Here is a 144,179-nt window from a genome sequence, read left to right as displayed (position 1 = left end):
GAGAAATTGAGAACGAAAGTTCGTTATATAAAGGAAGGGGAGAGGGCCCAGGGTTTGAGGGAGTGGGGGTCTGCAATGTTGCTGAAATTTCGAAGATAACTAATTTATCCGAACTATTAAATTAATTTAAAATGATTTTAAAGTATTATCCAAATCGTGTATCCGATATTCAATATTTTTATACATAAACACAATTGATAGAATATTGTTGATATGATAAATTTTGAGATATTGAATTTATAATTAGTGTAAAATCCTTAAGGTAAATACATAGTTTTTAATCCCCCAATCCAATTCCAATATCAATAAGTATATATATATATATATATATATATATATATATATATATATATATATATATATATTTGTTAAATAAAAGTTGGTTTTAAATATCTACTATAAATAAAAGTGCATTTGCATGTCTTAAAATTAAAACGCATTTCAAAATATAAAAGTATTTAAGATATTGTTAGGTAGTGTTTGTGAAGGAAAAAATTGAGAAACACTTTCTCTCCCAAATACTACATAACAATATCTGAAATACTTTGATATTTTAAAATATGTTTTAAATTTAAGACAAAATTGCGAAATTTTGTAAAGTAAAAACTGAGAAACTCTTTCTAAAATTTCTCTCAAACACTACTATAATCTCATAGAAAATAATTTAACTAGATGGTCGAGTATATATATTATAATTTAAAAAATATATTTCTAAAAGTTAAAATTATTTAGAGTAAAACTGGTCGAATCTCTATTATAATATTATATTATATTACTTCAACGACTAATATAAACTGATTAATTAAAACTTCACAAAATAGATAATACCAAACGTTAATTTTGTAATATATATCTTTTATTCGATTCGATTGATGAAAAAACAAAATTTATATATTAAAACTATTACTTTTGATTTTAAATATAAGTCAAATTAATCCATCTCACAACATAAATTCAATGAAACTGTAGTATAACTACTCATGAACTTGACTTGGAAGAGTCGTAGAAACGTGAAAAAACTAGATGGAATTATGCGACATTTGTGTACTTCAGAAAAATAAATGGACGACACAAGTTGGTGCCATTGGACACAGCTAAGTTCAAGCGAGCCCATTAATGGACAAAAACAATACATTTCAGAAAATAACATTTTTTTTAAAACGTTTACAAAGAAATATACATATATGTTTTTATATTTCAATTTCAAAAGAAAAGTTGTTGAAAGAATACATTGCAATTTAATTATAATTATGCAAATCCGATGATATGATTTCAAGTTTTAATTTTACGAGATAGATTTCAAACCAAAATCGATTTATAAAAAAATATTATTTGAAATAGATTTCAAACCAAAATCGATTTATGAAATATTTTTTATGTCAAAAAAATTATTTTTCATTTTGATATATATGAAGTTGATCCGTCTAAGAATAGACATACACTCTTGTTAATAATGTCACTTCCAACCTGCTGCCGTATACATTAATTTGATGTGACTTTGGTCATTTGTTTGTTTGTTTTTTTGGTTTAATGGAATTTAACTTAAATATTTGATCATTTTAAACTTACAGATTTACTTTAAATATCGACTCTTTTGATAAAATGAAGTAATAAACTATCTAAAAATATTTTCAGAAAATGATAACGAAGAGAAAGGAAATCAAGTAAGCACGACCTAAAAAATTTACTATAATTAAACTTAATAGTTCTTCATTTTAATAGAGCGAATTGTACTGTCTATATAAACTTAATTTTTTTGGAAGTTTATTCCAATACTTAAAATTTTAAAGCAAATATAGCTTTTTTTTTTAAAAAAAAATGAAAGAAAGAGGACCGAGGTGATTAATTTCAGAAGCCAAGAGATTTTAAAAATGAAATGCTATTTTAATGTGTTATACATATATATATATAATATATATATATAATATAATAACTACTTGTATAATTATTTTATTCTATTAAAATCTTTATCAAACAAAAATAAAATAATAAATTACTTTCTAAAATTTACTTTCTAAATACTTTATTAGTTTGTATGGAAACATACACTTGTCTATATCTTATTATACCTTCAGATATATGAAATATGAAAATTCTACATAATCACTATCTTAATGTTGTAACATTACTTAATTAATATGCGAACAGTTGCGGCGCAATTATAAAGTGCATACGACAGGCATCTCACCAAATAATTATATAATTAAGAACTTCGTGATTTCATTTTATTTTATAAAAGGGATATTATTCAAAGATGAACACTTATTTAATTATATATGTGTCCCATCTTTAAACTTATATTATTATTTAATACAGGCGAAGTTCGGTTTGTATATTTTACGAAGAAACAGACATTGTTGGTGAAAGTGACAGACATGTGGGGGTATGTTCGCAAAATTCTGTAGCTCATTTATTGATATGTTTATCCTCAACTTTCGATTTATTATTTTAATTAATTATTTGTCTGTCCTTAGTTCGTATTAATTGCCAATAGGATAGGTTTATGTCATGCTTTTTGAGTTCACCCAACTCATACCATGTCTAATTTATGGGTTTCGTTAGCAACTATCCCACAATCTTTCCCTGTCTTGTGATAATGATTATTTAAATCACCCCAGCTTTGTTTGATGATCAAACTACAAATTCAAAAACGAAGAAAGATGTGTGTATTGGGTAAACTCTCAAGCTTACGATTGTAACATCAAAATCACGACGCTCAACTACGTACGTACGTACTCCGTACTCCAACTTTATCGACGATCAACTAACGGTTGTAGTTTGATCGATCTATCACGCCAAGAGGGTATTGTTAATTCGTAGCAATGGGAGGATAGGGGAGTGGGTATGCCCCCGTGGGGCTTGAAAACAAGCATGAATTTTTGCTTGTTGGTTTGTTTTTAATTAATGGAAGAATTTTAAAAATATAGATAGCAATTAAATATAATTATATTAACTAGGAAAACGACATTAATGATACTCATCGGTATTTTTGGAGGCTTGTTGAGAGTTGTCGAGTAACATATAAATTTAAATTATCATAATATATATTAATATTGAGAATCAAATTGATTTACATACATTCATAATTACATAATATATTGTAAAAATATTTTTCACGTATGAAATATTAAAGGGTTAAAAGGAATTAAATTAATTTCATTCCTTCAGTACCTTAATACCAGGTTAAATATCATACACACGAGGGAAAAATTGCAAATTTGATCATATATATTTGTCACTTTGCGATTTTGGTACTCTATATTTTCACATTTCAGTTTTAGTCCGCTATTTTTATTTTTTTTGGAATTTTTAGTCCTTTTTTCGACATGGCGCTGATGTGGCACCAATTCAGTGCTGATGTGGAGCTGACGTGTACAGTACCACGTAAGCATTTTCGAATAAAAAGGACCAAAATTGCCAAAAATCAGAACATGCAGGACTAAAACTGAAATGTGAAAATATAGAGGACCAAAATCGCAAAGTGACAAACATATCGGACTAAATTTGCAATTTTTCCTACACACGAGTACTGTATATATCTTACAATTGTGACTGAAAATTCTTTAGAAATAAAATTTTAATCAATATATTATATATATGATACTTGTTATTCTAAAATTAACAACAAATATTAATCTCCTCGAGCTTGCATTGTAATAGAAAATTTTCAAATCCATGCAATGAAATACATGTGATATTTAAAAATCTTTGGTCCAGGCGCAACCTAAAGTAAATTTTTTTTAATTTATTTTTTTTACATCATGTCCTAAAAGTATTTGAAAAGATAAGAATAATATAGGATGAAAGTGACAATGATAGGTGCAGTTAACGAATAGTGTGAGGAAGGAAATTAAATAGACAAGACAAAGAAAGCACAGCAAAGCAACAAGAAGTTGGCGTCAACGTACGCCGTCTAGTACATACAAAACAAGTTTTTATATACAATATAAGGAGAACTCGAACAAATAATAATAAATGTAATTCTATATATATAGTAGGTATATATATATATAAATTACATTAAATACTAAATCCAAAGTGAATATACAATATTTGTTTTATTTCGAAGAAATGTAATTTTTGTTGTAAATTTAAATTAAAATGTTGAAAAAAACAAAAAATTACATATATATGACTAATTTAAAATATGATGTAGTATTGTGGGTTAAAATATATTAAGTATAAATATAATATTTTTTAGGGATGATGAAATTCTTAATGAAAAATAATAATTATGCTGGGAGCTATACAATGTACGTACATATGAAGGTTCGAGCGAGAAAATGTGTTTTCAGGAAGAATTGTAAGAAACAAAGGGCATTGCATTTTTGTTATATGGATAAGAATCACATATTATATATGCGTGCTGCATGATTAAAAAATAGTATATATATCTCAGGATATATCTAAAGAAAAATTTATTTCTCATGCGTTTATAATTTATTGGGCCATATAATAATGCAGGCAGAATTTTAGAACACGGCAAGTAGCTAGCATCTATACGGGGATAATGGCCTAAATCCTAATATTCGATCTAATAAGTAATATACCATGAACATGATTGAACAATGTGAAAAATAAGGCGTTTCGCATATTACATTATTTGGATCAATACACAACACTACCCTAGTAGCTAAGGTAATTAGTGGATACATTATGCATGTATATATAATTTTGTTTTCATCTTTATTTATCACACTTACTACATACTCATCTCTCACGAATCTCATGCATAACATCAAACGATATATATCTAAGTGTGAATAAATTGAACAAATGAGATGAAAACTACTCACAAAATGACATCGTAAATATTGATAATAATGATCACGTAGGGGATTATATCAATATTATATATGCATTAACATAAATTAAATTGTTGAATAAAGAAATTAGACGGTAATAATTAGCTATAGAAGCACTGTTGCTGTGAACTGGCGCCCGAATTTGTGAAATTAAAGTGGGTGCATGCATTAATTAAAAACGTAGCACACCAGCAAGAAAGTGATTTCTTGTTGGGTTTGATAAAGTATTTAGCAGAAATCGCACGTCTCCATTTGTTCAATGTACGTACCCCATACATGTAGCTAGAACTAGCTGTGTCCGATATTAATGTAACAAATACCAATTTTTGGAGGCATGCATGCATGGCATGTTTGGCCGAGTTGCACAACCATAAATAAATAAATAAATATATATATAATTAACTTAATTAATTGTCAAGAAAATTCCCAAATTTATAATCACTTATTTGTTTTCGAAACTAAAAACTCTTTTAAACCGCATGCACAAGATTAATGTTGATTTTTGTCGCCGAGTTTTAGCTAATTTAGCTCTTAGTACTTGATTAATTTTGGTATCATTCATTCATTCGAGCTAATATAATTAATTATCAAAGAAATTAAACAACAAAACAATACTTAAAACATAAATATGGTCAACCATAATTGAAAATGAAATGTAGATGGGAGTCCTTCAAGCAAAACCATGTGACCAAAACATGGACAATACATGTTCCAAAATTTGACCATCCGCAACAATTTTAATGCAACAAGGTATTATATATACACACACACACACTAGAGGCCCATACCATCCCATGTGGACGTATTCTTTTGTTATCGTGTATGTGATACTATATCTTTTATTTATTTGTTTGTTTAATTTTAAATCATGTTTGTCACGTATCTATTTATATATATTTAGGTAGTGTTTGGAAGAACTTTTAAGAAACACTTTTCAACTTTTTTTTTTTAATCAAAATTTTGAAAAATTTATTAAATTTTATTAAGGAGAAGCCGAGAAGTGCTTCCTACAAGCTCTCCCAAACACTAACTTAGTATGCTAAGCTAGTTTATTTATTTTAGGTCAAATTAATTACTAGCTTAACTAAAGATGTTGTGTGTGTGTGTGTGTATATATATATATATATATTGTAGGATAAGATTTGAATTGGGATTTCATATATTTAACATGTTGTTACTTTCAACCATAATTATTATACTCGCGAGATGCATGTCTCATATATGTTATTCCCATGTTGGAAAATTAAACTTGTCCCAACATATTTGATGTGATTATTGATTTTGATCCGATATGGTTGGGTATTAAATTAAGAACTAAAAAAATGACTAAATCGTTTTAAAACATGGATATATATCTAAAATCTTCCTCTGGTTGGGGGAATATCTAATAGAAATCATTATTTTCCCCAATTGTACTAGGTATTGTATCCAAATGTTATACTATTAATGAACGAAGCACCGGCCACTTGGAAAAGATTACGGAGCAAGGAGAGGGAAAACAAAAGTAAAATTTAATGCATTAAACGGGTAATTGATTAGATAAAATAAAAAAATTATGAAGATTAAAACATATAATGTCGTCATTTGTGTCCGCCAGAACTCAAAAATCGATGCATTTAAATTTATATAGATAGAATCAATTTTTTCATGTTGTGAAAATTAAAATTCAAAAGAAATAAAAAGGTGCAAGTTCAATATTGTCAAAGATTAATCTTTGACAATATTGAATTAATCAGCCACGTTCTTAGGGAAATGTCTAAAAACGTGATAATGATATATTGTTCAAAATCATTTCCACAAATACCGGTCACCTTGTTCCAATCCCTAAATAATACCATTTAATCATACATATCATGTTGATGTCATTGTTATTTTTCAAAATCCAAATAAGATTTCAATAAACAATAAGAGAATTTTGGCACATTTTTTGTTTGTGTTAAATGCTTGTGAAAACTTTAATTTGGATGTTTTTTTAAAGAGAAATATCATCGATTATAAATCAAGAGTTTACATCACGTGATACAATACCCAAAAGCCAAAAGGAAGAACACCCGCAATCAATTCCAGATAGTGAACCTTTACTCTTCCCGTGGGTAGTTATGTTTGCGATAATTTTTTTTGGAGAAAGAATGATTGATTAATTATCTTAATGCATCGATCAAACTACACAAATCTCAATATCAAGTTGCAAATATATTGCAACATCCCAAAAACTAACTGAAAGTCAAATACATGAATATGTGACACACTTCGAACTGGAGTTGGATTTGATGGAGGAGAATTTAGAAAAGAGTAAGTTGTATCCAATTTAAATAATTATGAAACGAACGGGATATATAAAGTTTTCGGAAATAACTAAATTATTGTCATGTAATATATATAACAATAATTTAAATTCCCGTGAGTTGATTAGAAATTAGAATTAAGATTTAAATTGCATGGCCTCCTTTCCTCAATCTTCCATCTTTAAAATATTAAGGTTTTTTGTTTTTTCTTCCTGTATTGAATGGACCAATGGTGATATTCCAGATTGGCTTCGTAATTATGTAATCCTTGACCTTGTGAATTAATATATTTGGTTCTGTTCTTTTTTTTTTTAAAAAAAAAGAAATAAAGAAACAAAAAAACCCACTTATTCGTAGTAATTGACAACCATATCCGTATCAATGTGGTACAATCAACACTGTAGGCATTTTGTTTATTCAACTATATAGCTTATTTCATAAACATTAATGAGATATCAAACTTTCAATTCATACTTAATAAAATATTACATTATTCGCATGCCTTTCAGTACAATAAAATTAATCGTGAAACTATGGATTATTGAAGAAAATGCATAACATGAATATATATTATAAATGAACAAGCATTCCTTTGAAACCATGTTGTAAGAGTTTTGACAGTATGTACTGCAAAAATGCCATAAATAAATTTCAAAGTAACTGTTGTTTTGTAGTGTTGTCAACAATTCAAGAAACACATGCAGCAAAATAATTAGACTTTAAAATAAATGACAGATATTTATGCACGAGTAATAAATACTTGTGCGGTGCCTCATGACAAAATGATCATTAGAAAAATAAATCAGTTTACACAAAAAAACAACTAATGATTGAATATGAAAACCTACTTTTCTCAACAAGTTGAAAAAATAAATAACTTCCAAAAACTAGTAAGAACTAGAATATAAAATCCAATAAGAAGTTCTAAACACATGTGCCGAAAAACAAAACCAAAGAACTACTTTCAGAACAACACTTCACATTGCTTCATCAAAAGTCTCACTGATATTATTACGATCCAAAGAAACAATATTCAAATCAAAATAATCATCATAAGAGTTTTGATCGTTATAATCAGTATTGCCTTCATCAGTACCAACTTCATGCACATTATCAAAAACATCCAAAAAACCAACAACATGTTCTATTTCAACTTTAAGCACTGACCTCGTTTTGAGACAACCAAAATACAGATATCCTCAGGTTGGAAGACTCTTATGTTTTCTCAGTTCTATATAGTTCACGATTTAAATTTTCAAGAATAAAATACCATCATCTACTAGAATAGCAGCAAACTTTGAATTGGGCCCTGGATTCCATTTATATATGTTATCTTCACTCGCTTTCCATCAAAATGAACAACAATAACAGTAGGCATTACCTACAAAATTTACAAAAATAATGAGAATAAGACTATTTTAATTACAAAAAATAACAAGAACTCTCCATGGTCTTATCAAGGTCTACCCATGGTCTACCAAGAGAGTTTATGGTCGACCAAGAAATTTTTCGGTCTAACCATGTTCCCAAGAACTCTTTGGATCGACCAAAAAATTCTCCTGGGCTACAGATCGCCAATAAAATCAAACCCAACTTATTCCAACACATCATATTTTAATCCACACTCGCTAAATGAAAAAAAAAATGACTTAAATCGTATTAATGCTTACATTCAACAACAATAGAAAAACTTATTTGCGCTTGTACTGAGATAAGTTTCTTCAAATACAGATGAATGAGCAATAGATGATGTTTGAAATAGATTCGGTCTGCTTCACAACTCAAGGATAGAAATGGATCTAATATCGAAGCAGCCAGTTGAAGAGAAAAATAAAGAAGATGACATGATTTTCTTGCGTGAAAATATGGAAAATTGCGGGGAAGAAACAAATAAAACTGATAGGATTGTTAATTAGTTTAACTAATTAACTTATTACATTTAATTTTAATTTAAGTGAGTCAACTCCCATTTTTTTTTTAAAAAAAGGAGTCAATATCCCTTTTTTTTAAATACTCCCCAAACTAATCCTACTTTTTAAACCAACCCTCCAATTTACGGGTTACTGTATTTGTTTTGAGTTGACCCGTCTCACGGACTTGACCCATAAGGCGGTCTCACAGGAGTGTAACTCTTGTAATAAAAATTATTTACCAAGGCCAAAAGCTCTTTTACCAACGCGGGTGTTATAATTTGCATGTTTAATTCGTCGCTTAATCAGGTATCTTACACATCAATTCATCATTAATTTTCGATTAATTGAGTGGTTACTTGCTACCACACTTTGAAATTGCTAAAGTAGACATCACATCAGAAATATACGATTCATTAAATAGTTGATGTTTAAATAAAAAATATGTACAAAATTATATCCTAAATTTTTTTACTGCGTTATTGCGTATTTGCTCATATCTTTAGATACGATTAATCAAATTAAGGCGAAAGAGAAATTAGCATTGTAACACCACCAAAATACATATATATCCATATAATTGATAATAAAGTATTAGATGGCAAATTACAACAAATATTTTGAAATATTAAAGGCATAAGTCAAATAGAAACTACTAGGATTAATAACATGTTTTTTAAGATCACTCTTAAGCAACCATCACTTCCACCACTTCTCACTTCTCTGATTTCATCAATCAAAGATGCTAAGTTTCTCTCCATATCATTAAGTTTTGCTTGATCTCTCGTATCTCGTGCATTTATCAACTCTTCATGAATACTGATGAGCTTTCTCTCAATATCCTCAAGAGGTACTCTTCTGCCACTCAATCTCATAAAAATTAACTTTTTTGTGCTAAAAATTATACACAAAATATATAGCACCACTTTATTTATCACAGTTTTTGTCTCGTATATGAATCTCATGCAAACACCGGCGAAAAGTTCTCCCATTCCATCGTCTTCAGCCGCCGAAACAGACAATTGGCCCAAAAATATTCCGACGTAAGTGATCCCCAAGATCCATGGGCTCCACTTTTCCTCAAAATAAGGAGGCATAACCATAACCAAAAAATAAAATACCCCCATCAACAACACCATCAACCCCACCACCACGTACTGTCTCAGGCCTTGAGAGGATTTGACATCTAGAGACCCGAAGAACGCATGCCAAAAAAAAGGCCACAAATGCGCTAAAGTAATCCCAAAAACATACCGTGGGTTCTCTCCAAATGATTCTGTGTGAAGAGAGAGGAGAGATGCAATCAAACAACGAATATCACATCCTATGATAGTAAATGATCTATTTTGTTATATTTAAAAACAAAAAAAAAGTTAAATTCTAAGCATACAATATTACAAATGAGATTCTAAATTTGAAATAAATAGCACCTTCGCAGACAGTGTCATGGCGCGGATCAAAGTGAGTTACTTTCCTGCTAAAAAAAAGTTATACTAAATCGTCATTCAATTAATTACATATCTAATTATAGTTCGTTTATGCGCAATAATGGATGAAATGCGAACAATTAAAGACAATCTCACTTGACATTAATTGATACTAAATGCTTTCTCAACATAACAGCACATGAAAAATCATGACCCATCTATACAGAGAATTTTTTTTTCAAAATAACCCCTCAACCCCTTAACAGAGAGGGCTGGAGATGACAATGGGGCAGGGCGGGGACAGGCTTGTCGTCCCCATCTCTGTCCCCGAATTAAAAAATCACACAGTCACACTCATCACACACCTTTATCTCATGTTTCATCTTTCATGAATATTGGTGAACCAACGCTCAATATACTCAAGATGTTGAAACCTTTTTCCACTCGATCGGGTAAGAATTAATTTTTTTAGCAAAGAAACGTGTGAAAAAACTATAACACCAATCTATTTGTCGCAGCCTCTGTCTCGGAGATTTATCCCATGCAAACACTGCTAAAGAGTTCTCCTATTCCAACGACTTCAGCCGCTGAAACCGATAATTGACCCAAAAATACTCCAACTAAAGTAACCCCTTAAATGGACTCAAAAATTCCACAAATTTAGGGGCATGACCACAACTAACCAAGAAAATGCCCTCATCAACCCCAACACCAAGTAATATCTTAAGCCTGGAGAGAATAAGAAATATTTTTGGGTTGATGATTCTACCAATGAGACTAATATCCTTCCCCGCGAGGACTGAAAGGTCAACATCCACGTAGCACAATGTCCTGTAGTGACATGAGATCCACCTCAGGCCAAACAACTCAAGTTATTTTGAAAATAATACCTCCTACCATGATCTTGTATAATATTCACCACTATAAAAAGGAAAATTGAGTTACATTTAAAATCTAATTAATTATTGCACGAGATAACTAAAATATTAATGACAAAGATGGGGCATGTTATCTGACATATTTGCCAAATCAAGAACTGAAGTGAGTAAAATATAATATCAATAAATCAATCAAAATTATTTTTGTGTTTATATAAATATACATCATATTATATATATATATATGTAATATTTAAACAAAAGTGAAAATGCAAAAATTCTGTAATTGAACACACCGTATTCAAAAGGTACATGTTTTGAACTCGCCATTTATTTACGAACTCATATACTACATTTTCTTCACATTTTCTCCTTGTCTAATATTTGAAATCTACTATTCATATCCCAATTATCATGTGAATCATAACATGACCATATATACAGACTATTAACCAATGTGACAATAAATAAATATAGACTGCACGTCATTTCCACAAGTCAACGAGAAACTGGGATTTTTTTTTCAATCATCTATATATGACATTGTAGACTCAAATGTAATAACCAGACAATATTTTTTACTAGTTAACTTCTAACTTAAATTGACAAAAAAAAATCAAGGTAATACATGGATTTTTTATATTTGGGTCGAGTTTGAGTTGAATTTTTTATATTTTGGTTGAGTTTTATTAATAGAGTTGAGTTCTGGGTAGAGTTTTATATTTGGGTTGAGTTTTGGGTGGAGTTCAAGTGAAATTTACTATATGTGCATCTTATTTGGGTGGAGTTCTTGGTATAATTTTATATTTTTGTTGAGTTGAGTTTTTATATTTGGGTCGATTTTGAGTTGAGTTTTTTTATATTTTGGTCGAGTTTTACAGATTTAGTTGAGTTTTGGATGGAGTTCAAGTGAAATTTAATATTTGTGGAGTTTTATGGATACATTATTTCAACATTGATATTAAATTCCATATTAATATTTCAGTTGTTGTTCAAAAATAAAATAAAGTAGCATATACTCCAAAATAAAATAAGGTAGCATATATTAAAAAGACAAAATGAAAATTAAAAATCTGAAATATCAATTCTTCATATTTTGAAGAATTTGTAATCGAATTTTCATGATGTAGTCTTGTTGAATTTCATCCAATCCACTAATATATTCATAAATTTTGAGAGGGAAGAAGAAGCACGAAAAAAAGGGAAATGAAGAAATGAGACGGAGAAGTTCTTGCAATCACAACTGCCTCATTACTTGCAATCACAATTGTCTCGCTATCAATATCCACATTTGCAACCACAACTGCCTCACTATTTGCAACCACATCTGCCTCATCAAAAGTCTCACTGATATTATTACGATCCAAAGAAACAATATTCAAATCAATATAATCATCATAAGAGCTTTCATCATTATAATCAGTATTGTCTTTATCAGTACCAACTTCATGCACATTATCAGAAACATCCAAAAAAACCAAGAACATGTTCTATTTCAACTTTAAGAAATGGCCTCGTTTTGGGACAACCAAAATACAGATATGCTTTCAAATCTTGGTCATTCTCTATATAAATCGGTTGAATGTTGCACGTCAACTCTAGAAGGTAACTCAACCTCAGGTTGACAGACTCTTCTATTTTTCCAGTTTTATATAGTTCACGATTTAAATTTTCAAGAATAAAATATCATCATCTACAAGAATAGCAGCAAACTTTGAATTGGGCCCTGAATTCCATTTATATATATTATCTTCACTTGCTTCCCATCGAAATGAACAACATAACTGTAGGCATAACCTACAAAATTCACAAAAATAATGAGAATAAGACTATTTTAATTACCAAAAATAACATGAACTCCCCATGGTCTATCATAGTCTACCAAGAGAGTTTATTGTCGACCAATAAAGTTCTGGCTCTAACCATGGTCCCAATAACTATTTGGGTCGACCAAAAAATTTTCCTGGGCAACAAATCACCAATAAAATCAAACCCAACTTATTCCAACACATCATTTTTTAATCCACACTTGCTAAATGAAAAAAAACAAAATATGACTTAAATCGTATTAATGCTTACATTCAACAACAATAGAGAAAACTTACTTGCGCTTGTACTGAGATAAGTTTCTTCAAATACAGATGAATGAGCAATAGACGATGTTTGAAATAGATTAGGTCTGCTTCACAGCTCAAGGATATAAATGGATCTAATATCGGAGCAGCCAGGTGAAGAGAAAAATGAAGAAGATGACAAGATTTACTTGCGGCAAAATAGGGCAAATTTCGGGGAAGAATTAAATAAAACTGATAGGATTGTTAATTAGTTTAACTAATTAACTTATTACATTTAATTTTAATTTAAGCGAGTCAACTCTTTTTTTTTTAAATGTGTCAATATCCCTTTTTTTAAAATACTCCCCAAACTAATCCTACTTTTTTAACCAACCCTCCAATTTACGGGTTACTGTATTTGTTTTGGATTGACCCGTGTCACAGGAGTGTTACTCTTGTAATAAAAATTATTTACCAAGGCCAAAATCGCTTTTACCAACGCGGGTGTTATAATTCGCATGTTTAATTCGTCGCTTAATCGAGTATCTTACACATCAATTCATCATTAATTATCGATTAATTGAGTGGTTACTTGTTACCGCACTTTGAAATTGCTAAAGTAGACATCACATCAGAAATATACGATTCATTAAATAGTTGATGTTTGAATAAAAAATATGTACAAAATTATATCCTAACTTTTTTTACTGTGCTATTGTGTATTTGCTTGTGTATTTGCTCATATCTTCAGATACGATTAATCTAATTTAGGCGAAAGAGAAATTAGCATTATTACACCACCAAAATACATATATATCCATATAATTAATAATAGAGTATTAGATGGCAAATTACAACAAATATTTTAAAATATTAAAGACATAAGTCAAATAGAAACTACTGGGATTAACAACATGTTTTTTAAGACCATTCTTAAGCAACTATCACTTCCTACCACTTCTCACTTCTCTGATTTCATGAATCACAGATGCTAAGTTTCTATACACATCATTAAGTTTTTTTTGATCTCTCGTATCTCGTGCATTTACCAACTCTTCATGAATACTGATGAGCTTGCTCTCAATATCCTCAAGAGGTACTCTTCAGCCACTCAATCTCATAAGAATTAAATTTTTATTGCTAAGAAGTATACACAAAATATATAGCACCACTTCATTTGTCACAGTTTTTGTCTCGTATATGGATCCCATGCAAACACCGGCGAAAAGTTCTCCCATTCCATCGTCTTCAGCTGCCGAAACAGACAATTGGCCCAAAAATATTTCGACGTAGTGATCCCCAAGATCCATGGGCTTCACTTTTCCTCAAAATGAGGAGGCATGACCACAACCAAAAAATAAAATACCCCCATCAACAACACCATCAACCCCACCACCACGTACTGTCTCAGCCCTTGAGAGGATTTGACATCTAGAGACCCGAAGAACGCATGCCAAAAAAAGGCTACAAATGCGCTAAATTAATCCCCAAAACATAACGTGGGTTCTCTCCAAATGATTCTGTGTGCAGAGAAAGGAGGGATGCAATCAAACAACAAACATCACATCTTATGATAGCAAATGATTTATTCTTTTACATTTAAAAACAAAAAAAGGTTAAATTATAAGCATACGATATTACAAATGAGATTCTAAATTTGAAATAAATAGCACATTCACAGATAGTGTCATGGCGCAGATCAAAGGGAGTTACTTTCCTTCTAAAAAAAAGTTATACTAAATCGTCATTCAATTAATTACTTATCTAATTATAGTTCGTCTATACGCAATAATGGATGAAATGCGAACAATTAAAGACAATCTCACTTACATTAATTGATACTAAATGCTTTCTCAACATAACAGCACATGAAAAATCATGACCCATATATACAAAGCAATTTTTTTTTTCAAAATATGAACCACATAATGAAAGATATAATATGTTCCAAGGTAGGGGATAATTAATGAGACCATGGAGCTTCCCAAGTAACAGGGACTCGCCACCACCCTCGCACGCACACATTCAAAACAATCATAAACAAAAGCCAAATAAACAAAACCAAAAACCATACCAGTCTCTCAACCATTAGTACAGCCAGTTTGTCTATCACCGTCTAAAGACCCGGAGAACGCATGCCAAAAAAAGGCCACAAATGCGCTAAAGAAATCCCAAAAACATACTGCGGGTTCTCTCCAAATGATTCTGTGTGCATAGAGAGGAGGGATGCAATCAAACAACAAACAACACATCCTATGATAACAAATGATCTATTCTGTTATATTTAAAAAAAAAAGTTAAATTCTATGCATACAATATTACAAATGAGATTCTAAATTTGAAATAAATAGCACCTTCGCAGATAGTGTCATGGCGCTGATCAGAGTAAGTTACTTTTCTGCTAAAAAAATTTATACTAAATCTTCATTCAATTAATTACGTATCTAATTATAGTTCATCTATACACAATAATGGATGAAATACGAACAATTAAAGACAATATCACTTGACATTAATTGATACTAAATGCTTTCTAAACATAAGAGCACATGAAAAATCATGAACCATCTATACAGAGCAATTTTTTTTTTTTTCAAAATATGAACCACATAATGAAAGATATAATATGTTTCAAGGTAGGGGATAATTTATGAGACGGTGGAGCTTCCCAAATAACAGGGACTCACCGCCACCCTCGCACGCACACTTTCAAAACAAGCATAAACAAAAGCCAAATAAACAAAACCAAAACCCATACCATCTATCAACCATTAGTACAACCAGTTTGCCGATCACCGTCACAGCTAAAGAACTCACTTCCTACCACTTATCACTTCTCTTATTTCATCAATCATAGATGCTAAGTTTCTATACACATCATTAAGTTTTGTTTGATCTCCCGTATCTCGTGTATTTACCAACTCTTCATGAATACTGATGAGCTTGCTCTCAATATCCTCAAGAGGTACTCTTCTGCCACTCAATCTCATAAGAATTAAACTTATTGTGCTAAGAAGTATACATAAAATATATAGCACCACTTCATTTGTCATATTTTTTGTCTCGTATATGGATCCCATGCAAACACCGGCGAAAAATTCTCTCATTCCATCGTCTTCAGCCGCCGAAACAGAGAATTGGCCCAAAAATATTTCGACATAAGTGATCCCCAAGATCCATGGGCTCCACTTTTCCTCAAAATGAGGAGGCATGACCACAACCAAAAAATAAAATACCCCCATCAACCCCACCATCAACCCCACCACCACATATTGTCTCAGCCCTTGAGAGGATTTGACATCTAGAGACCCGAAGAACGCATGCCAAAAAAAAGGCTATAAATGTGCTAAAGTAATCCCCAAAACATATCGTGGGTTCTCTCCAAATGATTCTATGTGCAGAGAGAGGAGGGATGCAATCAAACAAAAAACATCACATCTTATGATAGCGAATGATTTATTCTTTTAAATTTAAAAACAAAAAAAAAGTTAAATTCTAAGCATACAATATTACAAATGAGATTTTAAATTTGAAATAAATAGCACCTTCATAGATAGTGTCATGGCGCGGATCAAAGTGAGTTACTTTCTTGCTAAAAAAAGAGTTATACTAAATCGTCATTCAATTAATTACGTATTTAATTATAGTTCGTCTATACGCAATAATGGATGAAATGCGAACAATTAAAGACAATCTGACTTGACATTAATTGATACTAAATGATTTTTCAACATAATAGCACATGAGAAATCATGACTCATCTATACAGAGCAATTTTTTTTTTGAAATATGAACAATATAATGAAAGTTATAATATGTTCCAAGGTAGGGGATAATTAATGAGACGGTAGAGCTTCCCAAGTAACAGGGACTCGCCGCCACCCTCGCACTCACACATTCAAAACAATCATAAACAAAATCCAAATAAACAAAACCAAAACCCATACCATTTTCTCAACCATTAGGACAGACAGTTTTCCGATCACCGTCTAGAGACCCGGAGAGCGCATGCCAAAAAAAGGTAAATGCGCTAAAGTAATCCCAAAAACATACTGCTAGTTCTCTCCAAATGATTCTGTATGCATAGAGAGGAGAGATGCAATCAAACAACAAACAACACATCTTATGATAGCAAATGATCTATTCTGTTATATTTTAAAAAATAATTTAAATTCTATGCATACAATATTACAAATGAGATTCTAAATTTGAAATAAATAGCACTTTCGCAAATAGTGTCATGGCGCGGATCAGAGTGAGTTACTTTCCTGCTAAAAAAATTTATACTAAATCGTCATTCAATTAATTAGTATCTAATTATAGTTCATCTATACACAATAATGGATGAAATGTGAACAATTAAAGACAATATCATTTGACATTAATTGATACTAAATGCTTTCTCAACATAAAAGCACATGAAAAATCATGACCCATCTATACAGAGCAATTTTTTTTTTTTTCAAAATATGAACCACATAATGAAAGATATAATATGTTCCAAGGTAGGGGATAATTAATGAGACGGTGGAGCTTCCCAAATAACAGGGACTCGCTGCCACCCTCGCACGCACACATTCAAAACAAGCATAACCAAAAGCCAAATAAACAAAACCAAAACCCATACCATCATTCAACCATTAGTACAACTAGTTTGCCGATCACCGTCACAGCTAAAGAATTCACTTTCTACCACTTCTCACTTCTCTGATTTCATCAATCACAGATGCTAAGTTTCTATACACATCATTAAGTTTTGTTTGATCTCCCGTATCTCGTGCATTTACCAACTCTTCATGAATACTGATGAGCTTGCTCTCAATATCCTCAAGAGGTACTCTTCTGCCACTCAATCTCATAAGAATTAAATTTTTTGTGCTAAGAAGTATACACAAAATATATAGCACCACTTCATTTGTCACAGTTTTTGTCTCGTATATGGTACCCATGCAAACACCGGCGAAAAGTTCTCCCATTCCATCGTCTTCAGCCGCTGAAACAGACAATAGGCCCAAAATATTTCGACGTAAGTGATCCCCAAGATTCATGGGTTCCACTTTTCCTCAAAATGAGGAGGCATGACCACAACCAAAAAATAAATACCCTCATAAACAACACCATCAATCCCACCACCACATATTGTCTCAGCCCTTGAGAGGATTTGACATCTAGAGACCCGAAAAACGCATGCAAAAAAAAAGGCTACAAATGCGCTAAAGTAATCCCAAAAACATACCGTGGGTTCTCTCCAAATGATTCTGTGTGCAGAGAGAGGAGGGATGCAATCAAATAACAAACATCACATCTTATGATAGCAAATGATTTATTCTTTTATATTAAAAACAAAAAAAGGTTAAATTCTAAGCATACAATATTACAAATGAGATTTTAAATTTGAAATAAATAGCACCTTCACAGATAGTGTCATGGCGCGGATCAAAGTGAGTTACTTTCCTTCTAAAAAAAAGTTATACTAAATCGTCATTCAATTAATTACGTATCTAATTATAGTTTGTCTATACGCAATAATGGATGAAATGCGAACAATTAAAGACAATCTCACTTGACATTAATTGATACTAAATGCTTTTTCAACATAACAGCACATGAAAAATAATGACCCATATATACAGAGCAATATTTTTTCAAAATATGAACCACATAATGAAAGATATAATATGTTCCAAGGTAGGGGATAGTTAATGAGAAGGTAGAGCTTCCCAAGTAACAGGGACTCGCCGCCACACTCGCACGCACACATTCAAAACAATCATAAACAAAAGCCAAATAAACAAAACCAAATCCCATACCATTCTCTCAACCATTAGTACAACCAGTTTTCCGATCACTGTCTAGAGACCCGGAGAACGCATGCCAAAAAAAGGCTACAAATGCGCTAAAGTAATCCCAAAAATATACTGCGGGTTCTCTCCAAATGATTCTCTGTGCATAGAGAGGAGGGATGCAATCAAACAACAAACAACACATCCTATGATAGCAAATGATCTATTTTGTTATCTAATTATAGTTCGTCTATACACAATAATGGATGAAATGCGAACAATTAAAGACAATCTCACTTGACATTAACTGATACTAAGACATTGTTTGGTTTTATGTATTATTAATCTATGTATAATTTATCCCAATTAATTTTGCCTTATTTTCGTCATATTATTTATCTATATATTAATTAATAATTTACATCAATTAAATCAAATAAATTATAATCTATCCATCAAATCAAATAATGTATTAACTATTTTTTCTTATTTATTTTTAATTTACATTATATTACTTATCTAATGATTACTTATCCTATCACTCAAAGCAAACGGTGCCTAAATTTTTTCTCAACATAAGAGCACATGAAACAAAGTTAAATTCTAAAAATATGATATTATAAATGAGACTGTAAATCTGAAATGCATAGCATCTTAACAGAGAGGGCTAGAGATGGCAATGGGGCGGGGCGGGGACAGGTTTGTCGTCCCCATATCCGTCCCCGAATTAAAAACTCACACAGTCACACTCATCACACATCTTTATCTCATGTTTCATCCTTCATGAATATTGGTGAACCAACGCTCAAAATACTCAAGATGTTGAAACCTTTTGTCACTCGATCGGGTAAGAACTAATTTTTTTTTATCAAAGAAATGTGTGCAAAAAATATAACACCAATACATTTGTCGCAGCCTTTGTCTCGGAGATTTATCCCATGTAAACACCGCTAAAGAGTTCTCCTATTCCAACGTCTTCAGCCGCTGAAACAGATAATTGACCCAAAAAATACTCCAACGAAAGTAACCACTTAGATCAATGCACTCAAAAATTTCACAAAATTAGATTAATAATTATATATTCCGTACAATACAAAATGATAAGAAATAAATTATTAATCATAAAATAATATAATAATAATAATTTTATTAAGGAATCTACCGAATAATAGAAAATTGTAATTAATAAGCTAGTTGTATTATTTGTCAATATTGTTAATAATAAGAAATAAGGGTGTTTAACGTATTTATATTGTAAGGAGCTGAGTTAAATAATTTTTTGGTATGATAATCGCCAATTAGTATTATTATTAATTTGAAAACTTATTGAAAAGAACAAAAAATGATTTCAACAAAGTTAGTTGTTGAAATACGCGGTAATTACACGTTTTACAAAATGAGAATGACATTTATTTTATTTTTATAAAAAATAAAAAGCTTACACACTAATTCATGGGAGACTTGGGGAAAAATACCTACATACAAACACAACTTGTGATTCAGTACCCATGTAAGACTTTTTTGTTCTGCACTCCCTCTTGCAAATAAACTCTTTTTCCTCACTCTTTATTTCATCTTTTCACTAATTTATTATTTTTATTTTATTTTAAATCATTAATAATACAAGTTCTTTTTTATTTATTTTAGTTTCCATTTGTGATTCTCTCTTTCCTTCCTTCGTTTTCACGCTTGAAAGAAATCTTCACCACATAAATCCCTAATCCCTAAATAATCCACCAGCGACTTGGCCTGTAGTGACCCGCGCCGTGATCACCTACTAATCAGAACTTAATCATGCATTTAACTTAATTAAATATAATCAGAAAAAATAACAGCGGAAAATCTTAAAGATAAACAATTCCAAGATAAATAAATCTTGATACAACCAAATCGAATATATACCGAATAAAATCTTAATCTATAAATCCTCTGATGACCCTTGCTACCAAGCCCTGGTCACCGATCAACTACTGATCTTGCTCCTGGTCCACCTGCAAAACCTGCCCATCGAAGGGACGTGAGCGCTAACGCCCAGTACGTAAAGTATTGAATATACAGGTCTATATGATGCATGCAACATGAACTATGAATGATCTGGGTAACTGGGATCATATCTGGAAAATCATGCTCAGTTCATAGGCGCCTCCAGTATGCGCACGCTGCTCCAAAGATCCAGTGGGTGCCACACATACTGAACCTGATCTTGGACTATCACCGTCCTGGGTAAAAACCGTACACGCTGCCCCGTCGGTCCAGTGGGTGTCACACGGTACCCGATCGTATAATAACAACAACCCTAGGACTGAGCGACCCTAGAACAACTGGTTATCTCAAAAGGATAACATGCTCAACATGGTATGCAAATGCCGCATACAAATCATGAACAGTAAATCATGCATATTATGACAGATAATAATGCAACACATAATTATGCAACACATAAACATGTATATTCAGCTGGCTATCTCAGTCTGTACTTACGTACCTTAGTTCTACTAGGCAAGCTATACCAGCTCTAAAGTCCAAGGCTATAATCCGCACTACAATGCAAAAATACTCATGCATTATAAAAATATTCTAACAGCCTTAACTGCGATATAGCATACTCCCTATTTACTATAAGGAGTCAAAGTTATACCTGCGTCCGTCGCCAGCCCGCTGATGACGATTGCCCCAGAACTTGGGCACCACTCCGCAGCAACCCTAGAGCGCCTCGCCAACCTCCGGACCAAGCCTAGGAAGGATGGAATCACTCCTAAACTCCTAAAACTAGGCTAAAACCGAGAGAGAAAGATAGGAATTGGTGTGAAATTGTGGCCCTCGGAACCCATATTTATAGGCCACGATCGGAAGCTCCGATCGTAGGATCGAAAGCTCCGATCTCCACCTACAGCTACGTGTTCAATCCTCGAAGACACTTGGCACTGGACAGGGATCGGAAGCTCCGAACAGGGATCGGAAGCTTCGAATTGGTTCGGAAGCTCCGATCATACCGCTTCTTCCAAACTATTTTCGGGTGCTTCCGAACTGGTTTTGGACCCCCGGGACCTACCCTACCATTTTCGGACGTTCCGGATCTGATTTTCCACTTATTTTAAACAAATAAGGACTCCTTAAACATGTTTTAACACTTTTAAAATTATATGTCATTTTCTAACATGTTTAAAATCACCTAATCTTGTAAAATGAAACCGGGCTACTACATTCTCCCCCTACTTAAGATATTTCGTCCTCGAACAATCTTAAGTAATGAATGCAGTAAAATACTGAATAAACATCTTAAGTACCGATATGGACTTGAATAAGAACAACAAGTTCTTTATTCTCTCATTATCAATCATCACTGTGTCCTGATGAAAAATTGTAATCACTTGACAACTCAAAATCATATCTCTCATCTCATGGAAAAACCACCCAAATAAGTCTTACAATCACTTAATAAAAAACCCAAATCACCATGCTGATCATATCCTCGATCACTATTTAAAACTCTGCTAAGGCCAGACTATACTGATCGAATCTCCTGGTTCTCCCCCAGTACCACCTGCGAAAACTTTCCATCCAGAATGTACTCTTGTCAAAGAATCCTTTCCAAGACCATTCTGTCAACGGAAACTAAAATTTGTATCTCTGATAAAGTCAGACGATAACTTTCAATTATCTTGGCACTAATCCAGTACCAATATAAAATTCATAAGAATATTCCTTTTGGTAATTATACCCCTTGCTATAACTGTGCAAAATATCAAGACCCAGGTAGCCTCCCCCAATAGCCTATCTGGAATAAACCTCCCAGAAAACACCGGCGTAGTTCGCGCTTCCTATCCCGTCTTTGAACAATCCAGCACAGTCCTCAGCACCTGGTATAATGCATCACTAAAAGTATGATGAAAATCCATCATCAATAAACAATTACTCAAACACTGAGTATCTGAGGAAACAAGTCAACTCTGGCACTATGTCAAATCACTGACTTTTTGAATCAAAAGAAAAATCCTAGAACTGATCATCTGAAAACTAGCACAACTCTAATCCTTGGTTATGCAAATATCAACTAATTCAACACAGTTGAATATTGATCAGAAAATACTTGGAATTTAAATTTAGAAAATTCCCAAATCATAAATCCACATGATTGTCAGAATACAACTTATTAACATTATGTTATCACAAAACAGAATTATCAAACGGAATACTCAAATACATCATCCGTCAAAATCATTCTGAGTGTCATCATTCTTTTCTGACTGTGTCTGAGATCCCTGCAAAGCATAAATCTAACCCTGCATCCGAGACTGTTGACCATCTCCATGATGCCTACTCTGGGTCCTCTGCTGCACTGATGCCTCAGACTGTCTACTCACCTGAGATCCCATCCTAGATGCTTGTCCACTCTGTCCGCTACGCTTGGGACAATCTCTCTTGAAGTGATCAACACTTCCACAGATGAAACAAGCTCTAGCAGCGGCTCTACAATTCTCAGTGGGATGATCTCTCCCACAATGATCACACTGCAACTTTTTCTTGCCCGACTGACGAGTCTCACCAGATCCTGTAGATGAAGAAGATCCGGATTTCTTAAACGACTGAGTACGGGGACCCAAAGAACTCGTGGGTCTTGACGAGATGAATGACCTATTGCGTCGAATGCTGTCCTCTGCCTGGTGACATCGACTCACTAAACCCTCGTAAGTCATGTCATCTCCCACAGCAACTCGGTCATGAATCTCCGGATTAAGGCCTTGGAGGAACAGATTATACTTCGCCTCTGAACTATTGGAAATCTGGGGGCAATAAGGCAACAACTCAAAGAACTTCAACTGATACTTCTCAATCGACATTGATCCCTGCCGCAAACCCAGCAACTTACTTGTCTTCATCTATCGGAGAGCAGGAGGAAAATACAACTTATGAAAAGCCGTGCGGAACTCATCCCAGGTACCAACTTCTCGGGCTACAATAAAAGGCGCAGAAGTATAATCCCACCACTTCCGAGCTCGTCCTTCGACCAGGAAATCAAGAGTCTCCATCCGCTGCTCCCTAGTGCATCGGAACTCCCGGAAACAAACTTCCATACGTCGTAGCCAGTTTCCCGCATCCTCTGGTGACTCTCCTCCGACTAAAGGCTTCGGACCCATCTGCATAAACCTATGCATGCTGAAACGCCTGCGATCATCATGGCGATGGTGATGACGGCCCCGACGATGCTCTCGATCGTCCTAATCACCCCAGCGTCCACCTATGCTGCCTTGACTACTCTCGTCACCATGACCGCCATCTACACGATGATTAAAGGTTAAACCCAATTCCAACAATCTAGTTCCCAAGATTACTATGCATGCTCTGATACCATAAATGTAGTGACCCGCGCTGTGATCACCTACTAATCAGAACTTAAGCATGCATTTAACTTAATTAAACATAATCAAAGAAAATAACAGCAGAAAATCTTAAAGATAAACAATTCCAAGATAAATAAATCTTGATACAACCAAATCGAATATATACCGAATAAAATCTTAATCTATAAATCCTCTGATGACCCTTGCTACCAAGCCCTGGTCACCGATCAACTACTGATCTCGCTCCTGGTCCACTTGCAAAACCTGCCCCGTCGAATGGGGTGTCCGAGATAAAAGCAGGGACGTGAGCGCTAACGCCCAGTACGTAAAGTATTGAATATACAGGTCTATATGATGCATGCAACATGAACTATGAATGATCTGGGTAACTGGGATCATAACTGGAAAATCATGCTCAGTTCATAGGCGCCTCCAGTATGCGCACGCTGCTCCGAAGATCTAGTGGGTGCCATACATACTGAACCCGATCTTGGACTATCACCGTCCTGGGTAAAAACCGTACACGCTGCCCCGTCGGTCCAGTGGGTATCACACGGTACCCGATCGTATAATAACAACAACCCTAGGACTGAGCGACCCTAGAACAACTGATTATCTCAAAAGGATAACAGGCTCAACATAGTATGCAAATGCAGCATACAAATCATGAACAATAAATCATGCATATTATGACAGATAATAATGCAACACATAATTATGCAACACATAAACATGTATATTCAGCTGGTTATCTCAGTCTGTACTTACGTACCTTAGTTCTACTAGGCAAGCTATACCAGCTCTAAAGTCCAAGCCTATAATCCGCACTACAATGCAAAAATACTCATGCATTATAACAATATTCTAAAAGCCTTAACTGCGCTATAGCATACTCCCTATTTATTATAAGGAGTCAAAGATATACCTGCGTCCGTCGCCAGCCCGCTGATGACGATTGCCCCAAAACTTGGGCACCACTCCGCAACAACCCTGGAGCGCCTCGCCAACCTCCGGACCAAGCCTAGGAAGGATGGAATCACTCCTAAACTCCTAAAACTAAGCTGAAATTGAGAGAGAAAGATAGGAATTGGTGTGAAATTGTGGCCCTCGGAACCCATATTTACACGATCGGAAGCTCCGATCTCCACCTGCATCTACATGTTCAATCCTCGAAGATACTTGGCACTGGACAGGGATCGGAAGCTCCGAATGGGGATCGGAAGCTCCGATCGTACCGCTTCTTCCGAACTATTTCCGGGTGCTTCCGAACTGGTTTTGGACCCCCGGGACCTACCCTACCATTTTCGAACGTTTCGGATCTGATTTTCCACTTATTTTAACCAAATAAGGACTCCTTAAACATGTTTTGACACTTTTAAAATTATATGTCATTTTTTAACATGTTTAAAATCACCTAATCTTGTAAAATGGAACCGGGCTACTACATGGCCCATCACCGATCGACTTGGCCAATGATTGGAAAATTCGGCTCTATTTGACTGCTTTTTCGTCGCTACAACCTCAGGATCGCTTCGTCCCATATCTCCTCCTCCATCCACTTCTCTGCGATCCCTGATGCCACTGTCGCCGCCGTCCTAGTCACTCGCCATTAATACGGGCATATGCACCCTTCTCCACGTTATATTATTCGTTCTTATTAAATTTTTCAGAATTTCCTCCTGTTCGAAATTTTCATTCTCGAAGGGGCCTTCCGCTGATCCGAGAAGCTTCAACCGGTTTGCTCTCTTTCTTAATTTGTATGTAGTTATGTGCTTTTGTGCTTATTAATTTGAAAATTAGGATTTTGGATTGAATTTGGTGTAAAAAATGGGATCTTTATGTTTGTATTTGAGCGCTTAGGCTGCGTTTTTTTTATTATTTTAAATCTTTATTGGTTTATTGCAATGTTTCAATAACTCATTGGCTCCGTGATATCTATATGAATTTATGTTTAAGCAGCGTGAATTTTGATTGAGAAATTTCTTCCTTTGTGTAAATTATTGTGTGGTATCTAAATAATTTGAAATATTTTATTTATATTAAGTCATGTCCATTTAAAGGTTCTTGTTATAATTTTTTTTCTCGTAAAGTATTGTATTAGGATGATTTTAACATGTAATTAATTTGCGTGAATGTTATTTTACTTTTTGTTATTTTCCATCTCTTCCCGTTCGTTAACGTTTTTCCCCTGTTTTATTTTTTTCCCATTAATCAACTTGAAGTTTGGAAAACGTGATCTATAGAGACGTCTGCACCCACCAAAAAAACCATGGACAACAAAAGAGATTCGGGAGCAATCTGTTACTAGGTAAAAAAACACACAAATCTTACCTTTATTTTTCTTCATGATGTCGATTTTGTTTTCCTTTTTCCCTTCTTTTGACAGTTATTATTGTTGTAATTTTTAATGGGTTCTTGTTATTTTTGTTTGAAATCGACAACAATGGCATGTGTTTTATGGTTACTACTATATTGATAGTTGTGTTGCTCATTGGGGCGGTGATTTGCATTTTAGTTGATTGGTATTTGACGAATGTGACTGTGTTTTTTGAATCAAATTGTGGTTTTGTGCCAGTGAAGATGAACACTTATTTAATGAAGGGGATGAAAGAAGTTTGAATTTCCATGAAACAGTGTATTATATGTACTCGGACGAAATCTAAAATTTTACTGAAATTAGAATCAAAATCATATAAATAAAATATTTTTCAAATTTTTGTTTGTTTTTTGCGTTTGTTCGTTCAGTTTGTTTCAAATTCTATTTGACATATGTTGGTTTCTTCTATTTATGTCGGTTTTTTTCTCAAATATTTCCTGTTTTTAATGAAATTCTGATCATTTATTTTTGACACTTACTGATTTTTGATTGAATTATGCTGATTTTGAAGCAGTGCATGATAATCCGATGAAATCTATTAAATTATGATGTTTTTCGTAATGACTTATTGCACACTGTTTTATTTTTTTATTTAGAAATGGTTCGAAAACGAGTAGGATATGAGGTGAAAGCTAGTACCCGAAGGCCGTATGAGGCACCAAGTCATTGATCTGCTTCATTATCTCGGAAAGGATTAAGGGAAATGAGAATGGAGTGAACAATTTTGTTGATGTATTTTGTACTGTACTTTGATCGTATGGATAACCATGTTGATGAATTTGGTATTGTATTTTGGTAGAATAGATGTTTAATTTCTATTTATAACTATGTTAATGAAGGTGGTACTGTATTTTGGTGAAATGGATGTTTAATTTCACTTTATAATTATGTTGATGAAGTTGGATGTTTAATTTTGGTAGAATGATTTTTTAATTCTCATACCACAATTAGAAGTATTGTTAAACTTTATTTTCAAGCAAATATAATACGTATAGTTATAAATAGTACCGCGTCTCTGAACAAGCACCAAAACTACAATATAAAACATGTATGGAAGATGTACCAAATTTAACAAATTCTCATACCACAATTAGATATTATTATACTTTATTTTCAAGCAAAAGTACTACGTATCGTTACAAATGATACTATGTTTTTTATCACGCACCAACACCACAACGTAAAACATGTATGAAAGATGTACCAAATTTAACAAATTCTCATACCACAATTAGACGTTATTATACTTCATTTTCAAGCAAAAGTACTACGCATTGTTACAAATGGTACTGCGTTTCTGATCACGCACCAACATCACAATGTAAAACATGTATGGAAGATGTACCAAATATAATAAATTTTCATAGCACAATTAGACATTATTATACTTCATTTTCAAGAAAAAGTAATATGTATAATTACAAATGGTACTGCGTTTTTTATCATGCACCAATACCACAATGTAAAACATATATGGATGGTACGTGCCAATACAAATGGTACTGCATTTTTGACTATGCAACAACATCAAAATGTAAAATATGTATGGAAGATGTACCAAATATAACAAAATCTCATACCATAATTTAACATACTTTATTTGCTAGCTAAAGTACTAACTATAGATATAAATGGTACTGCATTTCTGACCACGCATCAATACCACGATGTAAAACATGTATGGAAGATGTACCAAATTTAAAAAATTCTCATACCAAAATTAGACGTAATTATACTTGATTTTCAAGCAAAGGTACTAAGTATCAATACAAATGGTACTGTGTTTCATACTTGATTTTCAAGCAAAGGTACTAAGTATCAATACAAATGGTACTGTATTTCTGACCACACACCAACACCACAATGTAAAATATGTATGAAAAATGTACCAAATTTAACACATTCTCATACCATAATTAGACGTTATTATACTTTATTTGTTAGCTAAAGTAATACGTATAGATATAAATGGTACTGCGTTGCTGACCACTTCATTTTCAAGCTAAAGTATTTTGATTTATACTACAAAATTAGACATTTGATTTGTAAACATGTGTTAATCATCATTGATGATACAAAATTAGGACATTGGATGCATAGATAGAGTTGATTTAACCATATATGTTGCAAACATATACAATGGATACATATACATGTGTTTGTTAATCACAATAAATGCTACTAAATTATACATTAGAATGCATAAACATGTTATAATCATGATTGATACTAAAAATTTAGACATTTTATGAGTGAAAATGTTTTAATCACCATTAATGTTACAAAATTAGGACATTGGATGCATAGATAAAGTTGTTTCAACCATAGATGTTACAAACATAAACAATGGATACATATACATGTGTTTTGATAATCACCATATGTGCTACCAAAATTAGACATTAGGATTCATAAACATGTGTCAATCATCATTGAATCGTGCACTTGATGCATAAACATGTGTTAATTACTAGTCATTGTTCTATCTTCTTGTAATGTATATACGCAGTACGAATGAAGATGTACCAAATTTAACAAATTATCATACCACAGTTACATGTTATTATACTTAATTTTCAAACACAAGTACTACGTATTGTTACAAATGGTACTGTATTTCTGAGCCACGCATCAACACCACAATGTAAAATATTTATGGAAGATGTACCAAAATTAACAAAACCTCATACCACAAATAGAGATTATTATACTTCAATTTTAAACAAACGTACTATGTATCGATACAAATGGTACTGCGTTTCTGACCACGCACCAACACCACAATGTAAAACATGTATGGAAGATGTACCAAATTTAACAAATTCTCATACCACAATTATATGTTATTATACTTTATTTGCTAGCTAAAGTACTACGTACCACTTCATTTTCAAGCTAAAGTATTTTGATTTATACTGCAAAATTAGACATTTGATGTGTAAACATGTGTTAATCACCATTGATATAAAATCCGCATGAATATGTGGTGCTATTTTTTGTCTTATTATGTAGTACTTATGTCTTTATTTGTGGTACACTCTAGCCAAATTTTGGTATCAACAATAAGCAATGTGTGATATTTTGAACACATGTATGATTTAGTGATCTTTGTTCTTGTGTGATATTAGTAGTATAAAACGTCTTACAAATTAGTACTTAAGTCTTGCTATGTGGTACACAATAGCTTAATTATTGTATCAATAATACCCAATATGAGGCACCATGAACATTTGTATGATTTAGTGGTTTTTATTCTTGTAAGGTATTATCGGTACAAAAGATCTTATTATGTAGTACTTATGTCTTTATTTGTGGTATATACTAGCTTAATTGTTGTATCAATAATACCTAATATGTGGAACCATAAACATATGTATTGGTAAGTGGTCTTTGTTCTTGGATGATATTAGCAGTACAAATGGTTTGAGATTAGTTCTATTAACTACTATATCTTTTGTTATTAGTCTCATTTAGCTTATTCATGGCTTGAGTTTTGTCGTGCTTTCGTTACCATGACATTGTAATAGAACTTAAGTAGTTTTTTTTAGCTTAATTAGCATTACTTTTGCTTCACCCAATACTCATATCAAAACAATGTTATACCACATGTGGCTAAACCAAACAATACGAAGCTGTGATGAATAATACTAGTACTACAATTACATGCACCCAGTACTAATATCATGATTAAAATAATGCCACTTCTAGAATAATATTAGTACTACATGTGGTCTAACCGAAAAATTAAACACCAAAGCCATCAAGATAGAACCAAATAACACCATCACAAGAAATTATATCAGTATATTTTGTGCAAATGATTATATAGAATGTATCAACACGTTTATCTATAAGTATAAATTTACAAAATAACAACAAATAATTAACAACTGAAATGAACATAACACTATTTGACGTTGCACTCCTAATCATTGGTTATTTCTTTTGTCGAGTTTTGATTCAAGTTTCTTCATCACAGTTTTTAAATAGATAAAAAAACATCGTGATTTCGCATTCTTGCTTCTCTACTTGTAAGACTCGTCCGCATCCATATACTTTTTTGTCTAACCATTTCTGTATTCAAAACACACAAAACAATATCACCATAACCAATATAAATAGAACAAATAATTTTTAAAGTTCATTCAACACATACCATTAAACTGAATAACATAACAAACTGAATATATACAAAACATAAGGCACAAAACAAAAATTTAATTTGATTCTATATCCTATTTTGACATATAAATTAGACTTCAATTGTTGAATTATTTCTATTATACAGAAACACCTAACATAAATAATAAATATAAAAACAATTAAGATAATAAGAGAGTACTAACCTTGAATCCTACCACAAACACCAATATTTTAAATTTATTCATCCCCCATGCAGAAGTAAATAAGACTAATATTTTTCTCAAACTATTTTTGAAAAAAAAAAATGAACAAACGATCAAATTTAAGAATATAATATCGACCAACATTAATATTAAAAAATAAAGACTAAAATTAATAGAGCCAAACCAAATATCACGAAAATCCAATTACCAAATAAAATCAAAAGAAACAAGAACAAACTTATAAAGATAAAAAAATTATAAAAAATGTATGAAATTGCACACAATTTAAACTAAGTGCAATTGAATCACATCATGTAGTAAATTAGCGAATAAAACATTGAACAAAAATTAGTCGCAACAACCAATCAAACTATGAATCAAATTGAACACATCCTTTCAAAAATTGAACAATGACTATCGATTAGTTGAAGAAAAATCTGAAAAAAAAAAGGTGCAACAAATAAAAGAGTTGCGAAACGAAGACAAATATTTTTTTGGAAGTATGATTTCTTTGATGGAGCAAACAATAACAGTTAAATAGAGGAGAAAACAAGGGTAAAAGAACATAGTTGAATGTATAGTAGAGAAAAGGCAAAATTTTATGTGTTCTTTGATTTTTCAAATGGGCTTTCATCATATGAGAGAAGAGAAGTATAGAAAAAGATGAGGAAGGAAGATATATACAGAATCAATGTTTTATAGATCATAAAATAGTTATGAAATAATAATTAGATGAAGCATTTGTGTAGTTGTTCAAATAAGTTTCGGTTTATAAAAAAGATCATATCAAGGTGATTTCAGGATTTCCCTGTAAGCTCCTTGCTTGTGCCAAAAGAGATGAATTTTTCCTACTTACTTTACTAACCAATAAAGCTCGAAACAAGTCAAATTTTGCTAAGACTAAAACTTCGCACACTGAGATTCACAAAAAATTACAAGTGCCGATATTCCACACATGCTCACTCATACGTTCAGCAACATAAATCGATTACTCATCATAAGCAATCACTCAAAGTTCAAACAATAAAATTCAACTCAATCACAGCCCGTCATCTATCTTCCAATACACAAGGATTAGAAAAATCTAACATAATCCAAGATCAATCCCAACAAACAACCACACATCCTAATTATGAAATTTAATCTTGATAAAATCAGTAAAAAAAAAAAATTCATATCCAGCAAATAAAACAATTGATCGAATCATAATAAAAATTAACGAAAAAATTGATTTCCCAGAGAAAAGTATCCACATCCAAGAACTGCAAAAACAGTCATCCGAGCAAATATGAAGGAAGAGAAGGAAAGGTTTAGAGAAATCGAATAAAAATCAAAGGAAATTACTGTTTTTCCAAAGTCATTGGCTTCGTGGCTTGCTCCAGTTCTTCGTCCCTCATCGCTTTCTTTTCGAAAATTCATCCATGGGTTTTCTCAGCCGGCGGATCTAAGTGATTGCAGATTTACATCGCTCATGAGAAGGAAGGATGGTTTTGAAACGGCTTGGTCTCGCTTCCGATGAATAATTGGAAAGGAATTTAATGAGAAAAAATATAAATTAAAGGGGAAAATGAATAAAGAGTGAAGTAGGGAGTTGAAAAAAATATATTTTTAGTGGATCAGGGAGTGCATGATAAATTTTTCTGACCTAGGGACTGATCACAAAGGTAATGTTTCAATTGGGGATTTATGACCAATTAACCGCTAATTCATACTAAGAACCGATAATTTTATTAAAGTCTTACTATTAATAATATAAAATAAATAAAGAACAAATAAAATAAATCCGCATGTAACTACAAATACAAGTAATTACAATTTACAGGTATTTATAAAATATTTTTTTTGGAAAATGTTCTAAAGGATGTAATTGGACTTCAACATAATTAAAGGCTAATTTTAAAAATTAACTCATCTTAAGGACAAATTTCATTATAGGTATTTATAAAAGGTTTTTTTAAATATTTTCTCTTTAAAAAAATTTATATTCGAGCCACTAAAAGTACCCGATGGTTATTCATACAAACTCCATAGATTAGAAGTCATGTAGTTTAACAAAATTTATATTTGAGCCACCAAAAGAAACTGATCGAATCCAATTAAATTAATTCGATATAATCAACTCTTGATTAATCAAAATATTTTATTAATCTTATTCTACTCCATTTAAAAAACAAAATCATCTTCTCAATTTAATTAAAATTACTGAAAATAAAATCAACAATCGTTAATGAGATTCTCTTCATTTATGTTGTTTGGGGTGCATCAAATCTTCCACTACAAAAAGAGTAAATTAATGATCTTTATTCATACTTAGGACTTACAATATCCCAAATACAACATTTTCAGTGGTATGACAACCACAATTCATATGGGACAAAAATAAAACCGAAAAAAGTAGCATTCAATGCATCAAATTCAAAAGTCTCCACTCCAAAGACCAAGAAATTGATACAATTGCCTTCGACTTTATTAAAGGGAAAAAAAAAAAAACTTCATTTGATTACACCCCATGTATACTCTTCATGATAATGATCAAGATCACTCCACAGCCAATGGAACAGCTTCAGCCTGATCAACACAAAAACAAGGTAATGTATCCATCAGCATTCGAGGCAAAATGTTTTCTTTATCTTTGCGTAGATTATCTAACTTACCAGCTTGCGATATTTGAGTGCATAGAACATTTCAAGGTATCGTCTGATTTCCAGGCGATCCAGCTTCGAAACATACTTCCAGAACCCATAAACACCAGCCAGAGTCAGTAACCTTTCCGAATATATCTGCCAAGTATACCTGCAGAACACCACGAGTTTAGTTTTTGATACATGGGATCGATCAGAAAGTGTACATACAACTTTGTAAAAATGTTCAAGATTTGACAGATTCTTACTTCTCCTGGATACGTTTCAGGCCGGCATTGGATATGGTCTCCCAGTGAGAATGATCTTTCTTACACTTTTCGAAGAAATCGACTAGTAGTCCAGAAACTTGTTCACCCTTGTAAGGATCGATGTGGAAGCCAGACTTTGCATGGATGATTATCTCAGCCGGCCCTCCGTACAATGTCGCGAATGTGGGCAGCCCGCAAGTCATGGCCTCCACGACAGTCAGACCGAAGGCCTCGTAGAACGCTGGTTGCACGAAAACGCCCTTCATGTCGGCTATGTAGCGATAGAGTTCGCCGTTCCTGACACGGTTCATTTGAGAAGAAATCCATCTGAATTGGCCATTCAGCTTGTATGTTTCTATCAGGCTGTACATCTTTTTCATCTCAGCTTGTTCTTCCAAATCTTTGGACTCCTTTCGCCTGTCGCCACCGACGACAACAAGGTTAGCCAATTGCCTGAGTTTCGGACTCTTGGCATAGAGTTCCACAAGCCCTGTCAGATTCTTGACCCTGTCAAGCCTAGCCATTGTGAATATGATGGGCTTGTTCTTGTCTTTCAGCACACATCTGTCAAATAGTCACCATAAAAAATGAGCATTTATGAAACAACACGAACATGGACGGATCCAGGATTTCAGTTTTAAAGACTGTAAAATGGAAAAACTCACAAATGCTCTTCATTCTCAACGTTGCTATAAAGAAGGTCCTCGATTTCAGGATGAAGGGCGGTTAGTCTCTTTTCCTTTTCGGTATACGAAAAGTAGAGGTTCGTATCTGCTCCAGGAGAGACTATGTTGAATTTGGGGTCGAATACATCGATCCCATGGACGACTCGGTACAATCCAGGCATAGTGAATGCCATATGGCTCTCATACTGTCCCACAGTGTCCTTGCTGGAAACACAGAAATTGAGAGTACATTTTAGGCTTGTGTTTTGACAGATGTATTTGACCAATTGCAGAGTATACACAAACCTTCCAGCTATTTCTTGAAATGTGCTAGTGATTATGAAGTCTGTGTGATTCATTGCATACAAATCAGCTGTAAATTGGCACGAAAAGTGATACTTCTCATCAAAGTTTTTCAGGTAAATGTCAGAATCAGGATACTTGGTTTTCTCAAGTGCGTGAGCAATGGTACACTGTCCACAAAAGAGTTAAAAAAACAATAACAGGAATCAGTCTCCTGAGAGTGAAGAAAACTAATTTAAACCATCATGTTTATGCATAGTCTATGGTATGCACCTGTGTCACTCCCAACTTGTGGGCAAGCAAAGAGGCTGCAAGGTTGCCCTCGCTATAATTTCCGATAATCAAGTCCGGCTTGGCCTGTAACTCTGCTGTGATTTCTTTGGCAACATCCTAGAATAATGGACACAGAAAAGTTTAGTACTTGGGAAAGAACTTTCAAGAGTGTAATAGAAATAAAGAAATGGTGTCATCTGACCTCAGTGAATGTTTCCATGTATGGCCAAACCTCAAACCGGGAGATCCATTTTCGGACTATACCCTTTTCAGTTCTAAATGGTACACGGAGTATATGTGAGTGCTCGGCCCCGAAAACTTTCTCAAGTCGCTGACCGCAAGTGGTTCCAACTGCATCCGGCAGCAACCGAGTCACCTAACAGTGTTACAAGATCAAGCATGAGTTTCAAATTCCATGTTATACAAGAAATAGATACAGAGACGAGAGACTAAGTAACTAACTATGAGAATTCGCGGGGTGATATCGAGTCCTTGTTCCTTTATACGTTTGATCATCTCCCTCTCCAAAGCAGGAACTTGATCCAAAATGTAGACCACCTGAAAAACAATGAACAGAATTCACAGGACTAAACACGAATTGTGATGAAAATCGGGATGCTACCTGTCCTCCGGTATCAGGGTATCCCAAGACGTTTTCTTGTGCAAAGTAACCGTGAGGAGAAAGAATTACGACATTGAAAACCATGGGAATCCTGCCAAGGAATTTCTCCAGGGTGCACGAGTCCGGAGCCTCGAGAAGGTCTAAAAGCATAGAGATCATCTCTGATACTCGTTCTGCGTTATCACCCCATCCCCTCTCCAATCCAATCTCCTGGAATTTGTGCTCGAAATTCGAGTATGATGTCTCAGAAGTTAGTGTAGACAGGTACTCCTCTGCCTTCCTCAGAACAGCTTGCAGAGAATTAAGGTTCTTGATTCTGTCATTAAGCATCATTGTCTGTACAAGAAAGTTTAATCATCAAATCCAAAATAAAGCATGGTTCCAGTTTTTTAAGCATCACCATTTGTGATTTCGACGACTGAATATCGGAATATGGTATCATAATTCATATTCACCTTGCCCTTGTAGTGATGCATTCGGAGGAAATCGAGAAGAGGGGACATGCTCTCCTTGTCATGGAACATTTTTGCAGAGAGGTGTCTATTGAGGAATTCAACTCCATTTCCAATGGATTTGGTGAGAGTTGGCTTAGGAAAAGATGCAGTAAATGGCTCAAAGTCCAACTCAAGAACAAAGTTACCATTTGATCTGCACCACACAAGACCAGTATCGCTCAAAAATCGAATAAAAGTGATCAAAAGTACAGAAAACAAGTTCATTTCTTGGACTCGAAAACCTACGTTCCATTCACTAGCTCTTCCTTAAAGTGCAGGTATTCTGATACAGTTAGTTCCTCGACCACAAGTGCATTCACATTGACTCGTACGTACTCCCAAACACCAGGCCTTAGCCGAATAGCGAGCGCAACCCATGGAGGCAACACAATCGCCTCCTAGCGGAGCAAACAAGCGACGCGTTTTTAAAATGAGAATCAGTACTTGATTAGGGGGAAAAAAATGTCAGTGGATGGCTCAAATTTTACTACCTGCGTGCACTTGAGAACTTCTTTGAAGGCATGATCCTGCAGCTTCGCCTTATCAGTTTCCCATATTGCTTCGAACTCAGCTAAGAGTTGGTGAGGTTTCAATATCCCCTTCCCATGTCCTTCAACCCTGCAGCAAACGAAGATCACTGACTTATATATATCTTTTAAACCGTACAGCAACCTCGGTGGGAAACATTTTTATCATTGAAAATACCTAGACAGAAACAGCAAGATCTCGTTGCGATGAGCCGCAAGAGTGGCGTCCAAACGCTCACGGAGGCTGTGAACTCGGGTCAGAACACGTTCCGCCATCGAAGATGATTGATGAGTAGGCAAATTCTTGGATATCTTTTCAACTGTAGAATGATAAAAAATATATATATATATTCAGAAATTTATGTTTGTGTATGCCTGAAAGTGTATATATAGCTAGTTATATAAAATTGACCAGCATTTAATATTAAAAGAGCCACAGTATTAACTCAAATCTAGAATGCCTTGAAATTTCAAAATATAACGCATATGGTTAACTTGAGCAAGCATCTCACGTAAGCCAATGCGTGGAGAAGCAAGAACCATTACATGACAAAATCATGTCACAAAGAAAACATTCAATATTTTTACCTTAAAATGAACAAAAAAACTTGGCAACAAGAGCCAATATTCAAAGCTCAGAAAGCAAGAAAACAACGCAAATTAAGAAAATAGAGACCGAGCAAAATGAACGACTTGCTGCTTATGATGATGGAGAATGCAAGACAATCTCTCCCCCTTAAATACACAAAAAAAAAAAAAAAAAAAAACCCATATTCCGAAAACCGCTTTTTCAAGAAAACCAGACACAGAAATGGATATACTCATTGGTGGTTTTGGAGAAATATTGGTGGTAAAAGGTAATGTAGACAGTGGACCTCCTTGGATCAATTTCTTCAAAGATAAAAAAGAAAAAAAAAATTCTTCCTCACCTTCCACCAGTTGTTATTTTTTCTTCAAATTGTTTCCGAAAGTCAAAATGAATTTTGATAATGAAATTCGTTTTTCTTGTTTAAAGTTAAGTTCATGTAATAATAAATACTCCTATGTTGTTTATAAAGTTAACAAAATGAGGATGATTTAATATTTATCCAATCCGTCAATATTCTATAAATATGGTTTTATCCACTTTGCACTTTTTCTATCATCCTTCGAAGTATGCGCATCATAATATCATGTGGCACAAAGTATCTAAATATGTTATCGCCTTACTATATCTAATGCATATCGAAAAATATTGGTAATTGGTTTCATGTAATTTTGTTTTTCTTTGTTTTTTTTATGTAATAAATGTTGAACAATAGCATAATATATTTAAAGTAATGTTTGAAAATACTTTTAAAAAATGATTACAAAGATTTCTTTACGAAATTGTTAGTATTTAATGGTCATTTATTAAACAAAGAGAAATGTTTTAGAAATTTAATGGGTCGGTGTCGTGATAATAGTTAATTTGTAATATTCATTGAATTTGATTATATTGTCGTAGATTTTCTTGTCTTTTGACTTTTGCATAATTTTTGTGAAATACTTTTATACACTTTCTTAAGGTCATACATGGTGCTTAGTTATAAGGGTTTCCATTTTGCCAACCGTTCGTGAATTTATAAATATTATTCTCTGACCAAATTTTAATTAAAAACGCATAATATTATTCTATAAATATGTTTTATCCACTTTGCGCTTTTTCTATCATCCTTTGAAGCATTCGCATAATCATCATGTGACACAATTAATATATAAATATTATTAAGTATCTAAGACTGCGTTTACTTATGTTGATAGGATTGTGAAGATATAATTTATTAGGTGATTATTAAACTAATTAGATATGATATAGAGTGTTATGGATAAATAATAATTTGTTTACTATGATTGATTACGATTGTGATTAGAATTGTGATTAAACAAAAATTCACAATTTTACCCTTTAAATATAATAGAAATGATTAAAAATAAGGGTATATTGGGAGTTTTCTAACTTTTTTTCCATTTATACAAGCCATAGATTATTTATCCTTAATGAAATTGAGGATTAAAAATCATGCTCAAATTTAATTATTAACGGGCCCTTGAGTTTAAGATTTTTTGTAAATTTTTAAGTAAACATGGGATGAATTAGTATTAATAGTCTTATCACATGATAATCACCCCAAGTAAACGCAGCCTAAATATATTATCGCGTTAGTACGGGTTATCCAATGCATAAAAAAAATATTGACAATGAGTTTTACGTTTTTTTTTTTGTATTTTATAAATGCTTAACAATAGCATAATACATTTAAAGAATGTTTGAAAATACTTTTTTTCTTTTTTAAAAAATGATTACAAGCTTTTCTTTAAAAAATTGTTAGTATTTAATGTTCATTTATTAAACAAATTAAGAGAAATGTTTTGGAAATTTAATGGGTCGGCGTCGTGATAATAGTAAATTTGTATTCATTGAATTGATTGTCGTAGATTTTCTTGTCTTTTCACTTTTGGCATAGTTTTTGTGAAATACTTTTATACACTTTCTTGAGGTAATACATGATGCTTAGGTATAAGGGTTTCCATTTTGCCAACCGTTTGTAAATTATAAATATTATTCTCGGAACAAATTTTAATTAAAAAGTCATAATTAATGTTTGAAAATTTACAAAAAATAGTGACCTGACCTCAATCCTCGAGACATCTCCATAAATTTTAATCTACGGAAATTTGTGATTTATTTTATATTTGAAAGATTATATTTTTAATCTTACTTATCATCACTAATTTCTAATAAAAAAATTTTCTTGACAGGCCTAACATTTTTTCATTTTATCGCCCACCACGAATGAAAGATCAATTTGAGAAAGAACATAATGTTATGCAAAAATTTCTGTAAAAGAATATAATTGGAAAGGGAAAAAACATGTGCAATTTTTATTATTATTATTATTATTTATTCATTTATTGTACTCTAAGGCATTATTTGATTTGATGTATTATTAATCTATGTATAACTTATCCCAATCAATTTCGCCTTATTTTCGTCAAATTATTTATCTATTTATTAATTAATAATTTTACATTAATTAAATCAAATAAATTATAATCTATCATCAAATCAAATAATGTATTAACTATTTTTTCTTATTTATTTTTAATTTACATTATATTACTTATCTATGAATTAATTATCTTATCACTCAAACCAAACGATGCCTAAGAATATTTAAGAGACTTCGAAGGTTTTTACATTATCTCACTAGCTAAGGGTTTAATTAATCAAATTAAAAATTAATAAATAAATATCTTTAACTCATATTGAAATCAAATATACGGTGGAATTTGAATATACCATATCAAAGGAGTACATTCGTTTATAGACGGCGGAATATATATATATATATAATTTTTTTATTTTCATTTTTTCTAAAACAAACTCGTCGTATTCCCTCTCACCTATCTCACATACATCACCAATAAAAAATTACTGCTCTTATTTTGCATGGGATGGAATTTAATTCAGAAATTAAATTTAGAGACATTATTATAATTATGCGAGAAAATTCTTCTCAAATTTAGAAAGAAACAATATTCACTGCTCTCTGAAATTGTACGAGATATTTTTTTCAAAAAAAAAAAGATGTAAAATTTTGTAATATATATATATATATATATAATAAATGAGTTGACTTATACATGGTCATGAAGTGGGCATATAGTGTTGAGCACCATAAAAGAACTATATATATATATATACATTCATTTCCCTGAACGCAAATAAAAATTCTAGTTTCCTAGATGAGATAGTTACGTGCGAGATCGATTGAACGGAATATTCTAAAGCAAGTTTTACATGGCATCAATTGTTTTATAATATTGTATATATTTTGAGCGCAATTCATGGAATTAAAGTCAGTTTATTTCTTTTCTTTTTCTTTTATAGAATAATAAATAATATAATAATTAATTGGGGAGAATTGGACAAATTTTAGCATCCTGCAATTTGAGGAAAGCATAAAATTAATTTTCCGCGATTCACAAAAAGTAAATACAAAGTGAGGAAAAAAACAAGAAATAAAAGAATAAATGGTGAGAAGCATAAGTAAATAAAATAAAAGAATAAAAAGCTCAGAATAAACGATAAGAATAAGAAGAATTGAATTATTGGTTGGCAGCGAATGTTGTGCCGAAGAGACTATTAACGAACAGAAGCTCCAAATTCCTAAATTTTATCTAATTTCTTTCTTACTTCGAATTAATAAGATTTGAATTCATAGTAAATTATCGTTTATTTCACATTTTTTCCATCTAATGTTTTGATTCTAATTTCACAAATGATTAAAATTGTTTTTCCATACATATGAATTTATAATCTATATATTATAGATCTTAAATCTTCTAATCTCAAGAACCAAAAAAATATAATATACTACGATCGTTTAACAATGATTTAATTGGTATGCCATAAAAGATAACATTATATATATATATATATATATATGATGTTTTTGTTATATATCATATCAAACGACAAAAGTTAGATCGACTATATTTATATGTATAAAATTTGTTATAAAGATGATCCGTTTAAATTTCTTGTTATATATTAGAGTAAAACTTATTATAATGGTCACGGATTGATTATTAGTAAAATTTTTAAATACATATATTTTAAATTTCAAAGTACCACGTCATTATCATTATTGAACAAAAAATTTGAGTGTCCACAAAAGATTAATGAATCCCAAAGCATGAGATTATAGGTATTTGATAGAACACAAAAACATAGTTTAATTAATTGGTCAATTTTATGATACAAATATTTTACTTAACTTGATTCTTAAAACAATAGTATTATTTATTTTATAAGTACAACTTTTTATAGTAGATATGAGTCATATCGACTCTTCTAATGTATATAATTACGCGATCTTCACACGAGACTTATTCTTTTTGGAAAAAAAAAAAAAAAAAAAGGGAACAGTTATATTATAAAATTAGGTTATCCGTGGATATTGAAAAGGTAAGGAAAAGAAATGAAGGCAAAAAAAAAACCCCAATTCTCTGCGTAACGTTGACGTTTCGCCTAAAGTTATTTGGACAAGCTACTATTTTGAACAGTAGAATGAACGAATATTCAGATTTCTTTCTCCCCAAATATTCTAAGCATTTCTTTTCTTTTTTACAAAAATAATAATGAATCAAAATTATAATAAGAGTGAATTGTCATAAAATTCCTAATATCCTTACTAATTTTATTATAACTCCTTAGGCAAAAGATTTTTTACTATAACTCCCTAGGACCACCAAACTTGAATATTTTAATATTTAATTCTTGTGCTGGATTTATGCTAATTTATGCTTGAAATCTATAGGTTCTATGCTTAACTTGTAAATGTTTTATGCTTGAATCTGGAGATTTTGTGCTCATTTGCAGTATAAAGAATTATACGCAAAAATGGTATCAAAGCCTTAGGTTAATTATTCAGACATAATATTATTCGTTAATTCATGATTTTCTTTGTTGAGGAGAAGATTTTACAAAAAGATGACTTCAAACGAAGGTTTGAATCAAGAGGATTTTATTCATACGAAATCTTATAAACAAGTTAATCTATTCACAATAGATTACTTACAACAGGTTGCGACTAATGCTCTCAATTTTGAAGAGATAAAGAAAAATGATTTCTAACTCTAAATTTTTAAAGATTACCCCAGATTCCTCTAAACTCTCCGGAGATCTAAGAGAAATTCAAAAGACGGTACAATATTACAGCAATCAGCTGTATGAAATACCTCGTCAGATTGAAGAAATCCTTAAGAAACAAGAAGAAATTCTTGTAACCCTAAAGGATCTTCAAACTAAAATCACAAATCTAGAACAAACTTCTGGTTCTAGAAAAGGAAACACAGGAGGAAGGTTACCACTCTCATTTGGTACCGAACCTTTGTTACATCAGAAAGGTAAAACCAAAATGGTTCAAAAACCTTTAACTGATGATGAAATGATGATTAATCTTATAAAAGCAGTATCAGAGAAAAACACTATCTGATAACTACTTTAGAAAGATTAAATCTCGAGAATCTACAAGACCTTGCGGATTTTTTTGCGAATTTCAAAGTAGTAGATCTAAAAATAAATTCCCCTGAGGGTGAACAACCCATAGGGAATCCCCCAAGATATGTGGTTAAAACAAAAGAACCACATAGTGAGTTTCATGTTGGAAAAAATTCACATCCAGCAGGAACCAGATCAAGAAGGAGTAAGATACCACTATATCAAACTCCTTTTGGAAAAACTTTTTTAGACCCGATACATCCTTATGGGGTTATGTTAAACCTTGATGTTCTGGACTTCAAAAACAGAGAAGAACTCATAGATGATTGGACATCAGCTATGAGAATAGCAGCAGGAACATTAGATCTCAATAAAGAAGGATTCATTAAACTTCTAGAAATGAGTCTAATGGGATCTGTCAAGATCGCTTGGGAGATGACTATGCCAGAAACTAAGGAATCAATCTTAGCTGAAGAATCCCTCAGCGAGATTGGAGGAAGAATGACCACCCTATTTAAAGCACAATTCATAGGGGTAGACTATTTCAATAATCAAGATACAGAGAAAAAGAGAAGATATACTCAAGCTCTGTATAGCCTCGAATTACATGATATCTGTTTAGTTGATGAATACATTATGTTATTCACGAAATACAGATGGAATTCGGGAGTCGAGAAAAATATAGCTATTCAGCTATTTTTCGCAAAAATGTCAAGTCCCTGGAGAGAAATGTTGATTAAAGAATACGTTCCAGGTAATCTTGACACTTTGGCAAGACGCGCCTCCTTTCTGAAAGGAAAATTGGCAGAATGGTGCCATATGACAGCATTACAGAAGAACTACAAGAAAATAAGGGGTATAGATAAACGTACACCTTTATGTTGTAGAGAAAATGATCTTCCAACGATCATTGGAAACAGATCACAGAGATTTAAAAGGAAGAAATTCAGAAATAATCCTTATAATAAAAGAATGAAAAGTTCTTGGAAACCAAAAAAATTTTGGTCCAAACAAAAGGCCAGATCTTATAGATCAGATAGAAGAAGTGGACCTACAAGAACATCCCCAGCAACAAGCTCATCACAAAGCAGGGGAAGAACACCATCAAGAAGAACTTTTAGAAGAACTCATACAAGAGCAAGTGAAAGTTTTAAGGATTGCAACTGCTGGACATGTGGAGTAAGGGGACATATATCTACAAATTGTCCAGAAAACGAGAAAAAAGAAGTTAAACTCTTTGAAGCAACATCATATATGGATGATGCGGTCTTCTTTCAAGATCTAGTCCAAGTATATCAATTTGAGGATATCCCCTCAGATGAAAGCATATACAAAGAAGAGATATTGTTTAGTCAAGAAAATTCTGAAGATGAATCAGAATCAGAATCAGAATCAGAATAAAGAGGAAGTGTTTCGGCATGAAACACATGAAAGCTTGGCTGGATTCTTTAGCCAAACCACGATATCTCATAATATGGTCCAAAGGATTATGAGAGAAAATCCAACGTTACAAAAGTACCAAGGATTTTCGGCTGGACAAGTAGAAAGAGTCTTAGGCAACCTAGGGCTTAGACAAAGAAGACATAATTTGACTTACAAAGTATCCAGAAGGGAAATGGCAATCCCTATGGAGTTAACAAGTAATCAAATAGAGATGCAGTTAATTCTTTTTGAAGAAATAAGAGAGGAATTGCAAAAGTTGAAAGGTGAGGTAACAAGGACGATGTCTTGGATTCATATTGGAGCAATCCAAATAATGATTAAGGCAACTTTTAAAGAAGGAATAGATTCATCCATTGATATCGTAGTATGCGATAAAAGAATGGGGAATATTCAAGATGCTGTCCTAGGTACTATCTCAGGAAATCTTTGCGCAGGAAAAATTGTAGGAGTTATTTATCCAAGAATAGCCTACAATTTAGCTGACAAGGACTTTAGTCGAGCCTTGACGTTGCACCAAAACTTCAAGTAAAAAAGACTAATGAAGGAAGGTAATAGGCCATATTCTATTACGTATCAAATTTCATATGCTCTTTATAATACCCACCATTCTGAATTATTTATTAGAAATGAGTTCATTGAAATTCCAGAGATCTTTGGGAAAGTTTCTCAAGCAATATACCCGGAAAGAATTGAGTTTCCTTTAATTCAGGAAACAGACATTCAAATTCAAGACATACCGGTTCTATACAGAGACCTTAAAATAGAACCCCGAAGGTTATCTTTCCAAGGAGACCGAATGACAAGCAAGAGATGAGACAAATCTCCTATTCAAGAAATTCCACCAGAAGAAAAAGAGTTTTCTATAATAGGAAAACTTAGATCTCCATAAGGATGGAAAGAAGTGAAAATAGTATTCGAAATTACAAGTCATCGGAACCAGTTCCCTTGTAACTCGATTTACTATTTGGAACAATAGGAAAAAGGAACTTACCAAGGAGTGATAAATATTGGAGAATTAGAAGTTCAAATATGGGGAATTCCAGGAAAAGAAGTGGATCAGCTCATTCTTGGTCTAGAGTTCCTGGAGGATCATAAACCATGGAAATGCATTGAAAAAGGAATAGAGTTCATGGCAAAAGAAAAAAATTGGAGGATTCAATAAGAATTCTACAAGATGGAAAACCAAGAGAATCGGATAAGGGACAATCCGTTAATCAAATTCGAGAACTCTGTTCACAAACAGAGAAAGAAGCAACTTTTGAGATTAGTAAATCATGAACATGATTTACTAGAACGCATTGAAGAAGTAGAAAAGAGTTACAATACTCTACCTACTGAGGCATTAGAAGTATTAAGGCTAAATAGTCTTAATCAGATTACTGAATTACAATACAGTTTACTAAAAATGGCATGACCATTTAGTAATCCCTTTAAGTAAAATGACAACAAGTCCTTTCTCCATCTACATTCCAATTGGGATGTTATACGAACAATATAAGGCTGAATACTTTGCAGCTTATATTGACTCGGGAGCAGGAATTTGTACAGTAAAAAGAGGAGTCTTTCCTGAAGATTGTGAAGAGGACTTGCCAAAAATTGCTGGACGAGATTTCTCTCTCAGAATTTTAATTCTTTGCAAAGGAATAAAACAAGCAGAAATCCTTGTGGGAGGAGCAGGTCAAACACCTTGATACAAGGTAAAGACACTACCAATCTATTTCCATGATACAGGAGCTGATATCCTGCTAGGAAATAACTTCTTACAAATGTTTAAGAAGTACACACAAGACAATGAGTCAAGAAGACTTATGTTCACTACAATTTGTGACCATAAAATTATCATTCAAAGACTCAAGGTTGCTTTTTATCGACAATTGCCGATAATATTTCGCAGCCAGCGTGGTGATAAAGGACAACTTTTTCACCCAAAAATGAAAGATCCAAGAAGGTTTGGAGAAACCATGTTGAAGATAACAACAGAACAAGAACTTCGAACAGAGGATATGAAGCTTCTCAAGGTAACTCTAAATCACAGAGATATAGAGTTAGAAAATAAGGTATCCCTTTAAGATGTCAAAAAGAGGCTCAAAGAAAGTTATAATGAGCATCCTTTGGCATGGTAGGATAGAAATCAACTCAAAGCCAGCCTTACTCTAAAGGAAGGCAAAGAGTATGAATTCGTCAGATATAAGTCTATCCCGATGAACATAACAGATCAAAGGGATATGAGAATGATTATCAAGGAACATTTGGAACTTGGTCTAATCAAAGAAGGAGTTTTATCATATAGCAGCCCAGGTTTTCTGGTCAGAAATCATGGTGAAATAATAAGAGGAAAACCCAGGTTAGTTATTAACTACCAAGGTATTAATAAAATCCTGGAGTTTGATGGGTACTTCATACCGAGTAGAGAACACCTAATTAGCTGTGTACGAAATGCTAGAGTGTTCTCAAAATTTGATTATAAGTCTGGATTTTACCAGATTCGAATGGAGGAAGGCAGTAAGAAATTCACAGCCTTCTCTACTCCACAAGGGCACTATATTTGGGAAGTTATGCCTATGGGATTGGCTAATGCATCCCAAATATTTCAAAGAAAGATGGATAATCTTTTCAAAGATTATTTCAATTTCATGTTTGTTTACATTGATGATATTCTTATAGCATCAAAAAACATCGACGAACATGTTAAACACTTAGAGATTTTCTCTAAAATTTGTAAACAAGAATGACTGGTTTTATCTGAAAAGAAAGCAGTCATAGCAACAAGGAAAATTGAATTCCTTGGTATTGAGATTGATGAAACTGGAATAATTCTACAACCCCATATTGTGGAAAAGTTAAGGAATTTTTCAAAAAAACTCAAAGATGTAAAACAACTCCAGAGTTTTCTAGGAGTAGTTAATTTTGCAGGGATGTTCATTAACAACCTAGCAATGTACAGAAAGGTGTTCAGTCCTTTGTTAAAAAAGGATGCTAGGTTTATATGGACCGATGACCATACTAAAGGGGTAAACCAATTAAAGGAGATATGTAAGAATCTCCCAAAAATGTCTATACCCGTAGATGAAGATGATCTGGTATTATTTACGGATGCCAGCGACGATTGGTGGGCAGCGGTCCTTACCAAGATCACTTCGGATGGAGAAATACCATGCAGATACTGTAGCGGTCTTTTTTCAGAATCAGAGGCCATCAGATGGCATATCAACGAGAAGAAGTTTTATGCAGTAAAAAGGGCTTTCGAAAAATGGCCATTATTTTTACTTGCTAAAAAATTCATACTGGAGGTTGATAACACCCAGGTAAAAGCTTTCCTGAGAAATAAGATTGAATCTAAACCTGAGAAAGTTAGGTTATTAAGATGGCAAGCATTATGTCAAAATTATATTTTTGATATTTTTATTATTAAATCTCATGAAAATATTCTTGCAGATTTCTTAATAAGAGATGGAAGGCAGTGAAGTAGATTTCATCATGAAAATGCAGAGGCATCTCAGGGAACACCTTGGGTTGCTTCAAACCGAGTTCAACCAGTTAGCCATTAATGGTGAAATGGCCGGAAGGTTACAACAAGCTGATCGGATCAAAGTATCTAATCGAATTACAGGATGTATGCAAGCTCAAACACAACTATGAGCTGCTATTCAAGGGCCAATTATGAAGGCTATAGAGAAACCATTGATTTCTCATAAACAAGATATGCTAAAACTATTGGTTTTACAAAAATAAGAAATACAACCACAGGTTGTGAAACAAGATGTTGAGGAAACAAAAACTCAAGAAACAAATGCTAATCTATCATCAGCCTTTGATGATCTAGATAAAGCAACAATTGATGAGGATTCCTCATCAAGTCAACCCTCCGCCTCTGGGGTAAAAGAGAAAGAGATCAATCTTAGGCCCAACACTGACAAGGGCAAATCTAAGATCGATACTAACCCAGCTATTATTTCTCCATTTCAGGTTTATCAACATAGGTGGGAGAAATTAAGTACAAGAAGTGAAATTAACCCTAACACTTGTAGGGTTGATGTTGCAGGAATATATCCAAGGGTTTGGCTAAAAAACAATGCCAATCCTCTGGTATGAATTTGGGGCTTTGGCCTCAGTTTATACAACATCACCAAGCTTCCCGGAGATATCACAGTTACCAAAATAGATTCAGGAAGCAGTTCAAGAAACATGGGCAAATAACGATCATTTGTCCAGAGGAGATGTGCTTGAATTATATTTCTTTAGTGCAGCTCCAGAACCAACAGGGAAAGGATCACACGAGCCCTTTCATTTCATCAAGCTAAGGAGACCTGACATGAATAATCAAAGATTCATCAAGGACCCTCTATCTGAAGAAATACCATTAGTGTCCACCTTTGGAGAAAATGAAATTTCAACCAGAAGGGCATGTGGTATCTGGGTTTGTCTCACCGAGATGGACAAGGTCAAGTTTTTGTTCAAATTTTATCAGAATTCTATGAACGGATCATTCCTGTTAAACACAATGACAGAAAAAACTACGGCTTTTGCGAAAGAACTCTTCGAAAAGAAGAGAAACTTTTTGTGGAACAACAAGCTGCCGGGGAAGTAAAGAGACTCGGCGAAAATTTTGTAACATGGCTAATATCGGAAGATGGTCAGAGAACATCTGCCCAGAGTGTCCAAACCAGAAGGAGCCAGAATTCGGAAAAAACTTCAGACCCCGAACGGATCGAAAGGAATTTTCCGAGACAAGCAAAGGTGGACAGGGACCACCAAAGATGCGTTTTCTCAGGGGACCACTGCAAAAGCAGAAGATGCCCCGACAACAATAAAGAAGGCATGTGAGGAGGATAGAGCCAAAAGAAAAAGGACGACATGTGACTCCTCCACCAAACGATGCCATAAATGATGGCATAACAAGACAAAGTGGATAACGGGTGACTCATCCACTAGCTAAATATGCCATTAATAATGGCATAGAAGGACAAGACTAATGAGCTGTAAGATTCCCTGAAATTTTTCGGTGAAACGAGTGGAATCTCAGCTATAAATACAAGCGTTCAAGGAAGCTGAAGATATCGATCATTCCCTTCAGTTTTCTTACAAATAAATTGTTGTAATATTTCTCTCTCTATTGTATTAAGTTTTCTTTTATGTATTTCAAGAACAAGGCTACTATGAGTAGCTAAACAAGTTTTCTTCTCCTCTTCAAAGGAGTTGATTTATGTAATAATATTATGTCTGAATAATTTTCTAAAGTCTCATGTTCTTTCATGCTCATATTTTATAATTAAATTCATATACCATACGTCTTAAGGTAGAAAATGAATTAAAGCTGTGATGGGTGTCGTTGAAGGAGCTTGTGCAGAAACCATCTGTTGCGACTGCGTGGTTGGAGTGTGAGGAGAACTTCGTAAAACTCGGCAGGTATGACCCGACGACACTTTGGTCAAAGAGGTTTTTGAATTTAATTCATCTTACGAAAGCATGTTGGACCCTAATTCGGAGTATATCGGCTGAAAACTTTGCGTAACTGATAATCTTGCATGGCCGAAACTGGTTCGATAGATTAACAATGCCACGTACAAAGGATTAGTTGCTAAATAATATTTAATTCAAAAATGGGGATCACTAGGGAGTTGAAATAAAGAAAATTGTGGTTAGGGAGTTAAGATAAAGTTTGAAGGGTTGGTAGGGATTTTTAAATCATTTACCCTTATAATAATTCTTAGAATTTATTATGACAAAAGGCAGGGTTTCTAAATTAATTTCAAACTTTTTGGAAAAGCGTATTTTTTTTTCGCCTTTTGGAACAAGGAAAGAGAGAACATATATGTTTTGCTCATAAACTAAAGTAATTTGGTCCAAAATATTAAACATAATAATTTTCTTCCCGTTTTTTATGATCTATTTGATTAGTGAAAACTTATAGAATTTTTTATTCAATCTAATATCCAATTTCGATTAAAATGATAATTGTTACTTTTAGAATTATTTTTGACTTGGCATCTGCAGCAACCATGATCTATGATCGAATTTGATTGGAATCAGAAAATAGCACCAAATCATATAACTTTGGAATTGTGATATTATTGGTGGATAACTCAGTTATAATATATAGGTTAATGAGATCCTATCATATGGGTATTACCTAAATCATGTATTCGATGGTCAATATTTTTACACATAAGTATAATTAATGGGATATTTGTTGATGTGGCAAATCATGGGGCATTGGATTTATAATTCAGGTAAAACCCTTAAGGTAGGTTGAACTTTACCTAATATATGATACAAGCAAGTCACTTACCAAACTACACAGATTTAAATTATTGGGTTAGGCTGGCACACCATATATAGCTATGTTTAGTTAATTGCCACATCAAATCAATATTATAATATGTACTGAGGTGACAAATTTCAACCTACTTTATGGGTATTACCTCATGGAACAGGTGTATGTATTTTATTTGTTCAAATCATGTAGGTCTCGTATAATTCAGTGAGACCCACATAATTTGAAACAACCAGTGATTGTCACCTACCCCATGGGGGATAGTTGGATGCTACCCATGGGGCACTACCCCATGGGTAGCTGTCAGGCCTTGATTGGCCCAAGGCATGTGGGCCCCACACAAATTATATGGGGTCCATATCATTTGGGTCAATCAAGATCTGACACGCTGCACACATGACATCAAATTTTCCCATTATGAGATTAAAAAAAAACAGTTATTGAATTTTTATTTTAAAAAAAATTTGTATTTCAGTTATTTTGTAAATTAAGGTGGCCTCTAGTTAATTTGGACTTTTTTCGTTTCAAGTACTCGTTTTTAAAATGAAAGTTTAAAAAATCATACGTAAATTAATTAAGAATTTATTGAAGTTTCAGTTTACCCTATCAAGAAATTGATGTATTTCTATTATTCTATGAACGACAGTTATTGATGAAGATTTATGTCACTCGTACATCTTAACGTTCGAACAAAAAAATTAAGAAGTAATTGGGTATGTACAAGCCTATATATCCGAACTTTTTTTTTTTTTTTTTTGTGACGTGGGAGGCCGCAGCCGTTACCCTTAGGTGCACTCTGGATAAACCCCCGGACTAACGCAATAGCCTGCAAACTACGCTAGTCAGGTAAACCACACTGGACAAACCCTGTGTGACAGGCTAGCCCAAGAAAATGTTGGCAAGGGGAATCGAACTCCTGACCTCTGGCCAATAGTTCACCTGCTCCACCAAACTTTTGTTTTGGTACGTAGATGAGTAGAACTAAGAGTTGTGTTTTCTATTTTAAAATTCAGCTAATACTGAAGTTGGGATACTTGGTTCTCTCGGCTACTTTTGAGCTGATTAGGATAATAAATATGAAAACATGGCAAATTAATTATATATATGGATATGTCACGTAACATGTCAAACGATTATTTTAAGAGCATCATCCTACTTTTATTTTATAAAAATGTATGTACCTCTTTAATATATTGACGAATTTTTCTTGGATTGGTCAACCTCTTTGGAACCTTACATGGTTTAGTTAATACCTGCGGCGTACAAGTGGAACTTAGATTCTTTCATTATAATGTCTAGTAAGATTAAGGTTTTTTTTTTTATATTATATTTAGACATCAATAATCAATCGATTAATTTGGACCCATCTCATATTATTTTTATATAAAATGTTTGACTAACGCTGTTTTCGAAATCATATGGCTTAATGTGAGTTGAAATATAAACTAAACCATGGATAGCAATTGGGATAGCAATATATAAAATTTCACCAAGTTTTCTTGTATATTTCAAAATTTTGTTAAAAAAAAACTGAAAAGTGCATATCAAACAATACCTTATTTAAGCATGTTAGATGGATGAAAAAAAAAATCATTTTATAAATAATAAGTACAGCAAAATTAACCAACATTTATAACAGAGTTGCATTTTCATGCTTCAATTATATAATATGATTTTTTTCCTTCCAAAATATTTTTAATATTTGAAATTTATATGTTTGGCATAAATAAATATTAAACTTTCCACGGATTCAATTCTTCTATCAATTATTTAATTGAAATGCCTGGAATCCTCTGGCATCGATTGGGCTTTCAATAGAGACACGTTAATTTGGCCCAAATAGTGATGAAGGTCCATGCCACCACACGCACAACTTTATGGACCGAATTCGCGTCATCAAACTTTACTCATAAAAAATTAATTATTAAATTTAAAATTTATTAACGAGCGTTTGTTGTATAATTAATTGATAAAAAATCTTATGAGATAATCTCAAGAATCATATTTTTGAGGCGGGTCTCTTATATTGGTTATCCATTAAAAAGTATTACATTTTATGCCAAAAATATTATTTATTATTATAAATATGAGTATGGTTAACCCGTATCACGGATAAACAATGGAAACACTATAAATCAAAGTGAATCCAATAATCTTACCATATAATTGACTGTTTCAAAAAATAAAAAATAAAAAACCATATCATTGACGGAAATTAATATTTTTTATATTATGACTTCACATTTCTCTTTTTGCAAAGCAGCTTTCTCTTGCACCTGAAGCACAACAGCCAAGGTTCCTTGATGTCCTTTTATTATGTAAGAATTTAAAAACATGATAGTTTGAGGTTTCTTATGAAGAAAGTACGTGATTCGTTAAATTAGAGAATAGATGGAGTTGCTTTGCTTCCAGTAAGGACATGAGATAAATTATGGCCCCTTATTGTGTCACTTTATTAAAATGTCACTTACAAATTCATGTTCAAACAAGATTAAATATTCATTTAATGCTTTGCTTAATTTGATTACATTTTGAACTGAGAAATGTAAGAAAATATGACATATAATTAAAACGAGATATATACGATGACGGAAGCGGTGACGACCGATGCCGCCATACTTGAACACTGTGCACATGGCGTCTCATATTCAGAAAAGTGAGACACGCAACGCACACTTAGTTTGAATCTCGTGCTCCCGAACTCATTGATGGTATGAGAATTTGCCTATAAATACCGAGGCTCTTGAGGTCCCTAAATACACAACTCATAACAACACAAATACACCATCTGCGAGAGAGTTGGAGTGTTTAGAAGGCTTCAACTGGAGAGAAAAGCAGCACACTTACAAATTATTCGATGGCTGGAGGTAACGCTCGATCTTGCTTCCGCATATTATTTATCATGTTCATATATTGTATAAACATGATAATTGAGAAAACTCTAACAAGAAATAGTTACTCAAGAAAATTATAATATTAGAGGCATGCATGCATGCAATTAATTAATTTATTTATTCAGTGAAAAGAAGAAGAGGAAATTAATTAAGATGTAAACCAGAATTTTCATGCGTTTTGATTAATAATTAAAAATAAATGTAAACCAGAATTTTCATGCGTTTTGATTAATAAATAAAAATTATATAAAGTTTCGTACATGAGATTAGTTCCGTGCGAGATCGATCGAACCGAATATTCTAAAGCAAGTTTTACATGACATGGTATTTTATGTATTATGATGAGCGCAATTCATGACATTAAAATCAGTTTATTTCTTTTCTTTTTCTTTTATAGAATAATATAATAATTAATTGGGGAGAATTGGAAAATTTTTAGCATCCTGCAGTTTGAGGAAAGCATAAAATTAGTTTTCCGCTATTCACAAAAGTAAATACAAAGTGAGGAAAAAAACAAGAAATAAAAGAATAAATGGTGAGAAGCATAAAAGTAAATAAAATAAAAGAATAAAAAGATCAGAATAAACGATAAGAAGAATTGAGTTATTGGTTGGCAGCGAATGTGGTGCCGAAGAGACCATTAAACAACAGAAGCTCCAAATTCCTAAATTTTATCTTTCTTTCTTACTTCGAAGTATTAAGATTTGAATTCATAGTAATGTTTTAAATTATTGTGTTTTCCATGCACATGAATTAATTTGCAGTAATCTATATATTATATATGTATCTTTCATCTTCTCATCTAATTATAAACCAAACAATATTATTTATACGTTACAAATATTTATACAGCAACGGTTTATGGTACATACGTACGTATGTCATGAAAGATAACATTATTATCTGTTTTTTTTGTTATATATCAACCAAAGTTAGATCGACTACTTATGTATACAACTAAAAACAAAGTATTTGATTGTCCACGGAAGAAATGAAACCCCAAACCCAAAGCATGAGTATATAGGTATTTGATAAAACACAAAAACTACAATTTTATGTGTCAATTTTGTGACATAAATTTTATATTCAACTTGACTCATGAAACAGTAGTATTATTTATGTTACAAGTATTACTTTTCATGTTAGCTAGATATGAGTTATGTGAAGTCATCTATTAATGTATAAAATTAGGGCTGAGATATCGAATCAAAATATCGATTTTTTGGGATATTGTATCGAATTTTTTTCGATATATAAATATTTTTTTGGTATATTGAATTTTTTTCGATATCTATACGGTATGAGTATGGATTTTTTTTATACAAAAAATTCAGAATTTCGATATTGGTATCGGTATTAATTTTTTTCATACCAATATTTTTTATACGGTATACAAAAAATCTACCCCTATATATAACTGTGAGATCGACTTATACGAGACTATTTATATAGAAAAAAAAACGAGCTAGATTAGAAATTAGGCTATTCGTGGATATTGAAAAGGTAAAAGAGAAAGGGAAGAAAAAAAGAAAAAAAAATCCCCAATTCTCTGCGTAAGGTTGACGTTTGGTACTTTCGCTTAAATTTCGACATTTCCCCCCAAATATTCTGAGCATTTCTTTATTTCTTCTCGTATTTCTTTTTTTTTTTTACAAAAATAATAATAAATAATATAATATAATAATCTTTACAATTTATTATGACAAAAGACAGGGTTTCTAAATTTCAAAATTTTTGGGAAAACGTATTTTATCATGTAGAAACCAGAATATCCACTGGAGATGTCATTTTTCCAAAGAAAGAGACGTGGGTGTGTCTTTTCTTTCTTTCTTTTAAAAAAACCTATTAATTCTCTTACCCTTTTTATGATCTATTTGATTAGTGAAAACTTGTAGAATTTTTTATTCAATCTAATATCCAATTTTCGATTAAAAAATAACTGTTACCTTTAGAATTAATTTTGACTTGGCATCTGCAGCAACCATGATCTATGATCGAATTTGATAGGAATTAGGAAACAGCGCCAAATCAGATAACTTTAAAAATTGTGAGATTAATATTGGTGGGTAACTCAGTTATAATATATGATACAAGCAAGTCATTTACCAAACTACACATATTTTAAATTTTAATTTTTGGGTTAGGCTAGCACGCCATATATGTTTAGTTAATTGTCACATGACTCACATCACATCAATTTATAATATGTACTCTCACATCTTTACTAACTCAATAATTAATAATTAATTTCCAAGTTACCATCATAAATTGCGCGTTACGAAGGTGCTGAATGGTCAATTATTACAAGTTTAAATTCAATTTGTCATTATGAGATCAAAAAAACCAGTGATGATTCGAGGTCTGCTGCGTTCCTGGCACGGGTGGCCACTGAAATTATTGTGATACGATTATTTGGACTTCATTTGGTATCCCTTATTATACTCCTTTTTTAATGAAAGTTTAAAAAATCATACGTAAATTAATTTAGAATTCATTGGAGTTTCAGTTTAACTCTATCAAGAAATTGATGTATTTCTATGAAACGACAGTTATTGATAAAAATTTATGTCACTCGAACATCTTACTGTTCGGACAAAAAAAATTTTCTTGGACTGGTCAACCTTTTTGGAACCTTACATGGTTTATAATACCGGCGGCGTACAAGTGGCACTTAGATTCTTTCATCATAATGTCTAAGTAAGATTAAGGTTTAAAAAAAATATTTAGACATCAAAAATCAATCGATTTGGACCCATCTCATATTATTTTTTTATAAAATGTTTGCCTAAAGCTGTTTTCGAAAACATATAGTTTAATGTGAGTTGAAATATAAACTAAACCATGGATATATATAGTTCTAATGCTTTGACAAGGGACACTGTTTTTGCTCATGTTGTTTCAAGTTTATTTCATTAATATTGTTCTTTAATGTTGAAGTATGCTTCTATCATATTAAATGGAAATAGAGAAGAGATCGGATCGAATAGTACAGATCAAATGAGCTCGGTGTTCAGATGAGTTCATGGCCCAGATCGTATACTGGAATCAGATCGATGTGATGGTTAGATGAGTCTTCGGATGAGTTCATGCAGATAGATTGCTCGAGTATTGTGACTTGGTTAGAAGTCAGATGAAGTTTTCGTAAAGCTGGAAGCTTGCAGGCAGATCGATGCAGATCGAAATACGAGGGCAGATCAAACTGATGAATGAAGGTTTATCGGGCTGGACCAGGTTGACTTTATATTTGGGTCGTAAGTTACTGTTGACCTAAAGCCCAAGATGAAAGTCGGTCTAATTTTCTATATAAGCAGATGGAAGCTGGCCACAACGAGAATAACAGAAAATCAAAATTCTTCAGAATATATTGTGAGATAAGAAAAAAGAGATTTCGGAGGAGAAAACTAAGCATAGATTGTAGCGGAAAAATTCAAGGCTTTAAACTTGAATTGTGTCTGTATCTAGCTTGATAGTTTGTGTGAGTCCATCTCTGTAATAAGCTCTGTTCTTGAGCTTGGTTGTTTCTGTTGGTGATTAATAAAAGTGTGTGTGTTGCTCTCCCGTAGACGTAGGCAAATTCATTGTCGAACCACGTAAATACTTGCGTCGTTTAGTCTCTTTCGCGTGAGTTGGTTGATTGATCTGTGTGCGTTGGTTTTATCTGCTTTCTGGGATTATTGTTCTTATCTGTGTGTTTCGTTTGCCTTGTGAATTCTCGATAACCAAATTTCGGATTGATTCCTAACATTTAATTTATTTGTTTTCATGGTTTTTTTTTAATTAATGTAGTTGGAATTCCGACCAATATTTCTCGTTGGATCTCACGTTAAAATAAAACCACCCGTGTGTTGAAATAAAAGGAAAACATAATTTGTGATAATTATATAAATTATTATCATTTTGTTTTATCAACGGTAATATATATGTAAAGTTTTACTATGCTGCCTATCTATTATGACCACCAATGATGTGTATATCAAAAGAAATATCGGCATGTTTCAAAAAATTTATAGGTTGCTGCTCAATAATCTAACCTTCCAATAACCACGTCAATATATTTTTCACTCACAACAATCAAAATTATAGTTGATGTATAAAAATTTAATCATGTTAGAACGCGAGTGCATGTGTAGTTCAACACAAATATATGATCAGTAAATGTTGCCCCTAAATCAACCATACTTTAAACCAAGAAATTTAATTATATGAGGATCTCAAGTAGACATGCCAAAACGAACCGGAACACTTGCACTCTTGAGCCAGCTCTCACCCTGTAAAAATGGACCAACAGTGAACTTCATGGCATCTTCCTTCTTGATCACTTTGTAGCCTGGCCATTTAACTCTCCCTGATGTATCCGAACCCGCGCCCTTGTTGTTAAACTCCGCGTAGTAAAGGGTCTTGAGCGCGAAATCTCCGCTCCACTCCATCCATCCCTCGGGATGAATCAAATCTCCAATCTCCGATTCCATAACAATAGTCCTCGAGTATTCTTTCCAGGGCCTGCCAAGATAGCTCTTGAATTTGGCCTTCTCGGGCTCCAGCTTGTCGTCGGCCAAGATACGACAGTTTTGGAGCACAATCCCTGTTGTTTGCCTCTTGTCAAGCCTGCCTTGGGCTGTGACAATGTTCTGCTGGTTTTCCATCGGTTTTCTGACGTAGATCATGCAGTTTTGGAAAACAGAGGCGGCGTCCCCGAATATGAAATCGACGGTCCCCGTGATGTAGCAGCTTCTGTAAAACTGTCTGTGTGTTTGAGCATATAAGGTGTCCTGGAATCCTTCCATTCGGCAGTTGATGAACATGGAACGATCAGCTTGGACTCTTAAAGCCACTGCTTGGTGCTTTTCGGGGCCTGCGGTGTTCCGGAATCCAATGGATTGTGCCATGAATCCTTCCCCTAGAGCAGCTGTAAATGAATGAAGAAAATTGACACAACACTGGATTTATACTATTGTGAAATGAATCTTGCTGATTAAAGTACCAAAAGTAGCAGTCTGAAAAGTTGGTACTCCATCTACAAAGTTCTTGTTTCCAGTGATTATGCTCTTTTGAGATCCTTCGCCATACATTGTGACATTTACCATTTCCTTGGTGAGGACCACGTTTTCTTGGTAGATACCTTCTTTAACATAAATCACATAACTGCATTTTCAAGCAAATTGGAAAGTATTTACAACATGTAAGGCATGTGAATGTAGCAAAGACGAAGAATATCTAATACACGAAAGCGCACCGTCCTGTATATTTCTTAGGAATGGCATTCAGTGCTGCAGAAATGGTAGTAAAGTTTCCACTGCCATCTTTTGCCACCGTCAGGTTTGGAGTGATTTTCGTAGTGTCGGCTTTCAACATTCTTCGATGATCCGGATTGATCCAGGATGGGAATCCATCATCATCCACAGCTAATAAATTTCGTTTCACATCATGAGGACCTTGGAACATGGAAGAAATAGAGGACGATTGAGACACAATAGCAAGAGCATTGCTTCCAAGTTCCTTTGATGTCTTCAAAAACTTCTGAAACTTGGCCTTTTCGTCTCCTTCAGGAAATCCATCGATGCACGTCTGCTGGTACGATAGAACGGCACTCAACCAGTTGTTAATGTCAGGCGTCCTAGATGATAACTTGGTCACATCCTTCCCTTCAATGCTTGATATCGAGCTATTCAGCTCCTCCTTTGCATCATTTAGGAGCACTAAACAATCATCAAATGCCGCCTTTTTGAGAGGGTCGTTGAATTTGAGACTCGAGGCTTGTTTTATAACTTTATCAATCTCCTCCGAGGCAACAGCAAACGAGGCTTTTAGGATATCTTTAGGCTGGATAGTGGCATTGTTCTTGACTGCTTTCAAAAGGCTATTTTCGCACGTTTGCTTGTAATCCGTCCCTTCGCAGGCTGATTTCACGGCCTTCTCAGCCGTGGTGACTTGTTTTGGAGGAGAAGGGGTTCCGTGACTTTGGTTCGAACTTGAATCTTGATTTTTCTCGTACATGACAGCGCACACAGCAGCAGCAACCAAGAGAAGAACACCGACGCTTGAAGAAAGCGCAATGGTGATTCTCCTCCTAATCTTTTGCTGTCTTTCTTGTTTCTTACGTTGCGAAATCAGATCAAAATCTTGGAATGCCATTTTTCAGGTATAGAAAATTCTCTGCCTTGGCTACATACAACTCAAGAAGCCAAGGCAGGATTTTGTTGTTATTAATGCGTTTAATAGTTATTGTTTTAAAATTTTTCCCGATGTTTTTGTTGGCATTTTTTTTGTGTGATATGAATGAAACGCCATTGAAGTGTGATGCTCGAGCAAATGAGATCTGGATTGGAGAGATTTCAGGAGATTTCAATAAAAATTGTTCCTGTTCTGTTTTTGGTTAACACAATGGATGATGGATAAATCTCTCTCTCTAAATACGCTTTGTCTTTTGTTTGGGTATGATTATGAGCCCCTAACTTAGTGCATATAGATATAGTGCTTTCTATTTTTGCTCAACTTTTACGTGCAAGAATATCAGAATATATAGATAAATGGATACAAATATCAAGTTCAATAAATCACAGCACATCTCGACTGTAGAGTTCAAGCCGGTTCGAACCGGAGTGGGTTGAAGCCTAAGAAAAACGAGTTGTCGAGCTCAAATTTCTTCAAAAGTCTGGCTCGATCTCGAAAATGTGTATTTGATTTAGTTGGTATCTATACTATATTATAATACTTGAGACATCTATTGTATCATGATACATAAACATATTTAAAAAAAATCAAGATAGTAACTAGTATACATGCCAAATAGACAACAAATAGTACTTTATAAATCAATTTGTCTTCAACTATTAACTTAATACATTTATGATATGATGTCCCCAACACACCCAAAATTTGTAAAATCAGACCCCTAGACCGGATGTATACCTCACCCCGGTCGAAGGCAGCCATGTATTTCCCAGTAGAAATTGAGAAACCGTGAAATTACTCGGCTGACTCGAGTCGTTAAAAACATGGTAACCGGGCCATTTAACCCGAGCCCCTAGACCGGACCCCGGTCCATAGTTCATATACTCACCATAATACAAACTATTCAGAGCAAAATCCCCATTCCATTCAAGCCATCCCTCCGGCCTAATGGCCTCGCTAATATATGATTGCATGATAACCGTCCGCGAATACAATTTCCACGGTCGGCCTAGGTAAGTCAATGTCGAGTTTAGAGAGTTTAGGACATCTCCTTCGGCCGAAATATTGCAAAATTGGATCGAAAATCCAGTGTTCTCGACCGGTTCTTTCCGGCCCTGGGCCGTGATGGTGTTCTTTTGATTCGGGAGGCCTTTTCTGGCTCGGATCATAGAGTTCTGGATGACGATCGTCGCGTCCCCGAAGATGAAATCGACGGTTCCGGTGATCTGACACTCTCGATAGAACTGACGTTGAGTGTGTGCGTACAATGTGTCTTGGTAACCCCTAATACCGCAGCGGTACAACACCGAGAGGTCGGAATCGGACCGGAAGGCCACCGCTTGGTGCTTCTCCGGCCCGGCGGTGTTCTGGAATGTTATGTCCCGTGCTATAAATCCCTGTCCTTTCACAGCTGCATTAATCACATGCACCAATTATTAAACATGAAATCAGAAAATTGTTGCCAAAATTTATTAAAACAATTGAATGCTTCTTTGGTTTCAATCTTGATGCATGATAGATTCAACGGCACACATAAAAGTCGGAGGGAAATTTTGAAAAAATGGTGCTCTCTTAACTCCACGTGTATTTAATTTCCTCAAAAAGTTTGAAATATCATAAAGATATTTTAAAATCATGATTTATTTATTTATTTATTATGAACATCGTTCTAAAATTATTTAATAATATATTTATTTAATAAAAGTATGGCCTCGTGGGTCCATGATATATAATATTGTTTTCTTTTTTTGAGGACACGTAATATTGTTTTCTGAATTATGAAAAATACTACTTAATATCCGGTCTCTGAAATCAGACATGATCAAATTTATACATTAAATTCACAAATTATAACCAACATGCCACGGGAAATGTCACATCCCATAGATGTCAATGCTACCGATCTTTTTTCTAGATATATTAATAATTTGTTATAAAGCCCGGTACGTACGTTATTAAATGTTACGTGTAGCTACGTACACAATTTCAAACTCCTACCAATAAAATTTAAAATCCCACCTCGCATTTAATGGAGGAAAGAATTAGAGATCATGTCAAGAAAATCGACCCCATGAGTCAGACCTTTTAAAAATTATTTTTTTTAAAAAAAAAGGGTTAAGAGTCCATGCAACATTTACAAACATATTATTAGTGTATACTATTAAAAATTATAAAATCTAATTAAAGAATATTGTTACATTCTTACCGAATGTAGCGGAGTGATATGTTGTCCATCCATCGACAAAGTTGTGGTTACCGGTAATAACAGTAACGTCGATGCCATCTCCGATGATCATTACGTTCCATTTCTTCTTACTGATCTCCACATACTCATTATAAACACCTTTCTTGATGTATATCACGTATCTCTTTGCACTATATTCAGGTGCTGCCGCAACAGCATCCTTGATGGTCTTGAAATTCCCCGTCCCATCGGCCGCGACCACCGCGTCCGCCCCGGAACCACTGGCTGTTTGGAGGAGTTTACGGTCACGGGTTTTGACCCACGATGGGAATTCATCAATGGCTCTAAGTTTCCTTCCTCCGCCGCCACCCTTACCACCACCAGTTCCACCGCCGCCAGCACTTTTGCCACCTCCTTTGATGCCACCAACTTTAGGTGGAGAATTGGGTACTGTTGGTTTCACCATTGAGAGGATGTCATAGACTAGTGACGTAACTTGGTCTAGGCTTCCAGCGACTAGATTTTTTACAATTCCATTAGTGCCATCAAACCCTTCTCGGCAAGTTTCTTGATTTGCCATGGCTCCACTCAACCATGTTTTCATGTCAGCTCCCAAGTTCCCAGTGGCGTTACTCTTGCCTGCAGGGTTTTTAATACACTTATAAATTATAATTATAGAATATTACTTTTCTACTGAAAGTAAATATATATTTGTAAACGGTAAACTCTCGCATTTGTACATATTCTAGAACCCCAAAGGGTTGTCTCATTATGATACTCGAAAACCCGAGTCCGATAAGCCTACCTAGCCTATAGGCTAGAACCGGGTGCGCTGCTCTACCGGGAAACCTTTCCCCAGCTAATAAATTAATTTTCTTGCTTTATAATGGCTAGCTTCCTATAATATTTTACTTATGTGTTCGAAATTAATACCTTTAATTAATATGTTTAGATATTTTTCTCCTTACATTTTGATGTTGTTTTTTTTTTTTTTCTAAAAAAAAAAAATTAATTGACCATATGATCATTTATTTATTGAAGAAAAAAGACATTAAGCATTCGATTTTAATTTCTGAAGTGGACTCCTGCATCCGGCTCGGCAGTTGGCACATATATATCGCACGTAACATCAGTATTATAACTCCATTGTGTTATTTCAATTTTCGTCCTTTAAGATTCAAGCAAGCTCCTACATGTTTTCCAGTACTATTTCAGTACTTTATGAGCTTTATATATAGAATTTATAAAGAATAGGGGCCAGTTGTAAAAAAAAAAAAAATAATAATTAATAAGAAGAAGAAAGAGAGTTAAAGACGGTTACTATTTGGGTTTTCAGAAGCGGAGAGGGTCCAGCTCAGCTGATCCAAAGAAAAGTCCATCAAATCCTGGCAATCGGCGACGGCATTGGACAGCCGGAAGTCACCGAATATGCCGGCGACGTCCGACAGAATGGAGGTCACCTGCCGGATCAAGTCGATGGCGAACGTCACCGAACTCGCGATCTCCGACGCCGGAACGTAAAACAGCTCCGACCCCACGTGATCATCCGGCCTCCCGAAACCAGCTAAAGTACATAGAGTCACCAAGAACAAAATCTTGGAGAAAGCCACAGTTGTCATTTGCATATATATATTGTAACTTTGCAGTGGCAAGTTAATAATACGGAATGTGTGCTATGAATTTAAGCATGCAGATATGAAATTGAAGGGAGGAAATTAGTAGCTAGCTAGATTGAAGGATCAAACAAATTAACGTGAGTGGAAGTGAAGAAGGAGTGTGGCATTAAATAAGGGTGGATCATGATTCATGGGGTTCGATTTAGAATCGCCATTTGTTTATGATAATATTATATATGGCTTCTAGTGTGTAAGGTGGGGGGCTAGTGGTTGGGAGCATTAAAGGACGGGCCGGGTTTAATTTTCTTTGGACTCGGTCGTCTATTGCACTCTTTTTCTTTTATTTTGTTTTTGCTAGACGAGTTGAGAAGAAGATTTATTTCATAAAATTAATTTATATTAAAGTTTGACGAAGAATTGGATGAAATTTTGTTTTTTCCCGAATATATACTTTATAGCATAGAGATTCTATATATACAACATATAAAATGTACCATCATCCTGTATGTCTTGTCGAATATTTGGATGGCTTAATTCTTAGCATATATGCTTCCGTCGAAACCATCAAATAAAAAGTTAAAAACATGTTGATATATATATATATATATTGAGCACATACAAACATGATAATATAGATTGGATTTTAATTATTTATTTATTGTTTTATTTTTTTTATTTATTAGTTGAAGATAAATAATTTAGCTTCAAGATGTCATTTTTAATGATGTGGTGATATGTATGTTGAAGCCATGTTTTGGGGGGGTGTATGGAGTGGGGCAGTGTCGGTGGCCAAGTGCGACACAGTTTGTTTTTGGACGGACTATTCTGATTTCTGTGTGTTACAACTTACGACTAAAGGATTCTTTTACTTTTTTGCAAAATAGATCATATCGCAATCGCCTTTTTCTTTTTCTTATTTTTTTTTAAAAAAAAGTGTAACTTGCCATTCACAAATGGAATATCAATTTGAAAAAATATATATATAGTTGCTTTTTTTTAAAAAAAAATTAGTTGATAGAGTAAAAAAAAAAAATGATAGTTCCCAATTCGTGAAAATTTGGGGTCATCAGATCATATATGAGCATGCAGCTAGCATTTCAGTAAATCCTTAACCGATCTCTGGTGTTGGTTGTTATCTACATCATGAAAAAATATAAGGGAGTGACGTCGAAAACGATGTCGAAAAAATCGCTCTGATGCCCAAAATTAACAGTTAATTTGATAAAAAGTCTCAAATATAAAAGCATTTGACGCGTAATAGAAAACGTATCTTGCGGGTAAGAGCTAGCTAGGACTTGAACTATTTGGAGAGTTTTGCAAACTTAGCCTTTATACCTGATCAGTTAACTGGATGGATATTAATAGATAATTTAACCCAAATAATTTATTTGTGTCATAACGTATCCATTATTATCGTTATTTTTTTTAAAAAAAAAAATAAAGAGCAATGTGACGGTGATATTAAAACAGCCCCCACAAAAAAATATTAGAAAAGGACAACAGTACTGTTAAATTTTCAAAATACCAAACGATAAATATTTTTTTATTTAAACAATCTGTTCTGATATATTTTTTAGATCTCCATACAGAAATTTTATTAAAAAAACATAATATTTCGCTTCTAGGACCTGAATCAAGCCAAGATAGCTCGAATTATGGCTTTAGAATTGCTGACTTTTTTCTTTCTCCTTTTTGCAGTGAAGAATATATAATTTGTTGCGAAACAGAACTATTTATAGCATTTCTTTTTGTTTTACTTTAGATCTGTTAACCCAAAGATAGATTCCATTTTATATGCTCGCCACATGATTTAGATTGCATTTTTTTTATAAAAAAATGTGTAAGACTAATGAATGAATGAATAATTTGATTAGCAAACTTATCATCATGAATAAGGATAATAAATTTATAAAATTCACAACCAAAGGAAATCCTTGTGAAATTTGTTAATTTTGTTTGTATTTTACACTGGGATCCAAGTTTCAATATTTTTTTAATGAAAATGCGTAGAACGAATGGGAAAATAATATTATTATCGATCGAGATTGGCAAAGTAAATCGAAAAATGCGGAAAATGAATGCTCAAATATTTTTACCAAGAATAATAATGAAGTGTCTTCCAAACTTAATTCACCACAGATAAATTCTGTAAGCTTTTTTGTTTTATATTTTGGTGGCGAATTTGAAATCAAGATATATACGATTCAAATCCTTCGTATATATATGTATTTTTTTTTAATTTTTTGAATTTAAAATAATTTTATTACCATTTATATATGATTTTAGTCATATCAAGAATTTTAAACTAAAACAAAATTATGGTTATTTGAAATTCTATGTTATAAACCCTCACTTGATCAAATTAATGTATATTATTTGCTCCAATCGCAATCTAATTAAATAAAATCATTTTTCTAAACAAATTAAAACAAAAGGATCGGACTAATGAAATTAAGACTCAAATTTTGAGAAGATACATATATATTAAAGCATAATAATTTGTTGTTTGGTTCGAATAATGGAATTAAAGCAATAAATGCCGTGTTATTGCGTAAGTCTCAGCTATTAATTAAGTTAAACTAATTAAAAGAAATAGAGTGGATAAAGAATCACATGCATGCAACGCGGAAACGTGAAAAAGGTCTCTTTTACGAAGTGAACATTAAAGGCTACGAGGGCCCAAAAAACGCGTTTTGCATCTTTTTGCCTAAGGCAAAATAGACGTAGTAGTCGTGTATATGCACACGCTTTCAAATTTTGAATTATATAACCAACCTATAAAATTAATAAATTGAAAAAAAATCTAAAATTATTTTTAATTGTGATAACACTTAATATATATTTTTATAAGCATATTTTTTTTAAAAAAAAACTCACTTGATTGGACATAAATAATTTTTGTATAAAATTACGAATATAATAGCACACGTATACAAATAAATTATTATAATTAAAATGTATAAATTTTTTAGATGTATTAATATTTACCTTTGACTAGATATATATACCCACACATGCAACCCCACACACAATCATGTGGTGCACAAATAATGAAACATAAGTTTGATATTAATGATTGTTACTAAACAAACTAGCTTGATAGCTCACAAACACACACAAAAATTAAATTAAATTATTGAAATGGGTGGAAAGATATGGTGTGGGGAGATGGTAAGCGAGTCAATGCCAAATTCGGGGAATGCATTAAATATTTTTGCTTACGCACAATTTGTTTAATTAATTGCACATGCGTCTTGATCCCACATAATATATCCTTTTCAGAAACAATTTCAATTTCAATTTCAATCGTTCCCCAAATTGTTTTTTGGGACGTTCTTTGCGTTCAAAATTGAAGTGGAATAATAAAGTGACTGTGAATTATTATACTGTTGATGCTGTTTTTAAATTGATGTGTATAAAATTGGCTTTCAATGTGGACCATATGGTCTTTTAAGATACGAAGAAAATTTGTAATTTTAGCATGTAAATTTGCGATTTTTAACTAGGCATGCATTTATGTGGTAAACTCTAGATCATAGTTTGCTATTTGTTAATTGAATATTTAGTATATTTTTTCAAAGTGACATTGATATGTTTTCTAATTTCTTGATCTTTTTTTAAAAAAAGAAAAATATGAAGTGAAATAATAAAGTGACGGTGAGTAAGGTTGATATTTTTGTTGTTTTTTTTAGACTTGTATATATATATTTATAATTATAATTTATTCACGATCTATTGTATACTTGATCACGCTTATATATATGGTATGGTAATTTAATTATATGTCTCAAATGCCTGCAGGCTGCAACATGTTTACGTTCATCTTATTATTTTCACACAAATGGATGAATTTGAACTCACCAAAAGAATATTGGGCCACGAAAAGCCCGTAAAATACAAATATAGGGTCGATCTCGAAGCATTGGATCATTCCTGCGCTGCTGTGCTATATCAACAAATGATTCTTATTGAGACGCACAAAATCGAGTCTGAGTTTGTTGGTCGATTATCCGACTATTCAAACAGTGATTTCGACTACCTGGATTTCGGGTACCCAACAATTTAAATATTTTTTCGCGTAGCCTATATGCGTAGCTCTTTTCATCTGATGAAATTATGTTTGATCAATATCAGAAAACGTGTGTTAATAATTAAAGTACTAGATTAATACACAATTAGTTGTCGCCTCTCGTGTATGTGGCCGAATTTTATTTATTATTAATTTATTTTATAAATTAGTTATAATCCATGCCAATATATAATTTAAGGGGAGAGATTAATTTGTTTGTTTCAAAACATTGTAGTTCTTATATATACAAAAAAAATGAGAATTTATTAATTTGAATTAAGAAGCTGTTGTATGATATGTTACCATAGATATAATGATTTTTTCTTTAAAAATAAAAGGCACGGAATTTATATTATTGTATAAGACCCCATAATCTTATTGTGCGTAAAATTTTAAAAATTGTCACAAATATTATAATTCAATGTTGATTTTTTTTAAAATTTTTTATTATTGGTTGGAAACTTGATCTCATCGTTTCCAACTTTCCCACGTTATGTCCCCGTCTGAATTTTCTCATATGTGGATTGTTATCACTTCGAAACCGAAACCGTTCGAAAAATAATAATTTTGATATAAAAAATGATAATTTCAATCAAATAACAAATTTATATATATATATATATATATTCATAATATAACTAAAAAAAATGATATTTTGGCTAAAAAATGATTTTTTGGACATAAAAACAATACATTTTACTCAGAATAACATATGTTATCTAACATTTCTCATAACTCAACTAAAAATCTGTACACATTCCCAGCGAAGAATATTAATTTTGATGTAAAAACAATATTTTTAATAGATCTAGTTTGATTGAAGACCGCACAAATTAGACATCGAGACAATCTTTCACAAATTTTTGTGTGTTGATTTTTTTTTTGGGTAAAAAATCTAGAAATTATAATATAATTTAAAAACAAATTTTTATAATAATTCTTCTAGTTTGGGAGGACAAGTCTGTTGTTAAAAAAAAAACAAAAAAACATAACACGATATCACATCAAATTCAATTTTATGCATTTACTGGGTAAAATATGAGATAATTAGGATTAGTGTTTTTGGATTATAAGAGAGAGCATTTTGTTGGAAAAATAAGCTTCGACAGTTAATTTTGTTTAAACGTAGTTGGTTGATCCACATTCCAATAACTTTTTAAAGTCCCTTCTTGAACCTTTTTCTTTAATATAATAGAAAGAGATATATTCATTTGGATTAAGAAGTTAGAAGATAATATATATATATATATATATATATATATATATATTTATTTTTAAAAAATATGTTTTTATTATTTTATATGTGTTTGGATATATTTGCATAGATATGTCATATGTGCTTTTAAAAACATTTATTTATATACTAAAAAAAACATTTATTTAAAAAAAGAATATTTTTGTCCATCCAATAAAATAAATGAGATGATTATTTTATGATGTTAATTTGTATATTATTACATGATCAATATGGATGGATAAAGATAAGATCAAATGTTTACATATGAATATTGATAAGAACTAGTTTGAAAATATAGATAAAGATAAGATTGAAGACTAAAGGAGAAATTATATTATTAGAGTGAGAAATGTGAGATTACTTATATTCATTATCATTATTTTTTGGTATAAAAAGTAAATAATGAGTATTATTGTAATTTTTTTATATGTTTCACCGAATTAATCAAGAATATTTTTTTTACAATGTACATTATATATTTATATTAAGATAGATGATTAAATTTTTTTAAAAAAATATTAAGTAGATTTTGATTTCATAGATCTGATGTTTTAAAATATTTTATATATTATATACATCCTTAGTACTTGAGCTAAATATGAGAAATTAGAAATACCAAATTTATTATATTGTGGCAATTCTCATACCAAATGTTGCGATTTAAACTAACAATAATCCGCGACTGTAAAGATTCCGTAACGGACACCCCCACTTCATTCAATATCTGAAAATGTGTCCATTTTGTTACCATAAACTTGATTAAAATCCCAATTACTGCGAATTCATACTTTTGGAAAGACGCCCCTCTTATTGTTTCGATCAATAAATCTTCTTGGCACATACACTCAAGAATCTTGAGGCAATCCAAATCTGAAAAGGGGTTTTACTTTTCAAGAAAGGCGACAAAAACAATAGGTTTGTTTTACTCTTTTGGTTCTCGATCATGTTCTTTTTATTTTTGTTTTTGTTTTGGGATTTTGATAGCAATCTTGGGAACAGATCAAACCGACCAACCAGCCAAATGTGGATTCTTGGGCCCCATTTGGTTTTTTCTGTTTGATATATAGAAATTAATTTTGGTTTCTGAAGGTAAGGTTAATAGTTTTCGACATGATTTGATTGTTATTGTTTTTTGAGTTTATGCATGCACGACTAAAAAGCTTCTGCATTTTTTTGTTTTATTTTTTCCTACTCTTTTGTTCGAGTGTATTCCCAGGTGTGAGCTTTCCCATTAAGAATGAACTGTAAATAATTTGAATTTTTATGTGAGTTGGACACTGTTTTCTGTTTGTTTTATCCAATTATCTTTTCCCAATTCGCAAGGTGAATGGCATGATACCAATCAGTGGATGAAGGCAAAACATAAAGTTCTGATTTTTTTCATTGTCACGAGGTCCTGCTCAAGTCTCAACCTGAGGCTCATGCAATTCTGGAACCCTTGTTTAAAATTCAAATATTTTGGGTTATGCTTTGGGTTGGATGACAGATTGACAGTACAATTTTCCTAATATGATGTTGTGCCTTCGATTACAGCTATTGCTGTATCTTTTTCATCTTTGGGTTTTGCTTTGTGTTGGATGACAGTACAATTTTTCTTATATTATGTTGCCCATTTGATCACATTTATTGATGCTTCCTTTTTCATCTTTGCCACTTGCCAGGCCCATCTCTCCATTCTCCCTCCTCTGCCTCTATCTCTGGGAGTTCCAAGTAAGGAACACCAAGCTCGAGCTTGTAGATAACCTCTAGTGAATTAAGTAAATAATGAATTGGTATACCTTTTTTTGGCAGAGTCTATAATACACCATGCTTGGTAACGGAATTGTTGGAATTCTTTCTGAGTCCACAAACAAGTGGGAGCGAAGGGTTCCCCTCACCCCGTCTCACTGTGCATGGCTGCTGCATGGTGGCAGTGGCAAAACTGGCGTATCCCGAATTGTTGTGCAGCCCTCTACAAAACGAATTCATCATGACGCACTCTATGAAGACGTTGGTTGTGAGGTATCGGAGGACTTGTCGGAATGTGGTCTGATCTTGGGTATCAAACAACCAAAGGTAGTTTAGCTTTTTATGTTATGTTTCTTCTTCAACCATAATGTTGAACCTGTTAAGTTATGGTAATTAGTTTTGGTGCAGTTGGAGATGATTCTTCCTGATAGGGCCTATGCATTTTTCTCCCATACTCACAAAGCCCAAAGAGAGAATATGCCTCTGCTCGATAAGGTGCAGGGCCCGCATGCAGTACATTGACACTTGTCTTGTTCAACTCTGCTATTATTGACTTTCTGATGTATAGGTTTTAGCAGGAAGGGCTACGTTATTTGATTATGAACTTATTGTTGGAGATCATGGTAAGAGGCTACTAGCATTTGGAAGATTTGCTGGAAGAGCTGGAATGATTGATTTCTTGTCTGGCCTTGGACAACGTACGGACTTTGATGCTTTCTGAAAGGAATATTTGGAGTTATAGATTCTTTTGAGCTGATATTTTTCTTTCTGAATTATTTCTGCAGTATTTAAATTATTGTCTAATTTTAGAATGTGAGTTCATAGGAATGAGAAATATCAACTTCTGCGTACTCCCTGCTCATTCATTTTTGTTATCAAGAATCTTAAAACTACTTTCACAATAACTAGCTGAATGGAATTAGTTACTGTTTTGCTTCCTGAAAGCAGCACATGGCTTCAACGACCTAAAATAAGCAAGTCAAAGAGCTGATTTTGGTCATTCTTTCTTTTGCCAAATCACAACTTGGATCTATTAAACTCCTTACAAACGAGTCTAGAATTTGTATTCCTTCATTCATCTCAGTCCTTCAGATTTCATCCTGAATTTAGTTTTATGACATTTTTGTGTGTAGAATATGTGATTCAATTCCGTTTCATCGTATGTTGAAATGTGTTTTTCTCCAGGGTTTCTAAGTCTTGGATATTCAACGCCTTTTCTATCATTGGGTGCATCTTACATGTATTCTTCACTAGCGATGGCAAAGGCTGCTGTAATATCTGTTGGTGAAGAGATAGCTACAATGGGACTTCCATCAGGAATCTGTCCCTTAGTCTTTGTTTTCACTGGTGCGGGGAATGGTATGTGTTGAGAATTCTTATCAATCCATGAACTTGCTGTGACTTATGAATGTAAATTGCGCATTCAAGATCCAAAGCATATCGATCAAATTAGGATGCTAGTGATGACACAAAATAAATTAAAGTAAGATGAGATTTACGTGGTTCGGTCCAAAAATGACCTACGTCCATGGGAGTCACTATTATTGACCACTTTCGAGGTGCTAAGAAATGGGTTTACACACAAATTCACTCTGTTTTCATTCTTATGAATTATAATGAAAACTCTCTTGAATTCTCCTTTGTTACTCTTTCACTATCTCACCCAGTCTTGATCACTGATCTCTTTCTTTCTCTATGTCAGAATTTGTCTCATCACTTGCCTTCTCAACTTCATTCTTTTATATTGATTGAAACGGAGTAACTTGCCAACCACTTAAGTTGTTGCAAACCAAGTGATGTACCATTGATAATCAGTTACCAAGTAACCAACTCAACCGCAGGTTCTTGGTTACTCTTGTTGTGCTACAAAGTGATCTGGTTTGGATAAAGTGACACATATCTACAATATGGCATGCCAATGTATTGTTGGTGCTTCACTTTATCCTATTTTTTTTTTGTTGTGAAAATCCTGTTATCCAGATTTCGATTTTCATTGATACGATAACTTCTAACATCTCTACATAGCTAAATATGAGTCAACTCCTATCATACTTTCTTTAAACAACGTCCTTTTCTTTGAGCACATGTTAAACTGGAATCTTTCTCGAGCATATGTGTCTCTTTCTTTAGTTCGCACTCTTCATCGAAAATTTTTTTCAAACTTATTCGACTCTACTAGGTAACTTGATTGCAAATATTTGTGCCATGGGCTTTCACTTTTTTTTTTCTTTTACATAAGCTAATGTGGGGAACACAGGCTAATCAGGGGAGAAGGGGAAATTGCGTAATAATGTAAATTAAGGGATCATGAGTAGAATTAGCCTAGAAATAGGCCTATCAATTCTGTATAAATTAGACGGCTTAGTGTTGTGTAAAAAAAAAGAGAAGACAAACACATAATATTTTTCAGAAATACGTACTCATTTCGTGCGATGGCTCAATGATTTCTCTTAGGTTTTTTCCTGTGCATTCAACGCTAATTATATTTTTTACAGTCTCACATGGTGCACGAGAAATTTTTCAGCTTCTTCCCCACGCTTTTGTGGATCCAACCAGGCTACCTGAATTATTTGAGATGGTAATTTCTTTGAATGTTCACTTCAGACAGCTTGGTTTGATTATGTAAATGTTTTTTCAGTTGTTGATATGAAGAGTTCTCATCTTAATAGCTCACTACTTCTCACCGCTTCTCTTCAGTGCACGAATTCAACTTTTCAGGAAAAGAACTTTATTTTTATTAAACTAAACTGTTTTGTCCTAGGGTTGGAAGTCTTAATATAATCTTTTTATGTCAAAGCATCTAGTCTGTTTTATATAACATTTTCAAGGCCACCCAGAGGGGACAAAAATGGTTTTTGTGACTGAAAATAAAATCTTTCTGCCAGATATTCTTTCTTACTTTTCTTACTTTTACTGCTAGGAACTCTGCTAAATTTGACTTCTTTAGGCTGATCTCTTCAGGTGTTTATCAGCGATGAACTTACACAATGTTTGGAAATTTTGTGGAACAAATTGTTTTGTACCACTATTTCATGCTTAAATGAGTGGTCTGTTTTTTGTTTAATTTTATTTTTGGTTTCATAAGGTGCCATGCAGAGAGATCTAAATTCTAGTCAAACTGTGAATGATTTACCTTAACCATAGTATTTTGTTGTCCTCATTGTCTTCATGGTTTATTCTTAAACTTTCATGACTTCTTTCTTATGTTGATATTTAATGCATTCCTTACAATTTGACTACAAATCTCTCTCTCTCTCTCTCTCTCTATATATATATATATATATATATATATATATATATAAAGTTCTTGCTCTTTAGTTTGGATGTATTGCCAAGTATTCTTGTACTTAATGAAAGTTTATTGATCTCTCTCTCTCTCTCTCAGCTTTAAAGTTCTTGCTCTTTAGTTTGGATGTATTGCCAAGTATTCTTGTACTTAATGAAAGTTTATTGATGATGTTAGGACAGAGCTCTCATACTCAAGTATAATGAACTTCAGTCCGAGTCTTTCGATTGTGTTGTAACCAATGCATCTTCATGTGGTTAGGCCAAAGACGTTAAGGAAGCGGGGCGGACCTCAAAGAGAGTCTGTCAAGTATATGGTTGTGTTGTAACCTGTCAAGACATGGTGGAACCCAAAGATCCTTCGAAATTATTTGATAAGGTGAAGGATTAATCTTAACATTCTTTTGTCATGTTTTGTATTTGTAGGAAGATATTTTTGTCTGAGCGGGTATGGCACGGTGTTACATGCATGTGGATAATTTGAATTTTCAATTGCGAAGAAATCTGATGTAATGCTTTTATGTCTTCTGGGTTTTCTGTTGTAACAAATTAACCCATTTAAGTTTTCCAAATAATCTCTTTCCATTCCTCATTCTGATCATGGGTGAACCAAATATATTTACATATTACCTTTGTTGTTTATCATCAGGCTGACTACTATGCACATCCGGAAAATTATAGACCTATTTTTCATGAAAAGATAGCCCCATTTGCTTCAGTAATAGGTCAGTGTCATTTATTTCAGAGTGGTAGTGTTTCTCCACATTAATGTTATATTTTTGCTTCTAGGTACTGTGGCAGCTTGAGAAACTTTATGTTACTAAAGATTTCCTGATAAATAACTTTTGCTTCATGTTTCTCTCTGGCCCCCAAATATTTTTAAACTTCTTGAGCACCTTATCTTTGAATTTTCATAGAACAACAATTTATGGTTTCAAAGACTGGAGAGTTCTGTGACAGTTGGAATTTGCATGTTTATTATATCTTATCGAGAAACAAACCGGAGCAAGCCTTCTTATATTGTTCTGTAGGACATATAGTATTGAGTTTTATTCAAGTGCTGACCCCTTTGTGTATTTATGAAAGCTGTCTTGCTTGCTTTTTTAGGTCTCACTAGTTAAACAATCTCAGAAACATGCTATGGATTTGATCTTATAATTTGAAATTTCCAAAATGTGCGGCCTATTTACCTTAGAAACATACTACATATAACCTTTTGTTTAGTTTTGCCTCCTTTTACGACTCCTTATGTTGAATTCATCGGCCATTACCACCAAAATTGGCAGTTCCTGATCGGACCGTCATTGGCAACGTGTGACTCTAATTACCTTGCATTTAATTATACACTTTTGGGCTATTGCATCCAGTAGTAATTTTGTATACATCAAACCACGTAAATCAATTATGCAATTTGTTGTGAATGAGTTTTATGAACCGATTCATAGACTTCTTCATTACCAGTTCTGCCTTATCGCTTTGCTGCAAAATTTACCTTACCAATACCATCTCACCAAAACTGATTTATTCAATGTTGATTATTTGTTACCTTAAATCTGGTCTGGTGCTTAGCTTTGTCCTGCATCATGGTCACACCTAAAATCATGGTCTTAAGGCAATCATCTCTTTTAATCTTGCTATAATTTCTTGACGACTTGAACCTCTCCTCGTCTTATTCAAACTGACCACCAGTCTTTAAATGCATTCCTCTTTGAAAATTCTTTTAATGCAGTTTCCAGAGTAGTTTTTGTGAAATTTTAATCTAACTTCAATAATGTTTGATGCGTAATTGAGCTATTTTCTTTGCTCTGGCAGTAAATTGTATGTATTGGGAAAAAAGATACCCTCGATTGTTGACTACTGCGCAGCTGCAAGGTCTGACGAGGAATGGTTGTTCACTTGTTGGGATAGCAGATATAAGTTGTGATATTGGAGGTTCCATTGAATTTGTCAACCAAACTACATTCATCGACTCACCTTTCTTTAGGTACTGTGTTATCCATATAAATATCAGAACTGAATTGCTTAATCTTTTACGAATCGGTGACATAAATCAGCCACATTAAATGGTTTCCTTCTTGCGTGATATTCAGGGAACTAACCCACATTTCTGATATATGATGAATTTTTTCCCGTGTCACTATCACAAGATGCAAGGATGAAATTTCTCTTAGTTCTTTCAGCTATCTTTTTATAATTGGTAAAAAATGTGTTTTAGATATGATCCCGTCAATAACTCTTACCATCATGGCATGGAGGGTAGTGGTGTGATCTGCTCAGCTGTGGACATTCTTCCAACTGAGTTTGCAAGAGAGGTAAGTGATATATGATCTTTTTTATTTGTAAATGTCGCGTTAGTATTCATATTTTATGGAATGAACATGATGTATATAACATTGGTTTCTAATCATTTTCACTTTTTTTTATTACAATAAAGGCTTCCCAACACTTTGGCGATATTTTATCTGAATTTGTTGGGGTCCTAGCTTCTTCAAAGTATCTTGAAAAGTTGCCCATGCACTTAAGGAGAGCTTGTATAGTCCATGGTGGATCACTTACTTCTCTATTTGAATACATTCCTAGAATGCGTAACTCTAATATTGAGTAAGTTATACATACCATCTTTCCTGAATTTGCTTATTTTACCTCAATCCCCAGTCTCTGCTTGAATTTTTAATGAATGTTATAAGCTTGAAAGAAATATTAAGAGCATAGCAATTTTTTTTCTAAAAAATATCTGGTCTTTTCTTGAGTTTGCTGTCATGTTAAGAGCATATTGAGTATGAAAGTCCAGTCAATATCAGTCATGTCTCCAGTTCATCTTGTGTCTTACTTAATGGCTATTTTTTCCAATGAAACAATTAGCTATTTTGTTGGTCCGATAATTAATGATTTTTCATGTTTTTTGGTTTGACGATTAATTACGTTTTTGGTTAGAAACCTAATACTTGATTGAAATCACATTATTCAGGATGGTAATCCATCATTGTCTCTATCTTTCAGCTTATTTGGTTTCTTTTTTCCTGTGATAGGGATCCATCAAGAAATCTACCAAATATCCAGTCTGAACGGATGAAGCATACTACGTTGGTATTTTTCTTTATCTCTGCATTGCCTGAATTTACCTGTAAAGACAGATCATTCTTTAAGTTGTGATTTAATTTTAATTAACATCAATGTTGCTCATGCCATTCTGTAGATTTCTTTGAGTGGCCATTTGTTCGATCAGTTCCTAATTAACGAAGCTTTGGATATAATTGAAGCAGCAGGTGTTTCTTTCAAATTGGTGAAATTTGATGTAGGTCAGAGCACAGAGGCTATGTCTTACTCAGAACTTGAAGTAAGTAATGCCGAGTAAATCATATTTCTGGTGATAATGGAAGTTTTTGTGTGAATTGCTCACACAAAGTATTCTGTATAACTGCACTATTCGTTCCATTTATATCAATCGTTCACTCTTTGAAGATTTTAAATGAAATTGTAGTGCTAAGAAGTGATGGAAGTAAAATATCCAATACCCTGGAAGTAACAAACCAATGACAAATCCCTAAACTAACAGTAGAAATGATTAAAGACAGTTGCCTAAGCTCTTGGATTTTTCCGTCCTACAGCCTTTGCCTTTTCCAGTATCATTTTATTACGACAACGCAGAAATTTTCAAATTATCAGGTCACTAACAAGTATCCATAAGGGAATAAAATGTGATTAGCATATAGTTTCTTCTTCCGTAGCATCAGATTGTTTTCAGGTCAAAGGTCATATGAGTTTTATCTGTTCATAAAATGTATGTATGCCTTTTTATCCAAATGCAGTTGTTTAGTTTGCTTATTGTTTATAATTATTTACTTTTCTTAACAGATTGGAGCAGATGATAAAGCACTTCTAGATAAAGTCATTGATTCTTTGGCTTCACTTGCTAATCCAAGTGAGAGACATGTTGACAGCATAAACAATGTTTTGACCCTTAAGGTTGGGAAATTTAAAGAGATGAATTTAGAGAGCGGCAATGATATAAAAAATAAAGCCGTCCTGATATTAGGTGCTGGTCGAGTTTGTCGACCAGCTGCAGAATTTCTAACGTCAATTGGTAGCAGTTCATCAAACAAGTGGTTAAAATCATGTATCGCAGATGATTTTCAAGAGAATACGTGTGTTAAAGTTATTGTGGCTTCTCTTTTCCTCAAAGATGCACAAGAGGTTAGCCAGACGTTCAAGCTTTTCAATTGTGTCCTTGTGTTGTGCCTCTACTTAAAAATGATTATGGATAATTTAAACAAAACTAGCTTATTATATGGATTTCAGATAGCTGAGGGAATTCCAAATGCAACAGCAGTTCAGCTCGATGCCTTGAATCATGAGAGTCTCTGTAATTACATTTCTGTGGTAAATCTTCTGCACCATTTGCTATTTTTTCCCCTTGAAGATAGTCCAGACACTGAGGATACAGATGATGAAGTTACGATGCTTCTTAGCAACTGCTAACCGTGGACTTTAAGATGCTATTATCTTGATACACCTATTTTTTCCTTTCTTATTGATTTTTGAAACTCATAATTGGTTTGTAAAAACATCATGATTTTGTTTAGCGTACTTGAGTGCCAGTTTGGGTTTTAATTAGAATATAAATGATGTACAAGCTTCATGGTTATATGCAGGTTGATGTCGTCATCAGTTTACTGCCTCCCAGTTTTCACAGCAACGTAGCTAGTGCATGTCTTCAGGTACAGATGCTACTTTCATCGACATAATTAGAAAGCTATATACCGCTATACATGAGACAAACCTGGCACTATAATTGGGGGTCAAGATTAGTTTGCGTATTTATGGCTAGTTTAGGCAATTGAATTATGTTCTTCAGAAGTTGTTACTGAAGTTTCTATTTTCCAAGCAACCCTGATAATCTGTATCAGAGATTTACAAACAATTTCTTATACATACTTGGGCTGTGCAATATCAATAGTCTAAATCATCAAAAACATGGACATTGGAGTAGTTGAAGGATTAACACAAAAGAAATAGGGAAATCAGTATTTGATTTGCAGGTACAACAAAGTCAAATAATCTCCCCAAAATGGGACAAAAAGTCGGAGAAAATTTCATACAAAAAATACGGTGTTACAACTACTAGACCTCATGCAGCGTACTATTTCCTCAGTGAAATTAATGAAAACCATGAATTACGATGTTCATATATCTTATGAATTATGATACGATGGTCTTTGGATTTTTGGGATTTTACACGATCAATTTATTTGCCTAGAAAGACAAAATTGCATGTGATGCGTGTACATGAATCTCTGCAGATTCAGCAAAAATGCCCAGTAAAAGAGAGCTCTAATGAAAAATACTTTTTTGGATCCAACTTCCAGTGCCTCACTTTTTTACTTCTTATTCCACATCTACCTTGCACATTTTTAAAACGTGTAATAATACAATTTCATCCCTCCCTTTTCAGCTAGGAAACATCTTGTCACTGCTAGCATGTTGATGATATCATGTTCAAATCTCCAGTGTCTAATTTTGCAATTTGGTATTCCATCTACCTAGCTCATTTTGTCACGTGAAACGTCGTACCTCCTTTTTCAGCTCAGGAAACATCTTGTCACTGCTAGCTATGTTGATGACTCCATGTCCAAGCTTGATGAAATGGCCAAAAGTTCTGGTGTTACTTTTCTATGCGAGATGGGCTTGGACCCTGGAATTGGTAATTTTTTTGACAGCGGACAGTTGTAATGAGCTGTAAATTAATTGTTTTCTTATTCCCACAAATCACATTGCTTCATCGTACAGACCACATGATGGCAATGAAGATGATCAATGAAGCCCACGTACGAGGGGGAAAGATCAAGTCTTTCATTTCTTACTGTGGTGGCCTTCCATCTCCAGATGCTGCTAATAACCCAATAGGTTACAAATTTAGGTATACTTTTACATCTGAACTGTTTGGAAACACTACATGGCAAGAAATAGGTTGTTACCCTGTGCAATCGACCTAAAATCTGCAATACCTGAATGAAATGTGTCAATTTACTTCCAACCACCAAGACTTTTTGGGCAGCGGATGAATATAATTAAAGCCTATTTTCGACTTGTGCTATTTTCAGTTGGAGTCCAGCAGGAGCAGTCCGAGCTGGACGCAATCCAGCCACGTACAAACATCATGGAGAAATAAAGCATGTTGACGGTGAGTTTACAGAAGCATGATACTAGAGCCCTGTCGCTACTTATCGACAAAAGAATCAAGTTATGTTGATCATCTAAAATTAGTTAGCTGTTTAATATAATTATTTGCATTATACATTCCTACATGATTATGGTGTTAAATATCTTTGAACTTTCATTTTTGAATTTTGGTTAGTTTCAACCATTCAATTTACAAGTTTCTTATTTGGTGGATCTCTCTCCTTTACTTTTATAATGTTCGTAAAAATGAGTTCTTCCATTCACTGCAGTATTACACGTTCCAAAATAATTTTTCTTGTTTTACAGAATTTGTTATCTAAATCTTCCCCCAACCAGTTATTGGCTTGTTTATGATGTCAGTCCATACTATATGCAGGGAACAACCTCTACGATTCAGCTTCAAAGCTCAGATTACCAGATTTTCCAGCATTTGCTTTGGAATGCCTTCCAAATAGGAACTCCTTGGTTTATGGAGACCTTTATGGGATAGGAAATGAAGCATTAACTATCTTCCGTGGAACCCTCCGATATGAAGGCATGATGGTGTTGTGTTATTCATATTGTTCAGTTTCACGTCTTTGGTGGTTAACTTAACAGCATATCTTGACATCATTTTCAGTAACGGATTTAAAAAAAATCAAGCATGTGATTTAAATTGCCACTCAATAACCAAAATTGAGAAGTGGAAAACTTACTAGCCATTCCCCCTGCCTTCCTAATTTGAGTTGAGAATCGAGATTGTGGATTTATGCCTTGGTGCAGGTTTTGGAGAAATAATGGGGACACTAGCAAGAATTGGCTTATTTTCTACTGAAGGAACCCCCATATTAGAAAACGAGATTAGACCCACTTACAGAAGCTTTATGCTGGACCTTCTAAATATTCTGGCTGAAACACAAATAGGCGAGAAAGAGATTGAAGAGAGGATCATGGCTCTTGGTCTTTGCAAACAAAGAGATACAGCATTGAAGACGGCTAAAACTATCGTGTAAGTCCTGGTCCCATTATCCCATATATGTCATCAGAGAGGTCTTGCACTATTTACAGATATATGTGATGCTGGCTCTAAAATAGGCTTTCTGCTATTTTTGGGTTTTCTTTACACCTTAGAACGTCTCTATATGTGAATGAAATTTGTTTTAACTTAGATTTCTGGGATTCCTCGCGGTGGCTGAAATACCGATTTTCTGCAAATGTGCATTCAACGTCACCTGCCATCGCATGGAAGAAAGGTTGGCATATTCAGGCACAGAACAGGTAATCTGAAGAACGTGGATTCACTGAATAGATTTGTAAGCTTATAGCTGAAAATTATATTATACAATGATTACTGTTTGCTTCCAGGATATGGTACTGTTGCACCATGAAGTAGAGGTAGATTTCCCAAATGGTCTGCCTTCTGAAAACCACAGAGCGACTCTATTGGAATTTGGAAGAACTAGTGAGGAGAAGGAGAAGTCATACACAGCAATGGCTTTAACTGTGGGAATCCCAGCGGCCATTGGAGCTCTGGTATTTACTCGTTTAACTTTTTCTGATCCGTGTATGAAACCACAAGTTATTTCAATCAAATCATTAAAAAAATTGTGATTTTTGTGTGCAGCTCATACTCGCGAAAAAGATAGAATCAAAAGGTGTTTTGAGACCAATCGATCCTGAAATTTATTTGCCAGGTATGCATGTTTTCTGCTGTCCTTGTGTATTTCTCGAATTCTTGAAAGTCAAGTATTTGGTTTATTTATCATCATCAATATATTATCGCAGCCCTGGATATCTTAGAGGCTTATGGTTTCAAGTTGGTGGAGAAGATTAACTAATCAGAGAGTGGATTGATTAACTAATCAGAGAGTTGCATGTACAATGTACATCCTCTAAATCTTTAAGATATGTTTGTACAAACGATTTTATATTTCATCAGGTTTGCATGGGACCTTGAATCGTACTTTCAAAATTTGCAGTAGCTTCTTATAAAGAAATCTCTGAAAATTTTGAACCAAACCGATATGACCAGAATATCTCATTTAGTAAAAAGATTAAGGCAATTTTCATATTTAATTTGTAGTCAGCTGCATGATAATACCGATATTATAAGGGCCCGTTTGAAGTTGGTGATAAAGATAAATAATATAGAAATAAGTAATATATTGTAATAAAAAATAAATAAAAAATGATAGTTATTATAAAATTTGATATAATTGACGGATAAAAGTTTGATTGATTTGATTGATTATATTTTATATAAAAATAGTAAATTACTATTTTATACTTTTAATAATTAATAATAAAATATGAATTATATTATTTAAAAAGAATAATATAATAATTTAAATTCAATAATTTCATTGATGTAAGATAAATAATTAATGATTTGATTGATGTGTGATAAATAATTGAAAGATAAATTAATAATATGAAGAAAAAAAAAACGTGAGACTGGATAAGATAATTTATGTTTAGATTACTAATATTGAACTTCACTAGTTAAAATTACCTGTCGGAAATCTATTTCCAATTCCATCACGCTTAAGCTTAAAAGTTTCAATGCTTACCAAATCACTATACCCCCACATATAACTACATAAATGACCTCGCAACGGAGAGAGATCAATCGCCAATGACACTAAATTTCATCAGGTTTCTCTTACTACTCGTGGAATGATGATACATCAAAATATAACTTGTTTTTTCTCTTCTTTTTTTCCCCTTAGAAATTTGATGGACTGGCAACAAGAATCTATGTAATGCTTACTATGTAATCCATAATCCCAGTTTTGGGGTGAATGTCTTTAAGAAACAATAGATGAGGCCAACTGATTTTCTACTTCTTCCCAGTTGTGTACCTTGGTGACAAGAGGATGCTGGCATATATTCTCCATCTTGCACCAAGGATATGAATTCTCGTAATCAAAAAGAAGAACCTTGATCCCAACTTCGGCGCACTCAATGGCATACCTTGGATTATCATCAATCAAAACTTTTGCTCCCAACGATCTATGACAAAAAGATATAATAGTCTCAGGCGGCTGATAAATATCCCGATACACATACCCCGAGGGATCAGGTTAGATCATGTGATTTGCAGTAGTTAGAAAGCTATACCTGCAAATATCTGATTTGGGTCTGGATTGCCCATCCAAAGCAAAGTGATTGCCGAAATGAATCTCCTGAAAGAGATCCGGATAGTGTTTCTCAATCCATTCAATTGTGTGTTCTTTAATTGCATTCTGTCGGGACCTATGAAGAATTACAAATAAACCAATAATTATCTAGGCTAACAAAGAAATGGAAGTTAACTTAAGGACTGCAGAGGATACATACGTAACTATGGACAAGTTGCAAGATTCGGACAAGTTTTGAAGAGCTTTTCGAGCACCTGGGATTGGATGTATCCCTTTCTTGAAATAAGCGGTCTTAAAGAACTCGTGAACACGGATATCAGCTGCCACAAATAATGACAACGTTTGCTCAGTTACTTATCCATGAAATCTTAGCACACTGGTACATGTTTTAGACTCAGAATTTATCAGAAGTAGCACATTATGTTTATCATTACAATTCAAATATAGAAGTCAATAGTGACAAAACAAGATAGATGATAGACAAAATAGTGAACATAATTACGACCAAGAAATTTTCCAAGGCCAATAAGATATAAAAATAATAACCCCATAAACCAAGTTAACTAAGCAAAAGACAAAAATTGTGCCTGGAAAATAATGACGATGCGATTAGTAGATCCTTTAATGTGGAAACAAACTAAGACAGAGATGAACATAACTTGCTCTCACTTAAAGGGAAACATCACGCAAAACACAGACTGATCGGCTATTTTTTAAAATATAATCAATCAGCACAAAAAAACTATCAACTCATACTAAAGAAAAAGTACATGACTAAGAATATATACGGTTCTATATACCTTCATCACGTGAGCAGTTCCATATCTGTGAAACAATTTAGAAATTGAATCAGAAAATGCTTCTCTGCAATCTAGTAATTGTATAAACGGAATAGGCATATGATCAAGTTATCCAACAAAAAGTAAGTAATCACAACACCTCAACGCATGAATATATACAAATGCACCGGTAAGAAGAGTTCTACATCAGCTCACGTAGATGGTGCTTAACCCGAGAAAGAGTGAAGTTCCATAATACGCAATCTAAGGTCCTAAAAACCAATTGCACTCTGGAAAAATCCAGGAAAAATAAACCACCATTTGAAAAATGAAATCACTGTGGTACATAAAACAAGTAAAATGTAACTTGGATCACATTAATATTGCCATTCTTGCAGCCAGAACATTACAAACCAACACAAACATTTTAGAGCAGGACGTCACATGGCAATTAAAAATCTTGATATAGATCCACATTAGCAATCCTTTTACCCCAAAACAAACATTTGCAATTCTGAGAACATAGATATACAAGGACATTTGCCAGAAATTATACAATTCCTCATACTACAACTATTTCATCCACTATTTCTGGATCCTCACAACTCCATAATCTATTAATTAGATGCATTTAGATAATACATTATTGTTGAGCTCTCTCAGTTCATTTAAGAAATTTTACTCGTCAAATTCACATAAAGATATGCATAATTATGGTGCTCAGGTTTCAGGGGAATAATTATAAAACTACGCATTGTATGAATACACATATAAATTTAGTGCATGGTAATCATTATGTAGCAAACACAAATCCAACAACATTTAAATCTCTAGTGTTTATCAGTGAAATTTATGTAGGTGGCTTGTGAATGATGGAGTGCACAGGGCGCAGGCCTCCATGTACAGTGATTTTAAGATATGCAAAGAGATTCATAAAAAGCTTATATGTCTATCATAGCCAAAATAATTTCCTTTTCACAAGTCACATATGATATACCAGAATGACAATATGATATCAATACTTTATCAAGGTAAACCATCGATAAACAAGATTATAAACTTCTGTTTGAGAAGATATTAAGAAAGTCATGCTAGAAAGTTAATAAAACAAGATTATTTAAAAAGATAAAACAATTACCTTGAAAAACTCATAGACGTGGTATTCTGATATTGAGTGACTATGAGAGTATCGATCAGCAATAAACTGATTGAGGGCTGATACAAAGTTCCCAAGCACTGAAACCACAAACCCACAGTTGAAGAAATCGATCATAAGCAGGTGATCATACTGAGTAAAAATGGAATACCCATGAACGTTAATAACTGAAATTGCTGAAAAATATCGACTACGTTTCTGCAAATCATGTCGAAAATGGAAAATAAGGGCCCTGATAACTTCCAGTCGGCAGAACAAATTTGGGTTCTGTAAATCATGATATTCATCTAATAGGGAATACTTTGCAGTTGATCAATGACAAAGTAAAATATTCCATAGCGAAAGGTTGTTTATGCAACAGTAGTATAAGATGTGATTCTTTCACGGGAAGTTCTAGCTAAAACGTTAATTATCTTGCACCATGGCAAATTCAAAAACCGAAGCAAACAGAAAGTGAAAATTCAATACATAATGGTGATTCCCTCTATGCGAGTCCTTGAGCAATCTATCAGACATGTCCAAAAGGCCAACACAATCAATATAATTTCCTGAAAATCAAGAAAATTCGCACCTTCGTCAACATCAACAGCTACCATGATTTTCCCGGGCAAATGCTTCTCTGAGAAACCAATTAAGCTTCCGCTGCTTCCCATATGCCGAACACGCACATCATTGAACACACTAGAACTCGAACCCTTTTCCTGATCCTCAACCCTAACAACTTCCTCAGAAACGCACAATAAATGGGGAAACGCCATGGCTTTTTGCAGTCCATAACTATTACCATTACCACTATTATTCCACAAAATCTTACTAAAATTTCCCGAGCAGCATCCCTTTAGCCTGAAACAGTTAAGAAACCTCCCTTCACTTATATCAGAGGCTGACGAAACAGAAGAATTGGAGGAGAGCATCCTCAGAGATAACATCTGGAAATCCCTCTGATTAACCAAATAATTAGCGGGGGTCGCCATGAAACAACTCCTCGAATGACGGAATAGATTCAATAAACCAAATCTGGATGAAAATAGCGTCAAAGGACGCCTCTTTATCATACCGGTTCTCGGTACATATAGTGAAACATTAACCCATATTTTCTTTCCTTCTTGTTCTAGCGGGATTATTTTTCAAAAGGAAACAAATTAGCGCTAAAAAAAGAACAGTGGCAGACGGCAGCTCGGCAATGATCTTCTGGGTTTTTGTGGTAATGTCTCTAGAAAACGCATAAATTTGGGTCGCTTAAATAATCATCATACAGGAATCAGTGGATCATACCCCTCGACTTTCTCGAGAAAAGCACAATGATTTTGGAATAAACTGGAATGATTCAGCATCCATGAATAATGATTATTCATCAATCATAAATATCTAGAAAAATAAATGACATAAACATTGGGAATTTTGTCCACCTAGTTTGCCGTAGATTCCCTTTTTATATATATATTTGGAAGGCTTAATTTTGTGGTAATATGCATGGGAAAGCGTGCAGGAAACCCTAATTGTCTGATGCCCAATATTTTTCTCGTTTTCTAACTGCAATTGTCAATTCAAATAAAAACGTGATTAACGAGGTTTATAAAGCGTTGTTGCGGATCGATACGTTTTTGTCCTAATTTAATTTTTTTTCTTCTATTTAAATTAAATTAAAAAATATAAATAAGAGATTATTTAAGATCATACATTTTTTAAAAAAACCATATAATAATAACAATAAAGAAAACAAGACACAAATGTGAATAGTAGCTCGCACTACCTTACTAGCTGTTTTTGTTTACGAAAATACTTTTGTTCATATTTCATTAAGAAATCTACATGATTAACATTTTTTAGTTACCTCATAGTATTTTCAGTTCCTTTATTAATGTTTTCCCCCTCTCGCTATATCAACGTCTACCTTTAATTTCTATGTAGGTAAACAAATTATTTGAAAGATCATGCCAATAAATTACATAAGTAATTGACCATGCTCACATAATTACCAAAAAAATTTTATTTACAGATTTTATGATTTAATAAAGAAAAGGATGGTGAATTGGAGAGGAGCCTACTATTTCATGTCTAATTCTTGTCAAGTTTCTCGAGTGGTGCGGTTATTGTAGGAACAGAAATACACACTTTTTATTGAATCTGGGGAATGTTTTTTTTTTTTTTTTTTGGAAAGTAATACAGATGATTGGAGTTCTTGACATATCAAGAGAAGTCAATCCTCAAACCAAGTTATTTCGTCTTTATATGCAATACCACAAAAAAATTGGATCATGGCTCAGATTTGTTCGAGGAAGGATACCCGAAGTTTTACAACGTATTGTAGAAACGGGGTTACTCACAAGTCATAAAGACATGTTATGGACCAGATTGGATGGCTTCTTCCATCTTCTTTTTCATCTTGTACTGTAGCATTGCAGGGGCGCAGTCTAGTGGTGTTTCGCCTGCATACAGATAACATGGCATCTAAAAACATATGTAATACTACTCTCCCTTCAGTACAAAACACTCTAGGAAAAATTGCCCATGAAACTAGAAGGCGGGACTTTACCTCCTATCTCACTGGGTCCAGTTAATCAGTTTTACAATCATGATGTGTAGTTTATTTAAACTTTAAACTTTAAAGAAGCAAGTCTATAGACTGAAATTGAGCTTGTAATTTCAATTGACAACATACTGCCTGGACATTGTCTGACCATTGTTTCTCGAATGTCTCTTCTTTCGGAAAGATATCATAATGGTCGTTTCAAAATAGATCTATTTAGAGATGGAGAAGGCACTGGAATCATTTACCTTGTGAATTTTTGCAGTCCAAACTTGCTCCATGGTCCATAAGGGCAAAAGCTATCTCAGTTTGATTGAAAACTGCCGCCTGCATGATTGCATTAAATAAAGAGATACCGTTATTCATGCACATATACTTTTCTGAGCAGACAAAGCCGAAAGGAGAGTTCAACAGGAGGGTACCAGATGTAATAAAGATGAGCCTTGCTTGTCATTATAATTTGCGTCCACCCCCTATTAATATGATGTATAAGGAATGGCACTTTCACAGCCAAGAAGTTTAAATCATAAATCGACAATCAAAAAGAAGAGAAAATAGGTGCCTGTCTCAAAAGGTCCTTTGCAGCGGCTGTGTCGCCATTTTTTATTGCTTCTCGTAGGCCCTAAGCAACAAGAAGTAAATTATTAAGGATTTCTGCAGTAATTATCGTACTAAAATTTAGTGCTGCCTTCAATTACTTCAATTCCAAAAACAAAGGCACATTTTTTTATACCTCTCCTGTAACTTCATAATCAACTGTTGATAGATCTGTTTGGCAGTCGACAACTTGACCAGGGTTGAAAAATGTACTGCAAGATTTTTCATCTGAATGCTTTTAATATCTGAGGAACATAATTATAATAATTGCAAAAAAACTAAAGACAATTGATCCTAAATAATAATAGAGATGCACGGGATAATATATAATGCAAGAAGAACACAAAATAGATGCCAATAATTAGTTCCAGTCGCCTACCTATGCCTACTGTTCGACGTTGAACCTTTACTCTTAGGTGCTGACTCTGCTTTTTTCACCTTTTGGTTTGACTGAACTGGTGTAATGGAGGTAGTTTTCAATGGCTGTGATAAAATGATTTCAAAATGATTATGAGGTTCGCAAAAGGACAGATTTGTAGATACAGTGAAACTCTTGCCTGTATTGTCACATGATCTGTAGGAGGAGCCGGAGCTTCACAAATGCATAAAGGCATTCCACACTTGCAATCTAGAATGTCAGGAGTAGGAAGTTTTTCCATGTTTGCTTCAGGTTCGGCATCTGCAACTGCACCGATATCTAATCTCGAAATAGAATCAGTTATAACATTAACCCCACTTTGAGAAGCTGGTACACCATCTTTCTTCAATCTAGTAAATAATTTGCAACAATGAAGGTTAGAAATCCAAAAATATACACCTTCATGCTAGGAACAACAGATATGAACCGAATAGTTTAAAGTACAGATGAGATCCATCTGTGCTATTGACAAAATAAGAAGGAAGAGGTATCATGGAGAAAGCAGGATAATTTGACCTGTCTCCAAATTTTGAGATTAAAAAAGAGCACTCATTGAACACGAGAAGCAGTTATATATTCAAAGATATTCAGTGAATATAACATGACATAGAATGATTTTCATGTACACTTATCCCGAAACAAGATTAATGGTAAAGAAATTTAGTCTGGCTCCACCAAGTCAAATATAATATCAGGATGTTCAAGTACATTTCTTTCACTGCAGTGCCCAGAAAAATTCAAAAATTCTATAGCCCTCAAGTGAGTCAAATTTTAACAGAGGAATGTTACCCAGCGAAAAGAGAAAAATGTCGGGGGGCTAGAAAGAACTTATGTATGATTTAGACAGTCAAATCTACATTTTGTCTTCAAAAATCATATCCATGACCATGAGCAAGTGAAATTACCTGGAGTTATCATTATAACAAACAGCACATACACGGACACTTGAGTGAATACCAAACTGTGGCAAGGCCTGAAAAATAAAAGAGGAAAAGAAAATTTGAAGATGCAGATGACCTCTACTTTCCTGCATGCATACGTGTTTCTCTGTGTGGGTTGGTTGGGGGGGGGGGGGGGGGGAGACCAAACCATTTGATCTGATGAATGTTCGGCACATAAAGTCCGGCCACAACATCGGCAGTGATGCTACAAACATGAAATGAAGGATGTGAGACGAGTAGAAGATATATCTATATATATATATAAAGAGTAATATAATGAAATTATATGGCAACTCAGCAGGTTTTTAAATGGCAGTTTTCAGAACTGATTACCAAGCACTACCTGATCAATCACACAAAAAAGTTTATATTTTTCTTCCATCAAATCGGCGTGTATGAATAAGAATAACGATATTTATCTGATGCCACACCCAACTCTTAAAAGATGTGTGCAGGAATGAAAACCTTGGTGTGCTCGGTCAGTACTCAGTCGGGGGAGGGTGGAGGTAAACTCCGCCTCAAGGCTTTTAAATATTGCTCATATGACCTTGGAAACGTAAGTGAATAAAATTTTCTCTAGTCCCACAACCCTCCACTCCAGGCTCCACCCCTCTCATACTCCATGATGCCACACAGCAAGTAACAGTTTCTCATTTTCTCAGGAACTAGAATCCACCCTTGAGAAAATAAAAAAGGTGCTAAAGCAAAGCAAACTGGTAGGGAAAAAAACATGGAAACACTGAAAGCTAAAACCACATGCATTAACCATGACTGAAATTTCCGCTTTAATTCCCAAATTCAATCACGGGATTCCCATCAACCATTTCGCACAATCTAACATAAACAGATTTACATTTCCGCGACCAAGATGATATTATCTTCCACAACTTCATTTGATTGGATTCATCAGTTCATTAGCGTAGCATGATCCGATCAAATCAACAACGTTGCAGAGAAATCAATTCAATACACACCAAGCTAAAATCATCTGGAAAAATGGATGAAAACATTAAATCAGAAAAGTCAAACGCGCAAGAGCTAGAATAGCTACCCGACGGCGGAAGGCCGTGAAACTACATTTGCAGACGTCACAACGAGAGGCTTCCTGAAACGGTGGTGGCTCCATCGACGGTGCACCACTGTGCGACACTTCCAATCGGATAAAAAACTGTCCACTTCAATAATTTTCTTCGGATAATGATTCAGACTTTTGGTTTGGGCCTTCGGAAGATGGAGCCACTTGGATCCAATCTCAACCGTCCATACGACGGCCCAAAACTATTTTACTCTCAATCTTCGTTGCTTCCTTAAATGCAATCAGTCCATCACCTCCTCATTGTCCTCAAGGACCTATTTTTTATTTTTACTTTTTTTACAACTCCAATGTTTTTTTAGAAAAAAAAAAAGTTATATATACCATTATGATTACAAATTAGGTTATAAAATGTCTTTTAAATTACAAATTATCCCTACATTTTATTTGAAAACATTTTTTTAAAATTACATTTAGGATAATTTTATAATTTTAAATGTAAATTGTACATCTAGCATGATTTTTTTTACCCCTCCAATGTGTTGTACGTTATCAATCGAAATTTATGATACGATAGATGAACAACATATCAACTAATTGTATTGACTATGATTCGTTAAAATGAGTTACAACTCATTAAATAAATCAATATATTAATGAACTCCGCATATTAGTTAACTGAAGTCAAAACTAATAACCATAGTTAAAAAATTATCGTGCCTAATGAATGAAAAATTACTCCTAAATATTTCAAATAAGAAGTTTACAATTACATAAATTTGTTTTTAAAAAAATGCTATGGAAAAAAAATCGAGGGTGATATTGGAATATACAAAGCCTGTCAAATGCCAATAGACTCACACAACCGCACAGAAGAAATTTCCATGAAATATATTGAAAAACGGCCTCAGCCTCAACGACCATCGTTTTCAGACAACCCGTACGAAGACTTCTCACACATATTATGTTGACTGCAAAATCTATCTCTAACAATTTCTTTCTTGGTTTCACCTAATTCATTTTTCTTTCGAATATTCATAAAATAATTGTAATAATAGGAATCAAGAATCCCTCCATATATACTGTGCTAAACATTTCCTGTTTTGGCAGGCTGCAGTTTCAGTGGATCACCATATGATCGATATATCGATATTTCACAGTTCATAGATGGGGAAGACGCGTCCTTGTGAGAGCCGGAGTTTTCTTGGTATGATCAAGGTAACGGTTTCTTGATATTTAACTGTCCCGAATTCGATTATTTGACGAGTGGATTGAATAAATGAACCGTAAGTGGAATCAAATCATACCAATAAATCCTGTGCGCCAGGGATAATCGATGACATCCCACGATTAAGAATTCTTAATTTTCCAAATAATAAGGATCAAGAAAGAATTTTTATTTTTAACATGGATGATTTGATGATGGGATAGAATCATAGAACATAGATGAGAATTGAGAATCATCCTTTTTTATGGTGAGGTGTAGGTGTGTGCTTGTTGGGATGGATCATCAGGGGATACTGGAAGAGGGAAGAGTAAATTCAAGTCTGATACATGTACTAATAAAGTTTATCATGGTTTCCACTTGGTGGAAGGACAATCCGGGCACGACATGGAGGACTACCATGTCGCTGAGTACCGGAAGAAGAAGGGCCACGTTCTTGGTTTGTTTGCAATCTTCGATGGTCATCTTGGTGATCGTGTCCCGAGTTATTTAAAGACTAATCTATTCGACAACATACTTAATGAGGTAAAGAGATTCTGTAATGGTATATTGGTATGTGATGTGTTTGATATGGATTTCTTATGTATATATCAGTATATGTGACGTTTTTGCATACTGGTATAACCGAAAGCTAGTGCTGTAACTGGGGAAAACTTCGTAAAGCTCGTGCTTTGTTTCTGTCATAATTCAATTTTCTTGAATGGTCTGATTAAATACAATGTGTGCAGCCTATATTTTGGGAGGATCCTGAGACTGCCATAAAAAAGGCTTATCATTCAACCGATAAAGATATCCTAGAGAACTCAGTGCAACTTGGACCTGGTGGCTCGACAGCAGTAACCGCTATTGTTATTGATGGAAAGGATTTATGGGTGGCAAACATCGGTGATTCCAGGGCCGTCATGTGCAAGTGTGGCACTGCCGAACAACTCACTGTGGACCACGAGCCACATAACGAGAGGACGAGGATTAGGAAACAGGGTGGTTTTGTGACGAATTTTCCTGGTAATATAAAGTGTTTTTTTTCCCCCTGGCAACTAAGTCTACAAGGACTTGGATGATTTGATCCATGTTATATCAAAATTAAGATTCCCATTCCAGGAGATGTGCCTCGTGTCAATGGCCAACTTGCTGTGGCGCGTGCTTTTGGAGATGGAAACCTTAAAGCACATTTGAGTTCAGAGCCTGATGTGCGCCGTGTAAGCATCGATCCTATTATAGAGTTTGTCGTACTGGCAAGTGATGGCTTGTGGAAGGTCAGTTTTCATTCATTCTAATTGAAAATACTGGTCCCCAAGAAAAAATCCTAACCGGGACATAACAATGAGCTAAAAGTGTTCCTTCGCGCAGGTGATGAACAACCAAGAGGCGGTTGACATGGTAAGAGCTATCAAAGATCCTCAAGCAGCAGCCAAGCGTTTGACTACAGAGGCTTTAGTGAGAAACAGTAAAGATGACATATCATGCGTTGTGATACGCTTTGCCTGAGGCCTGCCCATCTAAGTGGCAAGTATTGTAGATTCTTAGACCAAATTAAGCCAGTTTTATTTTTTATGGAAAGTTGATGATACACAGTATATCAAAGCCTTGTCAATGTATTGAATATGGATAAACTCGTGCTTGTATAGTTCTTGCGGAGCTAGAGAAGTGAGATGGTTACCAACTGCAGACATGCTTGTTTTATGTAAAATATTTGTTGCGTTATCGTCGAAAATGTGAGAATGTGAAGAAATGATATTCTTTGTTTCTGGGGAAAAAATCGACAAAATGGAAGTGAGCTAAAAAAGCAGCTCTGGGTAATTAAATAGATACTGCATGGTTGCATCTGATAAGGCCTTGGAGAAACAGAGGTCTTTGAGTACATAAAGAGCATTCCATCATGTTTATTTCATTTGAATAGTTCAATATGATTCTTTTTGTAATTCCTGTTTGTACATGACATCATACAGTATGTGATTGTGCTTCGTTGTCAAGAATTAATGATACAGATTTTGACATCCAAGTTCTTGCCTGAAATTTATGGCAGCTTGCATGAGAATATTTGGGTCCAAAAACAGCAAATGCAAATTGTTGAGGTGTAAACTTGAGTTGGATTTTTTGAGAGAGGTAACAATTAATTAACACATGATGCTTAACACGTGATTGAATTACAAGACTGCTAAATGGTAATACATTGATTTGGGAAAGTAGTGATGATAATGAGCTCAAAAAATTACACGGGGAAAGAAACTGAGACTGTACTAATAATTTTTGAAGCAGCGGGGATTTAGCAAAATAAAGGTAGAAACTTTCAGTTGAAGACTTGTTTGTGAATCTTTCTCCATGGATCTCTTTGGCTGTACGTGCATATTACATAGTAGAGATCAATAGTATGGAATGGGAGGGGGTGGTGGAGATGCGTAGGAGACTCCTTTAATTGGAGGTAATGGTGGAGAGGGAGGTGGCGGTGATGAAAATACATAGGTTGGTGGTGAGGGAGGAGTGGAAGTTGGAGGGTGGTGCCATTCTTGTTTCGGTGGCGGTGGTGATTGTTCGTTGTGGTGTGTCGGTGGTGGTGCTGAGTGTTGGTGTTGTGGTGGCGGGGTGGGAACATGGTGAGTTGGGGGTGGTGCTTTAGGTTGATGAGAGGGAACTCTTGGAGGTGGTGACGCATGGTGTGCTGGCGGCGGCGGTGGTTGTGAAGGTTTATGTTGTTCGTGAGTTGGCGGCGGTGGCGGTGGAAGGTGAGTTCCTGGAGAGTTCTCAGGCGGAGGCGGAGATGGCCTTTGCTCTAGCGGCGACGGCGGTGGTCGTGACGGCCCATGTTCGTGGGTTGGCGGCGGTGGCTGCAGGAGCGGTGGAAGGTGAGTTCCTGGAGAGTTTCCAGGGGGAGGCGGAGATGGCCTTTGCTCTAGGGGCGACGGCGGTGGTCTTGACGGCACGTGTTCATGACTTGGTGGTGGTGGCGGCTGCAGGAGTGGTGGAAGGTGAGTTCCGGGAGACTTTCCAGGGGGAGGCGGGGAGTGGAGATGAGCGTTTGCCGGAGGCGGAGGGGGTGCAGGCTCATTAGACGATGTAGGCGGCGGCGGCGGCGCTCCCCGCTGCCCGGCACCAGGAACAGGAGCCACTCTTCCACCACCACCACCTCCACACTGCGACTTGCTACAATCATATGGCTTAGCTGCTTCCGAAGAACACTCTTTGCTCGATCTCTGATCACTCTTAGCCGGAATACAATTCTCCCGCCCACCAAACTTGCTACACTGAGGCGCCTCCTTTGTGAAGTAATTAAACGAATATGTAAAGTTCTGCAGCCGCGGAAGCCTGCACACACCGGCGGGCACCTCCCCCGTCAAGCGGTTATGCGCCACATTCAGCTGCTCCAACGCCTTCATCCCGCCAATCTCCGGTGGCAACGGCCCCTGCAACCCATTAAAGCTTACATCAAACACCGTCAGCTCCTCCAGTAACCCAATCTCCGGTGGCAAACACCCTGTCAGATTATCATTCAACAAAACCAATTCATTTAAAGTTCTTCCCATCTTCCCAATGCTACTGGGAATGCATCCACCGTGATTGTTGTTAGCCAAAACCAGAACCGAAACAGGCGAGTTCCCCACATTCTCTGGGATGGCATACCGAAATCTATTGTCATTAAGGAAAATGGCATCCAAATCTCTCTCGAAAAGCTGGGGTGGAACCATTCCTTCGAACTCATTGAACCTCAAGTCCAAGAATTTCAATTCAGGCAATGAGAGGACTACCTCTGGGAACACCCCGGCAAACCGGTTGTTGCTGAGGTCGAGCTCAAAAAGAAGCTTCAGTTTCTTGAAACTTTGAGGAAGCACGCCACAGAACCGGTTAGAATTGAGGTGGAGCAGGGCTAGATCGGTTAACAGTCCTAGTTCATCCGGGAGATATCCGGCAATGTCGGCATGGTTGAGGTCGATTCCCGCCACCACTTGGTCGAAGGAGTTGAATGGAGAGGCGGTGCAGTAGACTCCTGTGTAGGAGCAAACGTTGGGGCCATTCCAGTTTGCTGTGAAGTTGAATGGATCAGAGAAAATGGCACGTTTCCATGCTTGCAATGCGATGTAGGCTTGGTGAAGGCTCGGGTTCTCGAAATGTTGGGACGAAGCATTTCGGGCGACGGAGGTGAGGAGGGACAGAATTAGGAGTAAGATTGTGGAGTGGCGCTGCCGCAAGAGCGGCGGCATTGGTCTAGATTTGGTGGTGGGAGTCATGTAGTGTTGAGTTGGGGGTAATAGCTAATGTACGAAAATGGTAAGTAGAGTGCATTTAGTAGAGGAAGAAATTGATAGGGAGCAGAGGGCAGTGGTGCAATCTGCCAAAATAATGTTTTATGTCCCCTCTTTATTGGATCCAATGATTTGTTCAATCCTATCTTATTTTTATTTTCTTGACAATTTGTATAATAAATAGAACATAAAATGCAAGTCTTTATACAAAAATAAATAAGTAAATGATACAGTTCCCTGGTATAAACTTCCCACAAAATTGCTTCAACTAAGATTTACTATAATCTTCCCACAAAAGTGTTCATTTACAGTGGTTGAAGAATGGGACCTGATAGTCTGTAGTAATTAATTGTTTTTCAGACAGAGATCTGAACACGGGAAAACAGATCCCACGTTTGAGCTGTTCATGTATTCTAAATTTCTTTAAATTTTGATTCAGTCTGATCGCTTTACATAATATAGTATTATATGAATATGTATGTTCTTCCAATTATTTTAACTTAATTTGTTATAATGCGTGCAATTTAACTCTGGCAACATCGCCAACATACATGAGAAAATAATCAAACAAATTTTTATTTTTTTAATCTAATTATATACCAGCAGTAAAGTTTACGATACATCACCTCCAACTATCATTTTCAATGCTTAAATTAGACAACTTTTTATTTTACAGTCATTACTCATTCAATCAATTTTCTTTTCGACAAAAAGACAAAATCTCATGAAACCGCTACTACATCAGTGATTTAATTAAAAAGGCTTCGTATTAATTGTATTACAAAACTATTTGAAGTAAACATTTAAAACATCCAATTAAATTATCATAATCGCAAACGCTAACATCATGGAAACCTAGTCACCTCAAAAGTATAAATTCAAACACAATTTTAAAAGCATACATGTTGTATTAGCTTCAGTCGCTATGTGCCTACCACACAGCCAAACTCTTTACAAATTGTCCAAAAGTTCACAATCTTTTGTAAGGATTTAATTTTCGAATTTAACATAGCTGAAAACCAAGACTTCGCAGCCTATATAGTCTACAGTACATGTACGAATATGTCATCACATGAATTTCAATAACTTTCTATTCTAGTCCATCCAAGTTCTACCTTTTGATCACATAAAGCAATTTTCATTGTGGAGCTAGAATTATAAATCTTTCAATCTAACAAAAAAAGAAATATAAATGTCCAAATGTGTGTAGCAAGAGCATATTCTAGTATGGCATACTTCGTAAAAATAAGAAAAAGTTCAGTCAGTATACACAGTAATTTGATGTATACAAGAGTAGGTGCATGGGTACCTCCATATGATTGATGGAGATGATGCAACTAAGAGTAGCTTGTAGCGGCTTTACACAACATTTCTCCAAGTTTCCAATTCAATCTGGTATAAGTATGCTGCATGTGAATCAAATTTATGGTTTGGAAGTTCACCTACGGAAATCTGACTTCATAGAAACTGTGAATCCAGTCAATACAAATCTTCATGAAACTATGGTGCAGGCGTCACTAAGGTGATTCAACACATTTAGTCCGATTTGCCACTTTTAGTAGATACAACTGCTAGGAGGCTCATCTTCTGGGATCTGAAAGATAAAATGCAGTCACATATTAGGTCCATAGCGACAATGGTGTTTATGGGTGAAGATGCAATAGAATGACCTAGCACTATGCTTGATTTCAACCAAATTTTTTGAGTGAAAATCATGCGCTCACAAAGTGCTCGCATTGTGGTCATAGTCATTGTACACGGTATTATTTACAAAACACCAGCAAAGGATTCAGAGCACGCATATTTATTAATCCCACTTGCCATTCATCTCTCTCATATTTAGGTAGAAATGATTGAGAAGTGTCCTCAAAACAAACATAAACTAAGATATTCCGTACGAAAGCATCATCTATCCGTATATATGACACGAGAATTAAAATAAATTGTGCAAAAATGATAGCTGAAATTGTTGGCATCCCTCTCTCTCCGTGAATGAGATGTTGCCTGGTGCACCAAAACATGTGGCCCGTTTCAAATATTTTTTGTTGATGTCTAAACTCAACCAATATACAATGCATAATCCGAGTACGCACCTCTCCAGCTTTCCATTTCCATTCGGCCTTATTCCATATGCTACGATCAACATCAGTATTTTCCTCTTGAAGATTCTCACTGCAGAAAAGTCAACAGGTTTTTTAGTTGTAAAGAATATCATCCTTGAAAACCAAGTAGTGAATGCACGAGATTTCTCTTGCTTGAAAGCATACAATTAATACTGATGACAGAACTTACTGGACACTGATGTTGGACTGCCCAATAGCATTTGACGAGATATTGGATATATTGGAGACGGATTTCATACTGCTATCAGGCACATTTGCCATCTGTGATGATTTTGAGGAAGTTGAAAATGGATTCCAGTTAGGATTCATTACACTGTTGTTGGGGGTAGCTGAGCCGAAGGGGAAGGAACTTTCCACAGCTTGATGAGGAAATTGGTTACCAAAGGCTCCTAACACCAAATAAACAAAATGGTCTCAACCAATGCACTGGTTTATCAGGATAAAACTGCTCCAAATTGTACCTGAAGTGTTCAAAGGCATAGTGCTAGCCTGAAACATGCTAAATGGCTGACTGGTGTTCGAAGGCATAGTGCTAGCCTGAAACATGCTAAATGGCTGACTGGTGTTCTGCAGGGGACTTACTTGGCCAAAGGCATAACTAGGCGTACCAGCAAACCTAAAAAATATCATGATAATAACAAAGAATTTGGAAGCAAGTCAAAAGGCCCACAATCGATTGACACTGGCAAAGTATAAAGGATAATAACAAACTGACAGGAGGCCTCATTCCGGACCGTGTATTTGGCGATGCATTCAATTGACTAAAACTTGATACTGAACCAGAAACATTCCTGCTATTATTAAGAGCATCTGAACTAGTTCCAGCAAAATTTATTTGTGCGCTTGGAGTAGCATCTGCTGATGGCATGTAAGGTTTATGTACTAGGTTTTGAAATTCAACTAACTTGGAGTTCACTAAACTCTTCTCTCTGTCAATCTGTCTCATAATAAGAGTGAACAATAGTTAGAAAGGAAGCCAAGAAACATAATTCTCACCACGCAGAAATAAAGCTGTCAACAACAATGAAAAGCTGATTTTGGAGTTTCTTTACAACACTTGTAAAACCTAACTTCATAAACATTTTAAAATATTCATTCAGAAATATTCTCAGGTGCAGCAACTTTGTTATCCTCCTACTCAGCTCTGCTATTCTATCAACATTCCTCAAACTCAGAGAAGTCCAGACTCTTCTTCTCAGATCACTTGAAATCCAAACCAGACCAGTATATTTGATGGAAAAGAAAAGATAGCATTATAATTTTTTTTGTTTGCGAATAAAATGCAACAAAAATAGAAGCTGAATATTTTAATATGGACAAATTTCACTTTACTTAGCTATTGTCTGATTTCTGATTTTGTTTCGGTCACTTTTGAGAACTTTGTGATTACGTTAGCCTCTAATTATAGTTTTCAAACTTGTAGAGAATAATTATCCTTCAGCGATTAAATGACAACTCAACAAGCGGGTATTGTCTTACAATGGATTGTAAGCTCAAGCCCCGCTTAGCATCATCATATGCTAATCCACGCAACTCTTCGCAGCTGATGTCACCCACAATGTCGCAAGGTCCACTACAAAAATAAGAATCATTTAGTCGCAAACAGTTTTCAAAAGCTATTTATCATGACACTAGCTAACGTATATCACGCAGAAAGAAGTAAATCACAACATACTCTTTGATGTGACCATAACAGGTAAGCTTCCATTGTGGCATCTCATTTTCAAAATCTTCCACAATCACACGTTTGCAGGATTCAGGATCATCGCACCTTTGAATACATCAAACAAATGATTCACTAATTATGCATGAGTTACACATCCATGAAACAGTGAACAAATAGAACTTTGAAAACGTAAATATATAGGAGAATTGCTCACTTATGATTTGCTGCATGAGGCTGACCGTTGGATTGCCGTGACGCAGTAGCACCACTTACATTTCCAGAGGAGTCCCGGATCCACTTATTTTCAAAAGGCTGGTGCCACAGAAACAATGAATCGATTGTAAATACATGCCAGTGGCCAAAGGACAACAATCTAGGTCTTTTAAAATATAAAATCGACTGATGAGCTAGGTCCATATATTCAATCACAGTTACACGACGCCATCACAATTCTGAAAGAACAGCAGTAAGAAGCTGCAATGTGAAGGTAATAACCTTGAATTGATTTGGTTTGGATCCAAAATCATTTCTCCCTCTAGTATGACTATCGTCCTGTTTGCTGAAATTAAAGGGATTTGATGTCTGCTGTTGAACTCCAAACCCAAAGGGATTGGTCTTTGATTGCTGGGTAGCATGAAGAAACTTACAGCGGTTTCCATACTGACAACTGCAAGGAACAATAGATAGCGCAGTCAACAGTCGTAGCAACTACCAATCATTACTTCAAAAACGACAGGCCTAATTAGTCGCCATAATTTCTCCACAGCACATTATTATTGCGGCATTCAACTTCTCACTGTTTGATGGAAGTTCGCAAATGAAACAAGTCATGATCCAACCTAAATTTCTAGCTATCTCGGAAGAAACAATCAAATCCCTCCATCAAATAAATAACAAAGGTAAAATCAATTCATAAACACGAGGATTGCCGCAAAGGTACTAAAAATTTATAAATCACAAACCGAAAGGCTTCCAGTTGTTTTCCGAACCTAAATTAACACCTCGTTACATTTTTATTTTTTTAAAAAAAATCGAATTTATGATAGAACACTATAATCATGCTGAATTGTGTTTCTTCTGGCTTTGCAGCAAAATTGCGAGCGAAAAATACCTAATTCATAGGAAAAAACCGAAATGCTTACCTTCCACGCTGAAAATTCCTACAGAGTTCTTGTCTCGGAGGCATGAGTGTGATTAGAGGGCAAAGAGTTCAAGGAGAAAATATATATAATCAGGGAAGTAAAAACCGACATAGACCGGTGATTGAAATAGCCTTTTTTTTTTAATATATATATATAAATATTAGTACATATGTTTTGTATTTCATCATTTATTTTAGCAATTATAATATTATTTTTTTTCAAAAATTCACTATCTTTAAGTATTTAAATTTCATGATTACATGTGTTGTGAAAATTTTACCTTTTATATTCTTTCTAATTTAAGATTTTGAAATGCCGTAAGATATAAGATGTTTTGCATGAATAGATTTATTGGTGTATGGATCAAAAGTAATTTAATTACTCAATTTTTATATCTTATTAACTTTACTGAATAGCGCAATGAAATCAAATATTTATATATATGTATTATATTACACACGCAACGTTTGTGTCTTGCGGCTAGTATTATATTATATAAGATACCCTTTGATATTTTAAAAATCCTAAAGTACTCTTAATTTAATTTCTTTTTTCTTTTTTAATCGGGGAGGAGATTGTTACAATTGTGGTTGAACTCAAAACCATGTCTCATATTTGGGCATTGGTGTCAAATGAGCTACGTGTCATTGGTTATTTATTTATTTTTTCAATATCTAATTAACTACAAGTTTAAGTAAAATTAGAATTACTAACATGTGGAAAAGTAAGTAATTACATTTAAAATATTAACTTGCCGTATTAAATTCATTTCGTGTTTGCTTTTAAATTTTTTTCACCAATCCCAATTATTCAAGCATTAATAATGAAAAAATAAAGAAAGTACTATGTATTAATCAATTTTGCAAAATCAAATATTTAAATTATATGAGTCTTTTTTTTATGACGTGCGAACCCATAGCTGCTATCTTTCGGTACGCACTAGGTAAACCTTCGAACTAACACAATAACAAGCAAATTATGTTAGTCAGGTAAACCACACTAAACAAGTGTCTGTGTGACAGGCTAATCCAAGAAGGTATTGGTAGGGAGAATTGAACTCCTGACCAAGAATTCACTTACTTCATCAACTTAAACATCCCTTAGAGGCTAAATTATATGAGTCTTGAAAAACCGCCAAGTAAATATTTTAAAATCAAAATATTCTGGTGCAGAAATTAAAATAATCTATATAAAACAAATTAACCACGTATATGTTGGTATATTTGTTGAAAAAACTTGATATGACAGAAGAAAACATGAAAAGAATTCAACAGTTGAGGCTCGTGTTGAACACGATTTCCTTAAGAAGATTTTGCCCCGCTCTTGGTGCTTACGGTGTCTGGCAATCTTCTCCCAAGATACAACAACTTCTACTTGTGAATATAACACTATATATCACAAGTTCTTACAACCTGAAATGATATAAACTCTCTTTTGTAAAAAGAACAAAATATGTGAAGAATGTATTTGAAAAGATGAGAATCTGATTATCTATATAAAAATGATGTTTGATTCTCATATTTATATTGTTTATATGTAAAGACAAAATTTTTCACTCATGTGATATGTCTTTTGGTAAAAATAACTGACTAAAGTCACCAAAAAAAAGTCAAAAATATCAGAAAATTCGAAAAAATTAAAGGATGCAACTTTTCGTGTGGCCAGAAGCACCGGTGCAAGGGCGCAACATATTGCGCTCTTGCACCACTCTAGGTTTCTTGGAAAATTCCAAGGCAGAAGCACTAGTTGCGCCCCTGCGCCACCCCTGCTTGCCTGGGCACACGCCCAGGAAGCATGACCAGTGCAGGGGCGCAATTTTCTGCGCCCCTGCACCTCAATCAATTTTTTATTTTTATTTTTTTTAGCTTCTCAATCATTTTTCCTTTTTCGAACTTCGCATTGCTTAATTTCAATTCATTAAGCACAATCAAATTTTCCAACAATCCCCCACATGAATGAAATTAATGCATGAATGCACATGATGTCAAAATAGAGGCTACACGAAAATTCAATGCGTCAGGAGAGGTAGTTTATGGCTTTGAACCTTTCGTAGTAGAATACTATCGGATTTACTAGGCCACGAAGTGAACATGATGTCTTGAGCTTATTGGCTTTTTATGTAAACCCAGACAATAGTACCTACATAATGAATTTTCTTCATTTCTATTGGTTTTCTGGTTGTGTCCGTTTTGGCCATGGAACACATCTTGGCTTCATAAATGTTTCATTGAGGCGGCCCGTCCTCACACTTACATAGGTGGTCTCCTTTGAAAAGTATCCTACAGTACTCCACCTGTAACGCCCGAAATTATTTAATTTTGATACAAGAATATTTAATTTGGAAATATTTGGAGTTTTGATTTAAATTCTAATATTCTTAAATTATTTAGGATTGAAATTGAATGAAATAAGAAGCTGAGGACCAAATTGCAATTTTTGAATAGTTGAGGGGCTAAAGTGCAATTATTATGGAAGTTATCAGATTTTGGAAGTGATTACTCAGCATGCACGTGTGATTCACATAATCCATCAGACATTTTAGAGGCAAGAACCGAGAGCAAGAAACAGAAAATCTTCAAGCTTTTTCCTCATCTTCCAATTCACATATCGTTTGATCCGGGTATTCGTTTTCGATTCCGAAAGATGTTCTGGAATTCTCACAACGAGACCTTTGATTTGATGTAAGTTTTCTCTTAGTTCATCATGCTTTGGGAATTCGAAATTGACAGATATCAGAGTTGTGTATGGAATGGTGTTGATGAGCAAATCTTTTGTAATATTGAAGTTGGGTTAATGATTGATTGTTGTATCATGTTCTTATGATTTCCCAGCTATGATTTGATCTATATACCTGCTGATATATTGGTTTCGAAGCTTCAACAGCTGATATGCATGTTAGAAATATTATAGATGTGTTCGGAATCGCCGAGTTATACCGATATGCCGTCGAACTCATGATTTGAAGTGATTTGCTATTGTTCTTGGACTAAGAAGTTGCTGAATTATTAGCTGATGATTCCTTGCTTGTTATGCTGTGATTTCAGTGTGTAAACAGGGCATTTCAACTCATTGATCTTGACTTCGAAATCGATACAAGAACGCACAAGGTTGGTAGCATTTTGCTTTGAGGTTTGGGTTGAAAACTTGAACAGATTTTGAGATAGGTTTGATGGTTAACTTGTACAGATTTGGACAAGCTAAAAGACATCCTAAACATCACATTTCAAAGGTAAAAGTGGACTACTATTTGATTGGGATTACAACTCGAGATGGTTTGTATCGAGTTCTCCTAAATCACATACTTGTTTGCTTAATTGCTCTTATGTGCTTTCCTTTGAGTTGTTGAATAAGTCTTGATGTTAATGAATGTGGTTTGAATGATATATATTGCATTCATCTTGTAAGACTTGTTCTTTGATTTCGAAATGAACGGAAGCGTTCGAATAGACGATTTGAGGGATTGTATATGTATGGCCTGAGTGGTTGTTTAGCCTAGCGTCTGATTTACATATATAATGGCTTCAAAGTCTAGAAAAGTGAGATAAGTAGCCCCACCTCGATCGGGAGAGTCGGTGGATTAGTTATGATATCTACTTCTCGGGATCCCAACCGACGAAGGAAGAGATGAACCTTGTTTTAAAACATGCATTGAAGTTATGTTCTTTATATCATGATTTTGATATTGAAAGAGTGGGTGCCCGGTGAGCCAACTTGTGGCTAAGGGCTTTGATGACTCTTTGTATAAACAATCTTTTGTTTAATATAATTTACACTTTTATTAATGGCAATGACTTTATCTTTCTTCATATTGTTATATTGTGATATACTATTGTTGTTTTGATAAAGAACTTGAATATACTATAGTGTATGTAAGATGTGGTAGTACATGGGGATGTCTATCATGAAACACATCTTATAGTCACTGTATATTCTAAATGGTTCCTAGTCGATTGAGCCGTCCGTTAATAAGGATAAGGATCGCTCGAGATTGAGACTAGCATTTGCGATGCCGAGTACCACGTTTCATTGGTATGGAACATAGAGATGTTCAAAGCATGCAAATGGATATTCATACGATGAATGATCGAACTACCCTATCCGGACTTTCCAAGTGGTTATCACTTATCGAGTGGATAAAGTCCGCGGTTTTGGTTGTACACCATTAGTCCTTACTACTTGAAACATCATTGAGACTCTATATGCTAGTACTGTACTTTGACTCGTTTACCGACTCTATTGGGGTCATCAGGTGTCGGGATTGGGTACAGTTACAACACATATAGGAGTCGATGCTTTGTTGTCAAGGATTCACCACATACTTGCGAGTGTGGATATCCTATGCAATCTGAGGAGATATTAGTGTGACGAATCTCTGGCCAGAGTACATGATGTGTTTTAAGAAATGGTTTCTTAGTAGCACATGCGATGTCACTATTTGATCTTCAAGATGTATTGCATAGTTATCGAATCTCGAACGACTCTCGATTTACCAATGGTTGTTGATTCGATCGGGATATATGGATGAAGGGACCGTACTGTACGCTAACCAAAATCTATTAGTTCTTGCAGGCACTATCAGTGATACCTAGGGAATCATGGGGCGATGTTGCTAGGCGCTCTTACCATGATTCGATGGGCAAGTCGGAAATTGTTGTTCCGAGTCACAAGGAGTTGTGAGCCCACGGCTAGCTGTATCCCTGAACCATTGAGGGTCACACAGAGTAATGAATTTTTAATTCCCGTTGAGATAGTTAAATTTAAAGATTTAAATTTAATGAACAAAGAAGTGGGACTTCTTATTTAAGAGTAGAGGAGTAAGATTTCCTAAAATGACATAGGGATGGGCATTTTTGGAAATCACTGAATTCGGATTCAGAAAATTTATCTTGACTTTAAAAGGTGCAGAAATGGTTTCTGTGTACATTGGTGAAATCGGTTTATCAATCAGAGTCATGATGAATTTTATATTAATTTTTAAACATGCGGGCTTTGCTTGTCAGGCTTGAACTTATGACTAATGAGCCCTAAGCTGTTAGCAGTCCACATTATAAATAAGTTATTGCAGTACAGAAATTAGACAACAGAGGTCACAAAATATTTTTTGAAAAGCCTAGCTGTTTTTATACAGTGGCCGCCGCCCCTCCCTCTCTCTGTCGAAAAATTCCAGCCTGTGAATTTTGAATTTGCAGTCTGGTTTAACGGATCAAATTCGTTAATTCTCTTCGTAGAAACTTCTGATAGATTTTCTAGTGCAATCTATCAGAGGGATTAAATTTCCGTTCGTGGACCTGATTGAAGAATTGTTCGTCTATCAGTTCCTGGGATATACAACAAGAGCAGAGTAATCTGTTGGTGTCCATAATCTCGATTCGAGATTGGAGGTAAAAATTTAATTGTTATTTAATTTTTACACGCACAATTTAATCGTAAAGTTTTGATACCCATTATGGAATCGTTCCATATAAAATTTTTAAACTTCCGCTGCACCGGGTATCAATCCTGATTGATCTGATCACGGTTATCCAACAGATATATGTTGGATGCATGTTTAGTTGCTTTTACTGGGAAATCTATTTCTCACCGGAGTTATCCGGCTATTGTTTTGTTTTATGTGTCATTGCAATAGGAGGGAGTGGAACCGGACAAAAACGAATGTGAAGAACAAGGGATAAGAAGATAGCGTGATGATCCGAGTTTAGATGAGTTCTTGTGCTGTCAATGTTAGAGTTGAGTCCAAAACCATGAGCATGTTATAGCTACTTGTTCCAAGACTTGTAGTTGATCTAGTTGTTGTCTTGTTGATGTATATAGGATTTGAAATGATATGTAAATCCTTGAGACATTATAATGTAGTTTGATCTTGAATATATAACATTGCTTCTTGCATGCTTTGTGGGCTTTTTGATTATGTTTATAAGGCCTTGTGATGATTCAATTCTATCAACTTTATCATGTGAGAATGCATGTTGGCTTATGATAGTTGCATAGGCTTTGTATGAGTTGATATTGGATGAAAATGCATGAAGGAACTTGTTTGGACAGCAGCAACGTTTCTGGTTTTATTCTCTGGAAACTGCTCTCGCTCGATCGGTGAAATATCACGAATCGAGCGAGGCTTTGAAATCAGGAACAGAACCATGAATATGTTGGGCTCGCTCGATCGGTGATATTCCGCGGATCGAGCGAGGCCAACATAAGTTGCACCCGAGAGTTTGAGCAAAGTGCTCGCTCGATCGGTAACTTTTTACCGATCGAGCGAGGTACTCTGTTTTTAAAAAAAAAAAAAAATTTATTTTGTTTAGACATTGATTATTGTCTATTCTATTTGATGATTTAATTATTGAGAGATTAGAACTCGGGTCGTCACAACAGGTGGTATTATTTATTTTGTTTAGACATTGATTATTGTCTATTCTATTTGATGATTTAATTATTGAGAGATTAGAACTCGGATCGTCACAACAGGTGGTATCAGAGCGATAAAATTCTGGACTGAGTTAGATAGTGAGTGGGGGTAGATCTAGTCATCTTCCTTGCTTATTTATTTTATCATGCTATGATTTAATTACATGATTGAATTACATGTTGTAAATGCTAGCATGGTTTACTTTCAAGTATTTTATTACAAGATGTTGTATTTATTTTATTTGAAAGTATGATTACGATGATTAAAGATGCATGCTTACTGGAATATCGGAAATGATTAGAGGCATGTATTTTGATGATTTATGATATGCTACCTGATTATCTGAATTGATTGGAAGCATGTTTTATCTGAAGACTGTGATTATTTATTTAAGATTGAATCAGAACCGAGTCTTGATCAGAGGTAAGATGATCAGAGGAGGACTGAGATTGATTTGAGGATTATGGTGTCCTAACCATTTTGATAATCAGATATGTCTTGAAGACCAGGACGACCTCCTCTTAGACCACGGGCTCCTACTCCGATGCCAGAATAGACAGTTACTATACATCTGCCAGAACAGACAGTGGTAACACCGATTGTGCCTCAAGCTACAGTCCCGAGTAATGAACAGGGAAGTACTTCAAGAGACATGACCGATATGACTGCTACTCCGATGGAAACACTGCTCAAACGTTTTCAATCATACCATCCGCCTACTTTGAAAGGTACTGAAAATGAAGTTGAATGTGAAGGATGGCTTGATGACATGGAAATGTTGTTTGATTCACTTGACTACGGTGATGAGCGGAGAGTCAGACTTATTGGTCATCAGTTGCATGAGGTTGCAAAGAGCTGGTGGTTCACGACTAAGAAAGCTCTGGAGCGTCGAGGAACTGTACTGACTTGGAATGTCTTCAAAACCGAGTTCTACCAACGCTTCTTTCCGGTGTCTTATTGTAAGGACAAGGGCGCAGAGTTTGCTAATCTGAAGCAGGGGAACTTAAATATTGAAGATTATGTTGCTAAATTCTCTACATTGCTACGTTTTGCTCCACACGTTGCTGATAGTGACGAGGCTATGGCTGATCAGTTCATTAATGGATTGAGTCCGGATGTCTTTACTTTGGTGAACACAAGGCGACCGAATAATTTTGCTGATGCCTTGAACAGTGCCAAAGGAGCGGAAGCTGGCTTGATACAGTAGCAAGGAGCTTCGTATGTTGCTCAGCCTCCGAGACAGTCACAACCTTCAGCTCCAACTCCGCAACAGTCTTCTCGATTTGAAGGTGGTGGTAGCAGCAGTGGCAAGAAGGGATATTTACAAGCTCGAGGAAAACAGTTTAAAAAGTCAGGGAGTAGTTCTTCGAGTTCCAGTGGCACAAAACAGAAGTCAGGAGTGTTTTGTAATAGTTGTGGTGGAGGTCATCCAACCGATCAGTGCCGAGGTGTATCTGGGAGGTGCCATATATGCCAGCAGACTGGTCATTTTGCGAGGGTGTGTCCTCAGAGAGGTTCTGGACAGTCAAGAGGGGGAGAGTCATCACGATCAGTGGCTCAACCTGGAAGGCAAGCCTCTTCTGTTCATTTCTTCCAACCCGCACATCCACAGCAACAGACTCGACCAGGAGGAAGTCAGACAGGCAGTCAACCTCAAAGACAGCAGGCTCATGTCTTTGCATTGACGGAGGAACAGGCACAGGGAGCACCAGACGATGTGATTGTAGGTAACTGTTCTCTTTATGGTTATCCTGCATATGTATTGATAGATACAGGTGCATCCCATACGTTTATCTCTGCCCAATTTGTTTCATTGCATTCTTTGCCTGTTGAAACATTACCTGTTGTAGTATCTATTTCTTCTCCTTTGGGGAAAGGTTTTATATCGATTCAAACAGTTAAGAATTGTGTACTACAGTATGATGATAATGAGATTGAGATAGATTGTTTTGTACTTGGTATGTCTAATTTTGACTGTATTATTGGGATTGATATGCTGAATAAGTACAGAGCTACCGTAGACTGTTTCCAAAAGGTAGTGAGATTCAGACCCGAGATGGCTGGAGAATGGAAATTCTATGGTAAGGGTTCACGTGCTAAGATTCCTCTTATTTCTGTATTAGCTATGACCCGACTTTTGCAGAAAGGAGCGGAGGGATTTCTTGTATATGCAGTTGATGTTTTGAAAGCTAGCCCGAACCTGGCTGATTTTCCAGTGGTTAGTGAATTGCGGACGTTTTCCCTGATGAGATTCCAGGATTACCTCCGTATCGTGAGATTGACTTCAACATAGAACCGATGTCAGGTACTGCACCGATTTCGAAAGCACCTTATCGAATGGCACCAGTTGAACTGAAAGAGTTGAAAGAACAGTTAGAAGATTTACTGGCCAAGGGATACATTCGACCAAGTGTTTCTCCTTGGGGAGCTCCAGTACTGTTTGTTAGAAAGAAAGACGGTTCAATGATATTGTGCATTGACTACCGGCAACTGAACAAGGCAACGGTAAAGAACAAATATCATTTGCCTCGTATTGATGATTTATTTGACCAATTGCAAGGTTCTTCAGTGTATTCCAAGATCGATCTGAGATCTGGATACCATCAGCTGAGAGTTGGGGATTCTGATATTCCTAAGACTGCGTTCAGAACCAGGTATGGCCATTATGAGTTTATAGTTATGCCGTTTGGTTTGACGAATGCTCCAACTGTGTTTATGGCTTTGATGAACCGTGTGTTTCAGAAATATCTCGATGACTTCGTGATTATTTTTATTGATGATATTCTGATATATTCAAAGAATTTAATTGATCATTCTGAACATCTGAGAACAGTATTGAAGACGTTAAGAGCCGAGAAACTGTATGCTAAACTATCGAAATGTGAGTTTTGGCTGAAACAGCTTGTCTTTCTTGGACATGTCATATCTGGAAATGGTATTTCTGTTGATCCAAGCAAAGTAGAGGCAGTGATCAGTTGGTCAAGACCAATATCTGTTCCTGAGATTCGTAGTTTCATGGGTTTGGCTGGGTATTATCGCCGGTTTATTAAAGATTTTTCTAGTATTACGAAGCCGATTACTCAGTTGACTCAGAAGAATACTCCATTTGTCTGGTCTGAAGCTTGTGACACCAGTTTTCTTGAGTTGAAGAAACGACTGACCAGTGCACCAGTCTTAACGATCCCTTCAGGTACTGTGGTTTCACTGTTTATTGTGATGCATCTCATCGAGGTTTAGGTTTTGTTTTAATGCAGCGAGGACATGTAATTGCTTATGCCTCAAGACAGTTGAAGTCTCACGAGACCAGATATCCGATTCATGATCTTGAATTGGCCGCTATTGTATTTGCTTTGAAGATTTGGCGACATTATTTGTACAGGGAACAGTTTGAGATTTATTTTGATCACAAGAGTCTGAAATATCTGTTTTCACAGTTAGAATTGAATATGAGACAACGACGATGGCTTGATTTGCTGAAAGATTTTGATTGTGAGATTAAGTACTATCCGGGGAAATCGAATGCAGCAGCTGATGCATTGAGTCGAAAGGTATGTTCCTTGTCCTTATCGACGATTGGTGTATCGAATTTGATTGAAAACTTTTGTCTATCTGGATTAGTATTTGATACGAATTATCAGCCTCTGCGACTTTATCAAATTCAAGTTGAACCAGCATTGTTGTTGCGAATTAGAGATGCTCAGAAACTTGATCAGAATGTGCAGAACTCAATTGAGAAAGTCCGATCAGGGCATGTATCTGAATACCGGGTTCGAGATGATCTTCTTTATGTTCATAATTGCCTAGTAGTGCCTGATATTTCTGATGTACGTCAACAACTACTGAAAGAGGCGCATTGTAGTCGTTACAGTATTCATCCTGGTGGTAGGAAGATGTACAATGATCTGAAGACTCATTATTGGTGGAAACAGATGAAGTCAGATATCACCGATTTTGTGTCTCGATGTCTTAATTGCCAGCAGGTGAAGGCTGAAAGGAAAAGACCGCCTGGTTTATTACAGAGTTTATCCGTGCCTGAATGGAAATGGGATCATATTTCTATGGATTTCGTGACAAGATTACCTCGATCTTCTAGAGGCTGTGATGCTATCTGGGTGATTACTGACAGATTGACGAAATCAGTGTGTTTCATTCCTTATCGCATGACATATAGACACGACCAGATGGCAGAGATTTATGTTCGAGAAGTTGTTAGATTGCATGGAGTGCTGAAATCCATCGTATCAGATCGTGATCCTCGATTTACATCACATTTTTTGCACAGCTTACAGAGTGCTTTAGGTACTCAACTACACTTGAGCACAGCATATCATCCACAGACAGACGGATAGTCTGAGCGTACCATTCAGACATTGGAGGACATGTTGAGAGCTGTAGTGCTTGATTTTGGCACTAGTTGGCAAGAATCACTATCTCTTTGTGAATTCTCGTACAACAACAGCTATCAATCGAGTATTGGAATGGCTGCTTTTGAAGCTTTATATGGAAGAAAATGTCGATCTCCTCTGTACTGGGATGATATCTCTGAAGTACCTGACACTGGCCCTGATATGATACGTGATATGAATGAACAGGTGAAGCTTATTCAGAGAATAATGAAGACAGCTCAAGATAGACAAGCGAAATATGCCAATGTTCGACGTCGACCTTTGTCGTTTGAACAGGGGGATATGGTGTTTCTGAAATTTCTCCATTCAGAGGCACTGTCAAATTTGGCAAGCGAGGGAAATTGTCTCCACGATATATCGGTCCTTATGAAATTCTGGAGAAAATAGGTAATCTCGCCTATCGATTAGCTCTTCCTCCATCTTTATCTGGAATACATGATGTCTTTCATGTATCGATGCTTCGCAAATACCTTGCTGATGAATCTCATGTGCTTCAATCTGATGAGGCTGAACTCGACGAGACTTTGAGTTATTTTGAAAATCCAATTCAGATTCTTGATCGAAAAGAGAAGCAATTACGAACGAAGATTATTCCACTTCTGAAAGTTCAGTGGAGTCGTCATGGTATTGAAGAAGCAACTTGGGAGACTGAATCAGATATGATGCAACGATTCCCAGAGATGTTTCATTGATGTGAGTCTCCTTTAGTTTTCTGTTATCTGATATATGTTATATGATCTGTTGATATTACTTGAGATTTCGAGGACGAAATCGTGTCTTAGTGGGGGAGAATTGTAACGCCCGGAATTATTTAATTTTGATCCAAGAATATTTAATTTGGGAATATTTGGAGTTTTGATTTAAATTATAATATTCTTAAATTATTTAGGATTGAAATTGAATGAAATGAGAAGCTGAGGACCAAATTGCAATTTTTGAATAGTTGAGGGGCTAAAGTGCAATTATTATGAAAGTTATCAGATTTTGGAAGTGATTACTCTGCATGCACGTGTGATTCACATAATCCATCAGACATTTTAGAGGCAAGAACCGAGAGCAAGAAACAGAAAATCTTCAAGCTTTTTCCTCATGTTCCAATTCACATATCTTTTGATCCGGTTATCCGTTTTTAATTCCAAAAGATGTTCTGGAATCCTCACAACGAGACCTTTGATTTGATGTAAGTTTTCTCTTAGTTCATCATGCTTTGGGAATTCGAAATTGACAGATATCAGAGTTGTGTATGGAATGGTGTTGATGAGCTTCTATCTTTTGTAATATTGAAGTTGGGTTGAGGATTGATTGTTGTATCATGTTCTTATGATTTCCCAGCTATGATTTGATCTATATACCTGCTGATATATTGGTTTCGAAGCTTCAACAGCTGATATGCATGTTAGAAATGTTATAGATGTGTTCGGAATCGCCGAGTTATACCGATATGCCATCGAACTCATGATTTGAAGTGATTTTCTATTGTTCTTGGACTAAGAAGTTGCTGAATTATTAGCTGATGATTCCTTTCTTGTTATGCTGTGATTTCAGTGTGTAAACAGGGCATTTCAACTCATTGATCTTGACTTCGAAATCGATACAAGAACGCACAAGGTTGGTAGCGTTTTGCTTTGACGTTTGGGTTGAAACTTGAGCAGATTTTGAGATAGGTTTGGTGGTTAACTTGTACAGATTTGGACAAGCTAAAAGACATCCTAAACATCACATTTCAAAGGTAAAAGTGGACTACTAATGGTTTGTATCGAGTTCCCCTAAATCACATACTTGTTTGCTTAATTGCTCTTATGCGCTTTCCTTTGAGTTGTTGAATAAGTCTTGATGTTAATGAATGTGGTTTGAATGATATATATTGCATTCATCTTGTAAGACTTGTTCTTTGATTTCGAAATGAACGGAAGCATTCGAATAGACGATTTAAGGGATTGTATATGTATGGCCTGGGTGGTTGTTTAGCCTTGCGTCTGATTTACATATATAATGGCTTCAAAGTCTAGAGAAGTGAGATAAGTAGCCCCACCTCGATCGGGAGAGTCGGTGGATTAGTTATGATATCTACTTCTCGGGATCCCAACCGACGAAGGAAGAGATGAACCTTGTTTTAAAACATGCATTGAAGTTATGTTCTTTATATCATGATTTTGATATATGTTGGATGCATGTTTAGTTGCTTTTACTGAGAAATCTATTTTTCACCGGAGTTATCCGGCTATTGTTTTGTTGTATGTGTCATTGCAATAGGAGGGAGTGGAACCGGGCAAAAGCGAATGTGAAGAACAAGGGATAAGAAGATAGCATGATGATCCGAGTTTAGATGAGTTTTTGTGCTGTCAATGTTAGAGTTGAGTCCAAAACCATGAGCATGTTATAGCTACTTGTTCCAAGACTTGTAGTTGATCTAGTTGTTGTCTTGTTGATGTATATAGGATTTGAAATGATATGTAAATCCTTGAGATATTATAATGTAGTTTGATCTTGAATATATAACATTGCTTCTTGCATGCTTTGTGGGATTTTTAATTATGTTTATAAGGCCTTGTGATGATTCAATTCTATCAACTTTATCATGTGAGAATGCATGTTGGCTTATGATAGTTGCATAGGCTTTGTATGAGTTGAAGGAACTTGTTTGGACAGCAGCAACGTTTCTGGTTTTATTCTCTGGAAACTGCTCTTGCTCGATCGGTGAAATATCACGGATCGAGCGAGGCTTTGAAATCAGGAACAGAACCATGAATATGTTGGGCTCGCTCGATCGGTGATATTCTGCGGATCGAGCGAGGCCAACATAAGTTTCACCCGAGAGTTTGAGCAAAGTGCTCGCTCGATCGGTAACTTTTTACCGATCGAGCGAGGTACTCTGTTTTTTTTTTAAAAAAAAGAATTTTTTTTTATTTTGTTTAGACATTGATTATTGTCTATTCTATTTGATGATTTAATTATTGAGAGATTAGAACTCGGGTCGTCACAACAGGTGGTATTATTTATTTTGTTTAGACATTGATTATTGTCTATTCTATTTGATGATTTAGTTATTGAGAGATTAGAACTCAGGTCGTCACACCGCCTTTTCCAGGCAAGGAACCATTAAAAGTTTCAAACTTAACCTCACTACATGCGTAGGATAAAACACTCTTAGTCCTAGGAATGAGTTGGAAAAAATTCCAGAGTGTTAACTCAAGTTCTCATAATTTAGTTGTCTCATTGAACCAAGATTTTGGGATCTCCAATCAACAAGGTTGGGTTACCATTATGAGAGCTTTATTTTGTAGACTTTAAGCCCATTCCTCTTGACAAGCTGTACATTTGATCTCTATTCAATGATTTTGTAAGCGGATCCGCTAAGTTATCTTTTGATTTTACGTAATCAATTGTGATAACTCCATTTGAGATCAAATGTCGTACAGTATTGTGTCTTCGACGAATATGTCGAGACTTACCATTATACATAGAATTATGTGCCCTTGCAATTGCCGATTGACTGTCACAATGTATCATAATTACAGGCACTGGCTTTGACCAACAAGGAATATCCTCCAAAAAATTCCTAAGCCATTCTGCTTCTTCTGCGGCTTTATCAAGTGCTATGAATTCAGATTCCATTGTTGATCTAGCGATGCAAGTTTGTTTGGATGACCTCCAAGAGACTGCGCCACCACCAATACTAAAAACATAGTCACTTGTGGATTTAGAGTCCTTGGTGTCAGAAATCCAATTTGCATCGCTGTATCCTTCAAGCACCGCAGGATATCTTGTGTAATGCAATCCATACTCCAGAGTGTGCCTTAGGTATCTAAGCACCCTTGTCAAAGCTTTCCAATGAACCTCATTTGGATTACTTGTGAATCGACTCAACTTGTTTACTGCAAAAGCAATATCAGGTCGAGTACAATTCGTGATATACATGAGGCTTCCAATAATTCTGGAGTATTCTATTTGAGAAATCGGTTCTCCATGATTCTTATTCAAGTGGACGCTCATATCAAGAGGCGTTTTCACAGGGGAACTGATAAGTGTATTTTATACACTTAATTTATATATGCTTTTAATTATTAATTGCTTGTTTCGAGCAGATGAAAGAGTGGGTGCCCGGTGAGCCAACTTGTGGCTAAGGGCTTTGATGACTCTTTGTATAAACAATCTTTTGTTTAATATAATTTACACTTTTATTAATGGCAATGACTTTATCTTTCTTCATATTGTTATATTGTGATATACTATTGTTGTTTTGATAAAGACCTTGAATATACTATAGTATATGTAAGATGTGGTAGCACACGGGGATGGCTATCATGAAACATATCTTATAGTCACTGTATATTCTAAACTGTTCCTAGTCGATTGAGCCGTCCGATAATAAGGATAAGGATCGCTCGAGTTTGAGACTAGCATTTGCGATGTAGAGTACCACGTTTCATTGGTAAGGAACATAGAGATGTTCGAAGAATGCAAATGGATATTCATACGATGAATGATCGAACTACCCTATCCGGACTTTCCAAGTGGTTATCACTTATCGAGTGGATAAAGTCCGCGGTTTTGGTTGTACACCATTAGTCCTTACTACTTGAAACATCATTGAGACTCTATATGCTAGTACTGTGCTTTGACTCGTTTACCGACTCTATTGGGGTCATCAGGTGTCGGGATTGGGTACAGTTACAACACATATAGGAGTCGATGCTTTGTTGTCAAGGATTCACCACATACTTGCGAGTGTGGATATCCTATGCGATCTGAGGAGATATTAGTGTGACGAATCTCTGGCCAGAGTACATGATGTGTTTTAAGAAATGGTTTCTTAGTAGCACATGCGATGTCACTATTTGATCTTCAAGATGCATTGCATAGTTATCGAATCTCGAACGACTCTCGATTTACCAATGGTTGTTGATTCGATCGGGATATATGGATGAAGGGACCGTACTGTACGCTAACCAAAATCTATTGGTTCTTGCAGGCACTATCAGTGATACCTAGGGAATCATGGGGCGATGTTGCTAGGCGCTCTTACCATGATTCGATGGGCAAGTCGGAAATTGTTGTTCCGAGTCACAAGGAGTTGTGAGCCCACGGCTAGCTGTGTCCCTGAACCATTGAGGGTCACACAGAGTAATGGATTTTTAATCCCCGTTGAGATAGTTAAATTTAAAGAGTTAAATTTAATGAACAAAAAAGTTGGACTTCTTATTTAAGAGTAGAGGAGTAAGATTTCCTAAAATGACATAGGGATGGGCATTTTTGGAAATCACTGAATTCGGATTCAGAAAAATTTATCTTGACTTTAAAAGGTGCAAAAATGGTTTCTGTGCACATTGGTGAAATCGGTTTATCAATCGGAGTCATGATGAATTTTATATTAATTTCTGAACATGCGGGCTTTGCTTGTCGGGCTTGAACTTATGACTAATGGGCCCTAAGCTGTTAGCGGCCTACATTATAAATAAGTTATTGCAGTACAGAAATTATACACAACACAGGTCACAATTTTCGAAAAACCCTTGTTTTCTCTCAAATAGTGGCCGCCCCCCTCCCCTCTGCTCGGGAAAAATCCAGTCTGTGAATTTTGAATTACAGTCCGGTTTAACGGATCAAATTCATTAATTCTCTTCGTAGAAACTTCTGATAGATTTTCTAGTGCAATCTATCAGAGGGATTAAATCTCTGTTCGTGGACCTGATTGAAGAACAGTTCGTCCATCAGTTCCTGGGAGATACAACAAGAGCAGAGCAATCTGTTGGTGTCCATAATCTCGATTCGAGATTGGAGGTAAAAATTTATAATTGTTATTTAATTTTTACACACACAATTTAATCGTAAAGTTTTGATACCCATTATGGAATCGTTCCATATAAAATTTTTAAACTTCCGCTGCACCGGGTATCAATTCTGATTGATCTGATCGCCGTTCTCCAACAGTGGTATCAGAGACAGGTTGCTCAGATCAAGCGATTAAATTAATCGATTGTACAAAAATTTTTAAGCCTCGGTTTTTGAAACAAAATAAAATTTTTTTTAAAATTAAAAATTTTTCGGGCAAAAACACGGGCAGCGCACGGCGCTGAGGGTGGCGCACGGCGCTGCCCAGGGCAGCGATCGTCGCTGCCCTAGGGGCAGCCGGGCTGCCCGGCCCGAGCCCCTTTGGGGCGCGGGCAGCCCGGGAGCGTCCCGGGCGGCCCGCGAAAAATTAATTTTTAATTTTTAAAATTAAAATTTTAATATGTTAAAATTCTATTTTTGGTCCGATCGAAAATTGTTTTTGATTGGTCCACGAGGCGTCGGATCGAATTGTTCGAGTCCGAAAATTTTAAAATTGATTTTTGGATAAATTTGAATTTTTGGAAAATTTATAGATTTTATCCGTTAAATCAGATTTTATGAAATTAATTATTTTTGGTACAATTGATGATAAGATATGATCTTATGGAAATATTGAGTAAAATATGATTTTACGTATAAAATTGGATTTTATATGTAAAATATGATTTTATTTGATAAAAAGATAAAATATGATTTTGTATGTAAAATAAGATTTTATATATGAAATATGATTTTATCCTTTTAATTTAAATTGCCATTGCATGTTATCCAATAAATTAATTTTGAATTAAATGTTATTGGATAAGGATGATCGATTGCCATGACCAATTTTGTAGGTGTATGTTAGGAATTTACATTTGTTTTTATTGTTGTTGGATTTATTAATGGGCCTGGTTTATGGCCCAATATGAATTGTCATATGTAATAAAAGTGGGCCTGGTTTATGGCCCGTTCCCACCCCTTGAAATGTATCCCCTACTTGTCATGGTTATTTATTGTAAATACATTAGACTTAGTGGGAGATGAAGATTTGAAGATGAAGGTGGGCCCAGCAGACAATAAAGACAGAAGAAATGTAAATTGGAAGCACAATGTAATAGGATTGCATTGCATACCTGCATATTACCTAGGATTGGACTATGACTTGTGATTGGCAACCACGGGTCGATTAGAAATGGAATCGATCATCCTATATAATATATGATATTATTGTTGTATGCATTTTTAGACAAAATTGTGTGAATCCGGCAAGCATACAAAATTTTAAAATGATGAGACAAATTTTCAAAATTGAAATCCCTCATTTTAAATATGATTTAAAATTGATATCAAGATAAATAAAGGAAATTTAAAATTGTTTAAATGTTCCTACCTTCCATCAACGATCAATGTATGAGATGCTACCCGCGGATACGGTCCGACTCATATTATTGGGGGGGCCCGTTCGTCGGAAAGCTGTACATTGGATCGACACATGTTGTAAGTTGGGTGGAACTCCCATGAGATCGGCTCATATTATTGGGGGATCCACATGGCGACCGTCCATCACAACTTAATATTGATGGGTCATCTTGACATGTCACAATAAATGGCGTCATATTATTGGGCCCTTATTGGACATGAGGTAAAAACGTGGAGGTTGCTTTGGAAGCAATTGGGCTCTACCTTTTGAAAATTATGGTTGGCTGATATTATTCGGGACCATAGTTTGTCAATTGGACTCCATGTTCTTACTAAGAAAAACAGTTTCCCGTTTTCACTAGAGGGTAGTGAAATCGTTAAAATAGTGGGAGTGAGATTCATAAAATAAATTTCGCCTATTTTATGTCTTAGTAAATTAATTAAACAATCACTGATATTTGTCTGTTTCTTTTCAGTATTTCATAAAGATGAATTCGCGTTATCCACTTTTCTCTATCCTCGAACAAAATAAACTGACTGGCGCAAACTATACGGAATGGTTCCGTAAGTTGAAGATTGTCTTGACTTCGGAGAAGATGCTCTACGTGTTAGAAAAATCTCCTCCGAAGGAAGCTCCAGCTGACATAAGTCCAGAAGAGTTAGCCAAACTTGATACATGGTGGGACCATGATATCAAGGCCAAATGCTATATGCAAGCCTCGATGTCTGATGAACTCCAGAGGCGATTTGAGGATACCGTGAATGCTGCTGACATTCACGTACAACTCAAGGAACTTTTTGGGGCTCAATCGAGAGCTGAAAGGTTCGCTACTGTAAAAGAGCTAATGACGTGTCGCATGCGTGAAGGGACTTCGGTCCGTGATCATGGGGTACGAGTGATTTGGCTCATACAGAAGTTGGTAACGCTTGATTTGGTGTTGGAGCATGAACTCAACGTGGACTTACTATTTCTATCTCTTCCTTCTTCGTTTGACGGATTTGTGGTGAATTTCAATATGAACAAGATAGAGGCCTCCCTTGAAGAGATGGTCAATATGCTTGTAACATATGAATCCACTTTAAAGAAGGATAAACCAGCTTTCTTGGTGGGCTCCTCTTCTTCTGCTAAGAAGGGGCCAAGTACAAAGGGTAAGAAACGTTCTGCCCCACCCAAGAAAATCGAACCGGAGAAGAAGTACAAGACAAAGGCTTCAAACATGGAAAAGTCCAAGGATGTTTGCCATTACTGCAAGAAGCCCGGTCATTGGAAACGTAACTGCAAGGAATATCTAGAGTAGTTGTGAACTGCGAAGGGTATGTTCTATAATGAAATAAATGTTTCACTTAATACTACTTCTTGGGTATTGGATACCGGATGTGGATCTCACATTTGCAATGATTTGCAGGTGATGACAAGAAGTCGCAGGCTTAGAATGGGTGAGACCCAGCTGAGGCTCGGAAATGGTTCTAGAGTTGAAGCTAAAGCTGTGGGAGATATTTATTTAATTTTGCAGAACGATTTTAAGTTACTTTTGAGAGAAGTTTTATTTGTTCCAGATTTAATTAAAAACATTATTTCTGTTTCTATGCTTGATAGAGATGGTTTTTCTTGCAATTTTGTGAATGGGATTTGCAATATTTACAAGAATGAATGTTTGATTGGAAATGGACAACTTGAAAACTATCTATATAACTTAAAATTAAAAGACGTTTCAATAAATTATGTTGATAAACCCGTAACAACAAACAAAAGGAAAATCGATAGTCAAAACCCGGCAAACCTTTGGCATGCTAGGCTAGGTCATATTTCCTCAAGGAGGATGAACAAGCTAGTGGGAGAGGGCATGTTTGATATGTCTGATATTAACTCTCTACCTACTTGTGAATCCTGCCTGAAAGGAAAAATGACTAAATCTCCTTTTAAGGGGAAATCTGAGCGTAGTCAAAATCTGTTGGATTTGATCCATACAGACGTTTGTGGTCCATTTAGAATTGGTACTCAATATGGTCACACCTACTTCATTACCTTTACTGATGATTATTCAAAGTATGGGTATTTATATTTAATGAAATATAAGTCTGAAGCATTTGAAAAGTTCAAAGAATTCAAGGATGAAGTAGAAAACAAGCTAGGTAAAAGTATTAAAGCACTTCGATCGGATCGAGGTGGAGAATACTTGAGTACCGAGTTTTTGGACTATCTGAAAGAGAATGAGATTCTCTCTCAGTGGACTCCTCCTATGACACCTCAGCTGAATGGTGTATCGGAGCGTCGTAATCGAACTTTGTTGGACATGGTTCGATCCATGATGAGCTTCACTGAGCTTCCACCTTCGTTTTGGGGCTATGCGCTTGAAACGGCGGTATTGTTGTTGAACAACGTCCACACTAAAGCAGTGGAGAAAACACCATACGAGTTATGGAATGGCAAAGCTCCTAAGTATTCGTACTTGAGGATTTGGGGATGTCCTGCTTACGTGAAGCAGACAGTGGGAGATAAGTTGGATAGTCGATCCACCTTATGTTATTTTGTAGGGTATCCGAAGAATTCAATCGGATATTATTTCTATCATCCTGCTGAAACAAAGGTGTTTGTTTCAAGGAATGCCACCTTCTTGGAGAAGGAGTTCTTATTGGATAAGAAAGGTGAGATGATGGAACTCAAAGAAATTCGAGAAGAACCCGAAATACAAAATAATGATCCTATACCTCAGGAACCATTGATGGACACGCCTATACCTAGAAGATCCGAGAGGACTTCTAGACCTCCTATTCGATATGGTCTTCTTCTTGAAGGGGATCAAGATGAACCCGATGTTGGATGTGATCCAAGAAACTTCAAAGAAGCAATTTCTGATGCGGATTCAAATTTATGGCTTGAAGCTATGCAGTCGGAAATAGATTCGATGCATACAAACCAAGTTTGGTCTTTAGTAGATCCTCCCGATGGAATTGTTCCAATAGGGTGTAAATGGATCTACAAGAGAAAGCTTGGGCCTGATGGTAAGGTATTGACCTACAAGGCGCGATTGGTGGCGAAAGGTTATACTCAAAAACAAGGAGTTGACTATGATGAAACCTTTTCACCAGTTGCAATGTTAAAGTCCATAAGAATCCTTATTGCCATAGCTGCATGGTATGACTATGAGATATGGCAAATGGATGTGAAGACTGCATTTCTTAATGGAAACATTAAGGAAGAGATCTATATGACGCAGCCTGAGGGATACACATCCATGGAAAGCGAGCATAAGGTATGCAAGCTTCATAGATCAATCTATGGTCTAAAACAAGCATCAAGAAGTTGGAACCAGAAATTTGATGAAACAATAAAGGATTTTGGTTTCATCAAGAACCCGGAGGAACCATGCGTGTACAAGAAAGTAGTTAAGGATGCTGTGACATTCTTAGTACTTTATGTTGATGACATCCTACTCATTGGGAATGATGTAGGGATGTTGCAGTCAACAAAGATATGGTTATCAGGTAGATTCTCGATGAAGGATTTGGGTGAGGCATCCTATATTCTAGGAATACAGATCTATAGAGATAGATCTAAGAGAATGATAGGACTCACTCAATCAACCTACATCGACACCATATTGAAAAGGTTTTCAATGGATGGGTCCAAGAGAGGACATCTACCCATGTGTCATGGAGTTTCTCTATCCAAGTCTATGTGTCCCAAGACTGATGAAGAGATAGAGAAAATGACACATGTACCATATGCGTCAGCCATTAGTAGTATCATGTATGGGATGATATCTACCAGACCGGATGTAGCATTTGCTCTGAGTGTCACGAGCAGATATCAAGATAATCCCGGTCAAATGCATTGGAAAGCCGTGAAGGACATTCTTAAGTACTTACGAAGGACTAAGAATATGTTCATGGTATATGGAGGAAGAGAACTAAAATTGGAAGGCTATACCGACTCTAGCTTCCAAAGTGACGTGGATGACTCGAAGTCAACCTCTGGATTTGTGTTCATGCTCAATGGCGGTGCTGTCTCTTGGAAGTGTTCCAAGCAGGACACCACAGCGGATTCCACCACTGAGGCAGAATACATTGCAGCATCAGCTACTGCTAAAGAGGCCGTTTGGATGAGGAATTTCGTCCAAGAGTTGGGCGTCATTCCTGAAGTTGTTGGTCCAGTCCCGGTGTACTGTGACAACACGGGTGCCGTTGCTCAGGCAAAGGAACCAAGGTCTCATCAAAGATCCAAACACGTACTAAGAAAATACCACATCATCCGGGAGATTGTGGAAAGAGGAGACATCACTGTCGAAAGAGTGGTCTCTGCAGACAATATCGCTGATCCACTTACTAAGCCCTTTCCAGGACCATTATTTGACAAACATCACGAAGCAATGGGTCTACGTAGTATGACTAGTTGGCTTTAGGGCAAGTGGGAGATTGAAAGAGTGGGTGCCCGGTGAGCCAACTTGTGGCTAAGGGCTTTGATGACTCTTTGTATAAACAATCTTTTGTTTAATATAATTTACTTTTATTAATGGCAATGACTTTATCTTTCTTCATATTGTTTCATTGTGATATACTATTGTTGTTTTGATAAAGACCTTGAATATACTATAGTGTATGTAAGATGTGGTAGCACATGGGGATGACTATCATGAAACACATCTTATAGTCACTGTATATTCTAAACTGTTCTAGTCGATTGAGCCGTCCGATAATAAGGATAAGGATCGCTCGAGTTTGAGACTAGCATTTGCGATGCAGAGTACCACGTTTCATTGGTAAGGAACATAGAGATGTTCGAAGCATGCAAATGGATATTCATACGATGAATGATCGAACTACCCTATCCGGACTTTCCAAGTGGTTATCACTTATCGAGTGGATAAAGTCCGCGGTTTTGGTTGTACACCATTAGTCCTTACTACTTGAAATATCATTGAGACTCTATATGCTAGTACTGTGCTTTGACTCATTTACCGACTCTATTGGGGTCATCAGGTGTCGGGATTGGGTACAGTTACAACACATATAGGAGTCGATGCTTTGTTGTCAAGGATTCACCACATACTTGCGAGTGTGGATATCCTATGCGATCTGAGGAGATATTAGTGTGACGAATCTCTGGCCAGAGTACATGATGTGTTTTAAGAAATGGTTTCTTAGTAGCACATGCGATGTCACTATTTGATCTTCAAGATGCATTGCATAGTTATCGAATCTCGAACGACTCTCGATTTACCAATGGTTGTTGATTTGATCGGGATATATGGATGAAGGGACCATACTGTACGCTAACCAAAATCTATTGGTTCTTGCAGGCACTATCAGTGATACCTAGGGAATCATGGGGCGATGTTTCTAGGCGCTCTTACCATGATTCGATGGGCAAGTCGGAAATTGTTGTTCCGAGTCACAAGGAGTTGTGAGCCCACGGCTAGCTGTATCCCTGAACCATTGAGGGTCACACAGAGTAATGGATTTTTAATCCCCGTTGAGATAGTTAAATTTAAAGAGTTAAATTTAATGAACAAAGAAGTTGGACTTCTTATTTAAGAGTAGAGGAGTAAGATTTCCTAAAATGACATAGGGATGTGCATTTTTGGAAATCACTGAATTCGGATTCAGAAAAATTTATCTTGACTTTAAAAGGTGCAGAAATGGTTTCTGTGCACATTGGTGAAATCGGTTTATCAATCGAAGTCATGATGAATTTTATATTAATTTCTGAACATGCGGGCTTTGCTTGTCGGGCTTGAACTTATGACTAATGGGCCCTAAGCTGTTAGCGGCCTACATTATAAATAAGTTATTGCAGTACAGAAATTATATACAACACAGGTCACAATTTTCGAAAAACCCTAGTTTTCTCTCAAATAGTGGCCGCCCCCTCCCCTCTGCTCGGGAAAAATCCAGTCTGTGAATTTTGAATTACAGTCTGGTTTAACGGATCAAATTCATTAATTCTCTTCGTAGAAACTTCTGATAGATTTTCTAGTGCAATCTATCAGAGGGATTAAATCTCTGTTCGTGGACCTGATTGAAGAACAGTTCGTCCATCAGTTCCTGGGAGATACAACAAGAGCAGAGCAATCTGTTGGTGTCCATAATCTCGATTCGAGATTGGAGGTAAAAATTTATAATTGTTATTTAATTTTTACACACACAATTTAATCGTAAAGTTTTGATACCCATTATGGAATCGTTCCATATAAAATTTTTAAACTTCCGCTACACCGGATATCAATTCTGATTGATCTGATCGCCGTTCTCCAACAGCAGATTTATGCTGTGTTGTGTTGTTTTTGTGTGCTTGCAGAGAATTATTGAATTTTTGTGAAAAAGAGAAGAAAAATGATTTAAAGAGAAAATGGAGAAAAGGAATTAAAGGATAAAAGAAAAGAAAGAAGAAAGAGAAGAAGGAGAAAAGAAAAGGAACGCACAGAGATTGAGGAATAGTGTTGGGCTTTCTTTAATGGGCCAATCTTTAGCGCTTGTTGTCAGCGTCTCTTCAAGAGCTAACGCGCAGAGTTCTGAAATCTGAGAATTGGAAATTACGAGTTGAAGGCGCGCCCGCGCCGTCTATTGAGCGTCCGCCCCGTTGCTGAATTGGAAAGTTTTATTATTTCGGGCAATTAATTCTATGGGCTTTTTGAAGGGCTTTTGCTGAGAAGTATAAAAGGTTTTTATCTGAAAATAAGAAGGGAGAGGAGCCGCCACACACTCATAATACAGAAATTAGAGAATTGATCGTGTGATTTTCCTGAGGATTTTTCTGGAGCTTAACTGAAGAACGAAGATGGAGTTTGATAGTCCGGACACGGCGTCGACGACGGATTTGTTTCTTATCTTTTATTTAATTCTGAACATGTTTGGATTTATGATTTATTGTTTTCAGAATTTTAGTATGAACTAATTTTTATAGTCTAGAGGTCGGATGGAACCTGGTGTAGACGCTTTCATGAATTCTTGATTTTATTGAATTGAATTTCTTCTAGATTAATTGTTTTTTTCTAGAATTGATTGTCTTTTCAATTATCTGATCAATAATTGATTTGTTATATTTATTTGAAATCATTGCTCGGGAAAGGGGATTTTGAATAGGACATTAGAAAATACACTGCTAATTATTTATACAGCTCGGGAGAGTGTATGATTTTAACAGAGCTTTTAAAAAGAACATTGTTTTGTGATAGATCACTGCGATAAATTCTTAATATGGATATTGAAATTTAATTGTAGTTGATAAACATTATTTGTTGCTCGGGAGAGGGAAATAATAAACTTAAGTGTTTTTGGCTATTAATTGACTGAAATTCATGAAGATTAATTAATTAGGATTGACTGTTGTTGAAACCAGGTGAAATCTATACCTCTAGACCATTTTTATCTGATTGATTTTTAATCTGAAAGTTGTGTGCGTGCTTTTAAATCATCTGATTATTTATTTTATTGCAAAAATTCTCAAAGTTTGATTTTCTAGATAAAGTTTAGACTATTTTAATTACAAGTACTGAATATTTTCATTTTACTCCCTGTGGGATCGATATCTGATTTATTCACTATATTAAAACTTGACACTCGTACACTTGCGAGGAAATTTCACAACAAGTTTTTGGCGCCGTTGCCGGGGAGTAAATTTTGATTATTTTTTAGTCTTGTTACCAATTAGTCTAGATTTTAATTTAGAGTTTTTTTTTATTATTTTAAGTTACTAATTAATTTTTTCTTATCTTTTAATTGCAGTCTATGCGACGATCTCAAAGTTCTAATTCTCTACTGTTTGATCCGGAGATCGAGCGCACTGCACGTGCTTTAAGACGAGCTAGAAGAGAAGAAATTGAAAGAATGGTTGAACAAGAAGCAAATCAAGCTCCCCTAGTGCCTATTAGAGATCACTTCAGACCGACGATCCAGGCTCACTATTCTGGAATCGCTCGAGGAACTATCAATGCAAACAATTTTGAGCTGAAGCCTGCATTGATCAACATGGTTCAACAGAACCAATTTAATGGGAGCGCTACTGCCGATCCTTATCTACACCTACGCACCTTTTTGGAGATAACCGATACGATAAAAATTAATGGTGTGTCTGAGGATATTATACGCTTACGCTTGTTTCCGTTTTCTCTCAGGGATCAAGCCAGAAGTTGGTTGCAATCACTGCCGCTTGGTCGCATCACTACTTGGGAGGGGATGTCAGAAAAATTTCTTGCAAAATATTTTCCTCCTGCCAAAACCACCCAACTGAAGATCGAGATCAGCACCTTCCGGCAGATGGACACTGAACAGTTATACGAGGCGTGGGAAAGGTATAAAGAATTATTAAGACGTTGTCCTAACCACAATTTTGCAGATTGGGAACAGATCGAGTGGTTTTACAACGGACTGAATGCGCCTACAAGGATGAATGTCGATTCTGCTGCTGGAGGTACTATATTTGCGAAGGATCATGTTCAGGCTTATGATATGTTGGAGGAGATGACGGTCAATAGTTTCCAATGGCCATCTGAGCGTATAGGAGTAAAGAAGCCGGCTGGAGTGTATGCAGTGGATCCTCTCACGTCCATCACTGCTCAATTATCTGCACTGACTACACAGGTAGCTTCTTTGAATAAAATTAATGTTGCAGATTCAACTGGAGTTGAAGGATCACCGGCCATAGAGCAAGTCAATTATATAAATCCAAATGGCTACCGAGGATATGGAGGCTATAGAGGTAACCCTGTCCCAAATACTTATCATCCTAGCTTGCGTAATCATGAAAATTTTTCGTATGCTAACAATAAAAATGTGCTGAATCCTTCGGGATTCAATACAAACAAGGATGAGGGTAAGCAGTCGTTGGAGGATGTGGTTAGTACTTTTGTGCAGGAATCAGGTAAGCGGATGGCGAGAACTGAGTCTCGACTTGACAGTTTGGAGACGCACATGGCCAACATGGGCGCAGTGTTGCAATCCATGGAGACTAGTATTGGGCAGTTGGCGAACGCACTGAAGGACAACAATCGCGGCCAGTTCCCTAGCAATACTGAGGTGAATCCCAAGGAGCAGTGCAATTCCATAAAAGTGCGGAGTGCCAAAGACATTGGAGTCCAAATTCCTACTGTTGCGGATAAGAAACTTGAGGAAAAAGTTGAGGAGAAAGAGAAGGAGCCTGAACTGGAGCCGAAACCGATGTACAAGCCTCCACTTCCCTACCCGCAAAGGTTCAAGAAGAAAGCATTGGACGAGCAATTTTCCAAGTTCTTGGAGATTTTTAAGAAGATTCACATCAACATTCCCTTTGCTGAAGCTTTGGAGCAAATGCCGAATTATGCGAAGTTCATCAAGGAGGTGATGTCCAAGAAGAGGAGGCTGCTAGAGAACGAGGTAGTGAATTTAACGGAAGAGTGCAGTGCGGTGCTCCAAAATAAGATGCCACAAAAGCTTAAGGATCCAGGGAGTTTTACTATTCCTTGCACTATTGGCTCTTCTTATTTTAATAATGCACTTTGCGATTTAGGAGCTAGCATTAATCTCATGCCCTTGTCTGTTTTCAGGAGCTTAGGACTTGGTGAGGTGAAGCCCACCATGATCGCACTGCAGTTGGCTGATCGATCTATCACATATCCGCTTGGAATCATTGAAGATGTTTTGGTAAAAGTAGATAAATTTATTTTTCCAGCGGATTTTGTTGTGTTAGATATGGAGGAGGATGCAAACATGCCCCTGATATTGGGGAGACCTTTCTTGGCCACTGCCGATGCCAAGATAGAGGTGAAGAGAGGTGCATTGTCAATGGGTGTGGACGGTGAGAGTGTAATTTTTAATATATTCATGAAGTCATCTAACACCCCTATTGAAAAATTATGCTTGATAGAGCCGGTTATGAATTTGGAGGGTCATTCAAAAGCCGACATTGCGGTTGATTCATCGAACGAGAGAGCGCCAAAACCACCAAAGAAGGCCACGAAAAAAGCAAAATTTAAAAGGCGGTTCGTGGAATTTATTTGGCAAGTGAAAGAGAAAGGAAAGAATTAATCCCGTTAAAGTCGGGCTGACGACTTTAAACCAAGCGCTACTTGGGAGGCAACCCAAGCATTTTATTTTATTTTATTTTATTTGTTTTTATTTTTAGTTTATTTAATTTTTGTTATTTAATTGTTTTAAGTATTTTTTTTATTTAAAATTTTTGAGCTAATTTTTCTTAATTTTCAAAAATTTGCAGGTTCCAGAAATCTCAAATTCGAGCAAGAGGCGCGCCTGCCCCATTTATGGGAGCGCCCACGCCTTACCTGGACGAAAGTGGATTTATTTTGCGACTTAAAGGCGCGCCCGCGCCACTCCATTCGAGCGCCCCCGCCTCCCCTTCGTTGCACTGATACACGAACAGAGCATGGCACCTGCCTAACTTTGCGCCAACAAGATCACCAAGCGTGATAGCTCTTCCACCAGTGCAATCGCGCCCTTACAGGTCTCATCAGTGCTGCATCCTAGCGCTAACGCGCTCTCTCAATAGCGCTGGATCCTAGCGCTAACGCGCTCCTTTACCCCTCCACATCAGGCGCTATCGCGCTCCTCAATAGCGCACTCACAAGCGCTATCGCGCTCCTTTACAGTGTTCCATCAAGCGCTATCGCGCTCCTAACTAACACCATCAAGCGCTATCGCGCAATTGAACGGCGCATGATTATGCGCTATCGCGCAAGTATTACTTCAGAAATTTAAAAGCCCACTCAGACTCTACTCCTTCCACACTTTAGAAATCACGATCCCTCGTTCGAGTCCATCTTTAAATCTCACACACTGGCACGATCATCGTAAATCCTCCACTCAACAAAATATCATCATCTCAAGGATTTTGATCTTGATTACAAGACAGAGATTCTCAGAATTGGTCTTGCTCCATCTACGCTTGTTTCTGGGAATTTGGAGAATTTGGAAAATGTTATTCGTGAACGGTACAAAAGCTGAAATTTTATTTATTACATTTGATTCGTGATAAATGTTGTGATTTGAGGCTATTGGGTTGTCTGAGCTGTGGTGTTGAGTACGTTTGATGCAGTGAAATTCTATATCATTTTATTCGTGCCTACCAAGTGTTTGTTGAATTGCTTGGGTTGTATTTGAACGTTGGTTGCTGGAATTGTTTGGAGTTTAGTGCATTGTTTGAGGCATTTGATTTGATTTGAGTTGAATTATTGAGTTACAATGCCACCAAAAACCAAAGGGAAAGGAGCAATTTCTTCGTCCTCTGCTGCTTCATATGATAGACACAGATTTTGGAATGCCACAGCAGAGGAGTATTATTTTGATGTAATGGAACGAGGGATGCACAAAGAAAGAGGAATGAGTTTGAGAGAGCATAGTGCGCCGACGTTAATTGAAGCTAAGAGAAGAGGTTGGGAGACATTTGTGAGGAGTCCACCAGATGCTGTTATATCATTGATTCATGAGTTTTATGCAAATTTGATGGTCAAAGACGTGAATCTGAAAGTTTGAGTTCGAGGGAAATTGGTGCCTTTTGATAAGAGTACAATTAACCGTCTCTATGAAATGCCGGATTTGGACATTTCTGATGATGATGAAAGAGTGGGTGCCCGGTGAGCCAACTTGTGGCTAAGGGCTTTGATGACTCTTTTTATAAACAATCTTTTATTTAATATAATTTACACTTTTATTAATGGCAATGACTTTATCTTTCTTCATATTGTTATATTGTGATATACTATTGTTGTTTTGATAAAGACCTTGAATATACTATAGTGTATGTAAGATGTGGTAGTACATGGGGATGTCTATCATGAAACACATCTTATAGTCACTGTATATTCTAAATGGTTCCTAGTCGATTGAGTCGTCCGTTAATAAGGATAAGGATCGCTCGAGATTGAGACTAGCATTTGCGATGCCGAGTACCACGTTTCATTGGTATGGAACATAGAGATGTTCAAAGCATGCAAATGGATATTCATACGATGAATGATCGAACTACCCTATCCGAACTTTCCAAGTGGTTATCACTTATCGAGTGGATAAAGTCCGCGGTTTTGGTTGTACACCATTAGTCCTTACTACTTGAAACATCATTGAGACTCTATATGCTAGTACTGTGCTTTGACTCGTTTACCGACTCTATTGGGGTCATCAGGTGTCAGGATTGGGTACAGTTACAACACATATAGGAGTCGATGCTTTGTTGTCAAGGATTCACCACATACTTGCGAGTGTGGATATCCTATGCAATCTGAGGAGATATTAGTGTGACGAATCTCTGGCCAGAGTACATGATGTGTTTTAAGAAATGGTTTCTTAGTAACACATGCGATGTCACTATTTGATCTTCAAGATGTATTGCATAGTTATCGAATCTCGAACGACCCTCGATTTACCAATGGTTGTTGATTCGATCGGGATATATGGATGAAGGGACCGTACTGTACGCTAACCAAAATCTATTGGTTCTTGCAGGCACTATCAGTGATACCTAGGGAATCATGGGGCGATGTTGCTAGGCGCTCTTACCATGATTCGATGGGCAAGTCGGAAATTGTTGTTCCGAGCCACAAGGAGCTGTGAGCCCACGGCTAGCTGTATTCCTGAACCATTGAGGGTCACACAGAGTAATGGATTTTTAATCCCCGTTGAGATAGTTAAATTTAAAGAGTTAAATTTAATGAACAAAGAAGTGGGACTTCTTATTTAAGAGTAGAGGAGTAAGATTTTCTAAAATGACATAGGGATGGGCATTTTTGGAAATCACTGAATTCGGATTCAGAAAAATTTATCTTGACTTTAAAAGATGCAGAAATGGTTTCTGTGCACATTGGTGAAATTGGTTTATCAATCTGAGTCACGATGAATTTTATATTAATTTCTGAACATGCAGGCTTTGCTTGTCAGACTTGAACTTATGACTAATGGGCCCTAAGCTGTTAGCAGCCCACAATATAAATAAGTTATTGCAGTACAGAAATTATACAAGAGAGGTCACAAAATAATTTTCGAAAACCCTGGTTTTTCTTAACAGTGGCCGCCGCCCCCCTCCCTCTCTCTCGGGAAAATCCAGCCTGTGAATTTTGAATTTGCAGTCTGGTTTAACGGATCAAATTCGTTAATTATCTTCGTAGAAACTTCTGATAGATTTTCTAGTGCAATCTATCAGAGGGATTAAATCTCTGTTCGTGGACCTGATTGAATAACAGTTCGTCCATCAGTTCCTGGGATATACAACAAGAGCAGAGTAATCTGTTGGTGTCCATAATCTCGATTCGAGATTGGAGGTAAAAATTTATAATTGTTATTTAATTTTTACACGCACAATTTAATCGTAAAGTTTTGATACCCATTATGGAAACGTTCCATACAAAATTTTTTAAACTTCCGCTGCACCGGGTATCAATCCTGATTGATCTGTTCACTGTTCTCCAACAGTGGTATCAGAGCCAGGTTGCTCAGATCAAGCGATTAAATTAATCGATTGTACAAAAATTTTTAAGCCTCGGTTTTTGAAACAAAATAATTTTTTTAAAAATAAATTTTTTTTTTCGGGCGAAACACGGGCAGCGATTGGATCGCTGCCCGGCCCGAGCCCCTTTGGGGCGCGGGCAGCCCGGGAAAAATTAATTTTTTTTATTTTCAATTAAAATTTTAATATGTTAAAATTCTATTTTTGGTCCGATTGAAAATTGTTTTTGATTGGTCCACGAGGCGTCAGATCGAATTGTTCGAGTCCGAAAATTTTAAAATTGATTTTTGGATAAATTTGAATTTTTGAAAAATTTATAAATTTTATCCGTTAAATCAGATTTTATGAAATTAATTATTTTTGGTACAATTGATGATAAAATATGATCTTATGGAAATATTGAGTAAAATATGATTTTATGTATAAAATTGGATTTTATATGTAAAATATGATTTTATTTGATAAAAAGATAAAATATGATTTTGTATGTAAAATAAGATTTTATATATGGAATATGATTTTATCCTTTTAATTTAAATTGCCATTGCATGTTATCCAATAAATTAATTTTGAATTAAATATTATTGGATAAGGATGATCGATTGCCATGACCAATTTTGTAGATGTATGTTAGGAATTTACATTTGTTTTTATTGTTGTTGGATTTATTAATGGGTCTGGTTTATGGCCCAATATGAATTGTCATATGTAATAAAAGTGGGTCTGGTTTATGGCCCGTTCCCACCTCTTAAAATGTATCCCCTACTTGTCATGGTTATTTATTGTAAATACATTAGACTTAGTGGGAGATGAAGATTTGAAGACGGTGATGGGCCCAGCAGACAATAAAGACTGAAGAAATGTAAATTGGAAGCTCAATGTAATAGGATTGCATTGCATACCTGCATATTACCTAGGATTGGACTTAGACTCGTGATTGGCAACCACGGGTCGATTAGAAATGGAATCGATCATCCTATATAATATATGATATTATAGTTGTATGCATGTTTTAGACAAAATTGTATGAATCCCGCAAGCATACAAATTTTAAAATGATGAGACAAATTTTCAAAATTAAAATCCCTCATTTTAAATATGATTTAAAATTGATATCAAGATAAATAAAGGAAATTTAAATATTGTTTAAATGTTCCTACCTTCCATCAACGATCAATGTATGAGATGCTACCCGCGGATACGGTCCGGCTCATATTATTGGGGGGGCCCGTTCGTCGGAAAGCTGTACATTGGATCGACACATGTTGTAAGTTGGGTGGAACTCCCATGGGATCGGCTCATATTATTGGGGGATCCACATGGCGACCATCCATCACAACTTAATATTGATGGATCATCTTGACATGTCACAATAAACGGCGTCATATTATTGGGCCCTTATTGGACATGAGGTAAAAACGTGGAGGTTGCTTTGGAAGCAATTGGGCTCTACCTTTTGAAAATTATGGTTGGCTGATATTATTCGGGACCATAGTTTGTCAATTGGACTCCATGTTCCCACTAAGGAAAATAGTTTCCCATTTTCACTAGAGGGTAGTGAAATCGTTAAAATAGTGGGAGTGAGATTCATAAAATAAATTTCGCCTATTTTATGTCTTAGTAAATTAATTAAACAATCACTGATAATTGTCTGTTTCTTTTCAGTATTTCATTAAGATGAATTCGCGCAATCCACTATTCTCTATCCTCGAACAAAATAAACTGACTGGCGCAAACTATACGGAATGGTTCCGTAAGTTGAAGATTGTCTTGACCTCGGAGAAGATGCTCTACATGTTAGAAAAATCTCCTTCGAAGGAAGCATCAGCTGATGTAAGTCCGGAAGAGTTGGCCAAACTTGATACATGGTGGGACCATGATATCAAGGCCAAATGCTATATGCAAGCCTCGATGTCTGATGAACTCCAGAGGCGATTTGAGGATACCGTGAATGCTGCTGACATTCACGTACAACTCAAGGAACTTTTTGGGGATCAATCGAGAGCTGAAAGGTTCGCTACTGTAAAAGAGCTAATGACGTGTCGCATGCGTGAAGGAACTTCGGTCCGTGATCATGGGGTACGAGTGATTTGGCTCATACAGAAGTTGGTAATGCTTGATTTGGTGTTGGAGCATGAACTCAACGTGGACTTATTACTTCTCTCTCTTCCTTCTTCGTTTGACGGATTTGTGGTGAATTTCAATATGAACAAGATAGAGGCCTCCCTTGAAGAGATGGTCAATATGCTTGTAACATATGAATCCACTTTAAAGAAGGATAAACCGGTTCTCTTGGTGGGCTCCTCTTCCTCTGCTAAGAAGGGGCCAAGTACAAAGGGTAAGAAACGTTCTACCCCACCCAAGAAAACCGGACCCGAGAAGAAGAACAAGACAAAGGCTTCAAACATGAAAAAGTCCAAGGATGTTTGCCATTACTGCAAGAAACCCGGTCATTGGAAACGTAACTGCAAGGAATATCTAGAGCAGTTGCGAACTGCGAAGGGTATGTTCTATATTGAAATAAATGTTTCACTTAATACTACTTCTTGGGTATTGGATACCGGATGTGGATCTCACATTTGCAATGATTTGCAGGTGATGACAAGAAGTCGCAAGCTTAGAATGGGTGAGACCCAGCTGAGGCTCGGAAATGGTTCTAGAGTTGAAGCCAAAGCTGTGGGAGATGTTTATTTAATTTTGCAGAACAATTTTAAGTTACTTTTGAGAGATGTTTTATTTGTTCCAGATTTGATTAAAAACATTATTTCTGTTTCTATGCTTGATAGAGATGGTTATTCTTGCAATTTTGTGAATGAGATTTGCAATATTTACAAGAATGAATGTTTGATTGGAAATGGACAACTTGAAAACGATCTATATAACTTAAAATTAAAAGACGTTCCAATAAATTATGTTGATAAACCGGTAACAACGAACAAAAGGAAAATCGATAGTCAAAACCCGGCAAACCTTTGGCATGCTAGGCTAGGTCATATTTCCTCAAGGAGGATGAACAAGCTAGTGGGAGAGGGCATGTTTGATATGTCTGATATTAACTCTCTACCTACTTGTGAGTCCTGCCTTAAAGGAAAAATGACTAAATCTCCTTTTAAGGGGAAACCTGAGCGTAGTCAAAATCTATTGGATTTGATCCATACAGATGTTTGTGGTCCATTTAGAATTGGTACTCAATATGGCCACACCTACTTCATTACCTTTACTGATGATTATTCTAGGTATGGGTATTTATATTTAATGAAATATAAGTCTGAATCATTTGAAAAGTTCAAAGAATTCAAGGCTGAAGTAGAAAACAAGCTAGGTAAAAGTATTAAAGCACTTCGATCGGATCGAGGTGGAGAATACTTAAGTACCGAGTTTTTGGACTATCTGAAAGAGAATGGGATTCTCTCTCAATGGACTCCTCCTATGACACCACAGCTGAATGGTGTATCGGAGCGTCGTAATCGAACTTTGTTGGACATGGTTCGATCCATGATGAGCTTCACTGAGCTTCCACCTTCGTTTTGGGGCTACGCGCTTGAAACGGCGGTGTTGTTGTTGAACAACGTCCACACCAAAGCAGTGGACAAAACACCATACGAGTTATGGAATGACAAAGCTCCTAAGTATTCGTACTTGAGGATTTGGGGATGTCCTGCTTACGTGAAGCAGACAGTGGGAGATAAGTTGGATAGTCGATCCACCTTATGTTATTTTGTAGGGTATCCGAAGAATTCAATCGGATATTATTTCTATCATCCTACTGAAACAAAAGTGTTTGTTTCAAGGAATGCCACCTTCTTGGAGAAGGAGTTCTTATTGGATAAGAAAGGCGAGATGATGGAACTCAAAGAAATTCGAGAAGAACCCGAAATACAAAATAATGATCCCATACCTCAAGAATCTTCAGAGGACACGCCTATACTTAGAAGATCCGAGAGGACTTCTAGACCTCCTATTCGATATGGTCTTCTTCTTGAAGGAGATCAAGATGAACCCGATGTTGGATGTTGTAACACCCGATATTTTTAATTACATAAATCCGCCTGCATAATTAGGATATTTAATTATTTAAATTTATGATTTATGGGTTAAATAATTATGTGAATTATTTATGCATGATTTAATTTATTTTTAAGCATTTAACCCATAATTAGTGATTTTTATGATTTTTAGTATTTTTATTATTTAATCGCGTAGACGGGACCGTGGACGGACGAGATGACAACTTTCCACCCAAATTATTTTATGAGCCTTATTAGAGCCTTAAAATATTATTTTGAGTTTTATTATCTCAAAATTTTAAGTATTTAATTTTATATAATTTTAGGAGTCCTTTTTATTCAAAAATTAGCCAAAATATTGACTTTTTACTATTTTTAAAATTCCCCTAAAATTATATTTCGAGATTTTATTTTATGTTTCAGATTTTAAAGGTTTCTTTTAGAATTTTAATTAAGTTATATTTTATATATATGTTATATTCTTAATTATATAATTAATTACCCTATTTCCTAATTAAACTAAAACCTAAACCTACTAGCCGACCCCTTCCTCCTTTCCAAGCATCAGCCGACACCACCCCCATTCTCCATCTTCATCTTCATCTTCTTCCTCAAGCCAAGGTGACTCCATAGCTTTTTCGAAGGTTCCAAGCAGCCAAGACACCCCGTCGTCGTCCCGTCGTCCCGAAGCCCGTCGTACACGCTTGTTGCTCTATAAATCGGTGAAAGGCATGATTTTCTTTCAAATTTTCGTGCCAATCAGATATCTATATTGTGTTGATGGTTTATGCATTAAAACTTTCGAATTATTTCAGAAAAGGGTTGAAGGGTTCGAATTTTTCCATGCTTTGCTTCATGTTCACGTTTTTTTGATATAGATTGGTCAAGGGCTGTTGGCAGATGTTCCTTGGGTCTGGTAGGGGCCTTGGGGTCGAACCATGACCGGGCTAAGGCTGGGTTGGGGCTCGGCCGAACAGGGTTAGGCTAGAAGGGCAAGAGGAGCGCAGGTTAGGGTTTCGGGATTATGGGTTCGGCTCGGTGGTTCCTGGTTGCATGAGGGTTGGGGCCTGGCTGGGTTAGGTCCGCCCGGACGTGGGCTACGTTCGGGCGGCGGCGCTCCGGCCAGGGGCGGCCGGAGCCGGCCGGCAGCAGGCCAAGAGGGCCTGCTGCTCACGGCCGAGAGGCTATGGGAGAGGGGGGATCGGGTTGGGCTAGGTTAGGGGTCTGGGTCGGGTCTGAGTGGTCCGGGTCGGGTCGGTTAGGTAGTGGGTCGGGTTAGTGAGTCCGGGTCCAAGTTTGGTGGGCCGGGCTCGAGTATTTTATTTTTAAAGTATTTTACAAATTTATGTGTCTTTGAGTCAAATAAGTTGAAATAAAATTATTTGGACTCCCAAATAATTTTATTTGGACTTTTAAAATTTTAATTAAGTTAGTCCATTTATTTTATGGGCTTTTGGGCCCATAAAAGTTAATGGGCCAGTCTTTGGGTTTTTGGGCCCAATGGGCCAGTTTAAGTGTTATTGGGCTTAGTGTAATTTTAATGGGCTTTATTAATTTAATTGGGCTTAGAATAATTATTTGGGCTTAAAGTTTGAAATAATGGGCTTAAGTATGTTAATGGGCCAGTTTTAAGTTAATGGGCTTGAGTGTTAGGGCCAGCAGTCCAGGACCATCCATGAGAAAATTTGCATGTGTCCTGATTATATATTTAATTATTTTTATGCATTTGAGTTATTTTAATATTTATATGTTAATAAGAAATTAAATTAAATATATATGATGGACACACATTTTATTCAAGTACATGCATTCATGAAATAATATTTTATGCATGATTTAATGTTTAAGTTGAGCAATAAAAATATTTTATGTTGGAAGTTGAAGTAGTGTGACAATTTAAGGGGGATTCGTCCCCATATGATTGAAGGGCAGTTTACTGCCAATTTAAGAGGTGATTCGTCACCGGCCACGTACGTAGGTTTCCACGCTGATCAGTATTTAATGTATGATTTAAGGTTACACTACGGATACAACCATGCTATGTTAGAAAATAAATTGCTCAATAATGTTATGTATTATGTTATGTATTATGTTTATTTAAGTAAGTTATGTTATGTAATTTTTAAGCATGCTCATTCATGTATACGTATGTATTAGTATTAAATTGGTTTAAATTATTTTAAACCCTTGTTATGTTAGCATGTTGGGCCTCTAGGCTCACTACACTGGTATGGTGCAGGTGAGTACGTTGAGGATGACATTGTACCCACCGGAGGCGAGGACGTATGAGCATGCATGCAGTGGCCCCGTGACCGTGAAATATTCTGAGTCGCTATGCATGTTATTGTTCTTGTCAGCATGATACATTTTTATTATTTTCAGTGATTGAGGGTCTAGAATATTTATTTAATTGTTTATTCATTTTAAATATTTTTTATTCTGTGCATATATGTATGGGCATATATGTACATATTTTATTTAGTAAGCATAAAAAAAAATATTTCCGCATATTTATTTATTATAGAGTTAGGGTCGTTTCAGATGTGATCCAAGAAACTTCAAGGAAGCAATTTCTGATGCGGATTCAAATTTATGGCTTGAAGCTATGCAGTCGAAAATAGATTCGATGCATACAAACCAAGTTTGGTCTTTAGTAGATCCTCCCGATGGAATTGTTCCAATAGGGTGTAAATGGATCTACAAGAGAAAGCTTGGGCCTGATGGTAAGGTATTGACCTACAAGGCACGATTGGTGGCGTAAGGTTATTCTCAAAGACAAGGAGTTGACTATGATGAAACCTTTTCACCAATTGCAATGTTCAAGTCCATAAGAATCCTTATTGCCATAGCTGCTTGGTATGACTATGAGATATGGCAAATGGATGTGAAGACTGCATTTCTTAATGGAAACATTAAGGAAGAGATCTATATGACACAGCCTGAGGGATACACATCCATGGGAAGCGAGCATAAGGTATGCAAGCTTCATAGATCAATCTATGGTCTCAAACAAGCATCAAGAAGTTGGAACCAGAAATTTGATGAAACAATAAAGGATTTTGGTTTCATCAAGAACCCGGAGGAACCATGCGTGTACAAGAAAGTAGTTAAGGATGTTGTGACATTCTTAGTACTTTATGTTGATGACATCCTACTCATTGGGAATGATGTAGGGATGTTGCAGTCAACAAAGATATGGTTATCAGGTAGATTCTCGATGAAGGATTTGGGTGAGGCATCCTATATTCTAGGGATACAGATCTATAGAGATAGATCTAAGAGAATGATAGGACTTACTCAAGCTACTTACATCGAAACCATATTGAAAAGGTTTTCAATGGATGGGTCCAAGAGAGGACATCTACCTATGTGTCATGGAGTTTCTCTATCCAAGTCTATGTGTCCCAAGATTGATGAAGAGATAGAGAAAATGACACATGTACCATATGCGTCAGCCATAGGTAGTATCATGTATGGGATGATATCTACCAGATCAGATGTAGCATTTGCTCTGAGTGTCACGAGCAGATATCAAGCTAATCCCGATCAAATGCATTGGAAAGACGTGAAGGACATTCTTAAGTACTTACGAAGGACTAAGAATATGTTCATGGTATATGGAGGAAGAGAACTGAAATTGGAAGGCTATACCGACTCTAGATTCCAAAGTGACGTGGATGACTCAAAGTCAACCTCTGGATTTGTGTTCATGCTCAATGGCGGTGCTGTCTCTTGGAAGAGTTCCAAGCAGGACACCACAGCGGATTCCACCACTGAGGCAGAATACATTGCAGCATCAGCTGCTGCTAAAGAGGCCGTTTGGATGAGGAATTTCGTCCAAGAGTTGGGCGTTATTCCTGAAGTTGTTGGTCCAGTCCCGGTGTACTGTGACAACACGGGTGCCATTGCTCAGGCAAAGGAACCAAGGTCTCATCAAAGATCCAAACACGTACTGAGGAAATACCACATCATCCGGGAGATCGTGGAAAGAGGAGACATCACTGTCGAAAGAGTGGCCTCTGCAGACAATATCGCTGATCCACTTACTAAGCCCTTGCCAGGACCATTATTTGACAAACATCGCGAAGCAATGGGTCTACGTAGTATGACTAGTTGGCTTTAGGGCAAGTGGGAGATTGAAAGAGTGGGTGTCCGGTGAGCCAACTTGTGGCTAAGGGCTTTGATGACTCTTTGTATAAACAATCTTTTGTTTAATATAATTTACACTTTTATTAATGGCAATGACTTTATCTTTCTTCATATTGTTATATTGTGATATACTATTGTTGTTTTGATAAAGACCTTGAATATACTATAGTGTATGTAAGATGTGGTAGTACATGGGGATGTCTATCATGAAACACATCTTATAGTCACTGTATATTCTAAATGGTTTCTAGTCGATTGAGTCGTCCGTTAATAAGGATAAGGATCGCTCGAGATTGAGACTAGCATTTGCGATGCCGAGTACCACGTTTCATTGGTATGGAACATAGAGATGTTCAAAGCATGCAAATGGATATTCATACGATGAATGATCGAACTACCCTATCCGGACTTTCCAAGTGGTTATCACTTATCGAGTGGATAAAGTTCGCAGTTTTGGTTGTACACCATTAGTCCTTACTACTTGAAACATCATTGAGACTCTATATGCTAGTACTGTGCTTTGAATCGTTTACCGACTCTATTGGGGTCATCAGGTGTCGAGATTGGGTACAGTTACAACACATATAGGAGTCGATACTTTGTTGTCAAGGATTCACCACATACTTGCGAGTGTGGATATCCTATGCAATCTGAGGAGATATTAGTGTGACGAATCTCTGGCCAGAGTACATGATGTGTTTTAAGAAATGGTTTCTTAGTAGCACATGCGATGTCACTATTTGATCTTCAAGATGTATTGCATAGTTATCGAATCTCGAACGACCCTCGATTTACCAATGGTTATTGATTCGATCGGGATATATGGATGAAGGGACCATACTGTATGCTAACCAAAATCTATTGGTTCTTGCAGGCACTATCAGTGATACCTAGGGAATCATGGGGCGATGTTGCTAGGCGCTCTTACCATGATTCGATGGGCAAGTCGGAAATTGTTGTTCCGAGTCACAAGGAGTTGTGAGCCCACGGCTAGCTATATCCCTGAACCATTGAGGGTCACACAGAGTAATGGATTTTTAATCCCCGTTGAGATAGTTAAATTTAAAGATTTAAATTTAATGAACAAAGAAGTGTGACTTCTTATTTAAGAGTAGAGGAGTAAGATTTCCTAAAATGACATAGGGATGGGCATTTTTGGAAATCACTGAATTCGGATTCAGAAAAATTTATCTTGACTTTAAAAGATGCAGAAATGGTTTCTGTGCACATTGGTGAAATTGGTTTATCAATCTGAGTCACGATGAATTTTATATTAATTTCTGAACAAGCGGGCTTTGCTTGTCATGCTTGAACTTATGACTAATGGGCCCTAAGCTGTTAGCAGCCCACATTATAAATAAGTTATTGCAGTACAGAAATTATACAAGAGAGGTCACAAAATAATTTTCGAAAACCCTGGTTTTTTTTAACAGTGGCCGCCGCCCCCCTCCCTCTCTCTCGGGAAAATCCAGCCTGTGAATTTTGAATTTGAAGTCTGGTTTAACGGATCAAATTCGTTAATTCTCTTCGTAGAAACTTCTGATAGATTTTCTAGTGCAATCTATCAGAGGGATTAAATCTTTGTTCGTGGACCTGATTGAAGAACAGTTCGTCCATCAGTTCCTGGGATATACAACAAGAGCAGAGTAATCTGTTGGTGTCCATAATCTCGATTCGAGATTGGAGGTAAAAATTTATAATTGTTATTTAATTTTTACACGCACAATTTAATCGTAAAGTTTTGATACCCATTATGGAAACGTTCCATACAAAATTTTTTAAACTTCCGCTGCACCGGGTATCAATCCTGATTGATCTGTTCACCGTTCTCTAACAGATGATTATGAGGTATTTAAGAATGAGTCATATCCAGAGAATATTGTAATTCAGACTTTGTGTCATGATGGGGCGGAATGGAAGAGGAATGCAAAGGATGAAGCTGTTACATTTCCATCCATCTTTCTTAGACGAGAAGCGAATAATTGGCATGAGTTTGTGGCTGCCAGAATTTTGCCATCTTGGCATACATCTGATGTGACTAAGGTTAGAGTTGGGCTTGTGTACTGCATTGTCACTGGAAAATCTGTTGATGCTGGGAGGGTGATTTAGGAGTCTATTATTGCTGCAGTTAGGGGTTTCTCGACTATCAGTTTACCCCACTCGTCTTTGATTACTCAACTTTGCCGGTTAGCTGGTGTTGTGTGGGATGATACGGAGCAGATTCTTCCAATTCGAGGTCCTATAAGAATTACTGGTGCATTGAGACGGGACAAGAAGAAGAAAGCAGCCAGTACTTCTGAACAGGCAGCTGAACCACCGCAACCCTCGGAGCCACTACCACACTTTGAGCCAGCACCTTCCCATTTGGAAGGACCTATGTCACTACCGACGCATCCGGCCACTGAGTATTCTACTCGTGATGATTCTATGGCCGTGCTTACTCAGATGAAGAAGCAATGGAAGATGATGCGAGCACATATGACATATATGCATGACTTCACTGCCGCTCTTGCCCAAAATTATCCGCCCACTGTTGTGCCTTATCCACCTCCTCTGCAGTGGTCTTCTGATGATACTGCTGCTGCTGCACCTTCTTTCCATGGAGATGATGATGATGATGACGCCGAGTCCTGATGCTCGGTGTCGAAGGTATGAGTCCCTTGTTCTTTTTATTGTTTTTAATCATTAGGGACAATGATTACATTAAGTTTGGGGGGGTGAATCAATGTTTGATTTAGTTGTTTGGTTGTTTGGTTGAAAGTTGAGTTTTGAATTTCATAGATAAAATTTTTGTTGAGTTTAGTTGTTTTTGGTTGAGTTGAGTTGAATTTAAAAGAAGTTGAGAAATATATGGATGCATGGCCAATGAAAAATATTTTTGTGCTATAACTGAAATTCATGATTGTCTACCTATTTGACAAATATTTTTGAAAATATGGAACCAATTAGATGAACAATTTCCTATATACTCTGTGATTAATACTTGAATCTGATTTTTGAGACATACAGACATAGATATGATTGAGGCATTGTTTGAAATTTTTGGGCCTAATTTTCATTGAATTTATCCTTAGTTGCCCATTTGAGCTACACTTGTATATTAGTACATTGAGGTACGAGAAAATCTGAATTTTTTTGTGAAAAATCATCGTTAACTGCTGATGATTATTTTTTCTGCACTGATTGAGATTTGTATGATTTAATTGTGGATTGAGACTTGTCTAGAACTAGTTCGAACACTCTTCGAGGCGAAATACGGGCAAAACTGAGATTAGGAATGATTTAGGCGATTTTTCTGAATTCGTTTGAGCCTTTCAAGCTACCTATTACTATTTTATCCCTAGTACCTTGTTTGAACTTTATTGAAAATCGAATGGCATGCGTGTAAACGTGTGATAAACCCCCATTCGTCATTATTTCAAGGTCCTACATTGACTACCTGAATAGCCTATACACTATTTCCTACTTTTAAGGGAGTAATTTGAATGCTA

The 144,179-nt window shown here is 35.4% G+C and overlaps 11 protein-coding genes across 17 annotated transcripts in view; 2 read left to right on the top strand and 9 right to left on the bottom strand.

The window, feature by feature from the left end:
• Window positions 1–9, bottom strand: part of LOC140884237 (auxin-responsive protein SAUR76-like) — an 802-nt gene extending 793 nt beyond the window's left edge. Inside the window, exon 1 of the mRNA XM_073290929.1 lies at window positions 1–9. This exon is cut by the window's left edge and continues 793 nt beyond it. The gene's annotated coding sequence lies outside the window, so the exon portion shown is untranslated.
• Window positions 10–33,493: 33,484 nt separating this feature from the next.
• LOC140878654 (sucrose synthase) lies at window positions 33,494–37,678 on the bottom strand. Its single transcript, XM_073282268.1, has 14 exons — window positions 37,570–37,678; window positions 37,160–37,301; window positions 36,946–37,072; window positions 36,701–36,852; window positions 36,416–36,608; window positions 35,961–36,296; window positions 35,801–35,896; window positions 35,541–35,714; window positions 35,339–35,455; window positions 35,069–35,235; window positions 34,763–34,987; window positions 34,098–34,661; window positions 33,862–34,000; window positions 33,494–33,775 (listed from the first exon to the last, which is right to left on the bottom strand). The coding sequence occupies exons 2-14, from the start codon at window positions 37,255–37,257 to the stop codon at window positions 33,746–33,748; spliced, it is 2,418 nt and encodes an 805-aa protein (XP_073138369.1). The 5' UTR covers window positions 37,258–37,301; window positions 37,570–37,678; the 3' UTR covers window positions 33,494–33,745.
• Window positions 37,679–57,643: 19,965 nt separating this feature from the next.
• LOC140880732 (putative pectinesterase/pectinesterase inhibitor 45) lies at window positions 57,644–59,853 on the bottom strand. Its single transcript, XM_073285425.1, has 3 exons — window positions 58,854–59,853; window positions 58,602–58,762; window positions 57,644–58,526 (listed from the first exon to the last, which is right to left on the bottom strand). The coding sequence occupies exons 1-3, from the start codon at window positions 59,750–59,752 to the stop codon at window positions 57,832–57,834; spliced, it is 1,755 nt and encodes a 584-aa protein (XP_073141526.1). The 5' UTR covers window positions 59,753–59,853; the 3' UTR covers window positions 57,644–57,831.
• Window positions 59,854–60,407: 554 nt separating this feature from the next.
• Window positions 60,408–63,863, bottom strand: LOC140880733 (pectinesterase/pectinesterase inhibitor PPE8B-like). Its single transcript, XM_073285426.1, has 3 exons — window positions 63,298–63,863; window positions 61,998–62,615; window positions 60,408–61,202 (listed from the first exon to the last, which is right to left on the bottom strand). The coding sequence occupies exons 1-3, from the start codon at window positions 63,599–63,601 to the stop codon at window positions 60,505–60,507; spliced, it is 1,620 nt and encodes a 539-aa protein (XP_073141527.1). The 5' UTR covers window positions 63,602–63,863; the 3' UTR covers window positions 60,408–60,504.
• A 5,672-nt stretch (window positions 63,864–69,535) lies between these two features.
• On the top strand, window positions 69,536–82,095 carry LOC140880139 (alpha-aminoadipic semialdehyde synthase). 6 transcript variants are annotated; one of them, XM_073284287.1, is made up of 27 exons: window positions 69,536–69,813; window positions 69,898–69,987; window positions 70,560–70,608; window positions 70,690–70,953; window positions 71,035–71,121; window positions 71,195–71,324; window positions 71,812–71,985; window positions 73,122–73,204; window positions 74,174–74,290; window positions 74,561–74,636; window positions 75,724–75,895; window positions 76,127–76,223; window positions 76,346–76,512; window positions 76,941–76,998; window positions 77,108–77,248; window positions 77,767–78,105; window positions 78,211–78,291; window positions 78,564–78,629; window positions 79,495–79,612; window positions 79,699–79,828; window positions 80,013–80,092; window positions 80,468–80,626; window positions 80,854–81,079; window positions 81,240–81,348; window positions 81,436–81,603; window positions 81,695–81,764; window positions 81,856–82,095. In XM_073284287.1, the coding sequence occupies exons 4-27, from the start codon at window positions 70,705–70,707 to the stop codon at window positions 81,906–81,908; spliced, it is 3,150 nt and encodes a 1,049-aa protein (XP_073140388.1). In that variant the 5' UTR covers window positions 69,536–69,813; window positions 69,898–69,987; window positions 70,560–70,608; window positions 70,690–70,704; the 3' UTR covers window positions 81,909–82,095. The 6 variants fall into 6 exon arrangements, with proteins under 6 accessions (XP_073140388.1, XP_073140386.1, XP_073140389.1 ...); XM_073284285.1 differs by lacking the exon at window positions 69,898–69,987 and having other exon boundaries at window positions 69,537–69,813; XM_073284288.1 differs by lacking the exons at window positions 69,536–69,813; window positions 69,898–69,987 and adding an exon at window positions 70,011–70,163.
• A 731-nt stretch (window positions 82,096–82,826) lies between these two features.
• LOC140881780 (uncharacterized) lies at window positions 82,827–86,849 on the bottom strand. The gene is made up of 6 exons (XM_073287355.1): window positions 85,717–86,849; window positions 85,128–85,225; window positions 84,011–84,035; window positions 83,410–83,530; window positions 83,191–83,325; window positions 82,827–83,082 (listed from the first exon to the last, which is right to left on the bottom strand). Exons 1-6 carry the CDS (start codon window positions 86,198–86,200, stop codon window positions 82,878–82,880), a joined length of 1,068 nt encoding a protein of 355 aa, XP_073143456.1. The 5' UTR covers window positions 86,201–86,849; the 3' UTR covers window positions 82,827–82,877.
• A 419-nt stretch (window positions 86,850–87,268) lies between these two features.
• Window positions 87,269–90,915, bottom strand: LOC140881781 (uncharacterized). The gene is made up of 10 exons (XM_073287357.1): window positions 90,683–90,915; window positions 89,780–89,836; window positions 89,596–89,663; window positions 88,830–89,040; window positions 88,652–88,755; window positions 88,409–88,484; window positions 88,238–88,297; window positions 88,098–88,148; window positions 87,924–88,002; window positions 87,269–87,574 (listed from the first exon to the last, which is right to left on the bottom strand). The coding sequence occupies exons 1-10, from the start codon at window positions 90,755–90,757 to the stop codon at window positions 87,489–87,491; spliced, it is 867 nt and encodes a 288-aa protein (XP_073143458.1). The 5' UTR covers window positions 90,758–90,915; the 3' UTR covers window positions 87,269–87,488.
• A 759-nt stretch (window positions 90,916–91,674) lies between these two features.
• LOC140880918 (probable protein phosphatase 2C 44) lies at window positions 91,675–93,635 on the top strand. Its single transcript, XM_073285794.1, has 5 exons — window positions 91,675–91,882; window positions 92,151–92,414; window positions 92,618–92,894; window positions 92,991–93,145; window positions 93,240–93,635. The coding sequence occupies exons 1-5, from the start codon at window positions 91,832–91,834 to the stop codon at window positions 93,375–93,377; spliced, it is 885 nt and encodes a 294-aa protein (XP_073141895.1). The 5' UTR covers window positions 91,675–91,831; the 3' UTR covers window positions 93,378–93,635.
• Window positions 93,636–94,035: 400 nt separating this feature from the next.
• LOC140884050 (leucine-rich repeat extensin-like protein 7) lies at window positions 94,036–96,212 on the bottom strand. The gene has a single exon (XM_073290715.1). It carries the CDS (start codon window positions 96,110–96,112, stop codon window positions 94,253–94,255), a length of 1,860 nt encoding a protein of 619 aa, XP_073146816.1. The 5' UTR covers window positions 96,113–96,212; the 3' UTR covers window positions 94,036–94,252.
• Window positions 96,213–97,314: 1,102 nt separating this feature from the next.
• On the bottom strand, window positions 97,315–101,167 carry LOC140881767 (zinc finger CCCH domain-containing protein 16). Of its 2 annotated transcripts, none has more exons than XM_073287329.1 (10): window positions 101,059–101,167; window positions 100,412–100,583; window positions 100,131–100,228; window positions 99,926–100,021; window positions 99,730–99,823; window positions 98,985–99,187; window positions 98,712–98,866; window positions 98,420–98,639; window positions 98,221–98,299; window positions 97,315–97,721 (listed from the first exon to the last, which is right to left on the bottom strand). In XM_073287329.1, exons 1-10 carry the CDS (start codon window positions 101,100–101,102, stop codon window positions 97,683–97,685), a joined length of 1,200 nt encoding a protein of 399 aa, XP_073143430.1. In that variant the 5' UTR covers window positions 101,103–101,167; the 3' UTR covers window positions 97,315–97,682. The 2 variants fall into 2 exon arrangements, with proteins under 2 accessions (XP_073143430.1, XP_073143431.1); XM_073287330.1 differs by having other exon boundaries at window positions 98,420–98,636.
• Window positions 101,168–115,143: 13,976 nt separating this feature from the next.
• LOC140878146 (secreted RxLR effector protein 161-like) lies at window positions 115,144–115,863 on the bottom strand. Its single transcript, XM_073281756.1, has one exon. The coding sequence runs from the start codon at window positions 115,861–115,863 to the stop codon at window positions 115,144–115,146; it is 720 nt and encodes a 239-aa protein (XP_073137857.1).
• Window positions 115,864–144,179: the final 28,316 nt, after the last annotated feature.

The sequence above is a fragment of the Henckelia pumila genome, chromosome 2 (genome assembly GCF_033568475.1).
Source record: "Henckelia pumila isolate YLH828 chromosome 2, ASM3356847v2, whole genome shotgun sequence".
NCBI classification, from domain to species: domain Eukaryota; kingdom Viridiplantae; phylum Streptophyta; class Magnoliopsida; order Lamiales; family Gesneriaceae; genus Henckelia; species Henckelia pumila.
Note: the sequence above shows the minus strand (reverse complement) of the source record. Positions and strands in the feature narration are given on the sequence as shown.

Bases quoted from the DNA above. Each gene is read 5' to 3' on its own strand.
- LOC140884050 (XM_073290715.1), bottom strand. From the start codon at position 96,112: ATGACTCCCACCACCAAATCTAGACCAATGCCGCCGCTCTTGCGGCAG.
- LOC140881767 (XM_073287329.1), bottom strand. From the start codon at position 101,102: ATGCCTCCGAGACAAGAACTCTGTAGGAATTTTCAGCGTGGAAG. The intron at 99,188-99,729 runs GTAAGACAATAC...ATTATGAGACAG, and splicing joins GCTTGAGCTTACAATCCATT to ATTGACAGAGAGAAGAGTTT. The intron at 98,300-98,419 runs GTAAGTTCTGTC...ACTTTTCTGCAG, and splicing joins CAGTCCAACATCAGTGTCCA to TGAGAATCTTCAAGAGGAAA.
- LOC140880733 (XM_073285426.1), bottom strand. From the start codon at position 63,601: ATGCAAATGACAACTGTGGCTTTCTCCAAGATTTTGTTCTTGGTGACT. The intron at 62,616-63,297 runs GTAACCGTCTTT...AAAACCCTGCAG, and splicing joins CGCTTCTGAAAACCCAAATA to GCAAGAGTAACGCCACTGGG. The intron at 61,203-61,997 runs GTAAGAATGTAA...TGATTAATGCAG, and splicing joins ATATCACTCCGCTACATTCG to CTGTGAAAGGACAGGGATTT.
- LOC140880139 (XM_073284287.1), top strand. From the start codon at position 70,705: ATGCTTGGTAACGGAATTGTTGGAATTCTTTCTGAGTCCACAAACAAG. The intron at 71,122-71,194 runs GTGCAGGGCCCG...TCTGATGTATAG, and splicing joins ATATGCCTCTGCTCGATAAG to GTTTTAGCAGGAAGGGCTAC. The intron at 71,325-71,811 runs GTACGGACTTTG...GTTTTTCTCCAG, and splicing joins CTTGTCTGGCCTTGGACAAC to GGTTTCTAAGTCTTGGATAT.
- LOC140881781 (XM_073287357.1), bottom strand. From the start codon at position 90,757: ATGGAGCCACCACCGTTTCAGGAAGCCTCTCGTTGTGACGTCTGCAAA. The intron at 88,298-88,408 runs GTATAAAAAAAT...CTTGTTGCTTAG, and splicing joins ATTATGAAGTTACAGGAGAG to GGCCTACGAGAAGCAATAAA. The intron at 88,149-88,237 runs GCACCTATTTTC...TCATATTAATAG, and splicing joins CAAAGGACCTTTTGAGACAG to GGGGTGGACGCAAATTATAA.
- LOC140878146 (XM_073281756.1), bottom strand. From the start codon at position 115,863: ATGAGCGTCCACTTGAATAAGAATCATGGAGAACCGATTTCTCAAATA.
- LOC140881780 (XM_073287355.1), bottom strand. From the start codon at position 86,200: ATGATAAAGAGGCGTCCTTTGACGCTATTTTCATCCAGATTTGGTTTA. The intron at 84,036-85,127 runs GTAATTGTTTTA...ATTGTTTCACAG, and splicing joins ACGTCTATGAGTTTTTCAAG to ATATGGAACTGCTCACGTGA. The intron at 83,326-83,409 runs GTATGTATCCTC...AATTCTTCATAG, and splicing joins TGCAACTTGTCCATAGTTAC to GTCCCGACAGAATGCAATTA.
- LOC140880918 (XM_073285794.1), top strand. From the start codon at position 91,832: ATGGGGAAGACGCGTCCTTGTGAGAGCCGGAGTTTTCTTGGTATGATC. The intron at 92,415-92,617 runs GTAAAGAGATTC...CAATGTGTGCAG, and splicing joins TCGACAACATACTTAATGAG to CCTATATTTTGGGAGGATCC. The intron at 93,146-93,239 runs GTCAGTTTTCAT...TCCTTCGCGCAG, and splicing joins CAAGTGATGGCTTGTGGAAG to GTGATGAACAACCAAGAGGC.
- LOC140880732 (XM_073285425.1), bottom strand. From the start codon at position 59,752: ATGGCATTCCAAGATTTTGATCTGATTTCGCAACGTAAGAAACAAGAA. The intron at 58,763-58,853 runs GTGCGCTTTCGT...TTGAAAATGCAG, and splicing joins CCTAAGAAATATACAGGACG to TTATGTGATTTATGTTAAAG. The intron at 58,527-58,601 runs GTACTTTAATCA...ATTCATTTACAG, and splicing joins TTTTCAGACTGCTACTTTTG to CTGCTCTAGGGGAAGGATTC.
- LOC140878654 (XM_073282268.1), bottom strand. From the start codon at position 37,257: ATGGCGGAACGTGTTCTGACCCGAGTTCACAGCCTCCGTGAGCGTTTG. The intron at 36,609-36,700 runs GTAGGTTTTCGA...TGTGTGGTGCAG, and splicing joins GAAGAGCTAGTGAATGGAAC to ATCAAATGGTAACTTTGTTC. The intron at 34,988-35,068 runs GTTTGTGTATAC...CTGTGTTTCCAG, and splicing joins TTTCAAGAAATAGCTGGAAG to CAAGGACACTGTGGGACAGT.